Source organism: Dasypus novemcinctus, chromosome 13, assembly GCF_030445035.2.
Source record: "Dasypus novemcinctus isolate mDasNov1 chromosome 13, mDasNov1.1.hap2, whole genome shotgun sequence".
Lineage (NCBI taxonomy): Eukaryota > Metazoa > Chordata > Mammalia > Cingulata > Dasypodidae > Dasypus > Dasypus novemcinctus.
Window position 1 is genome coordinate 40,566,545 of NC_080685.1, and position 144,179 is coordinate 40,710,723.

Sequence of the window (144,179 nt, forward strand, 5' to 3'; positions counted from 1 at the left end):
CAAGAAAGGTAAAAAAGAAAGAACAAGAGATGAGAGGAGAGGAGGGAAGGAAGGAAGGAAGGAAGGAGGGAGGGAGGGAGGGAAGGAAGGAAGGAAGGGTCAAAAATTTATTTAGTACCCTACAGGTTTTTAACAGGAGAGTTTCAGGGAAAATGTTGACAAATTCAGGAAGGAAAAAAACCAGTATAAGAAAATGAAGATATATATGGGAGGATAAATTTAAATTAGAAACTTAATGTGTTTGGCAGTGATTATGTGCTCAAATGAACAAACTGATTAGCCAGTGAGTTAAATGTACATTAGCCACAGTTCAATTAAAAGGTGTTGTTAAATAGCCTGCCTTACTGGAAAAGCTGAATTGGTCAGCTGAATTTTAATTCCACAGGCCACTGAGGGAAAAGGTGTCCAATGGTTCCAGTCAAGCAGAAGAACTTTGGCTTAAAAGTGTCTCTCTTATATTTACCCATTCTTTACATGTTGGATTAGCATCTCCCAGGAACTAGACTATTCCAAATAATTTTGGGGCATATTGGGCAGCTATGTTGATTCCTTTTTCTTTTCTTTTCTTTTTTCTTTTTTTTTTTTTAGGAGGTACTGGGTACTCAACCACTGAGTTACATCCACTTCCCTGCATTGATTCTTTTGGATGACAAGTTGACCTTTAATTGATTCTTTCTCTCAGGAAGGCCTGCTAACTCCAAAGTGGGTAGAAATCCACTCAGAATCAATGTCCCTACTAGCAAAGAGTTGCTGAATTCACTCTGATGATTTTCCACCTCCCATCAGTAGATGACAATGATAAAAGCCAGTTTTGGTATTACAAAAACTTAAGTATATCTGTCACCCAAGAAAGTTTTCTGTAAAGACTTTGAGGCAATAAAATGTGGCTTCTTTCCCAACTCTGTGCTTTGACGATGAAAGGAGAACCAGGGAAACAAAGTGAGGAGGGCAAGGGAGTTTATTACCTTTACAAGCTAGAATTAGAAATATACTGTAATAAATCCTTTTTATTGCTTCATAGTTCATCACTTTTAATTTGGAATGGGACAGGGCCAATGATGGACTGAAGATAAGCAGAACTTATTTAATCTCAAATGAGTCATCCTTATGAAAAATGCCTGCTATCTGGGTCATTTAGCCATGACCAAATCATCATCCTTTCCGGTTAGTAACATTTATCAAGTCACCTTCAATTCTTTAATAGAAGCAGAAACTTCTTGAAATTTTTATATACAAAATAGCAATTAAAGTGAAGACAATTTTACAGTAGCCCAAGGTGGATATTGCAGCCTGAGAAAACAAGGAAAGAATAATGCATAACACAACCCATAGCTTCTGGAGCCTGGTCACAATGCATTGAAAAAAAGATTCAGAGGTAGTCAAGGTTGATGGTTTTAAGGACTTACAAAATAGCTATCCAGAGAAGAATCAAAGAAGGCAAGCTGAAACTTACTGCCCTAAGAATTATATTAGCTATTGGCTATGAAACTACTTTGTAAAACATTGAATGATATACTTATATAAGTGCTATTGATAGGAAATGTGAAGAATGGACACAATGCTTGATGGTCCCAAGTAAGAGGTAGTCTGGAGTCTGGATATACAATCCAGAAATGTTATTTATAGAACAGATGCTAAAAGCACTCAATGTACAACCATGATTTTATGTAATCATAGTTCATCTTTCACTAGGTTTAGAAAGAGTTCTTTATGGAAGTGGTTGTGGCTCAAGCAATTGAACTCCTGTTTACTACATGGAGGACCCAGTTTCAATCCCCAGGACCTCCTGGTAAAAAAAAAGAAAAAAGGCACCACAGACCGCAGGTCACTGCATGGCATGGCAAGGCAACCAAAAAGACAGTGATGCAACCAGATTGGGAAAAAAAAAGTTCCTTGAAAAGAGACAATAGGACACCTTTCAAAGCAAAATAAACTGATGTGAAATTGGAGCATGATGTAATGATAATTTTGCAATTCAATAATATTAGGTGACTTGTTTTCAGAAAATATTTAGAATAAAATTTTTATCTAGGCCATTTAAGGATAAGGAGACTATTGATCAGTTGCTCTTGCTCCATTCCATGTGGTCCTGGTGTGACTATCAGTCACAATAGCCTACTCTTTCCTCTCTCCATGGGATTGGACACATGAAATAAGTAAGGCTCTGGTGATTTGAATCTTGATCAGGTGAGTGCAATGGCATTCTGAAGAAACTGTCCATAAATTCTTGCTGCTGAGATCTGTGAATCTTCCCTAGTCCTGAACTTCTTGAAGCCTAGTTTTTCAGTTCTTTCTTCAATTCCATAAGCCATATGATACTTTTGATAGATTCTTTTTGATTTTCCTCAAATTTGTCTAAGTTGATTTCTATCATTTAAAACCAGAGGCCCCTACTGGCAAAGACACATATTCTGGCAGGTGAAATTTCGTATAAGATTATCAAACTCTCTGTATTTAAATTTCACATTTGTACTCCCAGTAACCTTCTGATTAATAATTTAGTTTCTTTGTTTCTTGATCCCTTATGATAGTATGAAGTTACTTTATGAATCCCCAAAAGAAAAAGATTATGTTCTTGAACTAACCCATTATGGGAAGGGGGGGTTGCTTTTTGATTGGACTGTGTCAGTGAGGCATGACTCAGATTGAGTCTCAGCCCACGTAGTAGAGCTTTATATTAACGGAGACATAGAGACACACAGAGAAAGGAAGCCACCATTTTTTACTCTGTCCTGTGAGAGATGACTCAAGGATCACTAGTAGCCAAAGATTAAGCATGAAGCCTCCAAGAGGCTGGGCCCAGGGAGCAGCTCAAGGCTAAAGAGATGAGTCATATGCCTGATTGCCGATCGTTGGATTCAGGAAGAAAGCAGAGCAGCCAAGATTGAAAGAGGAGGCCTGGAAAGAGACAAGCCTTTGCCTTGTTGCCCACAGCTGGGCTCCTAGAGAGGGTAGATTCTGGAGGGGAAGGCAGGGACCTTGGCAACAATTGGCTGCCATCATTGCCCCATGGCAGGACACCAGGATCACCAGGGGCTGACTTTGGTAAGAAAGCATCTTTGATGGTCCTTTGATTTGGACATTTCATGGCTTAGGAACTATAAGCTTTTACCCTAAGTTAAATCCCCATTATAAAAACCAACACATTTCTGGTACATTGCATCAGCAGCCCTGTGGCAAACTAAGACAACCCTGGAGGCAGCTCTCCAGAACATTAAACATTTCTATTTATTTCTATATCAGCTCTTGCTTTGTAACAAACCACTCCAAAACTCAAAATTCATTGGTTTAAACAACAATTACTTATTCTTACTTGGGTGTCTGTGGAATTGTTGGGGAAGTCCTCTGATTTAAACAAGGAACAGCTGAGCTTATTTTCCGGCTGCATGTTGGACCCAGGTCTTCTCCACCTACCTACAAGTTATCCTTCTTGGGATAGTAGATTATCATATTATGTTCTTCTCCTGGAGATATTAGAAGTTCAAAATAGCAGGACCTGTTGTGCAAAAATATTTCAAGTTTTTCCTTAACATCTCATTCACTGATACGACATTGGCTAAAAAATCACATGGCCAAAGTCAACATAAACTGGGTAGTACAATTTTACATATAGAGAAGAAGAGATGAGTGAATATTTGCTGTAAAATAATCTAAATTATTCTATTCCACCCTTTTGTGGAATAGACACAAAATATACTCTCCCTCTACAGAGACATCCAAAAATCTCATTTAAACCAGCACTAATATTGAAGTCTTGGCAAATTGATCTGTTTTCCTTTTATTAGGCACTGCCTACATACTCTAGAGATTCTTGCCACTCTATTTGAGAACATAGCAGGATTGCCCAAGATGGGAGTTTAATGTTTTGTTGGTTATTATATGGCTCTCCGCGTGCTTAGATACCAACCTATGACAACATGCACACATTCACATTTCACAGAGGCCTGCCGCAGGTGCATCCATCCCCGTGAATCCCACCACCACCAACACCCTGCACCAGTGACCCTTCCCTGCCACGGATATTGAAAGAACACTCTCACAACTTATTCTTGTAAAACTGAAACAGCCTAATAGTAACTATTGCCTAAGAGTTACCTCCGAAAATCTCCTTGTTACTCAAATGTGGCCTCTCTCTAAGTCAAACTCAGCAAATAAACACATTTCCTTCCCACCAACCCAGGCGTAGGACGTGGCTTCCAGAGATGAGGCTCCTTGGCACTGAGGGATTAATACCAAGCACAAACCAGCAATGCATTTAGAAAAAGACCTTGACCAAAAGGGGGAAACATCAATGTAAAAGTTTTTATGGCTAAGAGATTTCTAAGTGGGTTGGGACGTCATTCCAGAGGTTGTGCTTATGCACGTCTAAGGTAGATCTCACTGCCACACTAAACAAAGCCCAAAGAGGGGTGCTCCTGAGGGCTCTAAAGACATCCAGACACTAAAGGCACACAACCCCATGAGTGCAGCACCCCATCAATGGGCCTTACTTTGGAATATATGATGATCTGTTTCCCTAATGTAACAGAATTAGACTCATTTATAATTTCCCTACACATGATTCTTCTACCCTTTTTATTTGAGCCTATATTTAGCACTATACCCATTAAATATGAGTCTCAGAGACTTAAATCTTTGGTTTGTTCATGTGCTGGTTGAGTCCTGACTCTCAGAAGGGTTGCAACCAACACATACTCTTCAGTTCATCGAACTCATCCTGGACAACTAATGAGATAATGATGATGGACAAGTCCCAAAAACAGAGTATCTACAACTGCAAGCAAAATAGTTCCTTCTATTTGCCACATAAGATCTAGGCCCCCTCTCAATCTGAAGCAGAGTGAGCATCACTATCTCAAAGTCCTCATGACTGGGGAATGAACAAACTTAAGGGGGCATTACAACTATGGACCAAAGTAGATTTATTATTATTGTAGTAACGGAAGCACTTGTAACACTGACCTAAAGATAATGGTTGCCGGAGGTTCTGAAGGGAGGGGGAGGGAAGAGTAGGTGGAATACAGGACATTTTTAGGGCATTGGAATTCTTCTGTGTGATATTGCAATGATAGATACAGGCAATTATACAAAAAATCTTATATAACTATAAGGTGCAAAGTGTGAACTATAATGTAAACTATAGACCTTAGCTAGTAGCAATGCTTCAATATTTGCTCACCAATTTTAACAAATGTACCACAATAATGTGAGATGTTATTAAAGAAGGAAAATGTGAGAGGAAGAGGGCGGTGAGTATATGGGAATCCTCTATACTTTCAATATAACTTTTATGTAATCTGAAACTTCTCTAAAAATAAAGTTTATTATATGAAAAAAGTAGAAACATACTACTTTCATAAAAAATTTAAAAAAGCATTAAACACGAAGTCTAGAATTCCATTATCTACATCAAGTCTAGATAAGTCTGTTACTTTTATTTTATTTTTAATTTTTAAACATTTTTAAAAACTTTTTAATCTTTTTTATTGTGAAATATAATATATAAGGGGGGCATAAAAGCATAATCCAACAATACACTGCTTATAAGACTCAATGACACAAGTTGAGTCAATGACACAAGTTTCAAACACAGGTTGAAAGTGAAAGGATGAGAAAAGATATTCTGTGGAAATAATAGCCAAGAGAGATACAGTGGCTATGCTAATATTGGACAAAATAGATTTTAAGTAAAAAAAGATTCATGAGACAAAGAAGTACATTAGTAATAATTATAAACATATATGCACCAAACAACGGAATCCCAAATTATATGAAACAAACATTGACAGATTTGAAAGGAGAGTTCGCACACTTCAATATTCCAATTTCAGTACTGTACAGATCAACATTTAACACCATTAATGACCCAATGGGTCTAGGAAAGTCAAAAGGAAATTTTATAATAAATTTTATAATAGGTTGATAACATTGAGCATTCTGATCCATCCTAACATCCCTAAAGGTGGGACTGTCAAACCCACTCCTCTAAAAAATGACAGACACTCACCTCCTGATATGTGCAGATAAGGCTATTCTTATTCCATAGAATTATGAATTTTTAATACAATTGTTCTACCCTCCACACACTCAATATGCAATGGAATTGTTTCAGAATAACTGTAATAAATATCCTTATTTAGAAAGGAAAAGAATGGATGGCCCATAGTCACTAGCCCAGAGCAATTCTGAAATCATGTTGAGCAAATGTTGTCAAATCCACTAAGAGTAGAAAATAGTCCTTTATTAGACAATAGTCCATTGTTCTCCATAGCTTTTAACTCTGGTCTCTGAGAGGTCCTTTCTTTTCAATCATGGTCCATGGCTTCTGAAGAAGGAGTCCATAAATCCACCCTTCTTGTCACTGAGCTACTTTCTCTGCCTGCTCCCTGCATGTAAAAAGTTGGAATTACAGAGATTATTTTTCATATTAAGCAATTGCAGCACATTTTAGTCTAGGTTGGCAGCACTTTTACCGATATAACTCTCTTAAGAATTTATGGATTTTCTATGTATTTGTATTTGATTCCAGTCAATTTTATGATATTGAACACCACTCCCACAATTCCTTTTTATACATGCTTCAATTCTAGGCTTAATTAATGACATTTTAGGCACATCAGACTGCTCTGGCACCATGTCATTAATTTTTTTTTTATTAGAGAAGTTGTAGGTTTACAGAAAAATCATGCAGAAAATATAGGATTTCCATATACCACCCATCACTAATACCTTGCGTTGATGTGAAACAGTGGATACAATTGATTAAAACAACATTCTTACAATTGTACTATTAGCTGAAGTCTATGGTTTAATTTAGGGTTCACTATTTGTGCAATGTAGTTCCATGGACTTTTAAAAACATTTTTATTATGCCAGCTTAAATAAAATATCTAACATTTCACCTTTAAGCACAGATATGTACTTCAGTATTGTCAACTGCATTCAAAATGTTTTGCTACCATCACCACCATCCATTACCAAAACATTTCTATCATTCCAATCCTGTACATTTTGAGCCTTAACTTCCCATTCTCTATTGCCACCCCATCCCCTGGTAACCTGTATTCTAGATTCTGAAGCTATGAGTTTGCTTATTTTAGTTGTATCAAATTAGTGAAATCATGTAGTATTTGTCTTTTTGTGTCTGGCGTATTTCACTCAACATGATGTCTTCAAGGAAGTTTTATATGATCCAGTTTTATTCAGTAACTATACCCTGGTTGCCACATTTCTAAAATGGATACCATATTATTAAATTGCACAAGCAATATATTGCACAGTGCAAGTCTCACACTAGGTGCTTCATAAATGTTAATTAGCAGCCCATTTTTATTTCATCTGGTTTTAAATAAATTTTTTATGAATTTGGTTTAATGTTAACAGACATGCCTGAAAAAAAAAGTTGCTTAAAATCTAGTTACCCTAGGAGAATTGAAAATATGTCTCATAGGAGGCATCCTTTTTGGGAATGTTTGGTGTAATGAAAAAACCATGATTTTGGTGGTTATATTGTATTTAAATCCAGAAACCTTATATGTCACAGAACCCAGAAAATTATTTCACTTTTCCAAAATTTTCAGTAACCCAGAGAATGTGAGGAGGTCACATAAACAGAAAGAAAGAATGAAGAAAAGCTGTAAAAAATTAAAAGAAATGAAGGAAAAGTTCGTGTCATCCTCTAGGCTTACACCCTAACACATCACCAGAAAACTGCTTTGGCAAATATTTGTCACATAAAAGAAAAGTGATCTATCAGCTGCTCTCCTAAAGCCAACAGACTTTTCTGAAATGCACCTCTGACACAGAGCAGACACAGCTGCCGCTTTGCCTTCCCTCACTTGTCTAATGCTATTCCTTTGCCCATGCTATGCCTTCTTTCAGGATTGCCCTTCCCTCCTCTTTGCCTTGAAAATTCCTTTTCCTGGCAAAGTTTTATTTTTTATTTTTTAAATATTTAAGACTTATCCTTCTCTCTGAAGCCTCCTCTATTCCCCAGGTCAGAGTTGTTTTACTCTTCTTTCTTGTTTCATACCATTTTCTTCATACCTTTATGGAAACACTTAATAATTTTACCTGTCTCTCCCACTAGGCCATGAGAAACTCAGGACATGTTCATGTTTTGTTTGCATTTCTTTGCTCATGACTTAGTTCAGTGCTTGTCCAAACTGTTGTTTTGTTTTGTTTTGAATGGAAGGAAGAAAGGAAGGGAGGGAGGGAGGGGAGAAGGTTATTTACATCCATTATGGCACGCTTCTCAAATACTTTTTAGAAAGAGGCAAGAATATAAGACTTTTAAGAAAACATAAAATCCTTTGAAAAGTCTAAATATAAGTGGGCGTTTTGATGATGACAAAAGATTCTTGTTGGAAACCATGAAATCTCTGAAGAGGGAACAAATATTCTATAATAAGTAATTTTACTTTGAAAAATCTTAACATTCTTAATTCACTTTGCCTTATCTTATGTTAAATACTGTAAGCTGGTAATGAGGAACAACTCTGCACATTCTCTTTATAAGAAGGAATTTTCTATTTATCTTAATTCAAATGAAACCATTGGGAACTGACTTGCCTAATGAGAAAATGAGTCTTGTTTTCTCTCATCACCTGATATTGTGGCAAGTGTAATAAAGGCAATTTCCACTGAAGTGCAGTTTTCTTTTTTCAAGTTTGTTTTGTCTTTTCTGGGCTTTATTTAAACTAAAATGAACCAAGAATCTGAAGAGAGCCGGAATATTGCTAATAAAAATAAAACTCACGTTTTATAGGCTTTTTATGGAAGGTCAGTAGACCAAGTCATATTGTACTGCCATTTTTTAAAAAAAGAAAGTAGAGTTTTGGAAAGGTTACTCTATTTGCCTAATTTATATAGTCTAGCTTAATGCTAAAATAAGATTTGTGTAGTATTACTTTCTACTTACAACTTTTCACTGACATTCAATTGCTAGTTTTGTAGTAACACATCCAACATATTAAAGTTAGATTATTTTAACAACACATTTTATCAATTTCTAAATATCTTCAGAGTTTAAGTCAACAAGAGGGGAACCCTGGTCATAATTACATTTCTAGCCCATACTTTAAGGGAATAGACTGTATTGCATAAGATCCAAAGTAAAGGTAGGTATGGTCCAATGGTTCAAATCTTGAAAATGGAAGTGACTCAAAAGAGATGTGAAGCTCTAAAAAATGAATGCTAATAATATAGAAACTGAATATCATAAGACACTTGACAGAATTCTCTGGGAAATAATGAATGAATCTATGAGGTTCCAAAAGTGGTATTTATTTTGGAATTCATAATAATTTAAGGCATCCTAAACCCTGACTAATAGCTAGATATTAATAAGATTTAATACAATATCACCACAAAATTAACAACTCTATTTTCTCTCTCCCTTTTTGGCTTTCTGCTATTCATACCCCAGTCTGAATGTTGGTGTATTAGTCAGGCAAAGGGGTGCTGATGCAAAATACCAGAAGACTGTTGGCTTTTATAAGGGGCATTTATTTGAGATAGGAGCTTACAGATACCAGACCATAAAGAATAAGTTAATTGCCTCACCAAAGTCCATTTTCAAGTGTTGGAGCAAGACGACTGCCGACGTCTGTGAGGGTTCAGGCTTCCTGGGTTCCTCCCTTCCAGGTCTTGCTTCTCTCTGGGTTCAGGGTTCCTCTCTTCCCAGGGCTTGCTTCTTCCTGGGCTCACGGTTCCTCTCTTCTTAGGGCTTGCTTCTCTTTCCTCTGTGGGCTTACTTCCCAGGGCTCCAGCTTAAGGCTTCAGCATCAAACTCCAACATCAAAACGTCAACATCAAAACCCTCAACTCATCCTTTGCCATGCCTTTTATCTTTGAGTCCTTATCCACCAAGGGATGGAGACTCAATGTCCTACTGACATGGTCCAATCAAAGCCCTAATCATAACTTATTCAGGCCCAGGTACAGACCAGATCACAAACATAATCCAATATCTATTTTTGGAATTCATAACCTATTCAAACTGCTACAGTTGGTCATCTATTTTCTACAGCCTCAGGCACTCTAAATTGCTAAATGTAGAGTATAAACTTCTTCCCTTATGATAGTATATAATGTATTAACGGGTTTATTTCATTAATGGCTTATGAGATGTTCATGGAGGGCTAACCTGCTATTTCAATCATAAATCACAAACACAGAGAATACCATGACAAAATCAGCAGAGAAATGACATTCTTTCAGAAGCAGGAGGGTTAGTAATATCTCACTTTGCCTTGATCACAATCCCATTGCAGATAAAAATGTGACTCTGAAATTAATGAAGTACAGTTGATGAGTAAAGTCATCAGAATTCTTGAATAATAATAGGAGTTGGAATAATTCTAAGCACTTACTATATATCAGGAAAAGTGCTAAGCACTTTGGCAAGTATGATTTAATTTAATTAGTGTTATCGTAACAAAGAATGGCTATTATCTCCACTTCACTGAAGTTGAAACTGAAGTTCAGAAAGGCTAAATAACTTGACTGAGGTAAAAGGCTAGAGGTTACCCTGGATATTGGCAGATTTGTGCTCTGTCCTTGAGGAGAGATTATATGTGTTCTATAGGAAAAGTTGATATGATCAAAAGGTCCCAAATTTTAAAAATAGTAAATGACAAAGTGAGAGAAAGAAAACAAAAATTGACAATGTAGAAACTTATTAATATAAAGCATATGACAATTCTCTAGGAAAAATGACAAAGCTAAAATGTCCCATGGTGAATTTACTACAATGCAGGGGAGGGACCTCACCTTTACAGATTCAGGAAGACTTCTCAGTGACCTGAGTCAGTTCAACTCAAAGAAGCTACAGCACACTGATAGAATTCATACATTCTGACATTTAAAAACCAGAATGCTGACATGAGAATTCTCCTAAGAACAAAGAAGTTATGTTCTTTTGATTGCGGTATTCTCTCATAGACAAGGGGAGATGAAATTATCGTGAGATGCAGATAGCAGCTAAAATCCTCTGACTCCCATCTCCATTTTCCTGTGCATTCGAATGGGCTAACAGTTATGGTCAGTTCTGTCTTGCTTTACTGGTTATTTATATCCCACTTTTTCGGCTCCCACCTCTCTGCACACCCCTTTCAGACATAGCAGACACAAAACACAGCCTCCTGTTCTTGATTTCCACAAAATCAAAACAAAAACAAAAACTTGCATAAAAGGCAAAGATGTGTACATAAGACTTTACCTAAGGTATTGGGAGGCAGTTGGTATTTTCAATGCCAAATACATGAAATTTAAGTTGTCGATTAAGTTCTCCTGTTCTTTAAAAGACTTTAGGCACCCTGCAAAGGGGTCCAATAATCTTCTTGCTCCTCTGTTCTCTCTCTTCCTTCCTTTTTCCCCTGCTTTCTAAATACTGAAATTCTCATTTTTTAATTTGTTTTCGTTGATGCTAATTTTTATTAATTTTAATTACACAACTGATTTATTAACACATTCAGTTTCAAAAACAATAACACAAAATGCTTGTAATAAAGATACCCCCCTCCCCAAATCATTTGCTCTCTATTTCTTGAACAGAGCAATTTAACTGTTTCTTTAGTATCCTTGTTTTTATGCCAACCCATACTTTTAGGATCTCACTATAAACTCCAGCTTAACAAGGTATTTTTGCAAACAATAGCAGTTCTTCCCCGAAAAGATTTTCTAGTGCCGGTTCTTAAGATAATTTTTTCAGGCATTGTATTATATAATGAGAAGTTTCATGGTGAGCATGGAATCAAAGTCTGAGGAGGTTATTTATATTTCCAAGAGTTTATCGGGTTTTGTCTTTGATACATGCAGACAGACCCTGACATGACAGAGCTCTTCTTGCCTGGCGATGGTTTTGAGCACTGTTTATATCTGCCTCTATCATTTTTATTCCATGCTTCCATTGTACTAATTTTATTCTTCCAAATGAGCTCAAGTCTTTACGTTCAAGGGCACACTTCTCAGAGTATAGAAAAGACCAGAACCACAGGCAATATTTTGAAAAATCATTTGGAATGTGTGAGGTACCAGAAAACTGAATATTCTTAGATTTATACATTATTTAAGTGAAAGATTAAGAAGCTTTACCCATACTAGAGACTAATGAACTTGATACTAATTGCAAAACATTTTAACAGGTTGATTAAGCAGATGACTTTTGAGACCATGCTGAAAAGGAAGTAGTCGTTACTGAAAAAAAAAATACATGGATCTATAAGAGACAAGTCATTGCAAGTGGACCTTCATTTTTTGTTTGTTTATTTGTTTGATAGCCTTACTGGATGGCATATCAGAAAATGTCAAAGAAGATATTTATTTGGATTTCAACAGAATGTTTCATATCATATTTTAAAATATCTTTGTATGTCAGTTGGAGAAATGTCAGACCAAAAAAAAAAACCAAAAAACAGTTTTGTAGATTTGTAGGTAATCAAACAGCAAAACCATATGATACAATTTCATATAAGCCAAAGGGGTACTGATGCAAAATACCAAAATCTGTTGGGTTTTATAAAGGGTATTTATTTCAGGTAGAAGCTTATAGTTATCAGGCAATAAGCATAATTTACTTCCTTCATCAAAATCTATTGCCACATGTTGGGGTAAGATTGTTGCTGATGTCTGCCAAGAGTTCAGGCTTCTTGGGTTCTTTTCTTACCAGGGTTCCATTTCTCTCTGGGCTCAGCTACTGTGCTTTCTCCACAAGGCCAGCTGTAGACTATCAGGCAAATGGTTCTGTCTCTCTCCCCAGTGCTTCTCCTGTGTCTAAGGAGCCTTCTCTATTCTCTATGTCCTTCTCCAGTGTGTTCACTTCCCGGGCTCTAGCTCAAAACTCCAACATCAAAATTCCAACTCCTCTGCTCTGATGTGTAGTTTTATCTGTGAGTCCCTGCCCACCAAGAGGATGGTGACTTAACATCCTACTGACATGGCCAATCAAAGCCTTAATCATTCTTTAATCAAGTAAAAGTAAAACTTCTGAATCCAATACACTCTATTATGCCCAGAAGAAAAGACCAGTTTACAAACATAATCCAATATTTCTTTTTGGAATTCATCAATAATATCAAACAGCTACAGGGCATAGAAACAAACCCACCCCATACGGAAACATGATAAATAGCAGATTCAGATTTGTAAGGAAAAGATAATCTAGTCAAAAATAATGCTGAGTCAATCAGGTGTCCATATGAGGAAAAAGGAAACCTAAACTTTCACAAAATCATTTCTGGATACATTGAAGAGTTAAACTTGAAAAACAATACTTAAAATAATTGGAAGAAAACAATAGAACAATATTTTTATGAACTTGAAGTAGGAAAAATATCCATGAGAATAAAAAAGGCAAAACTATTAATAAATAGACTAACGAACATTAAACATGAAAAAACAAAACACTTTCATCAAAAGACAAACCCCAAGCTGGGAGAATTTTCCAACACAAAGTATCCAATATATGTAATATGAAAGTATAGTATTTAAAACTTCTATAAATAAATATGTAAAAGCCAAAAAAGTGGGGCAAAAGATAGACTACATGTCTAAGTATGCCACAGAGAAGCATGTATGATGTAGAAATATATGGAAGCATATTGAAAGATATTAAAAAATAATATCAGAGAAATGTAAATTAAAACCACAACAAAATAGCATTTCCTATATTCTAGATTGGCAGGATTTAATAATCTGCCTTATACTTAGTATTGGCAAGGATGAGAAGAAAAGGAGACATGCACATTACATGTAAGAGTATACAGTGTGAAAATTATTTGGAAAACAATTTGGCATAATTTATTAAATTTTAACATTTGCGTAATCTAAAACCTAGTTATTCCACTTCCAGGTTCAGTCTTAGGGAAATAATTGCCCATGTGCATGAAGAGATATAAAAGACTGCTTATTGTAATATTGTTCATAAGACTAGATAAATACATGAAGAGATATGTAATAATGGAAACAATTTAAATATAAAAAATTCTAGTGTATGAGTAAATTACTTTATGTTCATAGAATGTAATACTATATAGCAATGGAAATTAATAAACTAAAACTATATGCATCAGGAAGAATGAATCTCAGAAAAGAATTATTTGAGCAACAGAAAAGCAACCGCAGAAGAGAAACATACAGTATTATTCCATTTATATAAATGTCAATAACAGACAAAACTAAACAATACTTTATTTGGTGATAAAATGATGAATTTATAAGTGAAAGCAAAAGAGTAATTAACCCAAAATTTGGTGTAATAGTGGGAGGGCGGAATATGTAATTTGGATTTGGCATATAGAGGACTATGAAGAGGTAGATTTTTAATATTCACTTTATTATTCTTTAGATGGTGCATAAATTTTGTATAACCATTTAACGATATTTTTTAAAAGCAATAAAATTCACAGCAAATGCTATGCAAGTGATAACCAAATATAGCAAAATATGTCCAGATAGACTCAACATAAGAAAAGGGCTAAATAAAACTAGTGAGAAAGACAATATTTTTACCTATCAGATTTGCAGAATAAAAAAATTTAATAGAGGTGACTTTTATGCTACTTAAATGGAGATATCAAGAAGGCAGTTGAATATGAGAGTCTGGAGTAGATCAGAGTTGGAGATAAATTTTGGGGAGTTGTCCATGTATAGATTATATTTAAAACCACAAAAGCCAGTGCAGCTCAGTGAAGGAATTCTTGCCTTGCATATATGAGGTCCGTGGTTTGATTCCCTGTACATCATAAAAACCACATGACTGCATGCCATCACATTGGAAAAAGAAAGTAGTCCAGAACCTGAGTCCTAGGGTACTCCTTTATTTATATTAGTCAGAAGAAATAAGGTAAGGACACTGAGAAGTGGACAGTGAAGAACAAAGAGAGAAACCAGGGCCTAGAAGCCAAGTGAAAGAAGTGATCAACTGTATGTGGTTGATATGAAATAAGACAAAATCCAAGAGTTCACTATTAGATCTAGCAACATAGCTGTAAAGGTGTGGTATTGACAAGAAAGATCAGAGTGGAGCTGTTAGGATGAACGCTTGATTGGAGTGGATTCAAGAGAGAATGGTACTAAGATTTTGGAGACTGAAGGGCCTTTCAATAAAGTATGTGGTAGCTGGAGAAAGATATAGATCAAAAGAGGATAGCTGTTTCAATCTTTGGTGGTGTTCTTAAGAAAGGAGGTATGACATCATGTTTGAATGTTGATAGGAATGATACAGATAAAAGGTAAAAATTGATAATGGGTATAATTTGTAAGTGTAAAGTGAGATTTGACAGTGTTTTCCTCCCAAAAGTAATATTTTTCTTACAGCAAATAAGACAAAATTAAGAGACGTAGGATTCAAAACTGGGGACCAATGAACACCTCTACACTTTGCTTTGTCATGGCCCATTTAGAGACTTATGCTCTGAGTACCACCTATTCTTACCATCTGTGAATGAGAACAGTACCAACAAAATGCTGCAAAGAAATGAGGTTGAACACAGGATGGAAAGTGATCTAAAAATAAAGTTGAATGGAGAAAAGTTGAGCCTGAAGGATTGGAAACTTGGGAGAGAATGTGAGCTTTACCTTCAAATTGACGTCACATGGAAGAATGAGTGCATTGATTTTTCAAAATAGTTCCTTAGAAAAGAATTAGGATGGAAGAAACAGAAACACAAGTAGTAGACCTTGGATAATTACTTTGTAAAAATGTGTCCCTGTATGTTGTGCATTTTTGTATTTTTAACAATTAAAACTTTCAGGATTTACAAAATTGTAAATATATTATGATTAAAGTTACTTAAAATATACTGACTGTTCAGATATTTTCTCCATTTTCTATTGGATTGTTTGTCCTCTTACTGTTATTTCTTTGCGTGTTCTTTATATATTCAGGAAGCAAGTCCTCAATTAGATATATGATTTGCAAATATTTTCTCCACCTGGGAGAATATTTAATTGGTTAAATATTAGTAATTGCCATTTTCTTTTTCTTTTTTTCGTACCATCTTGTTAGTCTTCACAAAGAACAAACTTTCAGCATTTTCATTTTTTTATATTTTACTTTTGTTTACTATTTAACAATTTGCTGTTCTGATTTTCATTTTACTTCCATGTACTTTCATTAGGTTAATGTTTTTCTACTTCATTCCTTTTGAAACAAATGCTTAGATCATTGTTGTTGTTTTTTTAAAATTTCCATTCTAATATAAGCATCTTAAGCTATAAGTTATTCTCTAAGCATGGATTTGGCTATATCCCAGAAATTTCCAGTGTCATAGTTTTGTAATCATTCCGTGAAAAGTATTTTTTATTTCTCACTTGATTTCTTTTTTGACATGTGGATTATTTAGAAGTATATTGCTCAATTTACTACCATTTGGGGATTTTCTGGTTGGCTTAGCATTACTGATTTCTAAATTACTTCTGTATATCTGCATGCTTTTAATAATTTGAAAAATTTTAAGACTGGATTTATATCTCTGTGTGGTTAATTTTGTGAAATATCCCACATACATTTGAAAAGAAATGCCACTTAAGTCAAGTTTATTAATTATGTACTCATGGCAAATTAGTATATGAAAATGTGTACAAACTGAAAATTAAAAAAAAAAATCTCTGTTTACCTATTATAAAGCCTGGAATTAAAAGCATTCAAAGAAAGAACACACATGTAAAACTAACACTACCAAATGCAGGTGAGTATATGGAGCAACAGGAACTCACACTTATTACTAGTAGGGAATAGAAAATGGCATAGCCATTTTGAAAATCAGTTTGTCAGGATCTTATAAAATTAAACATTTATGTACCATACAACCCAGCAATTGCACTCCTATGTATTTATCCAAGTGAAATGAAAACTCATATTAACACAAAAACCTTATGGAAATAGTTAAAACAGCTTTATTTTATTTTATTCATAATTCATATTTTATTCATAATTCAATATTTTATTTTATTCATAATTACCCCACACTGGAAACAACCAAGATAACCTGCATGAAATGAGTAGATAAACAAACTGGTACATCCACACAATGGAATACTATTCAACAATAAAAAGGAATGAACTAATTCATGAATTAACATGGATAAATCTTAAATTCATTTTACAAAGTGAAAGAAGCCAAGTCCAAAAGGCTACAGATGGATAATTCCATTAATCTGACATTCAGGAAAAGGTAAAAACTACAGGGATAGAACCACATCAGTTACTAGAATATGGGGGGATTGGAGGGGCTAACTATTATACAAAGGTCTGCAAGATAGAACAGTTAGGGTGATGAAACTGTTCTGCATATACAGTGGATACATGACTACATGCATTTTTCAAAACCCTTGAAATAGTACAACCAAAAAAGTGAACTTTATTGTATACAAATTTAAGGGAAAAAATTAACTGGGATTTTTTTAAAAAAGAAAATGTGACATCCAGTTCACCCCATTCTTAAAAGCAGATATCAGACTCACTTCTTTGTAATAAACAAATACAAACTGGACAAAATCTGTGAAGCAACTATTATTAGACATTGAACACAGACAGTGATCCTGTTTCCTTGGAAAGAATGGAAACATATAAATTGAGCTCTAATTTCAGTACAGCTTTCTGCCTCAGGGAACTTTCTAAACTGCAGCTGAGAAAAGTAGAGTCAAAAAGGTAAGAGTGACCTTGATAAGTTAAAAAGAGAATTAAAATTTGAGGCTTTTAAGCAGGCTAAAATTTGTAGGGCACGATACTTAAGAGAAGAAAATTGTATAAGCCTCAGAAATATGCCAGGGAGTCTCCCTAAGTCTTGAGCCAAATTGAAGTTGAACACATGTTCACTTAGAAACTCTGTAATGACTGGTAAAGGAAAGCCACTGGAGACTAGTGAGCTGAACAGATACTGTGGAGGGCACACAGGGTTATTAGAGTTCTGAACACACAGAAAAATCACAGCATAAAATGTGTGATAATATCCGAGACCACAGTGAAGAAAAAAAAAAAAAAGGATACTATGTTTGAGAATGCCAATCTGCCAACAAAAGAGTTGTTTGCAACACTCTTTAGAGGAACACAACATAATTGATCCTCTCAATATCACAATGGCAAGAAAACACCATAGCAAAATACCTAAAAATTAATGATCAAAAAAAGAAATCTAAAGTAAAGATTCAAATATATGCTGTCTTTTTATAAGAAATTATTCAAACAAGAGATAATTATAAAAACACAACAAACATTTCAACCAAGAGTTCTATTTCCAGAGAAAATATCCTTCAAAAATGATGGCAAAATGAAGACATTTTAGCACAAAAGTTGACAATAATTATTACTAGCAGATATCCACTACAAGAAATGTTACAAAGTTCATCAGGAAACACATATACTAAATAAAGGAATGAAGAGCTTTAGAATGGTGAATATGTGGATAAATATAAAAGTATTAGGTGGAAAATTACAAAATGCAAACCCTAATCATAAGAAAGCTGGAGTGGATGGACAAAAGAGTATTGCTAGAGGGGATGGGAGCAAGATGGCAGCTGAGTATGACATTCCAAGAGTCAGCTTGCCCTACAGGGCAGTTAGTAAACTAAACAGAGCTATGTGGAGCACCTGTTTGGGAGGCCCAGGAGATCAGAAGAGCGTTCTGCAATACCTTGAAAGAATAGAAGGAGGAGCTTGCCCATCTGCAGTAAAGTTGCATGATAGAGCACTCCAGGTCATGGAGGCTGGTGCCCATTCTCCACTGGCAGCTGTTCCATGGTTGGAGTTGGAAGCTCCATTTCCCAAAAATAAGGGAAGAAGAGACATTTGGCCAATGACTTCAGCTACCGATTAGCAAATTTGGCTGGCTAAATTATAACCCTAAGAAGAGCTAAAGGTTGAAACTGTCCAAGTTGGAAAAAGACCAATAGCTACCATTTTGGCTCTGCCCCTGGCCTGAGGGGAAGTGGAGCTGATTGTAAAATCACAGTGATGGTAGGGACTGGCTTCTTTCTGCCTGGATTGGACTGCAGCCCTGGCCTGAGCTCCAGCCCCATGTCTGGTGGGGTGAAGCCTAGAAGGACATGCACTGGCATCCCTGGGTGGCTGCAGGTGCTTTCAGCTCACTGAATAGTTGGACTCTTGGGGCTCTGTCCCCACACCCCAGTGGGGTAGGAAGGGAGCGATGTTTCCTCAGCCTCTCTGGGCAACTGCAGGCAACTTTGGTCTACACAAACTGGTTTGCTGAGAGCCTTTGATTCCATCTCCACACCCACACACACCCATAGGATGGGGGGCTGGTGTTTCCCAGTCTATCAGGGCAACTGCAGACACTTTTCTCCTGCACCAATTCAACTGACGGGTGCCTGTGGCTCCATCCCATCCCCAATAGGACAAGAGGGAGGAATGTTTCCACAACCTCTCCAGGTAACTACAGGTGATTTTGGCCCACATAAACTGAATAGTTGGACACCTGTAGCTCCATCCCCACCCCCAAGTATGATAGGAGGTGTAGCAATTTGACATTGTTTATGAGTTCCAAAAATAGATATTGGATTATGTTTGTAAACTGGTCTGTTTCTCAGGGCATGATCAAATTATGATTAGGGCTTTGATTGGGCCATATCTGTAGAACATTGAGTCCCTGTGGGTGGGGACTCACAGGGAGACTGCAGTGCAGAGAAGGAAGGTCAGAGTTGTAATATTGGAGTCCCAGGAAGTAAACACACAGAGAGGCGGATACATGAGGAAGGAGAGAAGGCTCCATTAGACATGGCAGAGGCCTCAGGAAGATAGTGGGCTATTAGCCTGATGGTCTACAGCTGGCCTTTTGAAGAGAGCAGAGAAGTTGATCCTGGAGAGAAATGAGCCCCAGGAGAGAGACGAAACTTATCCCTGTCAACAGCTGATATTGGAAGAAGCTGGGGCCGTGGATCCTTAAGAGGCAGAGGAAGCCTGAACCTTGCAGACATTGCAGCCATCTGCTCTAACATCTGGCAACAGACTTTGGTGAGGGAAGTAACTTAGATTTTATGGCCTATAACCATAAGCTTCTACCCCAAATAAATACCCTTCATAAAAGCCAACAGATTTCTGGTATTTTGCATCAGTACTCTTTTGGCTAACTAATACAGGAGGAGAGCTATGTTTCCTTAGCCTTTCCAGGCAATAGCAGGCTTTTTTGGCCTGCATAGACTGAACTGTTGGGTGCTGTGGATCCATTTCCACCCCTCAATAGGATAGGAGGAGGCTGGTTTCCTCAGCCTCTCCAAGCAGTAGCAGGCCCTTTTTGGCCTACAAGGACTGAACTGTTGGGTGCCTGTGGTTCTATTCCCACCCTGCAAAAGTCAGAAAGGACAGTACTCACTCAACATCTCAAGGCAGCTACAGGTGTATTTGGCCCATGTGGATTAGATTGTTGGGCACTCTGGAGGTCCATCTCTGCCCATGGGGAGGGAAGTGAGGGGTTGGAGTTGCATCAATCTGCATGGGTGACTACAGTCATTTTGGACCTGCATGGCATAGGTTACTGCCCACACCTGTAGCTCCATCCAAACCTTAGGCAGGGGAGGAAGGGGCTTGAAGCTTCATCAATCTCTCTAGGCAACTACAGATGGTCTTGGCCAGTACAAGTTGGATTATAACACATGGCTGCTCTGTCCCTACCCCTGGCAGAAGGGAAGGGTGGGAGAAACTTCACTGGTTTCTGGGGCAGCACAGGCACCTTCAGCTTTCACAGCTTACAGTACCAGCTACATCCTAGGCTCTGAGTACAAAACCAGCAAGGAAGACAGGGAAAGAAAGCCCTAACTTAAAGAGGGATACTGCACCCAGATTAGGTGTATCTAGTAAGCCAGATGCCAAGACACAAACAAAAAATTACAATCCACACAAAGAAACAGGAAGATATGACCCAGTCAAAGGAATAAGGTAAAGCTCCAGATGACATAAAGGAGTTGAGAAAACTAACAAAGATATTCAAACAAATCTTCTTAATAAATTCAATAAGCTAGCTAAAGAGATTAAGGACATTAAAAAGACAGTGGGTGGGAAGCAGACCTAGCCCAATGGATAGGGCATCCACCTACCACATGGGAGGTCTGCAGTTCAAACCCCAGGCCTCCTTGACCCATGTGGAGCTGGCCCATGTGCAGTGCTGATGTGTGCAAGGAGTGCCGTGCCATGCAGGGGTGTCCCCCATGTAAGGGAGCCCCATGTACAAGGAGTGCACCCCATAAGGAGAGCCACCCAGCGTGAAAAAAAGTGCAGCCTGCCCAAGAATGGCACCACAAACACAGAGAGCTGACACAACAAGATGATGCAGCAAAAAGAAACACAGATTCCTGGTGCCGCTGATAAGGATAGAAGTGGTCACAGAAGAATACACAGCGAAAGGACACAGATAGCAGACAACTGGGGGGGGGAGGGGAGAGAAAGAAATAAAAATAAATCTTTTTAAAAAAAGAAGACAGTGAGTGAGAGCAAAGAAGAATTTGAAAGCATACATTAAAAAAACAGCAGATCTTAGGAAATGAAAGGCACAATAAATGAAACAAAAAATACATTGGAGGCTTATAATAACAGATTTGAGAAAGCAGAAGAAAGGATCAGTGAGCTTGAAGACATCACCTCCAAAAGTGAACATACAAAAGAACAGATGAAGAAAAGAATGGAAAAAATTGAACAGGGTCTCAGGGAACTAAATGACAGCAAGTGATGTGCAAACATAAATGTCTTTGAAGAGACCATCTCTGAGCCAAATACTAATCAGAATGTCAAATGCCAAAAACAAAGAGAAAATTCTGAGAACAGCAAGAGAAAAGCAATGCATCATCATATATAAGGTACACTCAATAAGATTAAGTGCCAATTTCTCATCAGAAACCATGAAGGCAAGAAGGCAGTGGTATGATATATTTAATATACTGCAAGAGAAAAACTGCCAGACAAGAACATTATATACAGAAAGACTGTTTTTCAAAAAATGAGGGTGAGGTTAGGATATTAACAGATAAACAGAAATGGAGAGTTTGTAATGAAAAAACTGGCTTTGCAGGAAATACTAAAGTGAGTGGTACAGCCTGAAAAGGAAAAACAGGAGAGAAAGGCTTGTAAAGAGTCTAGAAATGAAGACTACATCATTAAAAGTCACTAAAAGTGTCAAAAGAGTGCTGAAAATGAAATATGACAGATAAAACCCAAAACGGGTGAAATAAGAAATGGCTTTACAGTAATAATATTGAATGTCAATGAATTAAACTCTCTAATCAAAAGACACAGACTGACAGACTGGATAAGAAAATATGAGCCATCTGTATGTTGTCTACAAGAGACTCACCTTAGACTCAAGTATACCAAAAGACTGAAAGAGAAAGGTTAGAAAAAGATATTCTATGTATGCAGTAACTAATAAAAATCTGGAGTAGCTATATTTACAGCTGATGAAATAGACTTTAAAAGCAAAACTGTTATTAGAGACAATGAAAAACATGTATTAATAAAAGGGAAAATTCACCAGGAAGAAATAATAAAAGATGTATATACATCTAACCAGGATGCCCCAAAGTACATGGGGCAAACACTGACAAAACTGAAGGGAAAAATACATATCTCTACAATAATAGTTGAAGACTTTAATAGAACTTCACTTTCTATTACTTTCTACTTTTGGCATTGGATAGGACATCTGGGCAGAAGATCAATAAAGAAACAGAGAGTTTGGATATTATGATAAATGGACTAAACTTAATAGACATATACAGAACATTGCATTTCAAAACAGTAGGATATACATTCTTCTCAAGTGCTCATGGATATTTCTCCAGAATAAATCATATGCTGGGTCACAAAGCTGATCTCAATAAATTCAAGAAGATCAAAATTATACAAACACTTTCCCTGGTCACAGTGGAATAAAGGTGGAAATCAACAAGAGGCAGAAAAGGGGAAAATTCACAAATATATGGAGATTAAACAAACTCTTACACAATCAGTGGGTCAAAGAAGAAATTGTAAGAGCAATCAATAAATATCTCAAGATGAATAACAACAAGAATACAACATATCAAAACTTATGGGATACAGTGAAGACAGTGCTGAGAGGGAAATTTATAGCTCTCAATGCTTACATTAAAAAGAAGAAAAAACTAAATCAATGACCTAACTACACAGCTGAAGGAACTAGAAAAAGAACAGCAAACTATTCCCAAGAAAGTAGAAGGAACGAAATAACATTGATCAGAGTAGAAATAAATGAAGTTCAGAGCAAAAAAAAAAAAAAAAACAAAAAAAAACCAAAATAGAGAGAACCAACAAAATCAATAGTTTGTTTTATGAGAAAATTAACAAAATTGGCAAACCCTTAGCTAGACTAACAGAGAAAAAGAAGAGAGAAGGTGCAAATAAATAAAATAAAAAATGAAAATGAGGACATTACTACTGAACCCACAGAAGTAAAAGAGATCATAAGAGCATACTATGAAAAACTGTACACCAACAAACTACACAATGTAGACAAAATAGAAAAATTCCTAGGAATGTATGAACAACCTACACTGACCCTAGAAGAAACAGAAGACCTTAACAAAACAATCACAAGTGAAGAGATTGAAACAATCATCAAATAAACTCTCCAAAATGAAAAGCCCAGTACCAGATGGTTTCTTAGGAGAGTTCTACCAAGCACTCAGAGGAGATTGAATACCAATCTTACTCAAGCTCTTCCAGAAAATTGAACAAGAAGGAACACTACCAAACTCATTCTATGAAGCCAATATCACCCTAAGACCAAAGCCAGATAAAGATATCAGTGAAAAAGAAAATTATGGACCCATTTCCCTAATGAATATGGATGCAAAAGTCCTCAATAAAATACTTGCTAATTGAATACAAGAACACATTAACAGAATTATTCATCACGATCAAGTGAGTTTTATACCAGGCATGCAAGGGTAGTTCAGCACAACAAAAGCAATCAGTATAATACATTACATCAATAAATCAAAGAAGAAAAATCATATGACCCTATTGATTGATTCAGGAAAGGCATTTGACAAAATAAAGCAAACTTTCTTGATAAAAACACTACAAAAAAATAAAAAAAGGAATTGAAGGAAACTTTCTCAACATGATAAAGGCCGTATATGAAACATCCAAAGCTAACATTGTACTCAATGGTGAAAGTCTGAACACTCTTGTTGAGATCAGGAACAAGATAAAGATGCCCACTTTCATGACTCTTGTTCAATATAGGCAAGGAAAAGACATAAAAGGCATCCAGATTGGAAAGGAAGAAGTAAAACTCTTGCTATTTGCAGATAATATGATCTTAGAAAGTCCTGAAAAATCTACAACAAAGCTGCTAGTAGTAATAAATGATTTCAGTAAAGTGTCAGGATGCAAGATCAATACATGAAAATCAGTGGTGATTCTATTCACTAGTAATACACAGTCTGAGGTGGAAGTTGAAAAAAATTCCATTTACATTAGCACCTAAAAGAATCAGATATTTAGGAATAAACTTAACCATGGATGTAAAGCACTTGTTTTCAGAATACTAAAATGCATTGCTAAAAGAAATTTTAAAAAAGACCTAATAATTGGAAGAACATTCCATATCCGTGGATTGGAAAACTAAATATTATTAAGATGTCAGTTTTACCCAAATTGATATACAGATTCAATGCAATCCTGATAAAAATTCCACCAGGATTTTTTATACAAATGGAAAACATAATTATCAAATTTATTTGGAAGGATAAAGGTCCCAGAATAGCCAGAAACATTTTGAAAATGAAAAGCAAAGTTGGGGGACTCTCACTTCCAGACTTTAAATCATATTACTTAATTATAGGGGTAAAAACCAGATGATACTGGCATACAGATGGATACTTAGACCAATGGAACTGAATGGATGGTACAGAAACAGTCCCTCACATCTATGGTCAAGTGATTTTTGACAAGCCTGTCAAATCCAACCAGCTGGGGCAGAACAGTCTATTCAACAAATGGTGTTGGGAGAATTGGATATCCACATCCAAATGAAAGAGGACCCCTATCTCACACCATATACACAAATTAACTCAAAAATGGATCAAAGATTTAAATATAGAAGCAAGAACCATAAAGCTCCTGGATGAAAATGTAGGAAAGCATCTTCAAGACCTGGTGGTAGGTAGTGGATTCTTAAATATAACACCAAAATGAACAAACAAGAGAAGAAAACATGGATAAATGGGACCTCCTCGAACTTAAAACACTTTTGTGATTCAAAAGACTTCATCAACAAAGTGAAAAGGTAACCTACTCAATGGGAGAAAATATTTGGAAACCACAAATCCATTAAGTGTTTGGTTTCCATTCTATATAAAGAGATCACACAACTCAATAATAAAAGAGGGAGCAATCCAGTTAAGCAACGGGCAAACGACTTAGACATTTCTCCAAAATGGCCAAAAAGCACATGAAAAAATGTTCAATATTACTAGCTATTAGGGAAAAGAAAGTCAAAATGACAATGAGATATCATCTCACATCACATAGATGGGTCATTATTAAAAAAACAAATGAACAGGAAAAAATAAGTGCTGGAGAAGATGTGGAAAAATAGGAATACTTCTTCACTGTTGGTGGAATTGAAAATGGTTCTGCCATTGTGGAAAACAGTTTGGTGGTTCCTCAGAAAGCTAAATATAGAATTACCGTATGATTCAGCAATTCCCCTACTAGGAATATATCCAGAAGAACTGAAAACTGTGTCATGAACAGACATTTGCACACTGATGTTCACAGTTATTCACAATTGCCAAAAGATGGAAACAACCCAAGTGCCCATCAATGAATGAATGGATGAACAAAATGTGGTATATACCTACAGTGGAATACTATGCTGCAGTAAGAAGAAATGAAATTGGGACACATATGATAACATGGACGAATCTCGAAGACATTATGTTAAGTGAAATAAGACAAACACAAAAGGACAAATATTGCATGGTCTCACTAATATAAACTAAATACGAAGAATAAATGCATGGAGTTAAAACCTAGGTTATAGGTTATTAGGAGATAAGAGAAAGGATATGAAGGTATATTGATGCTTAATATATATAGAAGTTTTAATTAATTTTACTGCAAAAGTGTAGAAATGAATAGAGTTGATGATAACACATTGTAGGGAGTACCAGCTGATTTATAAATGGGATTGTGCTTGAAAAAGGTGATCTAGGGATGCAAATGTCAACTGAAAGAAAGCTGTAGAACAATCTAGATACTGAATAACACAGTGAACCCGGAGGTAGATGAGAATTGTGGTTAGTGGTACAAATGCAAGACTGTCTTTCTGTAGACTAGAAGAGAGATGCATGCCACTATTGCAGGGTGGTGGGAATATGGAGAAGCATGTAAAAAATACAATTAATGTAACCCATGGACTATAGTTAACAGCAATACTGAAATATTCTTACATCAATGCCAAAGATGTACTATGTTAATAATAGGGGGGTATGGAAAAAATAAGCCAAATATATGTTATGGACCATATTTAGTGGTAATAGTCTGAAGATATTATCTCATAATCTGTAACAAATATTCCACAATGGTGTAGTGTGTTGGTAAAGGGATGTTGTGTGGGAATTCCACACATGTGCATGATTGTTTTGTAACAGTGGTTAGGGCATCCGTCTACCATATGGGAGGTCCACGGTTCAAATCCCGGGCCTCCTTGACCCATGTGCAGTTGGCCCATGTGCAGTGCTGATGCGCACAAGGAGTGCCGTGCCATGTAGGGGTATCCCTGAGTAGGGGAGCCCCATGCGCAAGGAGTGCGCCCTGTAAGGAGAGCCGCCCAGCGTGAAAAAAAGTGCAGGCTGCCCAGGAATGGCACCACCCACACGGAGAGCTGACACAAGATGACGCAACAAAAAGAGACACAGATTCCCAAGCCGCTGACAACAACAGAAGCGGACCAAGAAACAAGACGCAGCAAATAGACACAGAAAAACAGACAACCAGGGTGGGGGGGAAGGGGAGAGAAAAAAATAAATAAATAAATCTTTAAAAAAAAAAGAGTCTGGCTAGAAATAAAGAGGACTATTTCTTTATTAATAAAAAGATCAACTTTTTAAAAAGACAACAGTCCTAAATGTTATTAGATGTAATAACAAAGATTCAAATACATGAAGTAATAAATGAGAGAACAACAGGTAGAGAAATATAGTTTGAAATTTTAATACTTATCACTCAATAATTGATAGAGTAAGTAGATGAAAAAAATCTGTAAGGATATAAAGATATAGAAGGTTTGGACAGTGTTATCAAACAACTTAACCAAATTGACCTTAATGGAACACCATCCTTTAAAGCCATTCTTTTGAAGTGTGTATGGAATATGCAACAAAGAAGATCATATACTGGGTTAGAAGAAAGTTTCGATGGATTTCAAAAAATTGAAAAGTACAAGGTATATTCTGTAATCACAATGAGTTTATTAGTCAGCCAAAGGGGTGTTGATACAAAGTACCAGAAATTTGTTGGCTTTTATAAAGAGTATTTATTTGGGGTAAAAACTTACAGGTACAAGGCCATAAAGAGTCCAACACAAGGCTGCTTTCTCACCAAAGTCTGTTGCCATGTGTTGAAGCAAGATGGTGGGCAATCTCTGCCTGGTCTGTCCTTCCTTCTTCCTCTTTAGGCTCTGTGGACCCAGCTTTTTAAATCTCAGCTGTAGGCTAGCATAGGGCTTGTCTCTCTTCCCAGGGCTTTAGCTGTTTGGCCTTCTCCATTCTGTCATATGGCAGCACTGAAATGACAAAGTTCTCTCTCTCTTCTGTGTCTTCTTCTTGAGTAAGTGTCCATTTATATCAGCCCACCAAGGTGTCAAGGACTCAACCCCGAGACATGCCCTACTGATATGGTCAAATCAAAGCCCTAATCTTAACAGGTAATTTAATCAAGACATGTCAGCTGAATTTAATGTATTCAAAGGGTATCACACTCAGAGAGGTACAGACCAGTTAACAAACATAATCTCTCTTTTGGGGCTTCATAAATAATCTCAAACTGCCACAATGGGATTAATTTGGGTATAAATAACAATATTTAGATATTTAGAAAATCTCCAAAAATTTGGAAATTAAGAAACTCATTTCTAAATTAGACATGGATCAAGGAAGAAAAGTCTAAAGAAATTAGAAAATATTTTGCTCTGAACAGAACATATCAATATTTGTGGTATGCCACTAAAGCTTTATTTAGAAAGCTGTAGTTTAACCTGCTTATTTTAGGAAAAAAAAGTAAATTCAATTATCCACCTTCCCACTCTAAAAAGTTAGAAAAATAAGACTAAATTAAGCCCAAAAAAGTAGAAGAAAAGAATAAAAATAAAATAAAAATCAATCAAGTATAAGATGGATAAACAATAAGGAATATCAATAAAACCAAAAGCTGGTTCTTCAATTAGATTTTTAAAAAATTGATAAGCATCTTGCTAGATAGATGAAGAAAAAGGAAAGAAAACAAAAATTATTAATATCAGAAATAAAAGAGGCAAGAACATTATAGAGCCAACATACCAAGTGAATGTTAAAAACAACTTTATGCTAATGAAATCAACAACTTAGATGAAGCAGAAAAAGTAATATAGAAAATTTGAATTGTCCTATATCTGTCAAAGAAACTCCAGGCCTACATGATTTCACTATTGAATTCTATTAAGATATTTAAAGAAGAAACCATTGCAAACATATGAAAGCTCATTTACAAAGTAGAGGAGGAGAGAAAGCAAAACTCCCAAATCATTTATGAGGCCAGAATAACAAGGATTCCAAAAACAGACAAAGTTATGAGGAAAGAATATTGGAACAAAATGTGGTGATGTATTATAAGGATGATACATCAGAGCTAAGTGAAGTTTTTGCCAGGAATGGAAGATTAGTTGAACATTCTAAACTTAATCAATGTAATTTGTGACATTAGCAAAATAAACCATTAAAAATACACACAAAAAACCCCACGACTGACCATCACAATTAATGTAGAAAAATTACTTGGTAAAGTAAACATATTTGCCTAGTTAAAACTTTCCATAAATTAGGAATAGAAGGGAATTTTTTAATCTGATAAAGGACATCTGTGAAAATCCTACATCACGCAATGGTGAAAGACTGATTTGTTCCCTCTAAGATTGGGAACAAAGAAAGGACTGTTCTCCGATATCTATTTTGAAATTTTCTGTGATACCTTGGGAAATTACAACTATTGTAATTTACAGATATAGATAACAGTAATATTGCAATCTTTTACAGCAATAGCAGGAAGATATATATCAATTCTAAGGGACAACAGTATGTAGGGGTACGAGATTTTTCCTTTTGGAGTATTGAAATTCTAACATTGATTGAGGTGATGACAATGTAACTCTACGATGAAAATGAAAGCTGCTGAGTGTACACTTTGAATGGATTGTACAAAGCATGGGACTGTGTAACACAATTGTGGAAGACAGACTGTGGTCAACAGGACAAATATGAGAACTTCTCTCATGAACTATAACAAATGTATAATATTATACAGTATTATTATCAGATAACTTAGGGGAAAAATACACCAAATGTAAGATATTGGCTCTAGTTACTAGTAACTTTTTGAAACTGTATCATGGTTTGTAACAAAAGTTTCACAACATAACAAAGTGTTGGTTGTGGATTAATGTATGGGAGCTCTGTGTGATGATATGTATGTTATTAATCTCATCCATTGTCTTTCATCCCCATAAGCTCTGTTACATTTCTTTGCAGACTTTCAAATTGTTCTTTATATTCACCCACTGTCTTTTTAATATCCTTTATCTCTTTAATCTAATTTTCCTTCAACTCCTTGAATTGATTTAGATTTGTGTGATTATCATTGATTAGTTGTCTTAAATCCTGTGTCTCATCAGGATTTTTGGTTTGTTCCTTTGACTGAGCCACATATTCTCGTTTCTTAGTGTGGCTTGTAATTTTTTGCTGATGCTCCGGCATCTGAATATATTGGTGAATTTACTCGGATGGTCAATTTCTCTCTTATGCCTAGTGGTTTTGTTTCACTGCTCTTAGATTTTTAGTTCAACTTAGTCTGTCTTTAACATTGCCCAGCTTAAGTTATCAAAATAGGGCCAGGGACTCACTAATGGGGTGTAGACCAGGCCAAAGGGACTGGGACATAAGACCTAAAAGCAGTTTTTCTCCTTGCAATGTCATGGCTGGACAGAACTGGCACTTGTCAGTGAATCTTTCCACAGAGGTGTCTCTTAAACCTCCTTTTGCCCTTAATTCTGGTCTGGACAGAACAGAGAATCAAAGCAGTTTCTATTGGCCAAACTCACTGAAGGGAAACTACTTTCCACCGTATGCCATTCTCTTATTCTTCCTGGGGAGAAAAATGTCTGTTTCCCTCTCAGTTGTTTACAGTGTGTCACAGGTTTTATCCAGGTTGTTCACCTAAAGGGTGGGGGATGGGTGCTGTTCCCATCTGCAGTGGCTGGTAACTCATGTTTTTCATTCTGGTTTCTTTGTCCCTCTTTCCCTCATTCTCATATTGCTCACACAGCACTCTCCTGGTCTGCAGAGCCCCAAAGTAGGTCCCTCAGAGAGCTTTTTCCCTTCCTCCATTGTTTTTGTGAGAGTTGAGCCCTGCCTACCTATTTTGATGCTATTTTCACTTAATCTTGATAAGGATTGTCTTTCTTACCTATAATGCTTCTGACAAAACTACTATCATGGACTTAAAGAATGCATTTCCCACCAACATGGTATTCTATTCAGCATTCCTTCTAACAAAGAAACTCATTTCATAGCAGTGGCCCCACACTGATGAAATTTACTTGTCTTACCATGTTCTCCACCATCCTGAAACATCTGGCTTGATAGAATGGCCTTGGTGGAATGATCTTCAGGAGATGCAGGGTAGACTAGCTATATTTTTTTTAGGACTGAGTAGTGTCCTCCAGTTTGCAACATATACTCATATCACTGTCCAAAATATAGTGGTATGTCTCCCATAACCAGGATTCATGGGTTTTGAAATCAAGAGATAGCAATAGGCATGATGCCTCTTCATTTTTCCCCTAGTGATCTATTAAAAATTACTTGCTTCCTGTCCATACAACTTTACACTTTGTTGGTCTTGAGATCTGAATTCTAATGGGAGAAATTCTTCTACCAGAGGCAGGATAAGGATTCCATTTACTTGTGGGTTGAGTCTGCTACATGGCTATGCTAAGTTCCTCTTGCCAATAAATGAACAGGTAAAGAAGTGGGTTGCTGGATTGCCTGGCACAATTGGGTCTATCAAGAGGAAACTGGGATGTTACTATGCAATGGGGTATGAAGGAGTATGCCTGGAATGCAAGAGATATTCTAGGCTCCTTCTTAGTACTTCCATGTCCTGTGACTAAAGTGAATAGAAAACTAGAGCAACCCAATCCAGGTAGCATTTCTATAATAGTCAGCCAAAGGGGTGCTGATGCAAAGTATGAGAAATTTGTTGGTTTTTTTTAAAGGATATTTATTTGGGATAAAAGCTTACAGTTACAAGACCCTAAAGAGTCCAGCTCAAGGTTAATTTCTCACCAAAGTCAGTTGCCACATGTTGAAGCAAGATGGCAGGCAGTCTCTTTCTGGTCTCTCCTTCCTTTAACCTCTTAAGGATCCGTGGGCCCAGCTTCTTCTGATCTCAGCCATAGACTGGCATAGAGCTCATCTCTCTTCCTGGGTCTTTAGCTGTTTGAGCCTTCTCCTTTCTGTTACATGGCAGTACAAAAATGACCAAGTCTCTCTTCTTCCATGTTTCTTCTTTTTTGTGTTTTCTTGTGTGAGTGTCTGTTTATATTAGCTCACCATGGGGGTGGGGACTCAAACCTGATGCATGCTCTACTGACATTGTCTAATCAAAGCCCTAATATTGATTTAACCAAGTAAACCTTGGAATTTAATACAATCAAAGAGTACCATGCCCAGAGAAACAGATGAGTTTACAAACATAATCCATATCTTTTCTGGAATTCATAAATAATATCAAGCTGCTACAACTTCTAATGGTACAGACTTTCAGGAATGAAGTTTTGGATGATCTCGCCAGGCAAAAACCATGACCAGATGGAATGCTTGCTGGGGGTGAAGGGAATATGGAATGGGTAGTGGAAGGAAGTAGTTTTAAGTAACAACTATAATCATGTGACTTGTTGCAGAAGTGAGGACCATAATAGCTATATTTCTTCCTTATTTTTGATATAAATATGCTTGTATATGTTTTAGTCTGCCGAAGGGATGCTGATGATAAGTACCAGAAATTGGTTTGCTTTTATAAAGGGGATTTATTTGGGGTAAAATTTACAGTTCCAAGGCCATGGAAAGTCCAAACTGAGGGACCATCAGAGATGCTTTCTCATCAAAGTCAGCCACCTGTTGAAGCAACATGGCCACTGAGCTCTGCTGACGTTTGAGCTCAGCTGAGGACATCCAGGCATAGGGCTTGTCTCTTTCCAGGCCTCTAATATCAGTCTCAGCTGTTCTGCTTTCTCCCGAGTTCACCTGTAAACTATCAGGTGTATAGAAAGGCTCATCTCCTCTTGAGCTGCTCTATGGGCCAAGCCTCTTGGGGCTTTGTGCTAACATGATCCTCTAGTGCTCTCTTTTGCATGGCAGGATCAAACATGGTGTTTTCCTTTTCCTATCCTATGTCTTTCTGTGTGAGTCTACATGTCTCCATCTTTATCAGGCACCCTGAGTCATGCTTCATGGACATAGTCCAATCACAGGCCCTAAATCAATCTCATCAGGTAATCTAATCAAAGGTCCCTCAACTGAATGTAATGCCATCAATGGGCATTTAAGTCAGAAAAATAGATTATTTTACAAACATAATTTTTCTCTTTTGGGGATTCATAAAATAATCTCAAACTGTCATAGTATAAATATTAACCATATGTTTTGTTTTCTTCCCCACTCTCATCCTCTTCCTCTTATCATCTAGCATGAGTTGAACTAACCACAGTTAACTTATATCTTAGTATTATATAATACAAGGTATTAACTGGGATGAGTGAATCAGCTAAGAGAAGAATAAAAATAAGAATAAAAATCACCCAAAGGATAAAAGGATTTTATAGTCTCTCCTTGGAAGAGGTAGTATGATTTTTATTCTTTATGAGATAGTAATATCTTGTTAAGCAGAAATGGCTTTGTTATTGCCGTTATTTGGAGATTAAGTATATAATTCAAGGAGATGTATATGGGTGCCAAATTGACAAGGAATAAACTGTAGTCGCTTTGTAATGTATTCTTTTGGCCAGGGTGAACTGTATTTGCCAGAATTCCCTTCCTTGTATGTTTCTCGTTAGGGTGGGTCACAAGAAAAGCCATTTCTCAGGAAAGATGTGAAGGATGGACGTGAAGCAAAGGCCATTTTAGCTCACTGTATTTGTCTACTCCACTGGCAGGAGGCAGTCCTCTTTCGGTTTCTGAGTGTTTTTCTTCATGTTGAGTGTTTAGCTTTGTGATGAAAGGCCCTGGCTTCCGCAGGACACACACAACACCAAGGTCAGAAGGATGGGATTTCAGAAGAATAAATCCCTGTGGCCTTAAGCTCATGCCTGTGAGTTCCAGTTTATTCTCTCTTTATTCTAATTTACATCCAAATCTAAGTCTTAACAAAAATATTCACATCTCCAATTCCACCACCACCACATATCCTATCTCATTAAAAAACAAAAAAACAAGAAAACTAACCTAACAAAATCCATCAAATGAGGTGCTGATGTCAAGAAATGACAATGCAGTTTATTTGAGAAAATAGGAAAGTTTCAAATTTCTATGGGAATTTCTTAATAAGAGAATTTAACTTGCCCAAGTAAAATTGCTTTGAAACTCAAGCAAAACTTAGAGAAATTTTTTGAACAAAATTAGTCAACAATGACATTTTAAATTCTTGAGTCTACTGTTTTGAAGTAGCAAGGTGCCAATTATTACCTTGCAAAGTCCATAAAAAGAAGTAGTAAAAAATATTTCTAAACTTTCCTTTAGTGGTGACCTAGTATGAAGAACAAGAAACCCCAGGGAACTTTTGAATAGGTATTTTGATCAGATACCAATTGGCCTGCATCAGGGAACTCCTTTAAAGTCAGAGCTATTTCTTAACAGCACAGAATTGAAAGCAGAGTGTGATCATTGAATTTTTGTGATTAATGTGTATAATAAAATTCAATGTTCCAGGGTAGGAGAGATAACAGATAATGAAATCCTGGAATTCAGCTTGATTTTTAGCATTTACATGACTAAGAATAACTCTACTCTTTAACCAGACATGTGAAAGGACAATGAAATGGCATTTAAGAAATTACTGCTTAAATGGGAGACAGTCACGGTAGTATAAAAGTCTTAGACTAGGAATCATGGCATGCAGGTCTATTTCTTTCTTGTTTTTGGTCTTGGGAAGATTATTTAATCTCCCTGATTTATTTCTTCAATTGTAAGAGAAGATAATTTTATTTGCTGTTCCTGTGTCACAGAGTTACTATGAGGATCAAATGAGCTTCATTCCTTCAGTCATTTCACAAATAGCTTTAGCCCATCACTTATCACAGATATGGTCCTGTCCAAGTTCCTTGAATTACAAGAATAAATAGAGCATGGAGTTCATAGTCTATATGGATATAAGAAACATTGCAATCTTGGACAAATTATTAAACTCTTTTATCTTTTTCAAAATAGAAATGCTAACAACTGCCTCATATTTATTTCTTGGAGTTGTTGTGATAATGGACATATGGTGCTTAGCAAAACACCTAGTACATAATAAAAATTAATATTTTATTATTAATTTTATTATTATTTTAGAGAGAAGGTGCTAAAGAAGAGATTCCACATCATGAGCACTAACATGTCAATGTTCTTTTGGATTTCTTTGTGTGTGTGCATGTGTGTGCATGTGTATACATATGCATACATATATTTCCACAACTAGATCCTAAGCTCCTTGAAAAGCAGTGACTGTGTTTTATTTACATCTCTATTCATAACTAACATAGAACCTGGCACAAAGTTCAGGACTTAGTAAATGAGTGTGGTTACAGAGTTCAGAAAATGTGTGCACATGCAGAGAAGCTGGGAGCCTCTAGCTTTGCTGAGAGTGCCAGAAAAGGAGGCCTAAGCAGTAATATCCATAGGGATCAGAACTAGATCTTTGTATTTATCCTACATACTGCCATTTTCTAAGAGAAAAACTTTCAGGCATTATGTGACTTGTTCCAGTGATCCCTTAAGATCTAGAAAATACTGCTGTTTATCTTTTGAAGCTTAGGAATGTAGGTTTCTACAGTTGCTGATTTATTAGCATCAGTAGGGTTATACAAACCAGGTCTGTCTGGGCTGAGTTACAGTTTAGCCAAAGTAAACATATTTTATAAACCTATCAGAACACATAGTCTGGCAAGTATAAAGGAACAATAGAGCAGGATATTTGAAATGGCAAATGTCTTGGAAAATCCCTGTGACCTTTTTTTTGCTCCTAGCATAGACTAATGCTTGTACTTTAAGAATATGTGGATTTTGCATAACAGCATAACTGAGAAACAGGGGTTCTTAGGTGCTAGCCTGTGGCTCATGAGAGTGGAATTGGATGTGGGTGGGTATATTTAATAGTCAGGTTTCTTCAGAGAATATATACACACACACACATATGTAAATATTAAGAAATTTATTATAGGCATTGGCTCACATGACCATGGGGATTGGCAAGTCTGAATTCCAAAGGGCAGGTCATAAATTGGAAACTCAGTGAAGATGCCATAGAATTTCCCAGCAGGAGCTGGCTGAATTAGAGAGAGAAATTCTTTTTTCCTTGCAGCTGAAATTCTCAGTTCTTGCTTTAAGGTCTCCAGCTAACTGGATGAGGAGACCTCTCTCATTACTAAAGGCAATCTTCTTTGTTGATTGTACATGCAAGCAGTCTTATATGTAATCAACTGACTAATGATGTAAATCCACCTATGAAATAATCTCACAGTAACGATCAGGCCAGTACTTGGTTAACAAGATAACTGGTCACCATAACTTAGCCAATTGGCAAAATGACCTTAACCATCACAGTAGAATGCAGAGGAATTCTGCAGAAGGTGTGGTTTTCAGTAAATTGTGGATGTAGAAAGGGAAAGCAGAAAATGCACTTTGCACATAAGAATTCCATGTCTCTGAATAAGTAAAAGAGAAAATTCATGTAGTTGGTGCTGGGGTTTAAGATATACCCAGGGGATCTGAATCTCTGGACTGACCATATGATAGCCAGCCCCTGAGCCTCAACAGACTTCAGCTCCTACACTCTGGTTTACTGGACTTACCCCACTCAGCTGACATGGAGTTGAAGAAGGTCAACCACCACACCATGGAGCCTAGAGTGCCTGCAACTGAAAGCAGGAGGATTGCATCCAACATCCATGTGGAGTCTAAGCCCCCTCTTGACATAAATGTGGAATGGACACAACCAATCCAAGGTCCACAGGGTGGAGGAATAGAATATGGATTAGAGTGGACTTACTGATATTCCATTCATGAACTATTGTGGTTAGTAATCAAAGAAAATGTGGCACTGGTATGGAAAAAGCAGCCGTGGTGGCTGCTGGATGTGAGGAATGGGAGGAAGAGATGAGATGTGGAGGTGTTTTCAGGACTTGGAGTTGTCCTGGGTGGTGATGCAGGGACAATTACTGCACATTGTAGATCCTCCCATGGCCCGCTGAATGGAATGTGGGAGAGTGTGGGCTATGATGAGGACCATTGACCATGAGGTGGAGCGATGCTCAGAGATGTATTCAACAAATGCAATGAATGTGTCATGATGATGGAGGAGAATGTTGCTATGGGGGAAGTAGTGGGGTGAAGGGGGTGGGGGGGGTACATGGGACCTCATATTCTTTGAATGTAATATTTTTAAAAATGAATTAAAAAATAAATTTAAAAAAAAGAAATTTCAGACTTCTTCAGAGGAAAATAGTCTGGCATGAAGTTCAAAACGGAAGGGAAAGGGGAGCGGATATGGCTCAACTGATAGAGCATCTACCTATCATATGGAGGGTCCAGAGTTCGATACCCAGAGCCTCCTGACCTGCGTGGTAAGCTGACCCATGCACAGTGCTGCCACACACAAGGAGTGCCGTGCAGCATAGGGGTGCCCCATGTGCGAGAAGTGTGCCCTGCAAGGAGAGCCACCCCAAGTGAAAAAAGCACAGCCTGCCCAGGAGTGGTGCCGTACATATAGAGCTGATGCAGCAAGATGACGCAACAAAAAAGAGACACAGTTTCCTGATGCTGCCCTGATAATGCAAGTGGATGCAGAAGAACACACAGTGAATTGACACAGAGAGCAGACAATGGGGGGGAGGGGCAAGGAGGGGGGAGAAGAGACATAAATAAAATTAATCTTTTAAAAATATTTTAAAAAGTAAGTTTATAAAAATCACAAAGGAGGGGAGAGGCAATTAAGGGAGGGCAGGAGAAGGAAAACAGCAAATTCAGTATAGATAGGTACCAGGCTCTTCCAGCCCAACATCTGAATGGCATGGGTCAGGGTGGCTACAAGATCAAAAAAAGCACAAGGCAAAGGGTTGGACTTAGGAATAGGAGAGACTCTTCAGTGGCAGCCAGTTGAAGAAGGAAGATAGTGCTATGCAAAGGATTCGGAAAAAATGGGGCAATATAAGGGGTTTCAGAACAAAGACATTCCATAGGGTATGAGAACAGCGTTTCTGCAAGAGTTCACAAATGGGGTATTTGTTGATGTTATGGCTGGGAAGGGAGTACACAGCCTTGAGAAGATTAGAGAGTTCAGTATCCATCTGTACATTCTTTTCTCCCAGGAGGCTGGCTGCTTTTTATCTAGTGAGTGCCCAAGTTATGCCACTGGCTACATGCTTTGGGCTGTGTTTCATTTAAGGAGGGGAAGTCGCAGCCCTGAGCTTCCAAAATCTATCCCCATGCAGCAGCTGACATTGACTATAAGATGCACATTGCATCCACATTCACAGCAACAGTATATCAGACTACAGAATAATAAAAGCTCCACTAAATTCTACTAGACCTGTGCAGACATATCACCAGAGCCAGGAGAGGGAATTAAATCAGTTAGAATGGGGTTCACTAGCTGGATTTCAGTCTTAAAGGAAAAGGTCTTGTTCTAAACTTGTTGATGGGTTGTCTTATACTATGTCAGCGAAGAGTTTCACACCATCCAGTTTGCAGAAGGGACAGTCCAAGGAAGGCCAGTAGTACCTCAGGATGGCAGGTGGGTGCAAACCTAATATTGGGTTCAGTTGTGGGGATGGGTTGCTGCCAAAGCCCACTGCATGAAGGTATTGGCTGGGGTGCTGTGGGCCAAAAGAAAGAGGCTTATGGGGCAGGCTATGCTGGTCTAACACTACACAGGCAACATTTCCAGCAGTAGATAACAAATTACCAGGTAGGCGGATTTATGAGGAGGCTTCCAATAACATACATTTTCCCTTTCTAAATTCTCTGAGCTTTTTTCAGTGCCATCAAAACTAGTTTAGTCATAATAAGAATCCACATAGATACACATAGAATCCCAGCAGGGACAGGAGACCCCGGATCATTAATACAGATTTTTACTGGCATTTTTTTGTATAAACTATAGTCTTATAACAATGTTTTGGGTGACTCCTATTCCCCATAGGCCTAAGATTCCCAACCAGTGAAGCTGCATAGCCCAGTACCATGACCAAAGGACCTCATTTTCCCCAGTTTATATAGTTTGAGACATAGGCAACAATAGATTATTATTACTTCCTTTTTTGGGTTGTAGGGTGGCTGGCTCTTTAATTTGTATTCTCAATGCCTGCATTGGTCCTGCTGTTGGTATTTTGACTCTAGCAAAGGCTGCAGCCTGCAGGTCAAGGCTGTATACCATCTCTTAGTCCATTGTTGTAAAGATTCATTGTCATCTTTTATTTGTTTCTTTAAAAGGCCATTTATCCTTTCTATAAGACCTGTACTAGTGGAATTATAGGGTAAATGGAAAGTCAAGACAATATCCTGGTCCATAGTCCAAGATTGAGTAAGGTATCTGGTAAATGGAGTTCCTTGGTCACTGTTGATTTGGACTGGCACCCCATATAGGGCACTTTTTTTAAAAAAGATTTATTTATTTTCTTTATTTCTCTCCCCTTTTCCCCACCCCCAGGTTGTCTGTTCTCTGTTTCTATTCCATTCCTGGGCAGGCTGCACTTTCCTTCGCGCTGGGCAGCTTTCCTTACGGGGCGCACTACTTGAGCGTGGGGCTCCCCTATGCGGGGGACACCCCTGCATGGCAGGGCACTCCTTGCGTGCATCAGCACTGCGCATGGGCCAGCTCCACATGGGTCAAGGAGGCCTGGGGTTTGAACCACGGACCTCCCATGTGGTAGACGGACGCCCTAACCACTGGGCCAAGTCCGCTTCCCAGGGCACTTTTTATTAGTCAACTAATAGGAGCCTGCTGGTTACAAGAGTCCCACGGCAGTGTCTGTGGCAGCGAAAGCATAATTTGCCCCTTCCAAGAGTGAGGAAGGACTGATACAATCCACTTGCCATCATGCTACTGGAGCCTGTGCTTGGCCAATATGTCCCATCTGGTGAGGTAGTTTTCATGGTCATTGGATCAAACATGATGGGTGATGTCCATGAGCTGTCGGCAAGTGTTAGGTACCTGGAACTGCTGGGGTAGGTGCCACAGGGTCTGGTAGCTACAATGTCCACTTTTCCTGTGGAGCCACTTGGCCATTTCTCAGGTCTCAGTGGTATGGCCCTGGATCTTTGTGAGGGCATATGCCTCAACATTCTTGAAGGGGATGTTAGAGGAGTAGGCAGGGACGTGATAGACAGTTAGCTGTTTCTGCTGGCAGGCATCCCAGATGTCCTTCCACAGATCTCTCCCCCAGAGAGGGTGACCCATGACAGTCCACTGTTCCTGTTTGCAAGTTGCCATCCATGCGGTAAGGTATTTGTATACTGCCTAACTGCCAGTACAGATTGTTAGTGCATCTCGGGGCTTGTATTCTGTAACCATCCACATGGCTCTTAACTCAGCCCACTGACTGCTTTGCATACTGCCTGTTTCTCACCAAATAGTGTCGGTGCTGGGCTGCACAGCTACAGCTATCCACATAGGAGGCTGTCAACTAGCTGAGCCATCTACATACCACACATTTTCTGGATCTGTTTCCATGCCTTCTTCAGTGGGCATTTTAACAGCCACATTAGGGTTAACTTGAGTCAAAAAATCTTCCACATAAAACACAGGACTTAAGATCTCATGCATTTCAGTACTTGATGGGCTAGAATTGAAGATACTGCACTGTACCAGGTAAGCTTTCCCCTTTGTTAAGGTACTTAATTGCGCACTACCAGAATGAGGCTTGTTCCCAGTATCCCCAATCCACCCCTGCATAGTGACAGTCTTCAGAGTGACAAGACACTTTGGGGTTAAGCCCTCCAGGTATAACAAGGCATGGTATGCTGCACATAGTTGCTTTTATAAGGAGCTATATTATAATTTGGCCCCTTTCCTCAATTATGACCAAAACCCAGGGGGAACTTGACTAGAATGTTGCCTTTGCCACAAATCCTACCCAAAGCCAATATTAGTACTGGCCACATCCAATTCGCAGGCTCAGATAGGGTCCACCCCTTTAGTGCTTGAGCCTGTGCTATTGCCTCCTTTACTTCAAAAGCAGCCTGCTGGGGGTCCTCCCATTCCCATGCATGACCTTTCCTGATTAACGCATACAATGGCTTTAATATTTGAGCTAAATGAGAGATGAACAGTCTCCAGTACCCCAACAACCCCAGAAAGGTTATCAATTATTTTGGAGTTTGTGGGTAGGAAAACATTGTACTTCATCAATTACAGCAGAGGGCATAGTTTTTGTCTTACTCAACCAAACAACACCCAAGAATTTGACAGAGCAATTAGGACCTTGCAGCTTGTCTCAATTGATTGCCCATCCCTGACTTTCAAGATGACACGCTGTTGTCTTTGATGCTTCTTTTACTTCTGAAGGGGAATCACTGGTTAACATAACATTATTAGTATAATGAAATAGGGTAATAGCCACAGGTTTCTTCCAAGCCATGAACTTTTTGCCACTAGGCTGTGACATATAGTTGGGCTATAGCTATAGCCTTGGGGAAGCACTGTAAGAGTTCATTACTGACCTTCCCACATGAAAGCGAATGCAGGCAGCTTGACTTGTCTAAAGAGATACTAAAGAAAGCATTAGCAAGATCTAAAACCAAGTAACAGTGATGTAACTGGGCACTAATTTTTTTTGCAGTAAACCAGCAATTTTTGGGACTGTTGCATACAATAAAGGTGTTATTTTATTTAACTCACAATAATCTACTGTCATGCGCCACCCCGCAGACAGCAAGCCTTTCCCATGGCCACTATTTTTATGTAGCCATAGGGCTGCTTCTTCAGCAGAAGTGAGGGAAATCAAATGAACATGAGCCAAAGCATCAGCCTTTTGATTCCCAGGAGGAGAGATTGTTTCTGTGACACATAACATCTTTAAAATAATTAAAACCATGATTAACAACATTATATTGTCATCTAATATTATGTAGAAACATTGTTAAATTTCTAGGAATTTTATACAATCTTTAAGTATTTATATGACTATTTTACCCAACAACTTTGATTAACAGAAGGTTAGAATATCCTTTTTAGGGAAACGGACTTTGGCCCAGTGGTTAGGGCGTCCGTCTACCACATGGGAGGTCTGCGGTTCAAAACCTGGGCCTCCTTGACCCGTGTGGAGCTGGCCATGCGCAGTGCTGATGCGCGCAAGGAGTGCCATGCCGCGCAAGGGTGTCCCCCGCGTGGGGGAGCCCCACGCGCAAGGAGTGCGCCCGTGAGGAAAGCCGCCCAGCGTGAAAAGAAAGAGCAGCCTGCCCAGGAATGGCGCCGCCCACACTTCCCGTGCCGCTGACGACAACAGAAGCGGACAAAGAAACAAGATGCAGCAAATAGACACCAAGAACAGACAACCAGGGGAGGGGGGGAAATTAAATAAATAAATAAATCTTTAAAAAAAAAAAAAAAAAGAATATCCTTTTTAATTTTTATATACCTTCTAAATACTTCCTACTCAACTGTAACATAGCAAATGAACTCAACTACTTTTAGTATTTAATTGTTGAAAGAACAAATCTTTTGTAATAGTTTGAAATACTTTCCAGGATTTGACTTTGAGGAAGCAAAATTTTAAAAGTTGTTAGGTTTGAATATTATGTTCCTTTAAAAGTGAGAAGACTTGTTTTTCTTCAACAACCAAGGACATGGATAAGGTTAAAGTAGAAGAAACTATTTTGATAAAACAAACTTTCTGCTTTGTATACTGATTAGTCAGGAGAAAACTCATTATAATTTTCTACTAAAACATACTAATGATTTTTTTTTAAGATTTTATTTATTTATTTAATTCCCCCCCTCCCCCGGTTGTCTGTTCTCTGTGTCCATTTGCTGCGTCTTGTTTCTTTGTCTGCTTCTGTTGTTGTCAGAGGCACGGGAAGTGTGGGCGGCGCCATTCCTGGGCAGGCTGCACTTTCCTTCGCGCTGGGCGGCTCTCCTTACGGGGTGCACTTCTTGCGCGTGGGGCTCCCCTATGCGGGGGACACCCCTGCGTGGCAGGGCACTCCTTGCTCGCATCAACACTGCGCATGGGCCAGCTCCACACGGGTCAAGGAGGCCTGGGGTTTGAACCGGGGACCTCCCATGTGGTAAACGCACGCCCTAACCACTGGGCCAAGTCCGTTTCCCATACTAATGATTTTTAAAAACTTTGCCACTTTAACAAGAAAAGAACAAAAGTTTAGTTTTACTTTAATATACTTTTTGCTACTAAGGCCTTTAAGACTTTATAGATAAACCCATGAAATCTTACCAACTTTGCCAACAAAAATTCTTTTCCTGCACACCTTCTGCACATTTTCCTCTTTCTTAATAATCAGTCATTTTATCTTAGGACAAAATTACTTTCTTTTTCCTTAATTACAATAGAAAAACCAAACTCTATATACCTGAAACACTTAAGTAACCAAAACAATTTTGGAAACTGTCTCCAAGCAAACATCTTACAACATACAGTTGCCATCAACACTAAACAAAACTTCTCAGAATAATGATTCAATTTGGTTATATGGAAAATAACTTCTCACTTCAAATACGAGTAGCATGCAATTTTAGAACATTGATAGGTCATAGGGATCTTTACTATTTTATCAATATTTCAGAGAGATACAATATGAAACTTTTACAAGGACACTTTTTCTTAAAAAAGATTATTTATTTATTTATTTATTTATTTCTCTCCCCTTCCCCCCCACCCCAGTTGTCTGTTCTCTGTGTCTATTTGCTGCGTGTTCTTTATCTGCTTCTGTTGTTGTCAGCGGCACGGGAACCTGTGTTTCTTTTTGTTGCGTCATCTTGTTGTGTCAGCTCTCCGTGTGTGCGGCACCATTCCTGGGCAGGCTGCACTTTCTTTCACACTGGGTGGCTCTCCTTACAGGGCGCACTCCTTGCGTGGCACGGCACTCCTTGCGCATGTCAGCACTGCACGTGGGCCAGCTGCACATGGGTCAAGGAGGCCCGGGGTTTGAACCACGGACCTCCCATGTGGTAGACAGATGCCCTATCCACTGGACCAAGTTCACTTTCCAAGGACACATTTTTGAAGCAGTTTTCTGGAGGCAAGTTGGCAGGGGAGCCTGGCTGCTATCAGGACTAAATCATGAATTAATTGCAGGTTTACAAAAGCAGCCAGCATCTCTTCTCTCTCTCTCTCTCTCTCTCTCTCTCCTTTTCCTTCCTCTTTTACTTGCACAGAATTGTCCAGTTTAAAAGTTACTAAACTTTAACAACACTAATTTTATCAATGTGGCTATCCAGATACAGTTAAAATTCACGTGGAAATAAAACAGAGAACATTAATGTTGCTAAGTTTTCCCACTTCTTCAGCAGTTAAACTTATTCCATCAGCCCCCATTAGCCGACAGTTGCACCATTCAGGTGGCAAGCGGTTTATGGAGTTGCTGCCAGAGTATTTTCCCTATCTCAGTTATCTCTGCAGAGGAATGTATACTTACAAGCATGGTTTCACTGACAAGTGCCCCATTTAGCACTCCTGCTTGTGCAGGATGCTGTATCTGTGGTTTAGCCTTCCTTTGCACAATCATTCTACCATTAAGATTTAAAGATTTTTCTTCCATAGTTGCTGCATCTGGATCACTATCTCCTTGCTAGGGGCTCGAGGTTTTAAGATCCTAATTCTTTTTCACTAAAATAGCCCATAACTTAGGGAGATTTTTTTTTATGATCACCTGGTTTTAAAAACTGACAGGCCATTTCCATATTTTCATCCTTTTTATCTAGTTGTTCAGAGAGACCTGTCAGAAAGGTGGAGGTGGAAGTCTGCAAATCCCTTTCTAGTTGTAACTCTTTCCCTCAAATGGTGGATTTGTCTTCCTCAAGACAATCTGCTGTAACTAACCATATCGTGCTGCAGCAGCCCACTTGCTATTTACTAAACTTAAAAATCTTTTGTTTTTGCAGCATATGCCCTACTCCCATCAGTGGTTCTGGGGCATCCCTAGACTTACATGGAGTTCCATAGCAATCAAGCAAGTGAGCAACTCTATTTTCTCTTGGGGTTCTCCACTAGTCCAGGAGGGCAGCCATCCCTCCCCACAGGGACATTATAGGCTAACCCGGGATTTCCCCGCAGATTCTCCCGTCTGGGAGCTCATGCCCACCACTGCAGGTGGTCCTTTGGGCTCCTGGCTGGTGGCTTGCCAATTGTTCCCACCCACCTCCTGAATGGCACAAGTTGGGGCAGCTGTAAGACCAAAGAATTCACCAGGCAAAGGGTTAGACATGAGTTTTATTGGAACTTAGGGACAGGAGAGGCTCTCCAATGGCAGCCAGTCAAAGAAGGATCTTTGGTCTGCAAAGGAGCAGGAAAAGATGGACAATATAAGGGGTTTCAGAACAAAGACATTCCATAAGGATGAGAACAGAGTTTCTGCAAGAGTTCACAAATGGGGTATTTGGTGATGTTATGGCTGGAAAGGGAGTACACAGCCTTGAGAAGATTAGAGCTTGCATTACCATCTGTACATTCTTTTCTCTGGGAGCCTTGCTACTTTTTAACTAGTGAGTGCCCAGGTTATGCCAGTGGCTACATGCTTTGGGTGTTTCCTTTAAGGAGGGGAAGTCCCAGCCCTAGGCTCCCACACAGGCATTCAAATTGGACTCTTCCTAGCTTTGTGACCTTGGGAGCATCTATGACTCTCTTTGAGCCATAGATTCTCATGAGCAAATGAAGTAAAAATCTTTGAATTATAAAATATTGTGTGAAAAACACCTGACATAGTATCCACCAAATTGAAATTTGGAGTAAGAATGAAGCTGTATCATAGAAATTGAAAGGGTTTAGCAGAATGAAGTCAAAAGAAAAGAAAAAGAGCAAGTCCAGAGAAGCAGGAAGGATTAATCTCCCAAATAAATGATATAAGCATGCCCAACAATAGGATCATGGAACACCAGAGACAAAGTCTATAAAGAACTTTGAAGGAAGAGAGACTGGAAGTGAGATACTAATGGAATAGCTCATGTAAAAATGATTTGCGAATTTAAATGAACCACCCATATGTGAGAAGTCATTAAATACTAAAGCAAGACACCCATGGTTTAGAAGAATCAATATCGCATTTTCATAAGTGGACATAAAAGCGTAACCTCAGATGTTAGTCAAGAGCTCCAGACCTTTGGGAAACAAAAGTAACAGATGGTCCAGCTGGCTGTAATCTGAGATGAAACACCTTTTTTTTGAACAAAGGAACCAGGCAGAGACTTTGTAAATAAGCTTGACCACATATTAAAGGACAATCTCTGTGTACACGCTCTTGCATCATTCTGTTTTTCTCATCCACTTAGATGAATTGTCAAGCCATTGCTACTAACCTCCAATGAGAAGGATGTGAAAAGAAACATTTTTATCCTATGTATACAAACATATTCATGCCATGGATCTTCAATAAAGAGTGCAGAGAAATTATTCAAGATTGTCTACCCCTATTAGCAAGCCTGAGAAGATGAATACTGGGAGTTAGTTAGCAGCACACTGCAGAGTCGGTTACAAACATAAAGAACTCTAGAACTAGAGATAGAGATCCATATTTGGGGTTCAGCTCTGCTGATACTGTCTGTGAGAACTTGCAAAGTCCCTTAACTTTTCTGAACTTCAGCCCAGTCGTGTAAAGTGAGCATTTTAATTCTAAGAAATTACTTGCTCTCTCTGCTCATGCTCCCTGATGACTCACATCAGCACAATATAACAGGAAGCAAATTGACCTGGTTAAGGAATTGAGACACCTGCCATAATTTTACAGTTTATAAAACTTTCTCATATATATTACTTCATGCACTCCTCATCACTACTCTGTATATTATTTCATGTAGTCCTTATCACTACTCAGTTTTAGGAAGTTGAGGTAGCCCCAGTTTTGCAGATGAGAAAAAAAAGCCTCAGGGATACTTAAGTTGCTCAATATCACATAGAGGAAGAACCTGACCTAGAATTGAAATTTTGTGACTCTAAGTCTCATGATACTGAGTCAGCTAGAGGGCAATGCTAGTTGCAGCTACAAAAGCCATTCTCCTGGCCCTAAAGCCTATGCTTACCTAGGCACCATTTTCTCAAGTCTGCACTTACAGTTTAAAGAGGCACTGATTTGGTTTTTACCAAAATATGCCATCTGTATCTTTGAAATCTCTTGCAAGTCTATTGCCTTTTTTGAGGAGTTAGGATCTGAATAAATGCCTTCGTTTGGATTTCAGCTGCTTTTATCTTCATGTTGCAGATAATTTACAGTCTGCTGTTGAATAAGATAAGAGGCTCTGTATCCTTTAACAGCTAAAAATATACACTTTTTTGATTCTCCTACCTATTCTTGGCTATTCTAGAAGGACTACGCTAGGAAGATTTAGCAAGAGGAATGGCATGCAATCCCCAAAGGCTATTACACCTTTTTAGAGGAATAAAGTGCAGCTTCAAAGGGGGTAAGATCAGCTTTACTCCTATCCATTCCCTAAAGTGATACAGAAATGGTTTTGGAATGAAAAGCTACAGATGCAATAGCTACTCACTATTAAAAAAAATCAATAATCATTACTTTCTTCCATTTTTTTTAATGATTATCAAATTTCCTGGAGATGCACAGGGGTGAAGAACCTGATGGATGGCTGACCTTATCCAGAAAAGGAACAAAGCTACAGAGCCAAGGAAATTCAACTGCACAACTGACAGATGGAGTAGGAAGCCATCTGCCTGGGGGGCTCCAAGGTCATTGACAGCCCCCAGCAGCCTCCTTTCTGACATGGTATTTATTGTATGGGACAGCAAGAGTGGTGGGATGTGGGAGGGAGAGGGATATTGTTTCCTGAGGGCATAGCTAAAAGCTGCTGTTATTTTCTTTTCCTTTGTCTATCTTCCTAGGAAATGAGAGGAGAGGATGATCTAGAAGTTTTTGTGTCTCTTTTTCAGAAGTTAAAATACCAGACCTTTACTTTTCCAATACCATTCAGAAAGATGCTCTAATTGTGCCATACAATTATGTTGTTCAAATATTAGGACACATTTTTAGTGGAAACACACTAGAGTAGAGGAAAGTCACCGTTTCGTATAGGTAGAGAGTGTGATGAGTGTGAAGGAAGTTTCTCTGAGAAAGATGATATCTTTGTACTAATTCCTGAAAATTTATTGGTGTTAGCTAGATGACATAGAGGGAATAGAGAGAAAATGAATTATTCGTGGGAGTGTGAGAAAACATGGTACGTTTAGAGTTCTTTTAAAGTTGCCTATGCCTGGTCAAGGTATGGTTTAGGGGAGTCCAAAGACATGGAACTTTTTGTTTCATGCTGAGGTTTCAGGATACTATTCTCTAGGGTAAGGGCAATAAAAAATTTTAGAGCATGAAATAATCTTTTAAGATAAAAAAATACTCTAAGCTGTTTTCTCCCTCATCACCTAAAGCTGTTAAAGATTTTATGTGTTATTTCTTTTAGGAGAATTTACATGGAAGGGAGAACTCTCAAGTGATGGCAATGGAACAAAATTGAATAAATTGCAAATTTTAGTTTGCAAATGGTGGTTGGGAAATTTAGAATGAGAACTTTGCGAGCTCTTCAACTCCTTGTAAAGAGTAAAACTATACATAATAGTTGTGAGAGTATGATATAGGATAAAAGACTATTCTGTGTCCTAAATCTTTATTACTGGGTGCCGTCAAGGACAGGACCACATATAACATATGAAGATCACTGGTTTTCAAAAAATGAGATTACAGCAGACAGGCCTCAGTTGTCTTCCACTCAATCAAAATACTCTTTCCAAGGAGCAGATGTAGCTCAAATGGTTGAGCTCCTACTTCCCATGTACAAAGTTCTGGGTTTGATCCCTGGTACCGCCTAAAAACAAACAAACAAAGAAAGGAAAGGAAAAAAAGTTCTTATTGGGGAGCAGATGTAGCTCAGTGGTTGAGGCCTGCTTCCCATCTACGAGGTCCCCGATTCAATCCCTGGTACTGCCTAGAAACAAACCAACCAACCAAAAACCTTAGAAAAGATAAAAGAAGAAAGAAAATAAAATAGTCTTTTCCTCTAAATGTCTACAGAAAGGTTTTAAGAATTAAACAATCAGTACTATCTTACATAAGTTATTCATATTAAAGAATGAATGGCAGATAGCTTCTAAAAGAATATTTTACTTTTATGGAGAAGGGAAGAAGGGAACGGGATGGTTAATTTCACATGTCAGATTGGCTAGGTTATTGTCAAGTAAGCCCTGGCCTGATTGCTACTCTAAGGAGATTTCATAGGTGGATTTGCATCATTAGTCAGTTGATTGCATCTAAGGCTGATTATATCTACAATCAACAAAGGAGATTGCCTTCAGCAGTGAGAGAAGTCTCCTCATCCAGTTATTTGGAGAACTTAAAGCAAAAACTGAGGATTTCAAATGTCAGAAAGAAGAATTTCTGTCTCTGCTCTAGCCAGTCAGCTTCTCCTTAGAAATTCAATGTCACTTTCATTGTATTTTCCAACTTGTGACCTGCCCTATGGAATTTGGACTTGCCAATCTCCATGTTCATGAGCCAATTACTATAATATATCTCATATCCTGTTGTTCCAGTTTCTGTGGAAAGCCCTGACTAATACAGGGAGAAAAGTAGACCAGGAACTTGCCAGATGAGCCTAATTCAAATGCAGCATGTACTGGAAGCTTTGAGAAGCCATCGGAAAAGTTAAGGTATTTGGAAAGTGATTTGTGGGCAAAATAATTTCCAAGATACTGCTGCTTTAGAAAATGCAAAATTAGCAAAATGGTACTTTGGGGATGTTGTAACTTAGACAGCTTGGCTTACATGACTTTGACAGATGATAGAATTGATTCCCACCTGGGCAGTGGTTCATTTGGCATGTTTTGTTCAAATTAGAGCCAATAACGCTAATGTTTTGAGTGATTACATATGGTTCCTTTGGTCTAGTGAGCCAAAAGTCAAAGAAAGCTGATATGATCTTTGAGTTTGGCCCTGCCACAGATTCACATAGTAACCATAAGATAATCACTTCTCTGGGTTTTAGTTCTACATCTGTGAAAAGTTGTGTGTGTGAGACGCAGAGACCTGTGTGGTACAGCCTACATGATCTATGTTCTGACGATACTTCTTGGTAGAAGTTCACATAGACTCATTCAAGATAAGTAAAATAAAGGAAATACCAGGTGGTATTGAAATGATTCTGGGTCCTTGAATCCACATGAAACATAGGTGGATCTCATGGGAACTAGAATGAGAACTAAGAAGCTGTCAGACACCAAGACAGACACTCTCTTCAATCTCTTTATCTCCATCTTTCTGTCTCTACCTCTCCCTCTTTCTCCACATGTATTTTCACACTGACTTCCCTGTAAATTTTTTTTTCCCACTTCTTTCTACCTACAAGATTTCCTTTCTTTCCCAGTTCCAATTCTACTCATTCGACGACCTTAGCACATCCATAGGTTTATCTGAGTCTCAGTTTCTGGTGAGTCTTTGATGGAGCTAATAATATTACCAACCAAATTAGACTATGGGGAGAATTAAATGAGATAATGGAGGGAAATCCTTAAAACCATGCCTCACATATAGTAAAGTGTATAATAAATGTTAACTATTATTTGTATTAGCAGTAATATATATTTTTTAGATTTTTTATTTTTAAAATTTATTTCTCTCTCCCCACCCCATTGTGTGCTCTCTGTGTCCATTCACTATGTGGTCTTCTGTGTCCGCTTAGATTCTTGTCAGCAGCACTGGGAATCTGTGTCTCTTTTTGTTGTGTCTCCTTGCTGCGTCAGCTCTCCGTGTGTGCAGCACCACACCTGGGCAGGCTGCACTTTCTTGGTGCAGGGCGGCTCTCCTTACGGGGCACAGTCCTTGTGTGCATCAGCACTGAGAGTGAGCCAGCTCACCACACGGGTCAGGAGGCCCTGGGCTTGAACCTTGGACCTTCTATGTGGTAGGCAGACGCTCTATCCATTGAGCCAAATCTACTTCCCATTGTATTAGTAGTAATATTGACATCATTTCTTCCTGAACTTTTCAGTTATTAAACATATCTGTAGAACTAATTTTCTGTATGCATGTTTTACAATGAGCACATTTCAAATGCTGAATCATCATTAAAAGGGAGGACAGGGAGAAAGAGCTGGACCAGAGGGGGAAGAACTGTGTCAATTCTTATGAGCCAATCTTCTGCCCAGGGTAGGAGGACATCCTGTGTCCTGAGTTACATTAAACTATTTGGAACTGCTCCTGAAGCATTGAAACAAGTGCACAGATTTTTACCAATATTAGGAAATTTTAGAAAAAAGTTGATGGACAGGTTAATTTTGGTTCCTGGTTTTAATCAGACTGCCTTTCTAACTGGGGAATTTGAAAGCATCACCATCTACCTAAGTGGGATTACTGACAGAAAAAGAATACATATTTGGGAAATTTGCAAGCAAATACCGAAAATATCAGCTTCAATAACCTTTCTCTAAGAGATAAACATTGTATGTAAAGTCTCTTTGCAGGGTTTACTTGAGGAAGAAAGAAAATTAGACTCCCATAAATGTTTACTTCAGAGGTAGACTTGCACTTCCATAGAATTTCTTTTCAAAAGATAAGCTCAAACTACTTGTCAGATTCCACTTTCAAGTAAGAAAGTTTTAGGAGAATTCTCTAATGATGAAATTCAGGCAAAATTTATTCAAGGATTTCAACTATTATTGGATTTTAAGATGAGATTTAGTGGTGGCCTTAATAAAGTTTTCAAATAGATTCTTACATAATATAAAGTTTTGTAAAAATAAAAAAATGTATATAATTTTTTATATATAGGATAATATGTTGATACAGTTTCTGGTCTGTCTCCCACCTCTTTCCCCATATTTGCTTTACTCTTTAACCTTACCTAATTTAGGAAGTTTCCTGAAAGAAAGAGGATCAAAGAACAACAAAGTCATATGGTTGGTTTTTAAATTTTAGGTGTAAAATAGAAAAAAATATTGAATAATATGTCATCAGGAAGAACCGATTTCCCAGTTATCCTTTTGCAGTCTAGATAACAATGCTGGACTAGGGTAAGAAGATGAAAAAGAGACAACAGGGACAAGATTAAAGGAAGAGATTGGTTAAGCTCTAAGATGGAGAGATTGGCCCTAGAAGGAACTATGTGGGTAAGAGGGGAATCAGGATCCAATGACCACCAAGCCTTCTATTGACTGAACATCATCATTGGAGGAGTTGTAACCTGAATTACCCCTTCTGTTTGCCCAGTGCTGCATAGCTCCTTCTTGACCATCCAAAATGAATTAAACCTGCCTATGCCTTGAGACTTTGGTCCCCATCCAACTATCCCTTATATGACGCCTCTACTTCAACAGCCTATAAAGGATTACCTTATATCAGATCAACAATCCATCAAGAACAAATAGAAAACATGAGCAAATTTTAAAAAATCTATTTGAAAGTATTGGAGAACTCCCCAGTCAGTGAGGTTCATGGAAAGGAGAAATGAGTTTATAAGGCTACGAGTCTCTAAAAAAGAGTCTGGAGGTTGACAGAAGGAATGCCCTTATGCACAACTGAGCAGAGTCTAAGAGACAGATAAAGTAGATACAACTCCAGGTATTGGTTCTTTTGAGGGATAAAGAGACCCACGGGTTCTATGTTCATGGCAGATGGGGTTCACTGCCATGGCAGATGGCCCTTCTTTGGAGCTGATGTTTCTGAGTGATGGAACTGGACTCAGAGGGGATCTCTTTTCACAAGACTTACATACTACTTTACTGGAATTGTAATTGGTGCTGGGGTTTAAGATATATTTAGGGGATTTGAATCTCTGGACTGACAATATGATACCCAGGCCCAGAGCCTCAACAGACTTCAGCTCCTACACTCTGATTTATTGGACTTACCCCACTCAGCTAACATGGAGTTGAAGAAGGTCAACCACCACACCATGGAGTCTAGAGTGTCTACAACTGAAAGCAGGAGGAGTGCATCCAGTATCCATGTGGAATCTAAGCCCCCACTTGACATAGATGTGCAATGGACACAACCAATCCAATGTCCACAGAGAAAATGTGGCATGGGTGTGGGAAGAGTGGCCATGGTGGCTGCTGGGTGCGGGGAATGGGAGGAAGAGATGAGATGGGGAGGCGTTTTCGGGATGTGGAGTTGTCCTGGATGGTGTTTCACGGTCAATTATGGGACATTGTAGATCCCCCCAGGGCCCACTGGATGGAACGTGGGAGAGTGTGGGCTATGATGTGGACCATTGACTATGGGGTGCAGTGATACTCAGAGATGTACTTACCAGGTGCAATGGATGTGTCATGATGATGGGAGAGAGTATTGCTGTGCGGGAAGTGGGGGTGGGGGGGGTGGGGTTGAATGGGACCTCATATTTTTTTAATGTAATATTTTAAAAAATAATAAAAAATAAAAAATAAATAAATCTAGAATAAACATTATAAAATTAACCCCCCCCCAAAAAAAAAGAAAAGAAAAAAGATCTCAATAAGAAAGGAAGTCCAAAGAGATGAACCTTTCATTGGATGTTGCTTTCTCCTGAAGATATGTGCTAATTCTAAAGCTGAAGTACAGAGATCAGAAGTCAAGCAGTTGCTTAGAATGAAAATTTGAGAAGCTGAATAGAGTTTTTAGCAGACTTGAGGGATGAAAATCAGAGTTTAGGGTCCACAAAATATTTGCTCATAGCAGTATTTTTCATCAAAGCCCTAAACTGGAATGTCCCCAAGCTCACAGAGAGTAGAATGGATAAATATTTTGTGGTGTATTCACATAATGGAATACAAAAGGTAATAACAGACAATATCACAAAGTTTGCTTTGAATCAAAGAATATATACTAAATTAATACATCTATGTAAAAATAAAAACAGGCAAATTTTTACCTCTGATGTTATGCCAGAATAAGGAAAAGATTGTGAGGTAGTATAAGGGAAACGCTTGCATCCTAGTAAAAATTCTACAGCCTGATTTATATAGTTAACAGGGTATGTTCAATTTGTGGTAATTCATCATGTTCTTTTCTGTATGTAGATTTCAGATAAATTTTTTAAGGGCTTATTTCAGAAAGCATATAGATGTCTCTTCTGGGTTTTCAACATCTTCCTCCCAACCACCTTCCATCACCACCAGCCCCACAAAATAATTCTTTGTATCCTTAACAATTATGCTTTGAGTAGAAGATTGCTTACTGCCTGGAATATTTTCACTGACGAGTACATGCTCAGTCTGCTTCTCAGCACTGAGTCAATGGTGCCACATAATACACTGTAACCCTGGACTTCTAAGTCTAGTCTTAAGAAATCTGCCAAAGAGGCAAGAGAATACAAAACAAAACAAGATCTCCTAAAATCATTCACAGTTGTGAAGCATAGATAGGATAGATGCTTCTTTTTCATCTTTGGTGTCATCTTTAGATTGATGTTGAATTCAGTACCTGGCACATGTAGATTCTCAATAAATATTCATTAAACAATTGGATTTCGGTACTATTACTGTTCATAAAGTAAACAAGCAAAAAGACCTAATCAGATGAAAGAAATGACTTACCTTATACAAAACAATATTCCGAGAGACAGGCACTGAATCTAAGATCATAGAATTAGGTTTCTTGGATGGACACCTGGATTTCAAATCTATTACCAATGTGGGGAAAAAAGGAATGACTTCCAGTCATAGATTATTTCAGGTGCCAAATGATATAATGGCCTCAGTCAGTTCCTAACAGTGATGACAGCTGGGTCACTAGGCTGTTGTCATCTGAATACAAGGAAAGCAGTCAACAGAGTATATGAAAAATGGGTCATTTTTTCTCCCTTTCTGGGGTTTGCAGGTCAGACTTTATTACAGTAAATCCTTATTATGACAGGGATCCTTCCAAGTGATCGAAGAAGAATAGTGAAGAAAGCAGCTTATTTTAGAGAAGAATATTTCAAATGTTCGGGAGTCAATAAAGACTCATTTAAGGCAGTTACAGAAGTATATATTTAATATAATATATGTGATGGTGGTTACAGATACATATTTGGTGCTTTATTTATCAAGAAGTATAAGTCACATAATACATAAAGTATTGGATACAAAATCAAAAGATACACTTCTCGAATGAAAACCACATGAAAAAAATGCTGACAAGCATTTTTACTCCATTCTCTAGGCTGTGTCACCTGAAAAAGGGTTGAGAACTATCACATTTAAAGATAATTCAGGCCTCCCTTATCCTGATACTGTATGACAAAGAAAAAGAACAGCATTTCCTTTGCTTTGTCTATTTTGTCTATGCCAATGAAGCCTTAGTCTGCACATTTTCCTATATAGGGCATTTAATGTTTTTAATATATTCATAGTCACAATTGTGGTTAATCCCATCATTTTAAATATTTTATTTTGCTGGGGGAAGAGGAACAGATATATAGAGGTGACATGAGGAAAAGAATATCTTGGGAAAGAGAACAGCAAGTCCTAAAAGACTTACTAAACTGGGCATGAATGTCAAGCAGTTGATTTGTAGTTTTTTTTTTTTTTTACTAGAAAAGTAGGATAAGATTATTATTTAACAGAAAAGTGTGGAATAATGTTCTGGAAATTTTTGCCTGTCTCATTCTGCTTTGAGTTTCCATTCAAAGTCATGAATGGAAACTCATAGCAAGTGGAAGCATTGACAATTTCAGTTCTAGGATAGTAAAGTGGAAAGGGAAAATTTTCCTTGGACATCTATCCCTCTATCCTGCCATATGACTTGTTTGGGCAAAAAGAAATGTACTTAACACAAGCAGCAATTGCTAAATCTTTAAAGAGCCTTGCACAAAGCAGGTGTTTCATGCAACCTTATCTACTACAATGAAGAAACTAGGAAAGCAGAACTGTCTAATGACAATTCAGTCAAGATAAGCCAAGATCTCACATCTAAAACCTACAGAGAGTTGCCTGGTCCTTGGGTTTGGACGCTTGGATATTGGAGACTTAGTTCCTCATTCTGCTTTATTACATCTGCAAGCCAAATTGGGAAAGTAGATCCTCTCTTTCTCTAGTCAAGACTCTCTATGATGTTAAGATGAAGTTTCTCCTCTAGCTGCATGTCAATCAAGAAATGCCTTCCTGCAAATCTAGAAGCTGAGCAGCTCTTAAATGTTTCCTAGCCACTGAATTAAATCATAGGTTTTGAGGACTTCTTTACCAAATCCCTTCTCTCTTTTCTCCCTTCTTCTCATGACCTTACTGTCACGGAAATTTGCAAAATTTCTTGGGAACAAAGGAAAATGATTGTTATGATTTCAGAGAAAAAAATCAGTTCCCTGAAATGTACTTAGCCTTTTAAGTGATTCTGATATTATCAAATTTTTGAGACGATAGATAATTCTGCAAGCCTTGGCATTGACATGTATTAGTTTATCAGATGAATTGTTAATGAATGAATTTTTAGTAAAATTTCCAATTATCTCTTAGAAATAATTAATAACACCCTCCTATTAAAACTGAGGACAAGGTTCAAGGAAATCAATGACTTTGTCAAGGATAAGAATAAAAATAATTTATTTTACCATGTTCCTTTCTTTCTGTGCTAAAAACTTAAATCTAAATAAAACTAAAAAACAATTAAAAACCTCCAGTCTACTAAAAACAGAATTTATACAATAGAGAATAATCTAAAGTCAATAATTTGTCTCTGTGTCCTGGTCCAGTTTAACTTCTAGTCTGACTCCAACCCAAAACTCTATCAAACCCAGGCAAAAATAGCCTAGGTTATGGGCCATTACCTGAGCTAATCTCAAAAATTAGAAGCATATACTTTGGTCCCATTGACCACAATTTTGTTCCACCACCTCTGTACATCCGAAACCCACTTACAACGGTAGTTACATTTAACAAGTAAGGAAAATGCAAGTACCATAGGGTTCTTGCCTTAAGCCTCATGAGTTTCCAGGCAATTCACTCAAGGGAGAGTGGGAGGAAGGAGGAGGAGGGAATGATAAATAGATATTTTTCCCCCCTGGAAATGTCATCCCAGTTTTTCTAATTTCCCAGAATTACAAGAATGTGCCTTTTTTGCATTACCATGGAAACTACTAGTAAAACGAGGCTTTTTCTTTTCTTCTAAGTTTTAAAAAAAACTAAAAGAAACTTTCTAGGGCACTTTTAATAGTTATGTTTTTCATTTTTAGCTGCAGTGTTTGTATTCTTTTGATTTCATCATATCATGTGTTAGAATAGTTTCTGATATATATGTGTGTGTGTAATGTATATATTTAATGTTTTCTGACTGGAAGACATTCCTTTTGTAGCCTTTACAGGACTGTCTTCACGGTTCCCTTTTCTGCCCTCTGTGTCCCGAGGTCAGCTTATGAAAAAGTAAAGGCTCTTCTTATCCTCCACCGACAATGTTACTCACTTACCCAGTGTGTGCCCATGATGAGTGCAGTCAATTTGAGTCTCTGAACTATCTAGTTACTTCTCTGGGCATTTTCAAATAACTGTATATTTTAAATAATGTGAATAAAATGTTTGAATTTTTAGCCAAATTAGAATTTTTCTTAAAAAAATTGTAGCACCCAAGAAAAAATAACTTGTCTAGATTCCTGGGTTCTTAAGGGGCATTAGAAAGTAAAGGGTTAGTAATTTTCTCCTGGTTTAGGGCAGTGTAAACATGCTGAGGAAGGTGATGCCAGGACATTCCTGGTGTTTTTTATCTGAGTTGTTTGTCAGTTAGCCACAAATAGATATGATGAGAAATTCTTCACACTCACAATGTTGCCCTGGCCTAAATTACTTCCGTTTGATGACCGTTTCTTGAAGTGGGCAATACTGACAAATATGGACGAATTCACACCACCATAGCAAATGTTGGCAGTCGATCCAGTCACTCCAATCAATTTACAGAATGTGGAATGACAAGGTCTCAGGAAAGGCATATTATCATTTGATGTAACAAAAATTGGGAAAATCCAATAAACACCTTCAGTGTTTTCCTGAAGAATAGCATAATATAGTTAGCTCATTTTCAATATGTTTAGGAAATAACTGAATAAATGGACTCTAAACATGTGAAACTAAGAGTGTGTGAATGAAAAAGGAAAATACAAGACTGAACAATGTAATCTTCTACTTAAACATTTCAGAATTTTATTAATCCTTTCAAAAACATCCTCTTTCTTTTGAATTAACTCAGCACCTTACTTTCATCTTGATTCATCTTCATACATGGGTTAGTTTGATTCTCTTTGTTACTAAATATGCAAATCATTACTTAGTCAACTCTACTGAGGAAAAAAAACTCTAGCAAAACATATAGTAATGGAATACGAATACAATGTTTAAATCTATAAAAAAAAATACCGTGGGCATGTCAGTTAGCTGTGTATGAAGCATGTTAGGGGTATAAATGTGCACTTAATAAGTATAATGCACTAATGCAAGAAGTAATATAATGAGGGAAAATTGGGGTTGCTAAAGGACCACAATGTTTTGCAATTGCAGGATACTTTATTATCCTGTCTCACACACAAAGCCTTCAAGTATAGTCAAATTAATTTTCCCAAAATAATTTGGTGTTTTGAAGATAGTAATCTGGGGAACAGATGTAGCTTAGTGGTTGAGCATCTGCTTCCCATATACCAGGTCTTAGGTTCAATACCTGGTACCTCGCAAAAAAAAAAGAGATAGTAATCTTTTATTAAACAAATAAGTGGCATCACAGGATGATTAGCCAGTTAAGGCTCGACATTGTTTTCCCATTTTAGTAGATGGTCTTCTTGATATTGAGGTGGGAGACTACTGCAAGGGACTGAAACAGTTGTATTTTGCATGATTAGAATTAGAAATTTTGGAATTTTACACTTACACATTTTTAAAATACTTTAAAAATTGAAACTTTGGGTCCGGATCCTAGGGGGTATAGTTATATTTATAAAATAGTCCATTGTTGATATTAGGTCACTGATTAAAACATATTTTGGCAACTTTATGGAGTAGGGCATGAGGAAAGAATCAATATGGATTGTGTTCAGATTGATTTTGTATAAATACAACATATTCATCATTGTTCTCCTGTTTATAACCCTAAGGGGAAGGTTAATACTTTAGATGATCCATTTGCTTTAAAAATCAGATAATGGCTATCTCGAAATAATTTTGCCTACCTTTGCCAAATAAGTTCATAAATAATTAAATGATCTGCCCAGGGTCAGAATGAAAACAACCAGATCAATTAAGTTTCCTTGAAATTGGTCTCTGTACATCTTTTTTTTTGGCATACTGGGTGCCAGGAATTGAAGCCAGGCTCTTGTATGTGGAAAGCCGGTGCTCAACCACTGATCCGCATCAGCTTCCCTGAGTTGTTTTTTGGTTGTTGTTGTTTTGCTTGTTGTTTTTTGTTTGTTTGTTTTTCTCAGGAAGCACCATGAACCAAACCTAGGACCTCCCATGTGGGAGGCAGGTGCTCAACTGCTTGAGTCACATCTGCTGTCATATTCTTTTAAAGACCAATTTAGGGTGGAGATCCATTACCTAAACCAAATTGACCCACATTCAATAGTATCATATTCTTGTCTTATATTTGTTTCTTTTGTCAGGATTTTTCTGAGATTTTTTCTGTTTCTGACAATAACAAGCTGAAGAGAACTTAATTAAGAAGTGGGTGACAAAAAAAGACTGGCAAAGGAAGGCATGCAGACAACAGATAACCATCCAAAACAATGTGGGCAAGAGTGAGCAACAGTCCCTGGGATTCTCCCTGTTTGGGTATCTTTGAGCAAATCTGCTATGGAAAAATGTGTAGGTCACTAGGAAATGCAGAGTTACTACTGAAGCATAATTCGAAGGATAACATTCATAGCCCAACTAAATTGCTACTTGACCAACTCAAGATAAAACTTAGATCGTAAAAAGCGAGGCAGCGAATCCTTTTCCATCAGAGCATGGACTCTTTTCTGGGCCAAGTCAAAGCTTCTCAGGGAAGGTTCCACCAGGTTCTTCATTGTGATGTTCTTCGTGAAGTGGTCAATGTTCACCTGTGGACCAAGAGACAAGGTCCCCAGTCAGCCCAGGTACAGGCTTTGAGAGGGGTGGGGAGTAGGGTGGAATTTCTTACCAGTGAAACAAATGAGGGGAGGAGAGTCATAAGAAGTGGAAAATATCACTTCTATTTTACAGGCAGAGTAAGCAGTATTAGAGCTACTGATGATCCAATAAATGCATAACTAAGGTTAATAACCAGCCAATGTCAGGCACCCTCCCATGTGCCAGCCCCTCCATCAGCCACTTTTGCATGTATACCTCATTTAATCCTCACACAGCCCTAAGAGTGATTCTTCCCTTATACAATCTGCATACACACACACACGCACTTGTGTATCTCTATCTCTATCTCTACATCTACCTCTATCTCTATCTCTGTCTCTATCCCTATCTCTGTGCTAGAGTTCCCTGGTACAAGACTATTTGAGCTCAGAGAATTATGGTGTGGCTATAGGTCAGATTCAGAGAGAATGGTAAGGCTGAGCAAGTACCTGGCAAGAAAAAAGACAGCAAGACTGAGTTGTGCTTAAAAGACCAGGACAAAGTAAGTTGGTTTATGACAAGAATTTTCATAGGTGAAAGGGGTCAATATGCTTTATTCAGGCTTGGTGGAAGAACAGAGCCCTGGACCTGGGAGCAGCCTCAGAGGGGCTGTGAAAAACCTGAATCCAAGAGGTCAAGTGGCATGCCCACAAATAGCTAGTGTGAGGCAGAAGTGGGATGTAATATATATTTCTCTATTCTCAGTCGATTATTCTTCCTGTCACTCTAAGAAAATATGCCCTCCTTCTGTTATACTAAATATATACTGAGCAAAGTGGCAGCCTTACTCAAAATGGTTAAATTTTGAAAAATTATAAAAGTAGTACTTAATCTCATTTTTAAAAGAAACAATTGCATTTAAAATCTTCTAATACATAGTATTCTCCAGCGAATAGGAGCTATTTATTTTACTTTTATGTGTATAGGCCTCCTGTAATGAATCATTCTGAGTCATATTTATCTGTTTATTAAGCCAGGAAAATACGATTTTGTTATTTTTAAGTATAGTCAAATGGCAATTTGCAATGTACAGATTATTTACTTATTGTACTACACATGGCCATCTCTTTCTTTCTTTTTACACTTAGTTCTAATTCTAATCAGTGTATCTCCATGTCAATTTCTAATATTGAAGAGCTGAGCTGAACATTCAGAGAAGAAACTTTAGATTACTTTTTGCCTGGGCAAATCTGTTATATAGATCAATCTGCTACCCATCAGAATTAAACAGTAAATTTTTAGGTCAAAATACAAGATTTGGAAAATTTTCTAAATAATAGTAGCTCCAATTTATTAAATATACCCCAGATATGTGAAATGTTAAGGAAACTGAGGAGTAGAGAGCTTTAGTCAGACACTAGCCCAAAGTCACATCTAGGAAGCTCTGAAATTCAGATATCTATATCCTTTCAGCTCATAAATATTTATTGAATGCTTATTATGTGCCCAAAGTAGGTTTCCCATTCTCTCTGATGCCCAGCTTGGGTTTGTTATTCTATATTACCTTGGATTGCTTGCATTAGGGGTCTAACAAATATTATTGAATCCCTACCTTAACAGAGAACATTTAGAATGGAGGCCAAGGTTATTTTAATTTGAGCCTGTAGGTCCTTGCCACAGGGCTGCCATTTGTTCTAGTATCTCAGCCAGCCAGGGTTTTATTTATTTTGAAATTCTGTTTTTAAAGTTTCTATTTTCATGGTAACCCCCAATGTTTTAACAAGGTACCTTGAAAACAGTATTTTACTAGAGCAACTACCAACAGTCTGGATGGGCCACCAGTATTTGTAGATGTTTCAACAAATCCTAGGATTCTGTGAGAAGAGTAAGGTTTGTAGGGTGGTAGGCCGTAAATGGGGATTCCAGGTGAAATGGGAACTGTGTGTCAAATTTAGCACTATATTAATCTCCTTGTTAACATGCAGAAATAGAGTGATTCCATGCTGACAGAGGAAAGGATATCCCAGCACAAATGGTATCAGAGGTGTGAGAAAGCTAACTTATGTGCATGGACTGGGAGGTTGAAGAGTGGAAGGGAGATCTGGAGGGGGTGACAAAATTAATGTCCGCAGCTAGCCTAGACCCACTGTATCCTACATGTTGCTAATCTCCACCTCCTGTGTCATGGAGGGAGCAGGTCTGCTGATATTGAGGTATATAATTTGTTCATCTACGCAAACATATTTACTCTTTAAAAAGAGTCAGTGAGGGTTAATTCATAACTGAAGGAATAAATAGCAAATGGTAGAACTCCAAAAGTCTAGAGCACCTGTGAAGAAGAAAGGTTATTGGTTAAGAAAAGTTTATCTCAAATCATCTTAAATAGGTTACTGCCTACCCACAGAGCTTGCTCAGATCACCTCTGCATTTAACTCCAAATCTTGATGAAACATTCTAATATTCAGATATAATGGAAAAGTTGCAACATGGAGTTAGAATACTCAGACTGAAATGTCATGAGCAGGTCTGGCTGTGGCCATCATGAATTCCACAAAAGACTTTTCAATTAGCTTTTATATATAGCAAATAATAGAGCAGACACATTTCACCAAGTTTTTTTTTAAATCAACTTTTTGTCTGTAGTAGTCAATGAACAGAATTTTGGTTCCATAATGTTTTGATTTTCATGAATAGATGCTCTGTGGTCCCAACTAGAGTGTAATGATGAAAGCATGAGGAAAAAACAATATAGAGTATAGGAAAAAAGAGAAAAGTTTGAAGAAGATGAGAGGAAAGAAAAGGAAAGGAGAGGAGAGGAGAGGAGAGGGGAGGGGAGGGGAGGGGAGGGGAGGGGAGGGGAGGAGAGGAGAGGAGAGGAGGAAGAGAAAAAAATAAGTGGTAGGAATGCTCATTAGGTGTTAGTTATTTTAGACACTGAGCTTTATATTTTTACATCCACAGTTTAATTTAATCCTCACAACAACCTTGAAATAGTCTTTTTATCTCCATTTTTAGAAAGAAATGAAATAAGTTCAGAGGGATTCAATAATTCATCCAAGATTACACAACTGGTATTATTCCCACTTAAGAATGCAAGATCCATACAGCTAGAAAGGGTCTAAACAGGATTCAAATTCTTATCTGCTTGGCCATATCACTCTGCATTTGTATCCAGTAGGTGTTTAATAAAGTGGCCTACTTCCAAATAGGAGTAGTCTTTAGCTCCATACTTATAGGTTTGTATCTCAAATGTAAATCCTTTCTGGGTAGTTGTTGAACTTACCCCCACTGACTGGACTCATCTACCTGTCTATCAAGACCAACCTCTTTAGGAGCCTCAGTTTGGATGAAGTCTTCATAAATTTTCTTTGCCTTCTCAGCCATCTTGGCAGGGGACTTGGTCTTCTTATAATCCTCACAGGCAATCCAGAACTCAAGATTTTCCTCACTGAATTCAGATTTCAGGAAACTTTTGAAGCTGGCAAGTCCATCTGCAAAGGAAAACAAATTGTTGGGGAAATTTATCTATTTGACAAACACCATATATCCCAATATATGTCCTGGGCTTACTTACTATATATATATATATTCAGTTACTTATGTAGAAGCTAACAAATGTTAACTATTAATCCTCATTACAAACTTAAGAGGCAGGTACTACTAACATCCCATTTAAAATTGAGACCAGAGAGGTAAAGTAACTTGCCAATAGTTAACCATCTGGTAAGTGGCAGAGTCAGGTTTCAAACTCTGGCAACCTAACTTAGAAGCCCATGTGTTTATCCATTATCCCAAATTACTTCTCAGTAGATGCATGACTAGGCTTCTTGGAACAGGCTGCCTGTTTTCTAATGCATTTGGAGTGAGAGAAAAATACAAGGACAGAACAAAAGCCATATCAGTTAGGGATTGGAAGAGGTTTACCAATGCTACCCTATACACAAAGTTTTAGTTCTTCTCATCTGTCTTATGCTATCCCTTCATTCAGATGGAGGGGTGATAGGACAGAGATGTAGGGAGATGTCAGAGAACACAGAGCTTCAGACCTGGCCCTTTAGGGAAAGTCTTAAGGGAGCACTGTTATTTGACAGAGGGCTTTACCACATTACCTTTTAAAACTTTTAGTGCAGGGTACATTTGAGTGATGAATATTAACCTGTATAAGGCACCAAGGAGCATTATTAACACTAATGCCATTCTGGACACTAATCAATTACCAAAGAGTAAAGAATACATTTAAAACCTGCTTTGCAAACTTAGTATATAAATGCACTGCCTTCCCCTCCTGCAACCCCCAACATGGGACATGACTCCTGGGGATGAACCTCCCTGGCATTGAGGATTACAGCCAAGGACCAACTAGTGATGCATTTGGGAAAAAGAACCTTGACCAAAAGGAGGAAATAATAAATACAAATGAGTTTTTATGGCTAAGAAATTTCAAAATGAGTTGGGAGGTCATCCAGAAGTTACACTTACACACATCTCAGCAGTATCTCATTGACCACCACAGTGCATAGTGCCGCAGACAGTGGGGCTCTTGAGGGCTATAGAGACATCTAGACACTATAGACGAGGCAGTCAGCTCAGGAATTTGGCACCCTATCAGTGGGCTTTACTTTGCAATATATGCTTCCCAGTGTAACAGAGTTAGATTCATTTACAATTTTCCTACACATAACTCTTCTACCCTTTTTATTTGAACCTATAATTAGCACTATATTCATTAAATATATATCCCAGAGATTTAAATCTTCAGTCTGTTCATATGGTGGTTGAGCCCTAAATCTCAGCAGATTTGCAATATCTACACTCTAGTACATTGGACTCACACAGGACAACTAACAAAAGGATAATGATAAACAGCACCATCCCAATAAACAGAGTATCTACAACTGCAAGCAAGACAGTTGCATCCATTTGCCCCATGGGACCTAAGCCCCCTCTCAGTCAGCAAGAGTGGGCATCACCATTCCCAAATCCTCAAGATTGAGGAATGAACAAACATAAGGGGGGAATGTAACTATGGACTTTAGTAGACTTATGATAATTCTAGCAATGGAAGAGCTTGTATCATTAACAAAGTTTCTTTAAAAATAAAGTTAACACACAAAAAAGAGGAGGGGTAATAAAAAAAAAACTGCTTCATTGTACAAGTGATATCAGTTTGATTACTGTGTATTAATTGTATGCAATCCTTTCATTTTTATTTCTGCAGATGAAATTTGAGCAACTATTATCTTCTAGGTACTATTATGAGTATTATTACACTATTAACACATGGTTCCTGTGTTAATAGAGCATATAAATTCTGGGGAATCAGAATAAATTGAAGAAGCACAAAAATCATCTATATGAAAGTAACAGGAAGGTCTCAACTTCAGTTTAGGTTTTGGGAAGGCTTCCATAAAGAAGTGAAATTTAATGTAAAACCTGAAGAATGAGTGGGAGAGGGTCAGATGAATTACCACATGCAGAATGGTTATTAAGCCTGCTAAAATATGCAGTTTTTAAAACATTAATATAACTGAAACTATTGTTTCAGTATTCTCTTGCTCATGTAGAATCAACCTCTGCTTATACTTTAAAAATATTTATGTACACCCTTCTGTGATCCAAAACCTCTCCAAAGTTAAAGCCAACAAAATAACCAAATAAAATTAATAGGAAAATGAAATAATAATTTGAAAAATAACCATTTAAATTTTTCTAAACAATTTGAAATTTAAAAAATAAAAAGAAAAGTGGCAAGGGAGGATCACTGGTGCAGGGTGTCAATGATGTGGGGGTGCATGGGAAAGGGTTCACCTGGGCATGCCTCTAAGACATATGAATATGTTCATGTTTCCATGGGACATTATCTTGGTGGGTGGAGATCCACACAATAACCAAAAGAATATTGAATTCCCACCCTGGGGAGTTCTGCTACATTCTCTAATAGGATAGCATGAATTCCCCAAGTACAAAGGCAATGTCTATTAAAGGAAGACAGACCATTATGCCAGGCCCTTGACATTGATGATTGAATTTATGAACCTTTTTTTTGAGAAATTGAAACTTAGCCTAGTATAATATACTGCCCAACAGTTACTTCCTGAAAGCCTACTTGTTGCTCAAATGTGGTCTCTCTCTAAGCCAAACTCAGCATATAAACATACTACTTTCCCCCACCCACCACATGGGACATGATTCCTGGGGAAGAACCTTCCTGGCACCAATGGATTACTACCAAGCACCAAGTAGCAATGCATCTGGATAAAGACCTTGACCAAAAAGGGGAAATGGTGAATACAAATGAGTTTTTATAGCTAAGAGATTTCAAAGTGTCAGGAGGTCATTTCAGAGGGTATGCTTATGCAAGTCTCACCAGGCTCTCATTGTCTGCTACAGTAAATAGTACCTCAAATAGCAAGGCTCCTGAGGCTCTAGAGATATCCAGAAACTATAAGCAGCACAGACAGCTCAGGAATTCAGCACCCTGTCAAAGGGCCTTATTTTGGAATTTATGCTTTCCAGTGTAACAGAGTTAGATTCATTTCTGTACATGTGAATCTTTTGCCCCTTTTATTTGAACCCATAATTAGCACTATACTTGATAAATATATGTCCCAGAGACTTAAATCTTTGGTCTATCTATATGCCAGTTGAGCCCTGAATTTCAACAGAGTTGCAACACCTACTCTCCAGTTCACTGGACTCACCCAGGGCAACTAACAAGATAATAATGGATAATGCCTATCCCAAGGAACAGAGAGTGTCTACAACTGCAAGCAAGATATCTCCATCCATCTGCTTCATGGGATTTCAGCCCCTCTTAGTTAGAAGAATAGTGGGCATCATCATCCCCAAATACTCAAAATTGAGGAATGAACAATGGCCAAAATAGATTTATTATTATTCTATTATAGACTTATTATTAACCTAGCAATGGAAGAACTCTTATCATTGATGTAAAGGCAGTGCCCACCAGAGGTTCTGAGGGATGGGAGAGGGAAGAATAGGTACAATGGTGGGGGCATTTTGAGGACATTGGATTTGTCCTTCATGATATGGCAGTGATGGATACAGGCTATTGTATATTTTGTCATAGCTTACAAAATTTTGCTAGATAATGTATAAACTGTGCATTGATAAGGTATAAAATGTAATGTAAACTGTAGTCCATGGTTAGTAGCAATGCTTCAATATGAGTTCATCAATTGTAACAAACGTACCACACTAATAAAGGATGTTGTTAATGTGAGAAAGTGTAGGAGGGGAAGGGAGTGGGGCAGAGGGGAATTCCACATATTTTTATGTAACATTTATGTAATTTAAAGCTTCCTTAAAAATTAAAAAAGGGAAGCGGACTTGGTCCAGTGGTTAGGACATCTGTCTACCACATGGGAGGTCTGCGGTTCAAACCCTGGGCCTCCTTGACCCATGTGGAGCTGGCCCATGTGCAGTGCTGATACATGCAAGGAGTGCCGTGCCATTCAGGGGTGTCCCCTGCATAGGGGAGCCCCACATGCAAGGAGCGCGCCCTGTAAGGAGAGCCGCCCAGCGCAAAAGAAAGTGCAGCCTGCCCAAGAATGGCACCACACACACGGAGAGCTGACACAACAAGATGACGCAACAAAAAGAAACACAGATTCCCGTGCTGCTGACAACAGAAACGGACAAAGAAGAACATGCAGCAGATAGACACAGAGAACAGACAACTGGGACAGCAGGGGGGTGGGGGAGGTGGGGAGGGGAGAGAAATAAATAAATAAATCTTTTTAAAAATAAAAAAATTAATTATTAAAATATATATGTACATATATATGCATGCATGTGTGTTTATATATACATATATATGTGTATATAAATACATGCACACATGTGGTAGTTGAGTAGATGGCATGGTGAGATTTTGGAAGGAGTTGGTGGGAAATAATGAAAAAAATCATTTTAAAGCTCCAATAATTTCTTCTTCTTTAAGCACTGACATAAAAATATAAAATTTTAAATCAATATTCTAACAAACGTATATATGTAAGGATAGGAGTCCATGCCCATATGTCCATAACTAAGAAAAGTAAAGATTTCCAAAGAATGGAAAGAGAAAAATTCTACTTTTCCACAAACTATATCAAAATTACAGGCCAACTCTGAGTAATATCCCTGGTGTGTCATTTTCCCACCCAAGGCAGAAAGGAGGACTGAATGTCACCAGTATTTCAGGGTTCAGTTTTCCTCCAATCTGCTTCTCATCAAGAAACATCTTTACAATCCATTAGTTCTGCTTAGGGAACATATTCATGTTTCAAATTCATTTGTTTTGCCCGAATTTCCCATTATCCTGAATATTTCTCCCTACTTTTCTTTATAGAATCTAAATTTTCATTCATTGTTTCAGTATTTATTACTTAATGCATTGATTTCACAGAATAAGCACAAAATGTAAATGATGACCAAACCAAAGGTATATGATTGTCCTTTTTCCAATTTACCTTATATACATTTTATTGACTCATGCCCTTCATAATCTTCTGCAACCCTATTCAATATAAAGTGATAATTAACTGGAACTAATTTGGCTGGATTGAAAATTAATTTGGTTTAAGGTCACCAGAGATGTCAGGATCTAAAACAAGATGCTTTGCATTTCTGTTCTCTTTCCCTGTACTTACCCTAAAAACATCTTTCATTGAACAATACCTAAAAATACATCTGGGAGCAATGGTTATATATGATAAACAAATTTCTCTAGAAGCCCAGCAAGAGGAATTACTTAATTTTTATTTGAATAAAATCAAGTGTATTTTCCCTTTCTCCCTGCTTATATATCTTCCTATATTTCCTGCTCTATATGTCATAGTTAAGTGACACAGCAACCAACATATGTATGCTGAAAGAAAGAAGTGAAAAGGTCTAGCTCTCTTTCTGTCGTGGTTAGTTTTCATTCTTTCTTTTCTTAAAAAATTTCTCTCCCCTCTTCCCCTCACCCCAGTCATCTGTTCTCTGTGTCCATTCACTGTGTGTTCTTCTGTGTCCGCTTGTATTCTTGTCAGTGGCACCCAGGAATCTATGTCTCTTTATTTGTTGCATCATCTTGCTGTGTCAGCTCTCTGTGTGTGCGACGCCGCTCCTGGGCAGGTTGCGCTTTTTTTGCGTGGGGAAGCTCTCCTTATGGGGCACACTTCTTGCATCTGGGGCTCCCATATGTGGGGGACACCATTGTGTAGCAGGGCACTACTTGTGTACATCAGCACTGTGCATGAGCCAGCTCATCATATGGATCAGGAGGCCCTGGGTTTGAATGCTGGACCTCCATGTGGTAGATAGATGCTCTATCAGTTGAGCCAAATCCACTTCCCAGTTTTCATTGTTTCTTAACAAAAGGTGTAACATAGTCTCTGACAAATGGAAAAATTTCCAGGTACTTTCTAGTTGCCAAGAAGTGACAGCAGGAATGAAGTCTTAGTAACTCCCATACAAAAAGGTAAAATTGCAGAGGAAAATAAACTCTCACAGAATAAATCTGTGGGCAAATTTATTCTCATTAGCCCCAGGTCTGCATACCTACCCAGGCTTTCTGAATCCTCCATTTGGCATCTTGGTATGTGAAATACAGAGATTAATTCCCAGTCCTCGCAAACATTGCTATTGATGATCTAAGGACACATGTCAGCATTCCACAAAAATGTTAACATCCATATGTCTCCAAGGAATGAGCTTTGAAAATAACTTTCCAGTGCAACGAGTCTATTTCCTGGATACTGCTTGGTCACTCTTTTTGAATTCCACAAGATTGTTTCAAGAATTTTTGTCAAAGTACACACTCTAAAGCCATATTCTATCATAAAAATGGCTTCAGGCTCTCTTGGTCTGGGAGATGTTTAAAGCTATTCCTTCTCTCCTCTGACTTTTTTTTTTTTTTTTACAATTGCAAATATATAGTATTAGGCTTTACCTGAATGAATCTTTTCTTTTTTTTGTCTTTATTTATTTTTTTAATATTACATTCAAAAAATATGAGGTCCCCATATACCCCCACCCCCGTCACCCCACTCCTCCCCCCATAACAACAATCTCCTCCATCATCATGAGACATTCATTGTATTTGGTGAATACATCTCTGAGCACCACTGCACCTCATGGTCAATGGTCCACATCATAGCCCACACTCTCCCACAGTCCACCCAGTGGGCCATGGGAGGACATACAATGTTCGGTAACTGTCTTTGCAGCACCACCCAGGACAATTTCAAGTCCCAAAAATGCCTTCACATCTCATCTCTTCCTCCCACTCCCTACCCCCAGCAGCCACCACGGCCACTTTCTCCACACCAATGCCACATTTTCTTCGATTACTAATCACAATAGTTCATGAATAGAATATCAGTAAGTCTACTCTAATCCATACTCTATTCCTCCATCCTGTGGACCTTGGAATGGTTGTGTCCACTCCACATCTATGTCAAGAGGGGGCTTAGATTCCACATGGATGCTCTTTGCAATTCTCCTGGGCTCTCCTCTGACTTTTGAAACTTCTCTCAGACTCTTGGACAGTCACTACCCCACTAAACTTTTGGTTTTCCCTTGGTTCATTCCTCAGAGATACTGTCTGTTGAATTTCCATCACTTGAGGAAATCCTCTTGGGTCAGAATCAGATAATATCTAGGACACCTCCTTTGCCCTTCCACCAATCCTCCTGCCCATTCCAGAGCCCATTTCCTGTTGAGCCTACATAGAGTTTTAGAATATCTCTCAATACATCTCTTTAGGCATCCACTATCCAGATGAAATCTACCTGCTTCTGTGGTCTTGTGTTACACTTGTGTAAATGCTCTGGGTTGTGATATACTTTATAACCCCAGAGCTAGCCCTAATGAGTGGTATCATTTTTGACATCTATGTAAAATAGAATGACAGCCCTACCTAAAAACAAAATGAAACCACCTATAAAACCATACTGAAAACCAAAGGCATGCTAGATATATCCAAGTCAGTTCTGGTACAAAGGAAGAGTCCTGAGGGTTAGATTAGAACAAATCTCTCCTAAAGGAATAAAACTGAAGTGTTCTTGATAGTTGATAAATACCATTCCATAGTTTATTGGTTCAAAGCATGGACTCTAAAGTCAAGATTACATGGGGGTGAATCCTGGCATATAAGACTACTGCAATAACTTGGGCAAGTTATATAACTTCTCTGAGACTCTGTTGTTACATCAGTGAAATGGAGATAACAATGGAACCAAACTGAAAGGGTTGTTACTAGGATTAAATAATTCCTGTAAAGCTCTCGCCATGGTACCAAACAACAGCTCAATAAATGCTGGCTTTTATCCTTATTTATTCATGCCAAATGTAATATTAATCCTTATCATCATTCAAGGTCCAATTCAAATGTTACTTCATATAACCACTACCATTCACGTGATCCTGAGGATTTTTATCATTATAAGAAAAGATATGTCTTTATGTTCTTTTGTTGTGGTTGTTTACTTGGACATCTATCTTCCCCACTAGACTGTTAATTCTTTGATTTCCAGATTTGAATTTCACTTACCTATGCTTTTCTTTCACATCCCACCTCTTAGCCTAACTATGTACATGTAATAGATATTTGTTTGAGATTCACATTGAACTAAATAAGACACAAGAAAGTATTTTCTCCTGGTCACAAATTTTAAAGAAAAATGAATTTATTGATTTTTCTATTGTTGTTGCACTTTATTCATGGGCAAGTTGCCGAACACCTCCGTGCCTCAATTTCCTTATCTGAAAAAAATAGGAATTGTTATTGTACCTACTTCATAAAAGTATTGTAATCACTAAATAAACTGATATATGCAAAATGCTTAAAACAGTGCCTGGCACATAGTAAAAAATAATTATTATTATAATTATTATTTTTAAGGAACTTCTGATTGCCAGTAGGCCAGATAAGGATAAAGATGAGCCACAAAAGAGAAGGAAGACTGTTGAGAAGAAAAAAAAAGAAGTAAAGCAGAATGCAGATAGAAACAGAAATGAGCCTGCATCTAGGCTACTGCTTATTCTGCTCCTCAAGGAAGATTCCACATATCAGGGATGTCTCAAGGAAATGTTCTGGACTTTTGAATCTCCTAGGAAAAGAAAATCTAAGTGGAAACTTTGCTGCTACTGGACTGTGTCTCATTATGCAGTTAAAGACAGTCATGTGGTGGAATTATTTAATTTGCAATCTTATTTAAATTCCCATGTACAATTTTTTTAAAGATTAAAAAAAAAATTTATCCCCCTCCCTTTGCTGCTTGCTTGCTGTCTGCTTTCTGTCCATTCACTGCATGTTCTTCTGCGTCTGCTTGTCTCCCTCTGTTGTGCCATCTTGCTGTGCCAGTTCTCTGTGGGTATGGGCCAGCACCTCTCTGCAGGTAGAGGGCAGCTTGCCTTCACAAGGAGGCCCTGGGAAGGGAACCCAGGGCCTCCCAAATGGCAGACAGGAGCCCAATCGGTTGAGCCACATCCACTTCCCTACAATCTATTTTTTAACTTAATTTAATTTTTTATTAAATTGTCTTTTTTTAAAAGATACATAAATCATAAAAAAATTTACATTAAAAAATATAGGAGGTTCCAACATACTCCACCCCCCCACTCCTCTCTGTATTTAAAGAAAACATAATAGTTACATGTCCCATGAGCTAGTAAATTAAAACAGATAATGCCATCTATAGAAAAGAAGGCAAAACATGTAGAGCAATTGATGTACATCAAGAATAGAGTCAAGTACATTGGATGGTTAAAAATAATTTAAAAATGTGGAAAGGAAAGAAGAATCAAGATTATCATGCTAGCTAGGAAAGCAAAGATTGAGTAGCAGTTTGTCTTTTTTTAGAGATTTCATTTTTACTCATAAGAAATTAAGAAAAATACCTATTTAAGAAATATTTGGGGAAATATATTGACTGTGAGAGTCAATGTCCTACACTAGCACAAGAGAATGTCCAATGTTCTTTACAATCAACTAAGATGCCCCTCCTTGAGTTTCAGTGGTTTAATTTATCAAATTAATCATGCAAGAAGGAATTGTGAAAATTAAAACAAACATGTTTCTCAAGTGTATCTTTCTTAATTATCTATTTTGCATGAATCACAGCTAATGTCGAATGTTATTTTTATTACAAATTTGTTTTGGTAAATTTGAAAAATCTCTGAAGAACTGGGCTGCCAAAGTTTTACTTAAAGTCATTCATTAGACACATCAGCTGGTATTTGGTCAAATACTGTTTCTCCAGGTCAATAACTGGGAAAGAATTATTTGGCTATGCCTATCATTTCCATAAGTTTTTCTATAGGGATAGACAGAAATGATAAGCTGAGAGCAGATATGTTGCGGCAAGATAGAGAATGATTAGGAGGGAAAGTCATAGAGAGAAGCAGAGACAGAGATATGAAGATAGAGGAAAAGAAAGAGATAGAGACAGATAAGAACAGAGAAATAAAAGCAAGAGGCTGTCATTCAATGACTTCCTAGAGCCAGCTTCATCTCCCAGCCAGCTTCATGGCTCCCCTTTGTTTCTGTGAGATCTCTATATTCATACTATTTCATTTGACCTGGTTTGAATGGATTAAAGCCCTTTTCTAGGAAAGAATTTTGACTAATATTTATCAAATGTTTTTCAGTTGTTGTTTTGGGGAAATTAATTGCCCAAGTCTTAAGACTATTAATTATCTAAGAGGATAACTATGTGAAATTTAAGATTATATATGTAATATACATATAATCTTATATATATGCACACATATATAATTAAATGAAGTATTATGTATTATATAAAATTAAATAATATTTATCTTAGAATATCTGAGAAATAGAAAATATTACCATGAGAACCCCAGACCTCAAGTTTATACCATGGTAATCATCTGTTTTCAAGCTGAAAAACTTCATTCCCTAAAGCAAAGCTAAGGCTTTAACACTGCCTCTGACTTGACTCTCATCATTAGTGGTCTTATCCCTGCAGCTCTCCATCACATAAAATTCTGAAATATACCAACATGCAGACCAAAAGAATGTATGCTGAAATAGGATTGTATGTCAGCACATAAATATTCATCTTCCTCCTTAATAGTTTTGAAAACATGAAGCTCTGGGGTAATACCTCAGGTTTCTTAACAAAAGCAATAAATACCTGTACCCAGTGTTCTTAGTGGTCATAATTTCCTAATATATCATCTGCCAGAATGCTATTGGTTCCAAAAACACTGGGCCCAAGAAGCAAAATTCATTCTTTCATTCACTTCTACACTCAATGAACATTTATTGAACAATTTGTATGTGCCAGGACAGGGTACTCTGTTCAGCACAAGAAATTAAAAAATAATAAAAAAATCAAAAAGTAATAAAATTCATAATTTTAATAAAATTCATAATTCAAAAAGTAATAAATTCATAATCAAAATAATAAATCTATAAGGAACCACCACTTATCTATTAGAATTGCTAAAATTCAAAACACCAACAATAACAAATGCTGGTGAGGATTTAGAGCAACAAGAACTCTCATTCATTACTGATAGGAATGCAAAATGGTACAGCCACTTTGGAAGACAAACTGGAAGTTTCTTTAAAAAGCTAAACCTAATCTTACCATATGATCCAGCATTGTGCTCCTTTCTATTTATACAAATGAGTTGACAATGTATGTCCACAGAAAAACCTGCACATGAATGCCTATAGTAGCTCTATCCATAATTGTTAAAAATTGGAAGCAACCAAGATGCCATACAATAGGTGAATGGATAAACTATGGTACAAACATACAATGGAATATTATTCAACTGTAAGAAGAAATTAGCCATCGAATCACAAAAAGACATTGCAGTGGTTTGAAACTGTATGTACCCCAGAAAATCATATTCTTAAAGCTAATCCATTCCTGTGAATGTAAACCTATTGCTAGCAGGACCTTTTGAATAGGTTACTTCAGTTAAGGCATGGCACAGGGTAAGTCTTAATCCCCTTACTGGAGTCTTTTATCAGAGAATATAATTTAGACAAAGAGAGAGAAAAGCACAGAAGCAAGAAGGTGAAAGCAAGGAAACTGGAAGAGAAGGGAGAGAGCAGCAGATGCTGTCACATGCCTTGCCATGTGACAAAGGAGTCCAGGATCACTGGCAACCAGTCTTCAGGAAGAAAGCATGGTTTTGATGATGCTGGATTGGGACATTGCCACAGCCTCAAAACTGTAAGTTCATAAGCTAATAAATTCCCATTGTTAAAACCAATATATTTTATGCTATCTGCTTTGTGCATCTTAGCAAACTAAAACAGACATAGAAAAGCTTAAATGCACTTTGCTAAGTGAAAGGATCCTGCCTGAAACCACATACTACATGATTCAAACTATATAACATTTTGGAAAAGGCAAAAATGTAGAGATCATAAAAATACCTTTGGTTGCCAGGAGTTCAGGGGAGGGAAGGGAATAATAAATGGATTACAGTGGATGTTAAGGGCAGTGAAATGATTCTGTATGATACTGTAAATGGCAGATATGTGACATTATGCATTTGTCAAAACCCATAGAACTTACAACACAGAGTGAACTCTAAACTATTGACTTTAATTAATAATATTGAAAAAAATTGTATCAATATTGGTTTATCAGTTGTAGCAAATGCACCATATTAATGCAAGATGTTAGTAATAGGGGAAAACGTGTGGAGTGCAGGGAGAGGGTGTATATGGGAACTCTATACTTGTGGTTCATGTATAGAGTTCTAAACCTAAACTGCTCTAAAACCTGGTGTTAATTAATTTAAAAGTAATTAATAAGACTGAGAAAGTTCCAAATTAGAGACTTTGTTGTTATGTGCCCAAGGATAAGAGAGTGATTGTATCACATGTGATTGTATCACATTAGATTACTATATATACTCCAGCACAAACAAGACAGAAAAAATATTTGGATTGTAATTCAACATACCATCTTTGTTATATATTCTGTGCCACTATGATGGTTCTGTGAGAAATATTTTGTAAATCCTTACTTTTGCAATGTATCTAACAAAGTTTCATATTCCATTCTGTGGTTAAGATGGAGAAATATAGTTGAATATTTTAAATTGTATCATACTTTTAGAGTGAATTATTCAACAAGTGTTTGTTTTCTCCATATTATGCACTTTCTGTTATGGGATTATTCAGATGAAGAAGACTAAGCCCCCACTAATGATGAAATTAAAATGAATTTTCCTTACAGTAAAAGGAAGATGTTCATGAGCAGAATAGAAGATAGAAAGTATTGAGTGACATAAGGGATATGCAGATAAATAACTCTGGAAGTTCAGAGGGAGGATAAATCATTCTGGATGGTCCAGAAAAATGAGCAGCCATTTAGCATTTAGATTAGCTTTTATAGAAAGGGAGAATTTCAATAGAGACAGGAGAACAAGGTATTCCAGGCAAAGGGATTAGCAGGTAGAAATTCTATATGGACTAGAGAACTTGTCTATCAACTTGCTGATAGACCAGCAGGCTGTAGTTACATGAGGATCTTGAACATTAGAAATTTGAACTTTATTCTGTAGATCCTTGGGAATTAGTAAGGATTTTGGATTAGGGGAAAGGCAAGTAGTGCTCAAGATAATATTAGTATTATCCTCAAAGGATTTTTCTGCTGGACTGCACCTTCATCATCCTTTGAATGAAGATGTAAAAGGCATGCCACCAGAAGGGAAAACCGAGGCTAGGGGAGATAACCATATCAAACCACAAGAGCAAATAATTGCACTTTGAACTAGGATGTACTACCCATAACACATAGTGCTCTTTACTCTTACCAATCATTATCAATGCAATTAGGTTTAAGCTGAAAAAAAGGCAGTATCCCTATTTTTAGTGATGAGAATATTAAGAAGCATACCATTCAAGCTAATTGCCCTAGCTCATACAATTAAGCAGGACAGATGAAACACAAATCTGCAATCATAAGTGCTCAGAATTTTCCTGCAGTGCAGTGCAACTTCCTTTTCTTGTGAGCTAGATAGCCACATTCACTTGGCATCCTGAGCTAGCCAGGCTTCATTGAGACCCTTTTGAAAAATTGGAGAAATGTCAAAGTGGGGGGAAAAGAACATGTGGAGAACACTAGGATTTTTTTTCTCTGTTTCTCCCTTGATTCCCTATGAAAAACAGTGTGAACTTACAGTCGTTATGCAGGAGCTTGTCCAGGGAATCACACCACTGCAGGGCTTCGTCTGGCGAAGGTCTAAATCAAGAATTGAGAAAGAAAACTCTGTTAAACACATACATTGAATGAAATTGCACAGTCTGTCTTTAGTGGAAAGGATATGACTGATGAGCCATTGCCTGGAACAAGGCACTTTCAGTTTTTGTCTTTCTAACCATTAGGTTTGATGAGGTGGGTTTGACTTCATATATCTATATGGCATATCTTCAGTTCTTTGTAACAATTTGGTTTAAGTCTGATCCTTTTTGGAAGTAGAATCTATCTGACATGGACTTGCGTCTTGATATCCTCTTATTTCCCATCACAGGGACTCTAGTAGTGGTCTCTTTTCAAAGGTAACTTAATGCAGTTGGTTGATTCAACAAAGGGATTGAACTCATGTTCTCTGTCTTACCAATGTTGCCTTGTAATCATCTGATTTAAACAGCAAAGGGCACTGGATTTCACATCCATACCTCAAGGCCATCTTATTCAGGTTAGTGGAAGATAAGCAGGATGTATACACTGACTCATGCTGTAAATGTGATTATAGCAAATCTAAAATCTGGGTGAATTTTTACCTGCCCAATTAGGACCGGATAATATATATTTTAAAGATTTCACTATTCTGGAAAGAAACGTGATTAGTACATTATGTACTGAACTGTTGTTCACAAATTTGAATGTGGTTAAAAGGGTAAATTTTAGGTTGTATATGTCACCAGAATAAAAATAAAATTAAAGAAACACACATAAGACTATACAACACAAACAGTTGAATCCTATTGTAAATGATGGATTATAGTTAACAGTACAATTATAAAAATGTTCTTTCACGAATTGCAGCAATTGAACCACACTAATGCAAGGTAGCAAACTAAAACAGGTGGTATATGGGAACTCTGCATTTTATGCATGACTGTTCTGTAAGCCTATAACTTCTCTAATTAAAAAAAGAGAGAAAGTAACAATCAGCATATAATTTCCCCTTAGGTTGTTTTTATTTTAACATTTATACATGCATATACCCTACAGATATTTCATTTTAACCACCAATTTTTCTCTCATAGCAGAACTGTGTCAAGTCGAGCTGGTGTTGTCTGGGAAAATGGCTGACTTCAGGCTGCCAGGCTCACCCTGCTTTAACGCTAGCATTATGATGTGAATTCTTCATGGTCAAATCAAAACATGCTAGCAAGGGAAGCGGACTTGGCCCAGTGGTTAGGGCATCTGTCTACCACATGGGAGGTCCGCGGTTCAAACCCCAGGCCTCCTTGACCCGTATGCAGTTGGCCCATGTGCAGTGCTGATGCACTCAAGGAGTGCCATGCCACGCAGAGGTGTCCCCGCATAGGGGAGCCCCATGCACAAGGAGTGCACCCCGTAAAGAGAGCCGCCCAGCGCAAAAGAAAGTGCAGCCTGCCCAGGAATGGCACCGAACACATGGAACAAGATGACACAACAAATAAAAGAGACACGACACAGATGCCTGTGCCGCTGACAACAACAGAAGTGGACAAAGAAGAACACGCAGCAAATGGACACAGAGAACAGACAACTGGGACGAGGGGAGAGAAATAAATAAATAAATAAATCTTTAAAAAAAAACCCAGCATACTAGCAAGGCATTGATTAGACTACTACAATCAGTAAAGGTGTTTTTCCTAAACTGAAATTTCCTAACTTCTTAACATGCTTATACAACTGTCCAGTCAACCCAGGGAAATTGTGGCTTCTATTTTTTTTTAAATTTATATTTTGTGGGTTTAATATTCAAATTAGAAGTCAAGGTTGACAAGACAATTGCTAATTCCATTCTTCATTTTGCTGTCCTAGGCTCAGATTCAGCCTCTATTTATGTAAGGAGTCTAAGACAGAAGCAGTAAGCTTTTTGGTTACTGTGAATAATTCCTTCACTTCTCTACTCCACATAGCAGAACAGATTGTGAGTCCTAATTATTTGATTTTTCATAAAGTTTTATGTTTTTACTGTTTATTTGAAGGTTAAATATGCCATAAATGAGAGCAACAAATCTGGTGAAGTAATTCCTCAGAAATTTATTTCTAAAGTGTAAACTAATTTGCCTCTCTCCCTTCATCTTCTGGTTAGTATAAAGGAATAAATGAAGACAGCAAGGAGAAATGACATGAGCAGGTGCACCAAGCTCAAGCATTCTACCTGGCCCTATTTATTCCAAATGGTTTTGTTAGAACCAGGCTAATGGTCAATATCAGCAGCACATCACAGCCAATATTAAATTCCTGAAAAGGACATGTGCAGAGCCTGCTTGGGGATTAAATTAGTCTGGATTGATTCATGGACACGGTCAAGCAGGACACATCCCCCACAGCATGAAGCCCAGTGTTCTGATTACCAGCCCAGAAGGTAACACAGGTTCATCCTGTCCCAATTCTCAGAATTTTCCAGCCCTCATTAAGTCTGTCTTCTTTGGAAATAAGATAGATGCAGATATAAATGACCAATAAGTATCCTGGTTTGCAAGGTCATAGCTGACCACAGAGGGTAGAAACGGAGTCTGTGTGTGTAGGTGTGGGGTGGCAGGGAGGAAGCCAGTTCAAAATGAAAATCAAAACATTTATCTAGATGATTAGCTACTTGTTTTATAATGTCCAGTGTAAATGCCACCTCATCCAGGAAGTGACCATCTTAGCTAGAAGCACTGTCTCCCTTTCCTGAACTCTTATTGTTTCTACTTGCCAAATCTCTCAAATGACAATGACGTACTCACTGACTAAACTTATAATTAGTCATTCATGGAGAACTTCTCCCATTCTACCCTGTCCAATGGGGCATTTCCTATAGCATTGATCCCAATTTCAATAAATGTGGTCAGATTAATGGCTTAATTCGCCGTGAGTTAGCCCAACGTGATGAAATCCACAAACAACTCAAAACCTAGATTTCACTGACTAGTCCCAAGAACCATTACTATTTGGTTGGCAATGCTGACACTTACTAGCTATAACCATGGGAACATATTTTAACCTCTCTAAACACCAGTTTGTTTACTTTTTTAATCTACAAAAAAAAAATACTACCTGCCATTTACTGTGTATATGTAGCAACAACTATAAAGATTTAGCCCAGTGTCTGGCCAGAGTTAAATACTCATGTTAACATTCTCACATACTCTCACTCAAGAATAGCAAAGTTCAAGTTATTTATTGGTATTTGCAAGTACCTGCTCTGGTCTTCCTTCCTGCCCTGCAGTGACTGGTCTACTCTCGACCAGTCTCAAGTCCATGAACATTTCTGGAGCCCTTATCCCATTCTTTCTAGAAATATAAAGTACTAAAAACAAAATAAAACATAGGTAAAATTGGTGACATAGGCAGGGAGAAAAGGAGCATCTAGAATATAAAATAAACTATAGAATATGTATACTACCCCCTGAGCATTTTGAAATCAATTATATTACAGCCCATGATAGCCATTATCACAAATTAAAATTATATGGTTTACTAATTGGTTATTGTTTATTATGAGGAGTTACAACAGTCTTAAGGGATGTTCACATACAGAAGGTGGGCAGAAGTAGGAGCATGTAGAGAAAAGAGAAATCAGGAGAGAGAATCAGTGTCAGATGTTAAGGAAATGAGTTTTAACTGAACCTCTACAGTCTAAGATTAGGCCTTAGAAACAACAGTTTCAGGGAGACAGTAAGATTTACACTTGGTAAGAAGGAGTTAAAGAAGATACTGGAAGCAGTGAGTAAAGACTTCTATTTCTAGAGTTAGCTAATGAAAGCTAGAGCATGGGATAGGAACAGAAAAGTGCAAGGTTGGACGAGTCAAGCAACAATTCACTGTATTTTTTAGAGTGGAACACGGGCCCTTGTTTGTTCATAGCAGAAGAGTGATGAGAAAATGTAGAAGGAAAAGGAGCCATTAAGAATACTAAGCAAAGAATGCGTTTTGGACTACTAAGTGATTACAGAATCTAAATTACGGTGGTAGGGGTATCTTCAGCTTTTCTTTTTCTTTCTGTTTTTCTCAATTTTCCAATTTTTTTTTAAAGGGAAGAATAAAATATGTTAAAATATAAAAATGCATTTTATATGGGGTTCTGATGTCAATGGCCCAAAGAAGACAAGAGGGGTGAAAATACCTTCAGTCAAAAGAACATGGATAAAAAAAGAAAATAAAGAGAAAGCTTAAAGAGAAAAGGAGAGAGATCAATAGAGCTCATGCAGAAATTAATCTTTTTTCTTAGTCAGGTAAAAGGTATAAAATTGGCAACTATTGAGGTGGTGGAAATGGGTTAAGAGAATTTAGAAGAGGATGGGAAAGATTTATAGTAATCATTGTTAAAATGTATTAGAAACACACAAGTTTTCTCTAGAGATATGAAAGATTTTCCAAAACAATTCAAACTTCTAGAAGAAGAAAAGGATGGGAGACAAGAGAGGCAAATAATCTAATAAATGTCAACCCCAGGTTTTTTCTAAAACAGCTTCTCTCCTAATTCTTGTTAAATCAAATAGCTCAAGTGTCTGTGTTGAATATTATAAGCAGAGAATCAAAGCAGGAAATATAGTACTATGTTTATTTTGAAAAAATTAATTCCAACAGGGTAATAACTACCACACTGTGTACTTCAAAATAGACTTTTGATCTGTTGCTCCAATGAAATGTGGTTCTTATTCTCCACTAGTGACTGATGCCTGCTGCTTCACATTGAATTAGCATCCCTTTTTTAGATACAGAAAACTCAATTATGCCTCACTTCCGGTTTGGGATCACTTTGAAGTAATAAAAGGAAGAGAATGGAAATATCTACTTATGTTGATGGAAGAAGATTAAAACACAGTAATCCATACCTTTATCCCCCAACCAATCCAGTCTCTATTACGTTGAAGGTCATTTGGGCATAGGAAGTGTTGGCCAATTTGGACAAATGTTAAATATAAAAAGAAAAAAAGAAGTTTAAAGGGAAGCCTGTATGTTTCACACACTTCTGTGATCTCCTCAGAACCTTTAGGTAGTAGACTGAAAGAGTATTAATACATTCAGCTCTCTTCTTCCCACTTTCTTTTCTTGATCTTCATGGTTATTTCTACTTTAAAGGGAAAATGGGGTGCATTTCCACTATGTAGCAAGTGGAACAATGGGAAGCAATGGGGAAGCTATGAGTAGAGTTAATAGTTAAAGCAGGGCCAATGCAAATGGTGAGAGCTGGATTAACTGCAATAGCATCTTGAACCTTTAGAACTATAGTTTCCCACCATACCTAAATTGACAGGAGGAAGTTTTCGAAATTGGAGGGGAGCATCGAAGACTGCAGAGATGCAATCAGTTGGGAATATTAAATTAAAGATGGTGGGGGGAGGAGGTGTTTGATATCCATTAAGTAGAAATAGCTTCTCAAGTAAATTTTCATTCCTCTATCAAGTAGCAGCCTTACAAGCCTCTGCTTGACCTTGGTGGGGTAATATCTTGGAGAGGAGACTATAAGACTTAAATAGTCTGCCATGTCCTTAGCATCTTCTCGAAGTAAATGTTCCCACTTGCATCTTTCTGAGGAAGTAACTTTGGATAGTTCCTTAGTAGGCAAGCATCCACTGAACGTAGTCAGTTGGATTGGAAACGGTTAACTGACCCAAGGTCAGTAAATGAAAATGTGTGAGGGAATGGATTCTATTTTATAAGATATGGTCTGTCTCTTCAACTAGGTCTCAAAGCAGAATCTCAACTTTTATTTTTAAAGTATCCTGCCAATTTTCAATATTATCTTCCAGACCTTGGGTAATAAAAAAAATTCTTATGTACAAAACAAATCTTTGAGTGTTCTTATGGTCCCCAATGAGTAATTGAAGGAGGGAGAGCTCCAGATGAGGGATGGTGCCATACACTTGAAACATTGTCATCCCCTGGAGGAAAAATGAGAGGAATCCATATTCATGACTCACTTCTGGGTCTTGGCTGGTTTCTCCAACTTCTCATTATGTGGTATGACATGGTCAACAGCCAAGTCCGGCTTCTGCAGCAGAATTCCCAACTTGATCTTAATCTCCTTGGCCCTGAAAGTAGAGATGTAAGGGGGAAAGAGAACATTGCATGAGCATACAGATCTAAAAAAGAGATTGCTTTCTGCGTCATGTAAACAAGATTGAACAAAAACCCCATTTCACTGCTACTGTTGTGGTAGAAAGAATATTAATGCAGGAATTAGGACATATGAATTCTAGTAATAATGAATGCTTATTGATATCATGTCATAGGCTAATATGCATTATCTCATTTTTACCTTAATTATTGCTTTATATGCATTCTCTCATTTTATATATGGTAGATACTGTAGCTGCATCCCCATTTTACAGATGAGGAAACTGAATGACAGAGTTTTAATGACCTGTACAAGATAATCCAACCAGTATGTGGTAGAGAGGATTTGAGCCAGGCTGTCTGACTATAGAGCTCACAGGCGGAATATTCACTGCATTGGCTACCAGTCTTGTGAAGGTTCTGATCCAGCTCTGCCATTAATTTGATGTGAGACATTTGGGGGAAAAAATTATATTTTACTGCCAATCCTCAGTTTCCTAATTTGAAAAATGAGGATGTTTTCTTTGGTCATGACCAGCTATAAAATTAAATTACTCTGCTTGATAATTTATTTTTCATTTATCTTACGGATAGATTTGATTTTCTTTTCCATCTCCTTGTCCACTGTTCCATAATGGCTGCTGGAGTACTCTTTTTTTATTACTTAAATATTTGTTTTTTATAACAACATTACAAGTTAATCAGTTTACACAAGATAATAATTACAATAACAATATCTGCTTTAGTCAATGGTTAGACTTCCCCCTTGTTGAAGTATCTTACATGCAGTAAGATGGTACTAATTGCCAAAGAACTGGACTAGAGCAAAATTGTACTACTCCCTTCTACCTTCAATATTTTTGAATAGATGTGGCCATTACTCAGGGCCCTCCTCCATCTCAGGATTCAACTGTTTTCAGCTTCAAAACTAACCTTCTAAGCTCACCATTCCTTTATCATGGGTTTGAACTCTGAAAGCATTAGGCAAATCTTAAATATTAATCCATAAGATGACCACCTTTCTGTTGAAAGACCCAAGAAGCTATCCTTTCACGGTCACCTTGGCAATTTATATATGCTTTTAAGATAGGCTTTTTCATATTGCACTATGGTTATTGATTTATATGTTTGTTTTCCAAACTAGATATGAGGACTCTTTGAGGATAGGAATTGAGTCTTAAATACCTTTTAACCCCTGTGCCTAGCACCATGCTTGGCAACATAGTAAACATCCAAAAATATTTGCTGAAGTGAACTAAAAATATCTTGGTTTTGTTCCTCACAAAGCTACTCACATTTATCCTCTAATCAATGCTGCTCATAACCAAAGTTTTAAAGAGCTGTGATGGGAGTCATATAGCCACCAAATACGATTTTACTACAGTAAATATATTTTCCCCATCTATTCTCATGGAGACAGTGTGAGGTAATTTAAGCAAGTAAACTGGGTAAGATAAGCCTCTATGATAAGTCACATTAGGGAGAAAGAGTTAAGGAAGCTTACTGTGGTAACTTACCAGAAATCCATAATATCCAATTATCATATCACATCCTGCTATGATATAGAAATATTCACCTCTACAATGTCTTTTTCTTTTTATTTCTTTCCATTTCTATTCTTTCCCTAGGGCTCTGACTGATGCCAACCATACAGCAATCATTCTTAGACTAGAACAGCATCAAGGTTGAAACTGGGATTGCTCTGCTAAGGGAGCTTATAGAACACAGTGAGTAACAACAAGTGTTGTTTTAATTCCAGACTCTGTAGGGTACTTACAATACCTAAGGTCTATTTTTTTTTTAACCTCAAAACTAGGTAAAAATATAGAAACTGATAAAATAGTACATCCTCATAGATTTTTTGTAATGATTAAATATGCTAATGCCTATGAGTCAATTAGCACAGCATTTGGCAAATAATACTGCTTCTTCAATTTTGGTACTAACTGCATAATTGTTTTTCAACCAAACTCAATCCATGCTTAGAGCACCAAATTAAAACATTCTAAAAATGTCTCACAAGTTAGTGAGGGATTACTCCCACCACCTCTCATATCTATCTCTAGAGACAAGAATTGCCAATTTTACATTTATCTGAAATATGAAGAAATCATATTATTTGGGGTGAAAAAAACCCCACAATATTTGTATACATCCCCTGCTGGCTAGTGTGCAGTACTGCAGCCAGAGACGAGGGTCATCTTTTGTCAGGAGGCAATGTCCCATCCTCTTAGTTCCCATATATAAGGCGAATATATGCAGCAACAGTTTTTAAATTCAACCTGGAGCCGATAATCCACTCACCAATATTTAGATAAGGGTATTTGATGAACTTTTCTTGGTTTTTTATTTGGCTTTGTTTTAGGTTTTTTTGGGTTTTTGTTTTGTGTCTTGTCTTTAAATATTTCTTTTTTTAAAAAAATTTTTAAATTAAAATTAATAGATCACAAGGAATGTTACATTAAAAAACATTAAAAAACAAGAAACATGAGTTTCCCATATAACCCACCCCCACCCCACCACATCATTTATGTAAATTGTATTTTTTGGAAGATATATACATCACAAAAATAAATATTTCTTTTATCCTTGTCTCTTTTGCTCTGTTTGAGTCATTTATTTTTTAAAAGGCAGATATATATTTGGGTATTCTTACTTGTTCAAAGAGTAATAGCTGGACATGAGAGGATAATTAGAACACAGGGGTTGGCTATATTAAAAATAATTATTTATTAATTCATTCAGTTACTCATTAAAATAATTTACTCATTGGTCATCTTTACTGTTGGGTGGTACATTGCCTTCAAGAAGCCAATAGCTTCCTGAGGTCTCAGACTTGCAAATATTCACACACATCTGTTTAAGGAGAGGATGTCCTGAAGGTGACAGTGCCCTGGTGGAGGAGCACCTATGTCTATGTGGGAGAGTCAGGGAGGCTTCATAGAAAGAAAAAGAAAAAAAAAAAAAGAGAGCTGGAGAATGAGTAGGAATTTTCCAGGTAGACAAGGAAGTGATAGACCTTTTAGGTAGAGAGAAGGGTTTGTGCATGTAGTTTTCAGGGACATAGAAGTAGTTCTCTATTGCTTGAGTGTGAAGAGTGATTAGGGAGGGAAGAGAGCAGCATTAGATGAGGGCAGTTTACCCTCTCTCTCCTTTCTGATGGACAGATGGGCGATGGAGGGACTTCTGTACAGCACCCAGCTAACAGCAAATTCTGTATGAATATAAAAAAATGAGGTAAAACTGTATTGACAGGAGCCTTCAAAGACTGTTTCCATGTAAAGAGGTAGTGTCTTATCTCAAAACTCAATGTGTGCAGTCTACCAGACAGGGGCATAGGGATAACTTTGAATGGGGCTTTGTGGGCTTGGGGGGGGGGGGTGTGTGTTTAGGGTTGAGAGGATGGGTCAATGGCCCAAGGAATTGGGGGGTAGGGCTGGGGGAACAGTTGAACATGGGAGATTGTCAAGTATGTGGTTGAAAGTATAATGTTGCGAAAACTCTTTAAAAAATATGATAAGGAAGGATTACCTGTTTAAGGTGCTTGGGGGGGCGGGCATCTGGCACAGGGGCAGGCTTCTAGGGAGTGTGTGAGTCCTCATTTTGTCATAGTGTGTTTTATCTTTGTGTGAAGGTGTACCTACATCCTGGGGAGGCCTGATCTTCTCAAACAGAGGGAACTGTGTCCCTAGAGAGATTCGGTGGCTCCAAATGGGTTAGGGCAGTTTAGTATGTCAAGTCCTCAGCATTGTTACAAGTATCTGTGAATCTGGTCCTTCAAGCAGTGAAGACTGATTGTCACTGTGGGTCCTGAGGGGAGGGGGAGAGAGGTATAGAATAGATGGAATCAGGATAACTGTGGGGCAACGGAAGTGTTCCACAAGATCATGCAATGATGGATATAGGACATGTTAAATTACACCAAAAATATATAAAAGTCTATAGGCTAAAATGTAAACCATAATGTAAAATATAAGGTAACTAAAATTTAGAAAATTGTACAGTCTAAAATATAAACCATAAGTGAACCATGTTTGATAGCTATGTTTCAATATCTGTACATCAGCTGCAGCAAATATAACATGAACATGTAAAAAGATCATTTCTGGGGAAGGGGGGAAAGGGTTTGCTGTTGGATATATTGTATATGTGAATTACTGTGATCTAAAACTTTTGTGGAGACAAAATTAAAAATTAGAAAAAAAAAAAGAAAGGATGTAGACACTGAGGAAGAAATGAAAGAAATTGCCTTGCCACTGTACATACAGGGCAATACTTATTACAGTGATGAAAGGCAAAATGTCAAAAACAAAGCTTTATAATATTTTTCATTTTTTAATCCTCCAATTTATTTTTATTTTTTCTAAATTAATATGTATTCTATTTCTAATCTTTAAACCTACCATTACTATTTCATTTTCCGATTAATTGAATTTGGCAATATATTAGTCTTCATTTTTGAAGAAGTTTTGGAGAGGTTCAACTATAGCAGGGGAGGAACACTCGTGTGGGGTGTTATTGATGGAGGGCACATGGTAGGGAGGGAGTTCTCCAGGATATGTATATAGGGTATATAAAAATGTTCAGATATATGTTGGGTATTTCATAGTAGTTAGAGTTACAAATGACAACTGAGGGAGAACTGAGTTCTTACCCAGGGGAGCTCTATCACATTCCCCAATGGAACAACAATGACACCCCAAGTGCAAAGTCAAAGACCAATGAATAAGGATGGTCCAACAATGAACCCTTGATACTGATGACTATGCTTATGAGCCTGTGTGCCTGAAATATGAACTAGGCCTAGAGTTGCAGGGTGCCTAAGAGTTACCTCCTGAGAGCCTCCATATTGCTCAAATGTGGCCATTCTCTAAGCCAAACTCAGCATATAAATGCATTACCTTCCTCCCAGCATGGGACATGACTCCCAGGGATGAGCCTCCCTGGCACCAAGTGATTACTACCAATCACTAACTGGTGACACAACTAGAAAGAGACCTTGAATAAAAGGGTCAACTGAGACCAGCAGAGTATCTCAGCCTACATGTAGGATCATGTGTAAAAAACTGCTTTTTTTACCTTGAATAAAAGGGGGAAATGGCAGAGACAAATGAGTTTATATGGTTAAGAGTTCAAAAAAAGAGTCGGGAGGTCATCAGAAGAGCCACATTTATGCACATCTCAGCAGGACTCCAGAGACAGCCAAAGTAGATACAACCCCAGGTACTGGCTCTCCTGAGGACTATGGAGACACACAGGTTCTATGGTCATGGCAGATGGCTCTGGAGTTCAGTGCCATGTCAGTGGGACCTACTTCCAAATTTGTGTTCCTGAGTGTGATGGAGTTGGATTCAGATGTGACCTTTCTACACATGCCTCTTCTGTCACTTTTACTGAACCTAGGATGGCATATACTCAGGACACTTGAATCTCTGGACTGTTCATATTGCCAGGTAGGCCCTGAGCCTCAGCAGAGTTACAACTCCTACCCTCTGGTTCACTGGACTTACCCAGGTCAACTAAAATGGAGGGGAAGATGGTCAACCACCATACCAGGGAACCGAGAGTGCCTACAACTGCAAGCAGGAGAAGTGCATCCATCATCCATGTGGACTCTAAGCTCCACTCAATACAGAGGTGGAGTGGACATCACAATCCCAGGGTCCACATGATGGAGGAATAAAATATGGATTAGAGTGCACTTACTGATATTCTACTATGGAACTACTGTGACTAGTAATGGAAGAAATTGTAGCATTGATGTGGAGGAAAGTGGCCATGTAGTTGCTGAGGGCGGGGAGAGGGAAGAAGAGATGTGATGTGGGGGCATTTTCGGAACTTGGAGTTGCCCTAAATGATATTGCAGAGACAGATGCTGGACATTATATATCCTGGCATAACCCACTGAATGGACTAGGGGAGAGTGTAAACTGCAATGTAAACATTATCCATGTGGTGCAGCAATCCTCCAAAATGTATTCACCAAATACAATGAATGTGCCACAATGATGAAAGAGTTTGTTGATGTGGGAGGAGTGGGGTGAGGGGACTGTGGGGTATATGAGAACCTCTTATATTTTTTGAATGTAACATTTTTTGTGATCTACATATCTTCAAAAAAATACAGTTTAAAAAATTGATGGGGGTGGGAGGTAGGGAGTAGGATATATGGGAACCTTTATGTTTTTTTGTTTTTGTTTTTAATTTTTTACACGTTTTAAATTAAAGTTAATAGATCACAAAGAATGTTACATTAAAAAACATTTAAAAAATAAATAAAAAACATAACAGGTTCCCATATCCTCACTCCCCACCCCTCCACCCCATCATTTTTGTAAACTGTATTTTTTTCAAGATACATACATCACACAAAAAAAGTTACATTAAAAAAATAAGACGTTCCTGTATACCCCCACCCCCTACCCCACTCTTATGTTTTTTAATGTAACGTTTTGTGTGATCTATTAACTTCAAAAAAAGATAATTAAAAAAAAAAACTCAATGTGTTTCCAAATTTTCTTTTGCTAACTATTTCAGGATATCGTTTCCCATACAAACACTGTTTATTAATGATAGATAAATGTATAAGCCATCCCACATAGCTTTTTTAACCCAGAATAAATCAAAACCCTAGTACTATTTTATCTATCATTACTTAAATAATTTTTTGCCTGTGGGGTGACCTAGAAATAAACTACCATTTATAACATTTTCTGTAGAAAGTCATATTCCATTTCCTCAGAGCAGACAAAGAAAACAGAATACCAGATTGCTCTTTTCCTCAAATTTGTATCATGTCAAAGGGATGTAATAGAGAAAGGAAATGGAGTGTTTTGGAAAATGCTTTTTTCTGCTGACTTAGTATAGGTTCAAATATAGGACATTAAAAAGTATGAGCATATAAGTTGGGAAATCCATTTGGTTTAATTTGGAGTTTGATATAATTCAAAGAATGAATGATATTCTTGCACCTCCTCTTAAAAAACAGTAAACTTTTAAAGGCTGAAGATTTGACCGATGCTGAATTTCAAACCACTTTAAATCTTTTTGCTCTTTTTACAAGAACTGTGATACTCATTAGTTTTCTCCTTGAAAGCTCCTGAAACACTATTTCATCTCCCTTGGCCCTTCCTGCCCACCAGAGCTACAAACATAAATATGGGAATGAAAGAGGTCAAACGGAAAGTCAAACCAAACAAAAACTCAAACGTACCATATTATTTTGCCCTGTAAAGATAAATTTGAATGTATCTGACATGAATTTAGTGTCAGAAACAATCCTATCCAAAGAAGAATTTTTCATAATTTGTTTATGATTCCAGATTCCATCTGTGACAGTATTTGACCACACAGTAAGCATTTTTCCTGGCTGCATGGCATTAATGATTATTAACAAGAAACAATTTTTTTTTTCTCCTCTCCTCTCATTCCCACCTTATTTCATAAAGAAAAACTTGTTTGGAAATAAAATCAATTGGAAATGTCTGGATGAAGATTTTAATTAAAGTCTTAGGAGATGATAATTCTTTCTCTAGATGACTCATACTAGTAATTTCAAGCTCAAAAGGGTTGAATAATTCTAGGGTTGTGCAGTATTAAATCTGATCCTTGTGTGGGTATGTTGACCAGAAAATCAAATTTTAAAAGGCCCTCTGTCATCACTGTCCTTCCTGCTAATGGCTAAATTGAGTGAAAGTTATTACCTTAAGGTGCACAACCATAGAAAAGTAGTACTAGCAATCACTAAAAAACAGAAATACCAATGAATTTTTAAAAACATAATTATATTTGAGCTATACATAAGGTCCTGTGCTAGGTTTTCAAGGTTACAAAGATGTTCATTGCCTGGGAGACAGTGGAACAAATGAATGTAGGATTCATGCATGTAGTTTTTTCTAATCATTGTTAAAAGTGGGTGGGATATAACAGTAAAAGAACATAGCTCCTAATTTCAAGGAGCACAAATGTATACTAAATTGAAAACATAAATGTCATGCAATGAGAGCCATTATATACTCTGCTGCTCAGAACCTTCTATACTTTTCTTTCATGGCACCTATCAATTTGCATTTATATCTCTGTATACTTTTTCGAGTATTACCTAACTCTCCCAATAGAGTATCAAGTCCCCAACAGCAAGGTCAATATCTGTTTGCTTTTTTCACAATTATAACCTCAGCACTTTTCCCAGGGCCTAGCACTTAATAGGCACTCAATAAAGATTTGCTGTAAAACTGATTAATGAATGAATGAATGAATGAGTGAGTGAGTAAATGAGTGAATGAATGAATGAGTTGCCAGGATATGGTTAAACTGGATTTTGAATGGGACAGGTGTAATATTGTGATGTGGTATAGAATAAGTCATTGAGGACTGAGATGCCTCTTAATCTGTTTAAACAGAAAGAGGTAAAGCCACAGAAATCATTACAAGGACTAAAAAGTAACTGAATTCAGTTTCTGTTCCTTAAAGATTTTGAAAATAGACAAGTCGAACTCAACAGAAAGTGCTCATTCGATTTTTCACACTGTATATTTTGCCTAGGACCTTGATGAGAAGAAGCAGGGAAAGTAATGCAATCACTTGCAATCTGATCAGAATCAAGTATGAGACCATAACTCATTAGGACTTAAAAGACACAGCAGCAGCGCTGATGTATAGTCCCTTCCTGTGGTTGAAACACTTCCAGCAGCCACAGGCAAGTTTCATTCTAGACTCTAGACATCGTGTCTGGAACACTCAAGAAGAAAGATGAGATGGAGTAGGGTTGGAAACTACAGGGCAGGGTTTTTACAACACACCCCAAAATAGGTGTTCCAATGTGTCCCACTTACAGGTAAATTCAACTTAAATCTGTGTTGCAGATGCCCCCTGCTGGCTGTGGGACTGCATGAGCATTGATGGAAAAATAACCAGGTAGCAAGTCTATTACCCCAGTCACCTCCTGAAGTAACACACTAAAGCTTGTTTCTGCATGAGTAAAAAGGACTTGTCCTTTCCTGGCTCCTAAAAATGTAATAAATGCCCAGGAAATGTATGTAAAGTTTCTAAAACCCTTTTTAGCTACTGATCTCCACAGCTGGACAGTACTGGGTCACCTAGATCTGAGATCCAAAGGAAGAACTGGGCTCCTCTGAGTTTTGTGTGGAGGAAATCTGCATCACACACAGACAGCACCCAAGCAGAGGCTGATAGAGAGAAGGAGCCCAGTGGACCCATTTAGAAGAATTCAATTGTTGAAAATTGGAAGCCTTTTTGTTGACTGCTCATTTAAACCTTGAGATCAACAGAGTTTGTTACTCATAGATGGTTCATGAGGGACAGGGGTTAATAACTGATTTTGAAAACTCTTAGTGGAGTATAAGGAAATACCAGTAGACAAATCAGGGCAATTCAGGAACTGAAATTCTCAACTACCCAAGATCCTCTGAATATGGTCTCTTATCAAGATTAACTCTGAAGGACAGAGTGGAAGCAGCGCCCAGTCGTTTTGGTGGAGAGCGAATCTATCGCTTTGTCCTCTGTCCTTTTCCTGAATTAGTCTACTTCAATTTGAACTAAAGAAAACTCACTCATTGCTCATGCATTAACAGTAAATGAAAAAGTAGTCTAATACATTATGCTATCATGTTAAAATATATTTTGATTTTCTTAGTTGATTTATACCTTAATATATGATACATTATGGGAAATAACTCTATAGTTATTAAAGACTAAATACTCTTCTGTGGCCAAAATGAGAAAAAGGTGAAGTGCTAAAGAATATGGTATGATTATTAATGTATTATGATGTAACTTCAGACATGACAGCTCTGTTTCCAAATATCCCCTGGTAGTAGTTTGATTTTTTTCTTTCATAGTAGTGATTAATTATATTGAGGCACTTCAAACTCTGAGAAATTGGAATTGACAATGTCAAGGCTATGCTCTTCCTTCTACAGAACACATATTTATCCATTATAACTTCTCAACTCATGATATCTCCTACCTCTTCCCTTCGGTATATTCTTTTAATGGCAAATATTTCCATTCCTCTGTTCAAACTCTGACCTCAACTGCCACAGATTAATATGTTGTCAGTCAGTGCCCCTCAGGGGCAATCTGCAGTAAAAGACTAGAGAGTTTATAAGGGTCCTTGTTTAAATAAGCTGATTTTATTTCATAGGATCTCCATGGAGACAGATTAGTATGACCTTTTATAGGTTCTCCTTTTGCTCATTTGTTTACTCAACAAATTTGAAATGTATTTGCTGAATGTCTACCATGTGCCATGTTCTACTACAGGTTTTGAAATCCCCAGTGAATCAAAAGACATGATCCTTCCAAGGAGTTTACATTTTAGTTGGGAGAAACAGATACAAAACAAGGAGTCAAAACAGTGTAATATAAAATTTTAACAAAATAAGGAATCAAAACAATGAAATATAAATTTTTAACTGGCTGTGATTGTAGCTGGTAGTAATTGCTGCAATTTTGAATTATATACGTGCTTGTTAGCTTAAGCTGTCATCCCCTAATCAGGAATTCACATCTCAGTGATGATCAGCTAGCTTTTAAGAAAAGCCATGCTCCAGAGATGGCTACTTTGTGTGATTCAGCTGTTCATATCTAGAGCAACCCTACATGTTTTCCAATTAATAGAACAGATGCTAGAAATGAATTTTTATGGGTAGCCTTGTTCATTAGATAAGTCACAATTGTGGTGTTCAGATCATCTGGACAGATGACTTCCCACCCTTTCCTTAAAAAGTTTATAAGAACCTGATTAGCAATTCACCATTAGTGATGGCAGCTGTGTCTTCATCCCTAAATGGTGCCCCATTGGTTTCAAGGATTCTTGTTGCCTGATGCCAACTGTAAGGATATCAGAATCCCTCCTAAGATTACTATTGTGTCTGAGAGTACTTTTCATACAAGATATAGTCACAACACAAAGAACTGGGACTCTATTGAGATTACAGAACAGGTTGTATACACATTTTGTGTATGCTTATTAATAAATTTTTGCCTCAATAAGTATGCCACAATTATTTCATTACATGTGGGGGAATCTTGACATCATAAACTAGTGGTGAAGTTGTGGAGACATAACCATCACTCCCCACTAACCATTAATAGTTAACAATATCTAACAAAAAGAACCTTAGAGTTATTGAGAGTTTGAATTTGGTGAATTTCAAAATAGGATTATGTTTTTGAACCAATCCTTTCCTGTGGGGTGGGACCTTTTGATTGAACTAAGTCAGTGAGGCATGATTCAATTGGGTTTCTACCCCCTTAATGGAGCTTTATATAATGGAGACACAGAAAGACACACACACACAAAGGAAGCAGCCACCTTTGATCCTGCCATGTGAGAAAGAGGACTGCAGGAAGACAGAGAACCCTGGGGAGGCTGAGAGAGTCCCAGAGTCTGGAATCAACAGAGATCAGAGGCATGGGAAGAAGGCCCCTGGGGTCTGGGCCCACGGAGCAATTCAAGGCTGAGGAGATGAGCCACATGCCTGGTCGCCACATGGCAGGATGCCAGGATCACTTGGTGAGAAAATGTCTCTGATAGTGCCTTTATTTGGACATTTTACAGCCTTGGAACTGTAAGATTTTACCCTAAATAAAATTCCCATTATGAAAGCCAACTCATTACTGGTACTTTGTATCAGCTGCCCTGCGGCAAACTATAACAGGTATATATGAGTAAATTGACTTAGGCTAGTTTTTAGCACCCACTTACTATCTGTGTGACCTTATGCAAGTTATGTACTATCTCTGGCCCTCAGTTCCACCATTTGTAAAATGAAAATAACATTGGTAATTGCTATATAAGTTTTCTGTAAGAACTGCTTGAGGTAATGCATGTAAAATTTAGCACAGGGTCTGGCACATAAATGGCACGCGAAAAGAGTTAGCCATTATCATCATTATCATTATCATCATCACTAGCATTCACTTATTTAGCACTCATACTAGCTAGTATTACAGTTTGTAGAAGTGTCCATTAATGTTTGAGATATTCATGTTATATTGAATTTAGGTTATTTTCTCTTGGATGGATGGATGGACTCCATTCCTTAAGTCTTACTTTCCTGGTGAAATAACAAACTAAAGTGAGAGAATAAGGGAATTTCGGAAGCAATTCTTGGTGACTCTCCACTGTGGACGTTAGAAGGAAAGCCAAACATTAAAAGCCGGGAAGGTATTAGACTTCACATTAGTATGCCTCACTTGAAGGTAGTGGGAAAAGATCTACCTTGGTGGTTCCTGTTGTGCTCACTGATGGTCAAATGCAACCTAGACTTGTGCAGATTGAAGGAGGCTGGATCTATTTGCTAATGTACCTGACTCAGAAACACATTTCTGTCTCCCCCAGATCTCTAACTGATCCAAATATAGAAGACAATGTGAGGTCACCAGATTTTCATTTTTATCACACACTCCTTAAACCTAGGAGCAAGGACACCACCATAACAGAGAGGCCACTCCTCCTTACAGCCCACAGGCAGAAAACAGGTGAGCTGGAGCAACTCTTAAAGATAATGGTAATAACTTATGTCAAATAATAATTGATTGAGGTTTTCATTCACGATTTTGCCTGTATAAAGTTTTCCCTTTTACTTCCAGCAAGGTAGCCAGGTATTTGTGCTTTCTCACCTCTGGGGGAGCCAGGGGTAAAAGCTGATGTTAACTGAAGGTAGTCTCCCATTCCTGGCCTTTGTTTCCAAATCCCTAAACTCACTGTGGAGATATGCTGGGTTCTCAAAGATGACTGAGAGGCTACTGCTGTGGGAAAGGAAGAAATAATAAAATAAAGAAGGAAAAGGGATAGAATCCCAGACACACACACACACAGTGTCATGCACACACAACCCTCTTGGCAGGATTCCAGGGAGGTGGCAGGAGGACTTAGGGGGAAAGTTATGCAGTGCCCCTAGTGAGACTGGAGTCTAAGTACCAGAGCTCCTAACTTCACTAGAGATCTATGAAGGACCCAGACCAAAGCATGGGGTCCTGGAATGGCTTCTGGGGACTGCGAAGCTTCAATCAAGAAATATATAAATAATGATGCCTCCATTTAAAAAGTATTCAGAAAGTAGTCACAAGTGTGAAAAAGCTGCCACAAAAATGATTGCTTACATTAAAACAGGAGATGTCAGGAGAGTTTATTAACTGTAACGGTGAAGAAACCATAGAAACAGTAAAAGCAAATGTGGAGTTTTCATTGCTTGCTGAGGAAAAAAGGCATTAAGAAAAGACTAGTAACAAACTGTTTTAGATCTGGGTCTATCCAGATGATCTCATAAGATTCTTCCCAGATCTAGAGTCCATTGTTACATTCACAAGGATCCTGCTGAATTGTGTTAAATCTCTTCCCTGCATTTGACAGAGAAAATGTCCAAAGCCTAACTGTGGCAACAAGCCTGTTTTGGGTAATACAACTGGATGAGTTCACACAGCAGCTAGGATGCTGTTCCTAGAGACAAAGTAAAGTGGAGTGCAGAGCTTATACCCAGAAAATCCAATTAATACCAAAACAAGCTCTTTTTCCTTAAAGGCAAGAGGCAGTATAGCATAATGGTTAAGAGCCTAGATATTAGAGCAAAACTGCCCAGATTCATCTGGCTACACATGTGACTTTGGACAAGATTCCTAACCTTACCTTGTCTCAGTTTCCTCATCTGTAAACAGGTAATAATCGTACCTACCTCCTAGTGCTCTTAAGATTAAATAAGGAAAGAGGATTTGGCTCAATGGATAGAGCATCCACCTACCACATGGGAGGTCCAGGGTTCAAACCCAGGGCCCCGTTAACCCGTGTGGAGCTGGCACATGTGCAGTGCTGAAGAGCGCAAGGAGTGCTGTGCCACGCAGGGGTGTCCCCTGTGTAGGGGAGCCCCACGTGCAATGAGTGCGCCCCCTAAGGAGAGCCGCCCTGCACAAAAAAAGTGCAGCCTGTCCAGGAATGGCACCACACACAGAGAGCTGACGCAGCAAGATGACACGACAAAAAGAGACACAGATTCCTGGTGTCACTGACAAGAATACAAGCAGACACAGAAGAACACACAGCAAATGGGCACAGAGAGCAGACAACTGGGGAGGGGGGGTGGCGGGAAAGGGGAGAGAAAAAAAAATTAAATCAGCTACTATATAAAGAACTTATATCAGTGCCTTGCACATGGCAAGCACTCTATAAATGGCAGGTTATTATTATTATTATCCCTTGCAGATAGTTCTTTGCCAATAGAGGCAAATGTCTAGCTTATTCATAGAACAAATGACAGCTTTCAATGTAGAACATAATTGGAAGGAAACATAGGGAAATACAATGCAACAAGGTAACATTTGCTCTCAACTAAACTTTGTTGTTAATTCAGTCACTAATTTTCTGGGTGACTTTGAATAAGTTAAGTTCTCTTGTCTTCAATCAAGAAAAGAAGAAAGGAAGAAAGAAAAGAGGGAGGGAAGGAAGGAAGGAAACAAGTTTATTGAGGCTTAAATAAACTAATGCGTTACAGGTTTATGATAGCACTTGGCACACAGTTAAGTATTCCACAAATGCTACTATTATTGCTGTTACCATCATATTTGCTCTACTGTCCTTAACATGTATCATAGCATCTTGTACATGGGTGCTGTTTAAAAATGTCTATTGAAAGTAAGGAAAACAGAAGAAATGGAAAGGAGAGGTGATAAGAATAGAGGACAGGAAAGAGGAGGAAATGAAAGATGGGAGGGGAGGGAAAGAAGGATAGGATGGGATGGGATGAGATGGGATAGGATATACATTGCTCATGTCTTCATCAAGATCACGCTTATGGAGTAACAAAGGAAGTTCATTTGGTGGCTTGTGCTACTGCCTAGCACAACTCAAAGTTACACTGTAATATTTCTCCCCTTGTGATGCTATTAAAAATAGAGCAAGCATTGTTTTTCCCAAGCACTGGTCATGGACATTGAGATATTTCCCATGCTTTTATGGCCTGTCTCTGACATATTCATCACTCTGAGTAGGTTATTGAGGGTAATTGAGGAGACAGTGGAGGGATAAGATGGACAAGATAGAAGCAGTTTATTTCCCTTTGACCTTCAATTCCCCATCTAATTCAAAATATTACTGGCAGGATTGCTGGACTTTTGGCAATTCAGTTTAGAAGCCACATAACGAATAATGGGAAAATGGTCCTCAATTTGAAAAAGATAGAAATGTGTGGTTTATTTTGAGTTCCAAGGGTGGAAGGGTCACAAGCACTTCCCATGAGAGTTTCTCTGGTCACTGGAGTGACCCATAACCTTTGAGCATCTCCATGTCTGTCTGCTTTAAATTATGAACAGTGACTTTACAGACTGAAAGTTCCTACTTGTAGATGGAACCTACTTTTTAATTCATTCTCTAGATTACAAAAGAAAGAAAGGAAAGAGGTATGTGACAGTTGAAGTTATTTTATGAATCCCCAAAAGAAAAAGATTCTTTTTAAACTAATCTATTCCTCTGGGTATGAATTTTTTTTTAATTCATTTTAATTTGCTAATCTCCCCTCCTGCCACCATGTCTCCCTTATCTATTTGCTTGTTGTTTTTGTTCATTGTTCGCACTGTCTGTCCACTGTATTTTTTGCTCATTGTCTGTTTTTTCTTTCAGAGGTGCAGGGAACCAAACCCAGAGCCTCACATGCAGGAGGTAGTTACCCAACTGCTTGAGCCACATTTGCTCCCTGCTCATTTTGGGTTATTTGCTCATTGTCTTACTTTTTCTTTCTTTCTTTCTTTTTTTTTTTTTTTTTTTGCTTATTGTCTGGTCATTGTCTGCTAATTGTTTTTTCTTATTGCTTGCTCATTGTTTTTGCCAAATGTCTGCTCATCTTCTTTAGAAGACACCAGAAACCAAACCCAGGACCTCCCATATGGGAGGTGGGTGCTCAACTACTTGATCCACATCCACTCCCTGGGTATATGTTTTGACTACATTGGAATTGGTTGCCAGTCCTTTGATTAGAGTACTTGATAAGATCTCTTTATGGATTTTGATTGGACTATGTCAGTGAGGTGTGAGCCAGCTTAGGTCTCCACCCTCTGGCTGGGTCTAATATAAATGGATTTATGAAGGGAGAGAGATAGAGACACAGGAAAAGGAAGCCACCATATTGATCCTGCCATCTGAGAAAGAGGACTCTAGTTTTGCCCATAGCTGAACTGCAAGGGGAGAAGCCCCTGAGAGGCTCAAAGAGCTGAGGCCCAAAGACAGATGAGCCATATGCCTTATAGCTTGCAATTGAACTCAGGAAGAAAGCTTAGCAGCCAAGACTGATAGAGTAGGCACAGAAAGAGAAAGTCCTATGCCTGGGTGCTCTCAGCTGAGCTCCAAGACACGGGGAACCTGGAAGGGAAGGCTGAGACCTCGTCAGAGATCGCAGCCATCTTTCTTTGTCATGTGCCCAGGGTCAACAGTAGCAGACTTTGGTGAAAAAGCACCTCCTATGGTGCCTAGATTTGGCCTTTTCACTGCACTGGAATTGTAAGGTTTTACCTCATATAAACACCCTTTATAAAAACCAACCCATTTCTAGCACATAGCATTGGCAGCCCTTTGGCAAACTAAAACAGGGTGATCAAAGGTATTGGAGAAGAAGCTAGGCAAAGAAGAGGAAAGTAAAATGTATTGAGAACAAAGTAAACATTAGGCACTAGTGATAGAAATTTTAACATGTGTTACATCACTTAAGAAAAAGTATAATTCCCAAAACTTAATGTGTCCTCTCAGTGAGTTTATGTAGTAGATACAAACTCATTACCTCAAGTAATCAGACACTTCAACAGTATTTTTTTTTGCCAAATTATTAAAGACTGTTTCTTGTTTGTATTAAATTTTGCCAAATTATTAAAGACTGTTTCTTGTTTGAGGCATAGAATTGGATTTCAAACCATCTCTCCTCTTCTTCCAAAAATGTTGTAATACTACCTTGTTATTTCCAAGATTTATGCATGTATCAATTCACACATTCATTCATTTATTAATTTATTTATCAGACTTTAATAGAGCAATCACTATTTGTCAGGCACCATACTAGGTAGTATAGATATGTTTTATAAAATTAATGATATTGCTCCTGACCTTAAGCTGTCTCCATTTTAAAACCTCATATGTATGTATATAGTTTTGGGGGATACAGTAATGATATGTTGGAAAGAGCCCTAGTTTGGAATCAAAACACTTGGGGTTGAACTCATGCATGTCTGCTCTTGGACCAAACATTTAACTTATCTGTGCTTCTTCAATGGTAAAATGCTGATGATATCTATCTTGCAGGGATAGGCTGAGAATTAAATTAGATAATATGTATTACCCAACTAAAGTTCAATCTGAGGAAAATAACATAAGAAGAGATATGAACTACAAAGAACATGTAAAAATTTCATGAGAGTTCAAAAAACGAAGGGCTAGCTTTTCCCTAATGTGGAATTAGAGGTATCTTCCCAGAAGAACTGATATTTAGGGATGTATGATTTGACTGGGACCTTCATGTGCTGGGGGAGGAGAGGCTATTGGTTTGCACCCTAAAGCTGGTGCCCTCTTCTTGTCTTCCTCTCAGAGATCCATCCTAAAGTTTAATATGGAAGTCTGCATCTCCTTAATATGTTGTCTAAAAATTCCAAAGAAACTTTCAAGGTCCATGCACATGTTTCAGGGTCAGATTCCTGGAAACTTCTCCCCAGCATTTTTAGCACATCCCTTCCTTTCTTTCTAAGTGAGCAACCCAGTCTGTCCTGTGTCATTCATACATGGAGGATTCAAGAATTGTGACTCCCATAAAGTGTGTGGTTACTGTGACAGGAGTTACTAAGTTAGAAACCTGGGCTCAGAGTGGGTAAAGGGTTTAGGGACCAAGCAGATGGTCATCCTATTGCCATAACAAAGATCAAAGCAGGCATCTTTGGACTGTAAACAGGGGCAATCTTAAATAAATGCAAATATAATTTAATGTATTTCAAATGCAAGTCACAGCTGATAAGAGATTATCAGATATAAGAGAACAAGGGAAAAAAGACCTGAGGACTTGGGGAGGCATGGCCAGAGAGAGAACAAAGGGTGAATTTCAGAATATAGGGAAGAACAATGTCTTCCAAATGGAAATGTATCTCATTAAAACCTTTTGGGTGGACTTGACCTACCCCTGAGAAGTTTTCACTTGAAATGACAGATTAACAACATGAAGGGTATGGAAGCAGGCACAGAAGGGAAGGTGGAGCAGGTCATATGGCAAAAGTTACATCTCGTCTTGTGAGAGGCTGAATAATGGCCCCCAAAGATCTCCACATCCTAATCCTTAGGACCTGTAAATGTGCTGACTTACATGGCGAAAGTTACTTTGCATATGTGATTAAGTTAAAGATCTTGAGAGGATTATCTGGGTTATTTGAATTATTTGGGTGAAAACAATCTAACCATGTGTTCCTATAAGAGGGAAGCAGGACGGTCAGAGTCAGAAAAGGCAATGTAATAACAGAAGCAGAAGGAGAGAGATTGGGAGATGCTACACTACTGATGTTGCTTTTTTAACACTTTGTCTTGAAATATTTCGAATTTACAGGACAGTTACAAAAATAATACAAACCCCATATACAAAACTCCAACAAAACTCCTACCCTCCCCACCTCTGATACTCAGATCCACCAATATTAACATTTTGCCACATTTGCCATAGTGCTCTATGTTTATCTATCTGTCTACCTACCTCCATTTTCTGAACACTTGGGTACATGTTGTACACATCATGCTTCTTAGAAACTCTATACTCATTATGCATTAACTCCCTTTCCCCCTCCATCCTGGCCCTGGTAGTCCTTTCCTAATTTCTGTCTCAGTGAGCTTGCACATTCTCCAGTACTTTCTTTGTAGTTTACCATGGATGGGGCTTAAATTTGATACCATAAATCTGTAATGATCTCATTTGCTTTGAAATCAACTTAACTTCATTATCATACACAAACTATGTTCCTATATCCCTGTGTCCCTCATCATTATGTAGTTCTTGTCACAAATTACATGTTTATACATTGAGTCCAGAACTATTGATTTAGCATCACATTTTATGCAGTTGCCTTTTAGGTCCTGTAGGAAGTAAAAGTTACAATTACAAACCAAAAATACAATAATACTGGCATTTATACTTACCCATATTACCCTCACTGGAGATCAGTATTTCTTCATGTGGCTTTGACCCATTGTCTAGTGTCCTTTCCTTTCAACCTGCAAAATTCGCTTTAGCATCTCTTGTAGGGTCAGTATAGTGGTAACAAACTCCCTCCGCTTTTGTTAATCTGGGAACGTCAATCTCTCACTCATTTTTGAAAGACAGTTTTGGTAAATATAGAATTTTGGTTGGCAACTTTTTGCTTTCAACACTTTAAGTATGTGTTCCCACTGCCAACTTGCCTTCATAGTTTCTGATAAGAAATTGACACCTAATCTTACTGAGGTTCCTTTGTACATGACATGTTGCTTCTCTCTTGGAACTTTCAGAGTTCTCTCTTTTTATCTGATATTTGACAGTTTGACTATAATATGCCACAGCATAAATCCATTGGGTTTATCATGTTTGGAATTTGCTGAGTCTTGGATGTGTATATTCATATCTTTCATTAAATTTGGGAAATTTTCAGCCATTACTTCTTTGAATATTCTCTCTGCCTCTTCCTCTCTTCTCTTTCTGGGACTCTCACAATATATCTATTGGTCTGTCTGATGATTTCCCACAGGTTCCTCAGGCTCTGTTCACTTTTCTTCATTCTTTCTTCTGCTCCTTTTCAGACTGGATTATTTCAATTGTCTTTTCTTCAAATTTTCCTTTTATTTTAAAGATTTATTTTATTTATTTCTCTTCCCCACCCCCCCAGTTGTCTGTTCTCTGTGTCCATTTTGCTGCGTGTTCTTGTTTTTGTCCACTTCTGTTGTTGTCAGCGGCACAGGAATCTGTGTTTCTTTTTGTTGTGTCATCTTGCTGCATCAACTCTCCGTGTGTGTGGTGCCATTCCTGGGCAGGCTGCACTTTCTTTTGCACTGGGCAGCTCTCCTTATGGGGCGCAATCCTTGCGTGCAGGGCTCCCCTACGTGGGAGACACCCCTGCGTGGCAGGGCACTCCCTGTGTGCATCAGTACTGCATGTGGGCCAGCTCCATATGGGTCAAGGAGGCCCAGGGTTTGAACCATGGACCTCCCATGTAGTAGACGGATGCCCTAACCACTGGGTCAAGTCTGCTTCCCATCTTCAAATTTTCTGATTCTTTTTGTATCAGTTCCAGAACGTCAGTAACATTAGGTGTCAATTTCTTATCAGAAACTATGAAGGCAAGATGGCAGTGGGAACACATATTTAAAGTGTTGAAAGCAATAAGTTGCCAACCAAAGTTCTGTATTCACCAAAACTGTCTTTCAAAAATGAGTGAGAGATTGACATTCCAGATTAACAAAAACCCCTCTAGGGAATTTTAAATTTCTGTTACAATGTTCCTCAGCTCTGATGGTTCCTTTTCATAATTTTCATCTATTTATATTCTCTTTATGTTCATCTATCATTTTCATGACTTCCTTCTTATTCTTTGTCCATGTTTTTCTTTAGCTCTTTGAGCATATTTAAGACCATTTTTTGGTTGTCTTTGTCTGGTATGTCCCAAGTCTGGTCTTCCTCATTAATGGCTTCTAATGATCTAATATCTTTTGCATGGGCCATCACTTCCTGTTTCTCTGTATGTTTTGTAAACTTGTTGAAACCTCGACATTTTATTTTGTCATCGCTGGAATTTAGATTGGAGGGTACATAGTCCTTAAGATTGTTTCCAGCTAATATTATGACAGAGCTTTCTTTGATTGCCAGGAGGTGCCTTCTACGTGCTGAGCAAGCTCTAGGATCATAAGTCTTTTAGGCCACCACCAGACAGATTGGCCAGACACTAGTGTTCCCAGTATGTGCATGAGGTGTAAATTCTGTTACCTTCAAAACTGGAACCAGGGAACTGCACTGGGAGTTGGGCTGGCTCCACACTGACCTTTGAGGCGTAGGGGAGGGGTCAACCAGGGACTCCCAAGATCCTACTGCTTTTAATTACCCTTTTTCTTGATTCAGCACTCTTCCTATTACTATAGTCTTTTAACTGTATTCTAGAGCTTTGAGAAAGATGTTTCTTCCAGTTCTTACTGGTTGTTCAAAGCTTCTGTGGGGCACAGAGCTCTGAAATCTCTCACTCCACCGTCTTGAATGGGGTGGGTCCAATTGTGGAACTTCGCTCTTTTTCTACATTACTGGATATGAAGATGGAGAAAGGGGCCATGAGCCAAGGAATGCATATGGCCTCTAGAAGATTGAAAAGGCAGGGAAATGGATTCTTCCCTAGAGCCTCCAGAGAAATGCAGTCCTGCAGGCCCTTTTAAGATATCTGACTTCTAGAACTGAAAGGGAATAAACCTGTGTTATTTTAAGCTACTAAAATTGTGGTAATTTGTTACAGCAACAATAAGGACAACGTTTTTTTTTTCCTTTAGACTTCATTAACTACAGAAAATAAACTTAAAACCAGTAGACCATTCTCTGATCCTCATTCTACTGTTTATTTTCAGTCAATTGATACCTAACTTTCTAACCTAGCTATTTATTCTAATCTTGCTCCTTCTCTCCTAGACCCAAAACTTAAGCTTATTTAGTGCTCACAACAATTTTATGAGGGAGGAATTATTGTTTCCTCCAATTTACAGATGAGAAAACCAGTCACAGAGAAGTTAAGTAATTTGCCAAAATCACCCCTTAAATGATATTGGTGGGATTCAAACTCAATCTAATTTCATTTCCTGGGCTCTTAATTATTTCCATTCTCACTTTTCTCATGCTTCTCAGAAATTCTGATTGGCAACTATATGTATCTGGTAAGTGGAAATGGACAAAATCATTTCTTCTAAATGACTGACATGTTTCATAATCAAAACCTTTTGAAATATATCTATGGAAGTATATATTCAAAGTGAAGACATTAGAAACCACTAAGGTAGAGACTCACCTAATTATGGATATATAATTAAAAAGTCACAGATAAAGGTTCATCTGATAAAATAAAATGAAGGTGATATGTAAACCCAGAGACCTCACTCTAAATCCATAGCTCTAACTCTGACTAGCTATATTGACATTGGACAAGTCACCAAAATTGTTTGGATCTATTTTGTGTTCTATTATAGTAGGGGTTGGTCTGTTAACCTAATCCTATTCTTTCTCACAGACTATGATTCTAAAATGGCCAGACCTTGTCCCCAAACTGCCCAGGTCACTTAGTTCCACAATGCTGTTTACCCAGGTATCTCTTGTAAATTATCACTTAAAATAAGTTGCAAAAATTTCAGAAGCTAGTTTTGTAATAGAACATAATAATTCTTTCCACACTTCCAAATCCCTATACACAAGTGTCTCATAAAGAAACAAATGTCCTGTACCAGAAGAAGCCAAAGTGATGGCTTCACTAAGAAGGCTCCATAGACTTCACTGCTAAAATGAACTCACAGAGTAGAGTACATCACATTTTCCAAGTGCTGTCCTTCTTGTACCTTTTCATCTGACTGTAATAGTTCTAACACTTTTTAGAATGTAGAGTTTTAAGGGCCAGAATGAGATTCTTTCCAGATAGGTTAGGTGCTGTTTTGAGAAGTGTACGGGGAAGCAGTTGGGAAAAGGAAAGGAAAACATGGAGAATACAGAATAATGGTCTTATCTTCATTGGTTATTCATGAAGCCAACACGTGTATCAAATTTACTATCCAAAGCATTTGGATGTTCTTGGCCGAATCCTTTAAATCCTGAAATATTTCCTTTTTTGAAGGAGAAAAAATGGCAGGCCAAGTATTTCTATCTGGGCATGCCAATGTAATAGAATGCCTTGCAAAGTTAGACCCTATCTGGGCTTTACAGGAACATTCTGATCATGGAAAATAGGCCCAAAGGCATATGTGCATTAGCTGAGCCTGTACCATGTGATTAGGTTGACTGTACCTATAGGGTTTTCCAGGAAAGACTCGATTTTTGAGGCCCAATCTAGAAGCAAACCATGTGTTCTGATTCTGCAATTCTGGAAATTGCAGTTGTTGTACATATGCCTAACATGGGTTCAAATAGTAAGAAGCAGTTTTTATATCACTTCCAAGAATTCTCAGTACTCCAGAATCTACCCAGCTGCTGGTTAATTATGCAAAGTCCTAGAAACCCTGACTCACCTTTTCCATTCTAGTCTCAAGGATGGGAATTATTTCCCTGTTAAGGCAAAGGAAAAGTATCCCTCTTGGGCAGTATTCAGAAGGGCTCAGTTGGGTCACATGTAGCAGTTTGATATTATTTATGAATTTTTATAAAAGATATAGATTATGTTTGTAAACTGATCTCTTCCTCTGGGCATGATACCCTTTTGATTGTATTAAATTCAAATGTTTTATGTTTACTTGATTAAATCAAGATTAGGGATTTGATTTGACCATTTCAGTAGGACATGACTCAGGACTGAGTCCCTGCCCCCTTTTGTGGGCTGATAGAAACAGACACTCACTCTAGGAGACACACAGAAGTCAGCACAGGAAGAAAGACTGCTCCATAGACATGGCAGAGGAGAGAACTTTGATCCTGTGGCCCCAGGAAGAGAGAGGAGCTGTTTGCCTGCTAGTTTGCAGCTGAAGAGAACAGAGCAGTTGAGCTGAGAAAGCCCAGAAAGAAACAAACCCTATGCCAGCCTACAGCTGAGATCAGAAGAAGCTGGGTCCACAGAGCCTAAGAGGAAGAAGGAAGGAGACCAGGCTTTCTGTCTTACTTCAACACATGACAACTGTCTTGGGTGAGAAACTACATCTTATGGTTCCTTGAGTTGGACTCTTTAAAGCCATTTAACTGTAAGCTTTTACCCTAAATAAATATATTTTATAAAAACCAACAGATTTCTGGTACTTTGCATCATCACCCCTTTGGTTGACTAATACACCACACTTTCCATTGACTGGAAAAAGCTGTGACAGCAGGACTAGATGACACCACACACCCCAAGTCAGATAAATCTGTGTTTGTTAATGTTTTCCTCTCTGCACAAAAGGAACTTACACTCTTCAGACAAGAGTGAGCTAAACTAGCTATAAGCAAAATGCACAAACCGTCTATTAGAATTCATGATCAATCTGATGCAATCCCCTTATTTTACAGGAAACTGAGACCATTTTTTTCTTTCATGAAGTTCACCAAAATAAAAAAGTCACTTTGCATTGTATATAATATGCAATTTTCACAAATTGGGGGCCTCTTCTGAATTTGTCATGACTTTTTTAAAGAAAGATGAAAAATAGTGGGAAGAAGAGTGCACATTTTTAATTGATTGCTTCTTACAAGCTACATCCAGTTTGTTCCTATATGATTTGGGATGAGATGCAAAATTAGAACAAAAATGGACTATTTCCTCAAAGTGGATGACTTCCAAATTCAGAATAGTAAAGTGGCAGAGCTGGAAGGAATATAGAGGATCATGTAATTGATTCATTTTGTCTTACAATAGTGAGGCCCAGAGAGGGCAAATGACTCCTGACGCACCCTATGAGAGTTAGTGAGCCAAGGTTCAAGTTCAGGACACCTGTATTCCCCACCCAGAACCTTTCCCACATGTTAAAGAGCCTCTTATAGTTTAAAATACTGTATTCTACAAATACATTTTAAAGAAAACAATAGACCAGAAACTTTCAATCACCTCCTTTTCACCCCACTAGTGAGGGATAGTTATGGGGAGAGCCAAATACATGACACTGACACTGAACAGATGAGAGCAGCAGCAGTTAATTGTTCACAGATACAGCCCAGGGGAGGACGACACTGCACCACACAGAGTCACATACCATTGCCATTAGGAACCAAGTGAACCACCAGGTCTGGGAGAGGCAAGCTCTGTAATATCAAGAGGGTGGGGAGCCCACTTGTTCCTATAGAAGGACGTGATTGATTTATTTGAATAATTCCACAGACTGGCAAGAACTGAAGTCCACTACTCAGGGATGAGCAGGAACTGCACCTGGTCCATTTGATAAGGAGGGTTATTTAGCTAGGGGGCCTTATCCTCAGGCAAAAAAAAAAAAATGGAGAAGGAACTTGTGGTTAGACCATTCTAATCATGCCTGGATTTACCTGATGTCAAAGCAACACATAATACTGAGCCTTAATTTTAGACCATATACCACAAAACTTATTATGAAACACTTAAAAGACTCTCAGTCAATCTCAATGTTTGGACTTTGTTTGGATCTTGCAATCCAACTGCAAAAAAGTCCACTGAGAATATTTGAATATATACTGAATATTGACTCATATTAAAGAATCACTGTTAATTTTTTAAGTATGATAGTGGCTTTTAATGAGTTTTTAATGTTTTTCTAAAAACATTAATAGGAGTCTACCTATTAAAGGCAATCACCTTATATATGTTATGGCATTTATTTCTTACAGCGCTTCTCAAGAACAAGATAAATATCCTCATTTTACAGGTGAGGAGATGAAGCTCAGAGAGGATTGGTTATTTTCTGAAAGTCACATAGCCAAGAAGTAGTAGAGGTAGAGTAATGATCTCCATGTTCTTTCTTCCTTACCACATTGTTACTCAAGTGCCTTGTTGTTCAATATGCTAATGTTAAGGCAGGGGATAGAGGGTGAACGCACATCTTTCCTTACTCTGGTTTTTCTTTTGTATTCCTAAAACTTGTAAATTTGGGAGTAACTTTCTCAGGCTGTTAAAAACAACCAGGCTTTCACTGACTTTATCCTCTTGGTGATTCAACTTTTAAAATATAGTACAGGCCCAGTATTATCTAAGGACTGATGGAAACTTTAAAAGAAGAAATAGACAGGAATCTCTTATCTTCTGGCCTCCAGACATTTTCTGGTTTGTGTTACTAATGATTGATCCTGACTGAATTAATTAAAGTTTCGTTTCTTTGCTTTCTGGCAAGCAGGACAGACAAAAACCATTAACACTGGCCCCAGAGATATAAATAAACTCTCTCCTTAGATATCAGTTACTCCATAATAGTGTGTAGTCCATGGTAGAGAAGCAGAAACAAATACGATATCCTTTCAAAGACCCTTCCCAATTTAAAATTCTGGGATGTGTAAGTGTTAGGAATTGACACCTTGTGATTCAACATAGCCCAGACTAAATGAGAAGAAAGACTAGAAAGAGGCAATTGGTTATAAGACAGAATTTAATTCATTAAAGTAGCTGAGACAGGAGCTGCATGAGTAGTTGCTGAAGGTATAAAATTTTTTGAGGCGGTGGACTTGGCCCAGTGGTTAGGGCATCCATCTACCACATGGGAGGTCCACAGTTCAAACCCCAGGCCTCCTTGACCCGTGTGGAGCTGGCCCATGCTCAGTGCTGATGCGCGCAAGGAGTGCCGTGCCATGCAGAGGTGTCCCCGCATAGGGGAGACCTGAGTGCGCCCTGAAAGGAGAGCCACCCAGCGCCAAAGAAAGTGCAGTCTGCCCAGGAATGGCACTGCACACACAGAGAGCTGACACAACAAGGTGACGCAACAAAAAGAAACACAGATTCCCGTGCCGCTGACAACAGAAGGGGACAAAGAAGTCACAGCAAATAGACACAGAGAACAGACAACCCGGGTGCGGGGGGCGGGGGGGGGGGGGGCGGGGGGAGAAGGGGAGAAAAAAAATAAATAAAATAAATCTTAAAAAAAACAAAAACTTTTGATGTCCACAAATAACTTAAAGCACATGATCACTAGAAACAAAAGAAGCCTCACTTCTACCTGTTGAGGGTGTACCCTACCTTTCTTCCTCTCCTAATCACCCCCCACATTCCTCCAGCAATAATCCCTCTTTATTTCGCAACATACATTCTTTATCTCTTTGTAGCCTAAAACGTCACTGCAAAACTGTTCTTCCCATTTGCTTAGGAAGCAGAAGAAAACACCAGACCAAACTGGGAGCAGTCCACTTGTGGCAAATCCATTTGTGCATTCTTTTGATGAAATACTTATTGAGTACCTACTATTTGCCAAGTAAAATTATTTTTCTAGTAATTGAATTCTTAAGGCAAGAGGGGTAAAACTTTCCCCTTCAGAGTCTTTGGAGTTGGGAGTGGATAGGCACTAGACAAGTTCCAAAGAAATAATGCAGAAAATGCTGCACAAGAGGGAATAATGCAGGTTAACTGTGACTGGAAATTGTGGAGGTTTCCTTACTACCTTCCTGTGAGACACACTATGGATTTTGCAAAGATGTCATAACATCAGTCAAACTCTCCATACACTCTCACTTCATGCCTTTGCACAGGCAGACCTGTTCCCTTGATCCAAAATGCCCCCCTTGTCACTCCTCTTTGCATCTAGTCATGGCTAACTCCTTTATCTTTTAAGACTTAGTTCAAGCATCATTGTCTGTAACTTCTGGCAAAGTCTTCCCTGACTACCAAAAGTTCTATGAGGCCACTCTCCCCCATTCACTGCTTTTCAGGACTTACTTCACAGTGGAATGCAATACTGTGTATTCATTGTTTTCTTATTTATCTCCCTAACTGTGATTTCCTGAGAGGCCTTTGTACAATGTCCAGGCAAGGGACTCATACTGAGGTCTGAAGGGCAATTCAGAGAATTTCTTACTGACTGCACCCCAAAATTTTATTAAACAGTTCACTCAGTTTCTTGACATTACAAAGTTTCACTGCAATACTCTCAGTTTTATCAGTAGACTATCAGCTATAGCTAGCTTCAAAGTCACACTTATTTCCAGCGAGCATGATCCTAAACTCAGTCATGTGAATTACTAGAGGGAAAGCGAAAAACTGTAACATCGTACTGCATATGACAGTAAAACCTCAGGTGAAACACAAATATGGGTGATATTGCATATATAAGACTGTTTTCACAAAATAAAAATACAAATACACTGGAGAGAAGGAAAAAGATCAGCAGCTATGTACAGCAGGGGAAGCAGAGACTGAGAGGTGATGAGTTTTTATTATTATTATTGGTATAATGGAAGTGTTCCGAGAATGAAGTGATGAATGCAAAAATATGTGATTACATTGAATACCTTTGGTTGTACACTTTGGATGTATTTATGCTTTATTAATATGTATCAATAAAATTGATTTGTTGAAAAAAAGAAAACAATGCCTCTGTAACTATCTTTTTCATCTTCCTTAAAGATATCCTGCTGGCTGATGAATGATTATCATTTGTTCAAGCTAATTGCCACAGTCTTTAAATTTACCTGGTACTTACCTTTTCTCCATAGTTGGCCCAAGGATGTGCTCAGAGGCCTTTGGAAAAGGCTGTATTTATTAAATTAACCCTGCAGACCTGGGAGCCTTGACCTACTCTGTTTAGTGCTTACATGTGGCTTAACAGCTTTAGGAGGTTAGTTGATTGGTGGCCCTGCTTATCTTCTTGCAAATTGTCCATACTTAGATTCACATAAATCAGAGAAGATAGGTAAAAACTGAATGTTTAGTAAAATAGTAATTAAAAAACAGAAAGTCACTTTCTCCACTTATTTTATACAGTTTCTGAAATTTCCACATTGTCACACACTTAAAGTGGCCAGAAACCTCCTGTGTAAGCTGTGGATTAAATATATTATGTTGCTAGCTGAGTTTATAATCTTAAGTAGAAATCATATCTATGTTAAGGTAAAAGATTTGTGACACTTCATTAATATACCAGGGAAAATTCCATCTTTGCTAGAAGCTGAGTTTTAGTTCTTTGCTTATTCCCCTTAGAGTTTAGGAGACTGAAGCTTCCCTTGGAAGTTTAGGGGACTGCGACCGTGATGAACAAAAATCTTAGTAATCATACTGGTAGCTTTATGATTGTGACAACTTTTGGAAATCATAATTAACTAACCATTTTTTCAGAATACTTTCATGTTTTCCAAAAAGCAATACTGACTTTTAAAAACTAAGCTTATTCCAGAGAAATATTCAAGAGACCATGAAAGTAACAATTTTGAAAAGAAGCCAAAAGTACAAGGTTGAAAATCACTGGAAAATCATTTGACTCCACTCTTTCCCTTTCCATTGACTGTGGAAGATCCCACACATACAGCACCATCATTTAGCATGGGCCTCAATATGCCAGAAGGTAGAAATGGTGTGGCAGTGACCATTCATTGCTCAAATGTGTGGATTATTTGTCTCATTAAATATACACAAATATTGTGAAGTCTATTCTGAATTTTAATGAACAAAAGTATTAGACATCTAAATAAATTAATTAGGGACAGCTCTCTGCACATATACCAAAGTTGACTCTGGCTTAATGCTTTCCTAAACATTGAGAAATGGATATCTTCTAGGATTAAAGTTCTCTATAAGAAGTAAATTACACTTCTTATAAACTGTGTAGGTTGATTCCACCACAGCTCAGTGATTTCATATCAGGACTGGATGGACCCTTAGTGTTATTTGGCCATTCTACTTCCAAACTTTTAGGGAAAAATAAATTAGGAAAAAGTTGCCTTTTATCACATATCTCTCTCTAGTCACTAAAACCAAGTGTATCTTACTTCATTTAAATTATGTTAAAATGGGAAAGGATGTTAAAGAATATCTAATCCAGCTTTCATTAAACAAGAAAATGAAAAACCAGAGAAGTGAAGTAACTTGCTCAACATCACAAATAAAAATAATGACAAAATTGAGTCTGCTACTCACTCCTTAATCAGTACTTTTTCCACTATGATAAATGACATGTTAATCTGATCATTGTAAACTGAATTCTACTTCCACTGTGATAAAGAAATTGCAATTTAATTCTTCAGCAGAACTTTCCATTAAAAACAGACTCATTTTGTAATGCATTTATGTTGTCCTAATTTATTTTAGAATAATTTCTAAATGTCTACCTTTCTAGTATGAAGAGAAGAAATGGAGAAGGGGGGTACCTGTGGAAGCAAGACAGTGAGAGGCTGGGAAGGCAGGTTGGGAACTACTTATTCATGTACTGTTTGTCCCTTAGACTAGACGATCTTGGTTACTTGATCAAGGATCCTTTCCATTAGTATGTGCTATAGCAGCTCCATAGCACCACAATTCCATTTCTCCAGAATATTCCTCACAGGCAGCATTTTATTTGCAATGGTAAAATATCATGAAAAATTTATAATAGAACAAAAATTGCAAGGTTCTACCAATTTTCAGTAAATCAGAAATTTCAGGCAATCTATGGAGAAAAGTTTACTCCTCAACTACTTTTCAATGTTCTACATTAGTTACATCCTAGGGCATAAGAATTTACTGTGCATTAATAGAGACATAAAGTATTTCAGTATTAATATTTGTAGTGAATCAGATATAAAACAATACGAATGAATGAAAGAAATGTTCCATCCACATGTCTCAGTGAACATTGTACATATTTATAAGAACATAAAGGGGAATATGATTAACAATGCCAAAGTTTCAACAAATATTTATTGATTACTTAATAGATTTCAGATAGTGTGTCATAACATCACAAAATACCTGGCAGACTGATGTTACAATCATTAATTGTTCACCTTTTAATAAAGTAAGATGCATCTACTGCATGAAAGTGTATACAATAATTTCAAATAATAAGTGGGCTCTAACCATCTATTAAAGTTACTAAGAAAGACAAGTTGCAATTTCCATAGTTGCAAGGAGTGAAAAAGGAAATCATTATGCCTCACCCTATATTCAAGGAACTCTCTGTGTCCTCTGTTTCTCAGCCTTTTCTCAGGGTAGCTAAGAGGCAGTGATAGGCTCAGAGAAATAGTATACAGCATTAAAACCAGTCCTCCATTGTAGACCCCTCTCAATTAGAGGTTAGTAGGCCTCACTGTCCCAGAATCCTCAGGATTGGGGAATGAACTATGGACTAAAGTGAACTTACTGATATTCTACTATAGACTTATTGTGATTCTAGCAATGGAAGAAATTATATAATTGATGTGAAGACAGTGGCCACTGGAGGCTCTGAAGACAGGGAGAGGGAAAAACAGGTGAAATATGGAGGCATTTTCAGGACTTGGGAATTATCCTGAATGACATTACAATGACAGATAGAAGCCATTACATATCTTGCCATAACTTACAAAATTGTGCAGAAGAGAATGTAAACAACAATGTAAACTATAATCCATGCTTAATGGCAATGCTCCAAAATGTGTTCATCAATTGTAACAAACGTACCATACTAATGAAGTATGTTGTCAATGTGGAAAAGTGTGGGAGGTGTAGGGAGTGGGGCATGTGGGAATCCCCTTTATTTTTTTGTAACATTTATGTAATCTAAATATGTTTTAAAAATATAAAGTATATTATAGAAAACAAAACAAAACAAAAATCAGTCCTCCTTCCAAAGGTTGGTCCAATGGACTATATTGCTTCACAATTACAATCTAATCACTACTGTCCAACTGTTACCTGTGCTTCATTTAAAACAATCTGTGCTTTTGACAGCAGGGATAAGGATTGGCTTTATTTTCAATCACTAGACAGGATTGTTGGAGACAAATTCTTATGCCACAACGTTCTCTCTTTACAAATCATTTTGAAGTTATTTCTAGGGTGGAAGTCATTAAAAAAGAGAAATTAAGCTCATAAGGAATAGCAGAAGTAGTGGGCTGCCCATTGAACAGCACATCTGTCTTTGACAAACATTGCCAGTGCCTTTAGGGGTGGAGTTAGGTTGCATAAAGGTCAACTTTGCTTCCTTCAAATAGTGAGGAATTATATTAAATTTTATAAAATCCATTCTTAACAAATGAGGAGAGAGAAACATCTTTACTGTCTGTATTAGACAGGATTATTGGGTTAACTTTTCTAACAAGTCAGATATTTCTTCTTCTATTTACTTATAGCCCAGAAACCCCAGACTCCCTGCAGAATATAGTCCAGCCTAAGGATAATGAGGAAGCCATAAAGGTGTAACTCTGTTTATCTAAGAAAAAATGCTAGCTAATAAATGACCTCAGTGACCCAAGGGTCTTTTTCTTCTGTCCAGCAATCCTGCTACTTCTGTTTAATGGGATCAGGGTATAAAAAGTCAGGAGAAATCCCTCCTGTCTCATTGCAAATCTGCCTTCTTCTCCCAATCTGTGTAAATTAATAAAAGTTAACATTGATACGGTTTTGACACGTGCCAGACACCGTTCTGACTATTTCATATTCGTTAATGTATTTGATCCTCATAACTAGCCTATAAGGTAGATACTCTTAGTATTTCCACTTTACAGATAAGGAAACTGAGAAACAGAGAGTTTAAATACATTGCCCAGTTCCTCACAGATAGTAAGTAATGGAGCCAGGATTCCAGCACAGGCAGTTTGATGCTGGAATCTATGCTTTTAACCATATATTTTTGACTTGGAAGAAGCACTTATAGAATAAGCGACTCTTCTGAATTAATGATGGTATCACTATTAAATAATGTATGAACTATGCCCTCTTGAATCAACCTCTTGACTTGCATCTTTCCAAATCGCTGCTAAAGTCCACCTTTGTGTTGTGAACAGAGAAGAGACAATTCCCAGTCTTCCATCAAGCACCTGCTACACCTCAGTTTAGCAACAAACGACAGTGGCTCCCTGATGCCTCTGGGCATCCTACCCTGAGTAAAGATTCTCCATGTCTCTATCTCTTAACGTAAGCATGATGAAGTTCTTACCTTTCCAGGCAGGAGTGGGGCAAAGCTGCAAGTCCCTTGCACATTTTGGCAAGTGGTTTAGCTCCTCAGCTTTGAGCACAGATTCTTAAGAGCGGAGTGAGTCTCTGAAAACTTCAAAACTGTCTGGGGCTGCCTTTCCCTCTGAGGAATATATGGAGGCACTTTCCCAGCCCGCTGCGGCTCTTCAGCCAATCGCCGATCGAGAGCCTCAGGAAATTGCAGGCTAGGGAGCAGCAGCAGCAGCAGTAAGGCGAGCCCTGGAGGCTGGATTTCTTTGCTGAAGACACAGCTTCTGCGTTAGGCTTTCAGCTGCTCTTATTTTGCCAGGTCAGGGTTAGAGCCTGAGCCCTGCACTGGGAATTCCTGTTATAACTTGTTATCTCTGGTTGACTACAGAGAAAATGTGGCCTTTGATGTGACTGGAGTGCCTCTGGCCACTTCAGATCTGCCAAAGATAAAGCTTGTTAGGGCAGCCGGGCCCCTTAGAGATCACTCAGGCCAACCTGGTTTCACAGTGGAGGGGACTGAGACTCAGAGGAGTTCAGTGAACAAGAGCCTGAATCCCTACCATGTGCTGGCACTCAGCTAGATGCTGAGAATTCAGAGAGGGAAGAGGCACTGCTTGCTCTCAACACCCCAAAATATACTATGTTAATACAATGTGAGTGTTAGAGGCAGGCCCAGGAGGATGTGAGCCTTCAGGGGCACCAGGGAAGCTTTTCTAGAGGCCGTAACCCCTGAGCTGAATGATGGAAAAGGACAAAATACTATACATGATTCTAGCTGCAAGATACTACCACCCAAATGCTCCTAATTCTGTTATGGGTCTTCTGTTTTTTCTTTCCTTTGACAACTGGGGCAAAGCTGTCCCCAGCTCTACGTTAGGTTAATTCTTTGGAATCCCCCACCCACTCAACCACCCAACAATGGTTAATCTAACAGTCCTCCCTTTCCCTTCAACCTTTTCCTGCCTCCTGTCTGCCAAGGAGTGTCTCCACCAAAATTTACCTGACTAGTGCCTCATCCTGTCAGGGCCCCTGAAGCTGATAAATTAATGTGTAAATCCAAATGTGAAAAAGGTAGACATGATTGCAAAAGAAAAAAAGGCAGAAGCACATGATCTGTAGAAAAACTCTGAATTTTAATTAAAGGTCATTCCCATACTTTCCCCCATTTTCAGAAATTGTTTTAAGTAGCTCTCTCCCTATAGGCCCTTTTTTAAAAACTGTTGACCAAGGCTAGTTATTGGCTTGCAAAATCAATTTGGCATAATATAATCTGACATTTTAAATTAAGTAAAGAAAATAGAGTAGATAAATATATAGACAAAAATATATACCTATATATTTGTTGTGTTATTTTCTGAAATTTCTTTTTGTTTCAATTTACACAAACACACACATATATGTACAAAATCAATATTTGTATTTGTTACTTTGGATCATAATCAAAAAGATTTGAAAGCCATAGCTCTACACCATGTATATTTTTAAGCCATAGCTCTACACTACAATTTTTTAAACAAGGAGCCTTCTTATATTTATCCCTGCACCTCTAGTACTTAGCACAATGCCAAGCATATGAAAGTTTACAAACCCTTTGAGTTAAAAGCAACTGTCCAAGTTTTTCCATTTACTTCCTATTATAACACCAGCAAATCAATTAATTGTGGCTTCTTAGAGATAAGCTGTTCTTGTCTATCCATAGTTGACTGTTAAGTCTAATAGTGGGAATACAAAACTAATAGAGCAGACTCTTTGGGACTACTGCCTAAATCACTAATACCCAAGGCTCTGGGGAGAAAGCAATATGGAAAAACCCTAAATTAATGTAGAATAATTGAGGGTGTTGTTTGGGTCAGGGTTGAAGGCAGAAGCAGGTTTCTGATTGTCCAAGTGCAAGGAAGAGTTCATGTGATGGGTGGACTATTCAAGAATCAATCATACTAAAGAATGTGAAATTCAATAGAAATAAAAATCAATTCTGTCATATATTTCTTTTTTTTAAAAGATTTATTTTGTATTTATTTCTCTCTGCTCCCCCCCTCCCCATTGTCTGCTTTCTGTGTCCATTCACTGTGTGTTCTTCTGTGTCTGCTTATATTCTTGTCAGCAGCACTGGGAATCTGTGTTTCTTTTTGTTGCTTCATCTTGCTGCGTCAGCTCTCCGTGTGTGTGGTACCACTCCTGGACAGGTTGCACCTTTTTCTCACTGGGCGGCTTTCCTTCCCAGGCACACTCCTTGCACGTGGGGCTCCCCTATGCGGGGGACACCCCTGTATGACAGGACACTCCTTGTGTGCATCAGCACTGCACGTGGACCAGCTTATCACATGGGTCGGGAAGCCCTGGGTTTGAACCCTGGACCTACCGTGTGGTAGGCGGGTACTCTATCCATTGAGCCAAATCCACTTCCTTATATTTCTTTCAAAAAACTTTACAAGGATTGAAGAGACAGAAAGCATGTAAAACAGCATGGCCATGTAAAAAAAATTTAGCATTTTAAAAAATAATTTTCTTCTTTCCTTCCTGAGCACCCCTTAAAATGATACTAAATGCATGAAAAGGGTGATAACAAAGTGAAAGAGAAACAGGCCATCATAGGCCATCAAATTCTGAGTGATTTCAACCACTTGATGAAAGGTGAAAACATGTGGTTATGAGGGGTAATTAATGAAGCAGGGAAAGTATTGAGAGGAAACTCCAAAGAGGTATTCACATGCCCTGCAGGATGCCACAGAGTTTTGGACTCCAAAGTGTTAGGAGCCTTTGCAAAGGGCAGGCATTAGGTATGGAGCTAGACACAATGGGAGAATTAGAAAGTTTTCCTCAGATGAAACAGTGGATCCTCAAGTTTCCTACTTCTTACTCCCCAATTTCTCTGATTCATTTTCTTAAATAAATTATATGTAAAATTCTTTATTTTAACTATTATTAGCAGCACATTTGTTGAGATGTATCTTACAACCAGTAATGGTGCACCCACAGGAAGAACCTGCAGCTGGGGGCCTTGCCATTGGGACTTTGTGGACAGCATAAAACAGACACTCAAGACGCTAATGAAGCTTCCTCATTGCTTCATTCCAAGACCAGTTAGGATAACACAGAGTCAACCGAGGTAGAGTCTTTAATTGCCTTGTTCCTTGATATCTTTCTTTCTAATAAATTTTAAAAAATATAACCAAGTTCATCAAGTTATAGCAAACACTCATAAATCTACCACACTGATGTATACACTGTCACAAGGATATGATATTTGCTTTCAGGGTTTTATTTTTTCTTTAAAGAAATAAAACAACAATAGATAAAGCTACAGTGTTTTTAAACTACCAGTTCCATTTCCATTCTTTTCCCACTTTCATCAGAGGCCAGCTCTATCAGTATCTTGGGGTATAGTCTTCCAGATCATTTTTTAATATTGTCACATACACATGAATTCATAAAGAGTACTAGATATGGCAATTATCTACATGTGTTTGATTTATATAAAGAGTAACTTAATCCATATCTTTTTCATTCACAATTGTGGGTTTTTTCCTTTTAGTTTTATATTATAATCATAGCTAACATTCATAGGACACTTTCTATGTTCTAGGCACTTTTCTAAGCACTTTTTATATATTTACTTATTTAATTCTCATAATAAATCATAAGGTAGAATGGTAGAATTAATGCCATTTTAAAAATTAGGGAAACTCTGAGCTTTTAAATGGAGATGAAGTTGTTGAAGATTTAAAGAAAGTCAACACTAACACAACAAGGAAAGAAACTATATTCTACCTTTTGTCTGTGCTTTTTAATTGATGCAGGAAATTCTGTCATATACATGTATAATGTTATTTCTCTATAGACCTATTGTGGAACAGTTAGGTCATTTCCAATTTTTGCTTCTAGCAAAAGTACTTCAACTAGCATCCTTGTATATGTCTCCTGAGGCAGGTTCTCTGTATTTCATAAGGAAATAGAGAAACTGGACCGTGAGGTATAATACTATAAAATTACTCTATAAAGTGGTCAGACCAATTTAGACCTCACCATAAATCTATGCAATAATTTCCCTCTCATTCTACTCACCACACGAATTACACACAAGTTTATTTATAGCAACATTGTTTGCAATGGCAAATTAGTGGAAACAACCTAAATGTCCATATGCAGGAGACATCTACATGGTACATCTACATAATAGAATATTATGGATTTATGCTACTGTAACAAAAAGTGAGAGGGATGTCTGTGAACTGATACGGAGTGATTTCCAGGATACGTTATTAAGTGAAAAAAGCCAAGCGACCACAGATTAGGAAGCCCACCAGACAACATCATTTGGTGAACGATCCAGGAGCACTGGTATCCAGTGCTCTGTTATCTGGATATCCAACAAAGACAGGTGAGGTTTTGGTCCCTAATCAGAGCCTGTCTGTGCCCTCTTTTGTCCGCCTGCCATTTCCTCCCACCATTTCCAGTCTGTTTGGCCTTTCCTCCCTCCATTTCCTCCTGCCATTTCCTCTCACCACTTTAAGTGAGTTCCTGGATCAGTTCCCACAGGACATAACCTTGGTCTACCCAGAAGCCTCTGGCACACTCCTCAGAGGTGGCAGGGGCTGATTCCCATCCATGCAAATTCAAGGAGACTCTGGGTGGTGGGTAACATCGCCCTTGAGACCTGACTGGGGTCATTCCCTGTGCCATGTAAGAGGTGTCTGCTGGGAGTCTACCAGGCCTTCAAATCTCTCCTCATCCATTTCCTCCATTGTCCCTTCAATCCCTCCCCTTCTCCTTTTTCTAACTCTCCCCAAAACACTAGTTTCAATGAACATACTGCTATGACAATGTTTTTCTGGTCTCGATTCCATAGTTTAGGAGATATTCTAGGCCAAGTCCAACATCTCCAGTCTTTATCTATTTGGTCCCTCTTAGGGCTTCTGCCTCTCAGCCCTGTCCCAAGAAGGGGAGGCCGCCTGTTGGTCTCAACAACTCCATCCCATACCTATCCCCTTAAAACCCACAGCCCTAAAATCTAACTGGGGACATTCCCTAGGTCATTCAAGAATCTGCCCCGGCTCTCTTTGCAAACTTTAAATGACCTCTGCCCTGCAAACACACATGCTATCTCATCCCACACAGTCCCCTTAGCCATTTTCTCATTTGTGATTCCCCAGGGAGGTATTAGGCAAGAGAATATTAGTTCCTGTTTGGCTTTTATTTATGGCCCCATTGCTCTGTTTAAGTCAAATCACTGGGCACGTTCCCTCACCCCAAGCAATAGTCTATGACCCATTGCTTATGCAGTAAGTTGTCTTAGGTGACTTCAAGTTTGGGAGATTTAGTCTTGGGCTCCCTGTAGGGAACTGCAGCCAAACCCTTGGAGCTTGACCCAGATATGTCCAAAGACCATAGAGACCCTGGGGATGCCTGGAGGCCAAGGCCCTCATTTTCTGGGATGCTAGAATGATGGGCATATTTCACTGCCTTCAGGACATGAACTGGGACACCAGCTGGCCTGACAGGCATTTGGTTTCCAACCTCTCAGGGCTTGACCCAGATGTCTGCCATGTACTACTGCCTTGGCAGCTTTGGTCTCGTGCTCTCCATAGAGGACTGATTCTTGTCCCCTAAGAAGATGGGCACTTCATCCAGCATTCCTGTGTTCTCTCCCCTGGGATGCCTTCTCCCCTGGGATGCCTTGAACTGCAACATTCTTCCCATTGATGGTCTGAAAAAGAAGAAGTTAATCTTTTGCAATACCACATGGCCTCAGTATAAGCTAGAGGATGGCCAGGAATGACCATTAAATAGGGTTCTCAATTACAAGCCCATACTTTAGTTGGATCTGTTATGTAAGAGAGAGGGAAAGTAAATGAAAATCCCATATGTTCAACTTTTTTATGACCCTATATCAAAATGAGGGTCTAATGGGCTCTTGCTGCCTATGTTATGCACAAGCAACTCCATTACCTTCAGAAAAGGAAGACATTGTAAATAATCTTCTCAGCAGTACATCTTCATATGACCCTGTCCCTGACCTGGAGGCACCCACAGACCCCCCTCCTTTGGGTGCCTTAGCCCCTCCTCTTATATCCCAGGGTCCAGTCCAGCAGACCACACCTGAAACAGCCTCTTTCTATCTGGTAATAAAAGCCTGCAGGACTTTACCCCTTACAAGAGGCAGCTAATGGAGATGCAGCCCCAGAGCAGCCCCAACCCATGCCTCATTGGTAACAAGGCTTCCCTGGATCCCTCAGCTCCATGCCTAACAACTGCCCTGGGAGTTCCCTGGAGGACTGAGGCTGGAGGTTCTGGGTGAGGTTTCTGCCATGGGCAGATACTGGGTGCTTTGCGTGAAGGTAATTCTGAAATTATCTTCCCTATGCTAGGTAAGTGTGTTCTCTCTCCTTGCTCTATTCGGTGCTTACTTTCACTTGGTAAGCCTGCTTGTGCCTAAGAGCTTGTAAATCAGATACAGAGTTCACCTGTTGATTTTGTAATTTGAGTTGGGGAACCTGTTGACTCTGAGGGGCTCCCGTTCTTGATGTCTTCATGACTACAATTGGGTTTGCCTAGCCACGGGAAACTCTCAGAATGTGCTGGCTATATCTCCTTTGGGTTGTATATTGGATAATTGGTCTAAACGTGGAAGGGACCCCTTAAAAAAAAGAAATTTATTTTCTTTTGCAACATTGTCTGGCCATAGTATAAATTGGATTATAGTGAAAAGAACCTAAAAATGAGTCTTTAAGTTTCAATACCATCTTGCAATTGGATTTATTTTGTAAAAGAGATCACAAATGGAATTAGTTCAACTGCTGGAAAAGCAGAACAACTTAGCAACATTAATGTTCTCTGTTGTTTTCATGTTAATTCAAATTGGATCTGGATAGCTATGTAATTAGTGCTGTTAAAGTTTAGTAACTTTTGAACCGGATGACTCTTTAAAGGAAAAAGAGGAAAAAATAGAAAATGCTAGCTGCTTGCATAAGCCTGAAATTAAATCATGGCCTAGCCATGATAGCAACCAGTCTCCTCTGCCAACTTACCTCTAAAAATTTGTATCAGAAATGTGTCCTTTAAATGTTTCATGATATATCTCTCTGAAATGCTGATAAAATGGTTTTACTTGCTTGGCTGATAAACAAAAGTGCCTAATTTGTTGTTTCCTTAAAAAATAATTTTACTGGTACATTTTAATAAACATACAATTCATCCAAAGTGTCTAATCAATGGTATTTGCTATAATCACATAGTTGTGCATTCATCATTTCAATCATTATAGAGCATTTTCATTATTTCAATAATAATAATAAACAAAAAAGAGACAAGCAAACAAACAAGAAAATTCCTCACCTTTCAATCTCTGTATGCTTCCTCCACTGTACCTAGCTGCTGTTTTTACCTATTCTATTCAAAGTGTATAACCAATGGCTTTTAGTATAATCACAATGTTGTACCATCATCATCTCAAAAATTTTAGAACAAGTTCATTACTCAAAAAAAAAAAAACACCACTCCACACCCCTTAGCATTCCTTCCTCACACCTACATAACCACTAATCTCCTTGTATTTTTATAAATGGATTTACATTTTATATAAATGGAATCATACAATATACAATACTTTGTGTCTGGTCTCCTTCACTTAGTGTAATATTCTTGTGGGGGTTTTTTGTCTGGTATTAATATTTTGTACTATTAATTTCCATTTGTTCAGCTCTGAAGAAAAACATTCTTATATATACAATTCTACCCTTATTCATTTTTGACATAATATATTTATATTTTACTTAATATATTATATTTAGTTCATAATAGGGCAATCATACAGTATTTGTCCTTTTGTGTCTGGCTTGCTTCACTCAACATAATATCTTCCAGATTCATCCATGTCATATGTTTCATGACATCATTTCTTCTTACTGATGCATAATATTCAATCGTGTATACTCCACAATTTGTTTATCCATTCATCAGTTGATGGACACCTGGGTTGTCCCAACTTTTGGCTATTGTGAATAATGCTGCTATGAACATCAGTGTACAGATATCTATTCATGTCACTGCTCTCAGTTCTTCAGGGTATATACCTAGCAATGGTACTGCCATGTTCCGTGGCAAGTCTATATTCAACTTGCTTAGGAACTGCCAAACAGTCTTCCACAGTGGCTGTACCATTCTACATTCCCACCAATAGTGAATAAGCATTCCCATCTCTCTACATCCTCTCCAACCTTTACAGTTTTCTGACTAATAATGGCCAGATGCAGGACATTTATTATCCTGCCATAATGCACTGGATGAACTTGGGGAGAGTGTGAACTGCAATGTAAACTATGGTCCATGTGGTATGGCAGTGTTCCAGGTGTATTCACCAAATGCAATGAATGTGTCTCACTGATGAAAGGGAATGTTGATGTGGGAGACATGGAGTTGGGTGGGAACTGGAGTATATGGGAATCTCTTACATTTTTTAATGTAATGTTTTGTGTGATCATTTATCTTTTTTTAAAAAGACAATAAAAAAAATTAAAAAGTGAAAAAAAAGGTGGGTAGAACCAAATAAATAACTTTTTCCCATGGGGAAAAAAAATAGTGGCCAGTTTGATAGGTGTGAAATGATATCTCATTGTAGTTTTGATTTGCATTTTCCTAGTCACTAGTGATGTTGAACAGTTATATTTTCAAGTCTTTTGCCCATTTTTTAATTGGATACTTTGTCTTTTATTGTTGAGTTGTATGATCTTATATATCATGGATATTAAACCGTTATCAGATACGTGATTGCCAAATATTTTCTCCCATTGAGTCGACAGCCTTTTCATCCTTTTGACAAAGTCCTTTGAGATGCAAAAGTGTTGAATTTTGAGGAGGTCCCAATTGTCTATGTTTTCTTTTGTTGCTCATGCTTTGGGTATAAGGTTTAAGAAACTACCACCTACCACAAGATCCTGACGATGTTTTCCTACATTTTCTTATAGGAGCTTTATGGTTGTTTTTTCATATTTAAATCCTTTATCCACTTTGAGTTAATTTTTGTATAAGGTGTGAGATAAGGGTCTTCTTTCTTTCTTTTGGATATGGCTATCCAGTTCTCCCAGCACCATGTGTTGAATAGACTGTTCTGGCCCAGCTGGGTAGACTTAATAACCTTATCAAAAATTGCACTACTTTATATATGAGGGTCAATTTCTGAGTTCTCGTTTTGGTTCCATTGGTCAATCTGTCTGTTCTTATGCCAGTACCATGCTATTTTTTTTCCACTGTAGCTAAGTAATATGCTCTAAAGCCAGGAAGTAAGAGTCCTTCAGCTTTGTTCTTTATTTTTAAGACATTTTTTAACTATTCGTGGTGACTTACCTTTCCAAATAAATATAACTATTAGCTTTTTTGATTTCTGCAAAAAAGGCTGTTGGAATTTTTATTGGGATTGAGTTGAATCTGTAAATCAGCTTGAGTAGAATTGACATCTTAACGATATTTAGTCTTCCAATCCATGAACACAGAATGTCCTTCCTTTTAGCTAAGTCTTCTTTTCTTCTTTTAGCAATGTTTTGTAGTTTTGTGAATACAGGTCTTTTATGTCCTTGGTTAAGTTTATCCCTAAATATTTGATTGCTTTACTTTATTATAAATGGAATTTTTTTCTGATTTCCTCCTCAGATTGTACATCAGTAGTATATAGAAATGCTACTGATTTTTGTGTATTAACCTTGTATCTTGCCACTTTGCTGAACTCTTTGATTAATTCTAGTAGCTTTGTTGTGGATTTTTCAGGATTTTCTAGATATAGGATCCTGTCATCAGTGAACAGTGAAAATTTTACTTCTTCCTTTCCTATTTGGGTACATTTTATTTCATTGTCTAGCCTAATTGCTCTAGGTAGAGCTTCTATCACAATATTGAATAATAATGATGGCAGTTGTCTTCCTTGTCTTGTTCCTGATCTCAGTGGGAAAGCTTTGAGTCGTGAGGCATTGAGTATGGAGTACAATGCTAGCAGTAGGTTTTTCATATTTGCCTTTTAACATATTAATAAAGCTTCCTTCTATTCCTATCATTTGGAGTGATTTTTATTAAGAAAGTGTGCTGTATTTTGTCAAATGTCTTTTCTGCATCATTTAACAGTTTTTCTTCTTCAAATTATCAATGTGGTTTATTACACTAATTGATTTTCTTGCATTGAACTACCCTTGTGTACCTAGGATAAAACCCACTTGATCATGTTATATAATTCTTTTAATGTGTTTTGGATTCTGTTTGCAAGTATTTTGTTGAGGATTTTGCATCTAATTCAATATCTCTGAATTAGAGATATTGGTCTGCAATTTTCTTTTTTCATAATATCTTTATCTGGTTTTGGTATTAGGGTGATTTAGGCTTCATAGAATGAGTTTGGTAGAGTTCTTTCCTGTTCAATTTTTTTGGAAGAGCTTGAGCAAGATTGGTATTAGTTCATTTTTGAATGATTGGTTGAATTCACCTGTGAAGGCATCCGGTCCTGGGCTTTTCATCTTTGGGAGGTTTTTGATGACTGTTTCAATCTCTTTACTTGTGATTGGTTTGTTGAGGTCTTCTATTTCTTCTGAATCAGTGTAGGTGGTTCATATGTTCCCAGGAATTTGTCCTTCTCATCTACGTTTTCAAGTTTTTTGGCATACAGTTGTTCATAATATTCTCTTATGATCTCTCTTATTCTGCAGGATCAATGGTAATGTCCTCATTTCTGATTTTGTTTGTGTCTTCTCACTTTTTTCTGTGTCAGTCTAGCTAAGATTTGTCAATTTTGTTGATCTTCTCAAAGAACCAACTTTTAGTTTTTTGACTCTCTCTATTGTTCCTTTGTTCTCGATTTCATTTATTTCTGCTCTGATCTTTACTATTTCTTTCCTTCAGCTTAGTCTGGGATCAGTGTGCTGTTCTTTTTCTAGTTCCTACATGTGTACAGTTAGATCTTCAATTTCAGCTCTTTCTTCTTTTTTAATGTAAGCATTGAAGGCTATACATTTCCTTCTCAGGACTGCCTTTCCAGTGTCCCATAGCTTTTGTTATGTTGTGTTCTCATTTTCATTCATCTCAGGATATTTGCTGAATTCTCTTGCAATTTCTTCTTTGACCCACTGTTTGTTTAATAGTGTGTTGTTTAATCTCCATATGTGTTGGATTTTCCCTTTTTCTGTCCATTATTGATTTCCAACTTCATTCCATTATGGTCAGAGAAAGTGTTTGGTATAATCTCAATCTTTTTAAATTTATTGAGACTTGTCTTGTGACCAAATATATGGCTTCTCTTAGAGAAGGATCTTAGAGAAGCACTTGAAAAGAGTATATCCTGCTGTTCGTGGGTTCAATGCTCTTTAGATGTCTATTAAGGCTAGTTCATTTATCATATTATTCAAGTTCTCTGTTTATTTATCCTCTGTTCAGGTGTTCTACCCAATACTGACAGCGGTGTATTGAAGTCTCCAACAATTATTGTAGAGACATCTATTTCTCTCTTCAGTTTTGCCAGTGTGTGCATAATGTATCTTGGGGCACTGAGGTTAGGTGCATAAATATTTAGAATAGTTAATTCTTCTTGTTGAATTGCCTCTTTTATTAATACATAATTACCTTCTTCATCCCTTATAACAGTTTTGCATTTAAAATCTATTTTGTCTGATAATAGTATCACTAATTCAGCTTTTTTTTGGTTACTATTTGCATAGAAAATCATTTTCCAACCCTTCACTTTTAACCTGGTTGTGTCCTTATATCTGAGAAGAGTCTCTTGTAGAAAACATATAGATGGCTCATATTTTTTAATCCATTCTATTAGTCTGTACTCTGTGGTTTTTGATTAGGGAATTCAAGCTATTAATTCAACGTTATAACTGTAAAGGTGTTACTTACTTCATTTTGACTTTGGCTTTCTGTTGTCATATCATATTATAGTCTATTTTTCAGCCTTTCTTGTATTCTCATTTCTATACTCTTCTCCAAGTCTCTCACCCTTGGTTTTTCCTTTCAGGCTGCAGCACTCCCTTTAGTATCTCTTGTAATTCTGTTGTTTTGTAACATATTCTATCAGTTTTTGTTTGTCTATGAAGACTTTGAATTACCCTTCATTTTTGAAGGACAGCTTTTCTGAATACAGAATTCTTGGCTAGCAGTTTTTCTCTTTCAATACCTTAAATACATCATACCACTTTCTTTTCTCCTCCATGGTTTCTGATGAGAGGTTGGCACTTAATCTTATGTGTTTCCCTTGTATGTGATGCTTTGCTTTTCTCTTGCTGCTTTCAAAATCTTCTCTTTATCTGTGATATTTGTCATTCTGAATAGTAGCTATCTCAGGGTAGCTCTATTTTTTTAAAAGACTTATTTTATTTTATTTCTCTCTCCTCCCCCCTCCCCCCCACTCCAGTTGTCCATTTGCTGCATGTTCTTCCTTTTTTGTCCACTTCTGTTGTTGTCAGCGGCATGGGAATCTGTGTTTCTTTTTTTGTTGCATCATCTTGCTGCATCAACTCTCCATGTGTGCAGTGCCATTCCTGGGCAGGCTGCACTTTCTTTCACGCTGGGCAGCAGTCCTTATGGGGCACACTCCTTGCACATGGGGCTCCCCTATGTGGGAGGCACCCCTGCATGGCACGGCACTCTTTGTGTGCATCAGCACTGTGCATGGGCCAGCTCCACATGGGTAAAGGAGGCCTGGGGTTTGAACCTCTGACCTCCCATGTGGTAGATGGACGCCCTATCCACTGGGCCAAGTCCGCTTCCCTCAGGGTAGCTCTATTTATGTTGATTCTGTTTGGAGTGTGTTGTCCTTCTTGGGTATTAATATTTATGTCTTTCATAAGGGTAGGGAAGTTTTCAGTCATTATTTCCTCAAATATTCTTTCTGCCCCTTTTTCATTTTCTTCTCCTTCTGGTACACTAATAATGCATGTTGCTGCCTCCCTTCACCCCTCCTCCTTGCCTTTGTTATCTCCCTTTTCCAGCCGTTGCTATCCTTCCCGCCAGTCCCGTCCACTTAGCCAACTCATAATCTGCCCCCTTTCTTAATCACCGCCTACTTCATAGCTGCCTGCACAGTTCCACCTATCCACTACCGCCCCGTAGTTTACCCGCCCCAATTCCTACCCCTCCCTTGACCCGACCTTATATAATCAAGTGTATTTCCGCAATAAATTGGACTAGCTCATTCTCACAGGCTGTCTCCATGGTTTTTACCGCGCGTCCCCCACGCCTGGAGAACCTAGGCTTACGCGTTGGCCTAGGGGCTCACCGCCGAGCCGTGGAAGCCCGCCCGGTCCTCGTAGGTTGCTAACTTAGAATAGCAGCCCACAGCAGGGGTTGCTAACTTAGAATAGCAGCTCACAGCTGGGGGCCCGTCCGGGATCCTTTCCTTCCACCGCCCTCCGGCCCCTCTCTGCTGCTGCTGCTGCTGTCTACTGGCGACCATTTCAGCTCTCCAGGTAGGGACCCCATCGCCGTCTTTTCTTCTCCCACTATGGGCACCTCTCTCTCCTCACACCATACCCCTCAGGTTCGGCTTTTAGCCGCCCTGCTTGATACCAATGGAGTCCGCGTTTCCCTAAAACAGCTCCAAAAATATTGGGACCTGCTACTCCCTCTTAATCCGTGGCTCGCCACCTGCCAGCTCTGGAGCCCAGACACATACTCTCGACTCATAGATCGAGTCACCTCCGCCATAGAGCATGAAAAGCAGTCTTTTCCGCACGGCCTGCTGCCTGCTCTAGTAGCCATACGCGCCTGCCTCCTTGGTGCACCGTCAGAAGCCATCCGAGACAAATCAGTTAAGCAACCCAATGACTATGAGCCCGATGATCCTGGCGACCCAAATTCTCTGTCTGACCAGCTCGCCGCCGCTCTCGAGCGCGAACCTCCCCGCCCGCGCTCCCCACGGCCCACAGAAGGCGCTTCAGTAGCTCCTCAAAATAGCGGACTTTCTCCTTTTTCTTCCACCTCTGCCCAAAATGGCGCACTTCCGGCTTCTTCTTCACCTATGTCCGAGCCCGCCGGCGGGAACAAAGGCGCCTCCTCTCACCTTTACCCGCCCCTCCCTGTCTCGTCATCTTCCGGCCCTGCCCCGGACATAATGTCGCCGCCATCTTGGCCGGCCCCCGGAAATGACGTGGCTTCGCCGCCATCTTGGCCGGCCCCCGGAAATGACGTGACTTCGCCGCCATCTTGGCCGGCCCCCGGAAATGAAGTGACTTCGCCGCCATCTTGGCCGGCGCCCAAAAATGACGTAACTACATCGCCATCTTGGCAGGCGCCTAAAAGTGACGTCGCCGCTCCGCCATCTTGTCCAGCGCCCAAAAATATCCCGCCGCCAGTTTGTTGCCGCCTTGACGCTGCTAAGCCATCATTCTCTCATCTGTTTCCCGCTACCGTTCATCCCTCGCCACCACCGTATGGCAGCAGCTCCCCACCTGCTTCTAGCGAAGAACATTCTCCCGCCCCCCAGCTATACCCGCTCAACCCGCTGCCCACGCAGCAACGCCCTCAGACTTGGCTTCCCTTCACAGCCGAAGAAGTTAAAACTCTTCGCAAAGCTGTTAAAGAAGACGGCATAGGTAGCCCATATGTCCAACAATTAATAGAAGAGTTAGGGGTTCAACTTGCTCTTCCTTATGACTGGATTTCTCTAGCCCGTTCCATCCTTCCGCCAGGCCAGTTCCTTGAATGGCGTGCTTACTATCAAGTAGCTGTTGATAAGCAAGTGGTAGAAAATGTCCAGGCGGGTATCCAAGATCCAGCTGACGCCTACACAGGAATTAACAACTATGCTGACCCTCGTTCTTATATAAACATAGATCCAGGGTTTTGGCACCGAGTAAAAGCTCTTGTCCAGCGATCGTTCTCTTTAGTTTCCACCAAACAATCCACCAAGTTCGCGCAAATGCTTCAAGACTCGCAAGAAACCTTTCCGGCATTTGTCGCCCGCGTTATCGAAGCATGCCAACGTAAAATTACTAACGAAGATGCTCAGTTTGCGTTAGCAAAAGAACTCATTCTCGATGGGTGCCTCGCGCCCTTCCGAGATGTCATCCTTCCTATCCGCGACAAGCCAATGCACGAATGGGTCCTAGCTTGTCGAGACATTGACCCACAGACTAAAGCACTTACTGCTGCCTTCGCTTCCGCCATGGCTGTCTCATCTGCATCCACTTCTGCCTGCTTCCGATGCGGTCAGCCCGGTCATTTTGTTCGCGAGTGCCCTCAACCGGCAGCTTCCCGCCCTGCCGTAGCACTGCACAGACCAAGAGGCCCCCCCACACCATGCCCGCGCTGTGGCAAGGGGTATCACTGGGCCCGCGATTGCCGCTCATCGCAACGTATCTCCCAGCCTTTAAACTTCCAGCGGGGCAGGCCTCAGCCCCTCCCCCAAGAGGCCCTCCAGAGAGCTCCAAAACCTTAATGTAGACAATGCCTATCAAACGTCACCAAAAACCTTCCTTAGAGCTTAAAATAGACGGACAATGGCTTAAAGGGCTCTTAGACTCTGGTGCTGAAATCTCTTGTATTCCCTTTGAAATCGCCGCCTTCAATCATTGGCCCCTCGAAACCGGCCCTCAAGTCATCGGCGCCACGGGAGCTGCTACCTCCTGGAAAACCTCCCAGCCTCTGCATTGGAGCGACCGAGAAGGTCACGAAGGCCAGATTCGTCCACTCGTCCTTTCTTCAGTCCAAACCATCCTGTGGGGAAGAGATGTACTCAGCCAGCTAAAAGCTCGAATCACCACAGAAGCCTTCTTAGCTGCGCCGCCCCCCTCCTTATAGGGGCCACTGCTCCTGTTTCAAGACCTGACCCTATCCCTCTGGAATGGGACACAGAGGAGCCCATCTGGGTCGAGCAGTGGCCCTTGCCAACTCATAAACTGCAAGCTCTCTCTGCCCTCGTCGAAGAACAGCTACAAGCAGGGCATATTGAGCCGTCTACCAGTCCCTACAATTCGCCAGTCTTCGTCATCAATAAAAAGAACACAAGCAAGTTCCGCCTCCTTCATGACCTTCGAGAAATTAACAAACATATTAAGCCAATGGGATCACCTCAGCCTGGCTGCCCGCATCCCACTGCAGTCCCTCAGCACTTTTATGCAGCCACCATTGACATCAAAGATTGCTTTTTCTCCATTCCTCTTCACCCGCGAGACTGTCCACGATTTGCGTTTACAGTCCCACGCACCAACAATCAGGGCGCAGCGCTTCGATTCCAATGGCGAGTACTACCACAAGGCATGCGGAACAGTCCAACTATATGTCAGCTCTATGTCAATCATGCCATTGAGCCGCTACGCTCTAAGTTCCATCCAGAGCACACATACATCATCCACTATATGGATGACCTTCTTTTAGCAGCAAGTTCTAAAACACTTCTCAATGATCTACTCTCTGCAGTTACGACGAACCTTTCAAGTCTTGGATTAATAGTGCAACCTGACAAAGTCAACCCCCAGCCACCTTTCCAGTTCTTAGGCTTTCATTTTCATCAATATATTTGGCCCACCAGCCCGCAAATCCATGTTTCTGATCACATGACGCTGACTGAGCTCCAACGGCTTTGCGGACAAATCAATTGGCTTCGATCAGCACTCCCCATCACAACAGCGCAAATGCAACCCCTTTTCGAGCTCCTGCAGACTAAGTGCAGTCCATCCGCTGCAGTCGTTCGCCCCATCACCATCACCCCAGCTGCCAAAGAAGCCATCCAACAAGTAAATGCTGCACTCCAGCAATGCTGCCTAGAGCGATTCTCTCCCGATCTCCCAATCCTTGCCTTAGTTTTGCCAACACCAGTCACCCCAACGGGTCTCCTATGGCAAGATGGTCCTCTTCTTTTTCTACACACGTCAAAAAGTAAACTCCCAAAAATCTGCCCATTTACAAGGGCTTGGATCACATTAGCCACGGACTTAGTACTTCTCTCCATACAGACGTACGGCGTCCAGCCACACACCATTGTTTGGCCCTTTGATGCAAAAGAAGTTACTTCCCTTATCATGAATAATGCTCAAATGCAGAGCCTAATAGAGTTCTTTCGTGGCTCCTTCGACAACCACTATCCTCATCATCCACTGCTGCAAGGTGTATCTCAATTAGCATTTTTCAACCCGTTCCGTCCGCTGCCCGCAAGAAAGCCAATCCCCTTTGCCATCACTGCTTTCACTGATGCCTCAAAAAGGGGCTTCACTGCTGTCATATATGTGCCAGGAAAGCTTGAGCCACGACAGTTGATGTTTGCCAATCACCTCTCTGTTCAAGTGGGTGAACTCTTAGCTGTCGCTGCAGTCCTCAATCTTTACCCAGACCAGCCTCTCAACATCTTTACAGACAGCTTGTACACCTTACAGGTATGTCGCAGCCTCCCACTTGCTACCTTTCTACCCAGCGACTCATCTATAGACCAAGCACTCGCCTTTGTACAGCGACTGCTTGAAGAAAGGCAACAACCCTGGTTCATCGCTCATATCAGAAGTCACTCTGGCCTGCCAGGACCACTGACTCAAGGAAATGCCCTCGCCGACGCTTTAGCATCCGGCCGCCATGTATGCCCAGTTGCCATTCAAGAAAACCTCACTGACAAAACAAGACTGGGAGACTTTGTCAACCAAGCTAAGCTCCTACACTCTCAATTCCACTTCTCAGCGCGATCCATTCAAAAGCTCTTTCCAGACCTCCCCATCGAAACATGCAAACATCTTGTGCGTTCCTGCCGAACATGCACACCTCTGCTACCCCTTGGACCCTTGCAGCCCCGCGGAGCTAATCCCCGCGGCCTGCGGCCTAACTCCTGCTGGCAGCTAGACGTCACCCATGTTAGTGCTTTTGGGCGCCTTAAATATCTTCATGTTGCAGTTGATACCTTTTCGCACCTATGCTACGCCGTGCCCCTCACAGGAGAGAGTGCCAAACATTGCATCAAAGCGCTTCGGCAAGCCATTCTATTCATGGGAATTCCCTGGGATCTCAAAACCGACAATGGACCAGCCTATCGCAGTGCCACCTTTGCCAGCTTTGTGCAGATGTACCACATCACACACCATTTCAGCATCCCCTACAACCCGCAAGGGCAAGGAATTATTGAGCGTACTCACCAGCAGCTCAAGCTACTCATTCAAAAAGAAAAAGCTTCCTCTCCCCACAAGGCCCCTGCCGACGTCATTACTGCCTGCCTTATCCATCACAATCTCCTGACCTTCGATGACAAAGGACTCTCCCCAACCCATAAACATTGGGGACCCATGTGGCAACCTTTGCAAGTTCCCCTTGTTCATTGGAAAGACCCTGCCACAAACCTTTGGCAAAATCCAGCTCCCTTGCTAGCACAAGGGAGAGGTTTTGCTTGTGTCTTCCCAGACTCCGAGCCACAACCGCTCTGGGTTCCTGGGCGCTACATCCGGCCTGCCACCGACCCCAAAGTTCCACCGAATGATGAACACACTATGCCCTCCGTAAGAGACAACATCGACTGCGGAGGCCCAGATGTCACCCCATTCGCTCAAATCCAGCACCAACCAGCCCCTCCCTGAAATGTTTATATTAGATAAGTGCTCTCTCCGAGTTTCTTTCTGCTGATTGCCCCTCCTCTATGAGGGCTCTCTTCTCCTTCTTTTGTCATTACAGATCTCTCAAAGGACCCAACTCTGCATACTCCACAAGAAAAGCCTTTGCTACCTCCGCAACCCGCCGTTGACAAGTGCCTGACCTTCACCAAAACGTGCTTTATAGTTCATCAGAAAAGAACTCTCAGTGCAGATGCTCCTCAAGCTCCCCTCGCACCCACTCTTACTCTGCTTCTTTCTTGTAATTTTCATTTTCTTAACAATCTTCTCAGCTGTTTGCCTCGCAGCTACAGCCCCAACAGATTGGAACCTCCGTCAACGCCTCCTCCTCGCTGTCGCCTTTCTACTTTTAATTGGCACTTTCACCTCTCTCGTCGTCCTTCTCCCATGACCACTATACGCCCCCAGGTAAATTCACCTGAGTCTACCTCTCCGACACCGTCGTCCATGGGAACCACACCAGCTCTTTCTCGCCGCGAACGACGTCGACAACGCTTCTTTGCCCGCCGCCTAAGCCGTCTTTCTCTTGAAGATGATGACCCCATCGAGCGCCAAGTTCTCCAGCTCCTCTGACAGGCCCGCTCTGTTCACACCCCCGCCTCCTGTTCCCCTACCCTTCCCTACCTCATCCATCTCCTCATTCTCATGTTGTCTCTAGCCTCCTCTGCCCAAAGCTCCTCATCCCATCAGCCATTCAACTGGACCTTGCAGACATTCCCGGAAAAACGCATTCTCGCTTATAATGTTACTAGTGTCACTCCCTCCTTTCTCACACACGTCTGCCCTCTTGCTGGAATTTCCTTCTGTCCCGAATGCCAAGTGAGTAACATCAGAAAAGCGAAAGTAGGCCACCACTCCTCCTCATCCTGTCGAGGCGGGAATACAGCATGCCTGCTTTCTCGAAACAACCGTCTCCTTGGCCCTCAATTCAACCCTGTGTCTGGTTTTTACATCTGTCCTGCTAGTGCTCGAGGTTGTCATGACCCATCACACTTCTACTGCCCCTCTTGGGGATGTGTGACCATGGCCCATGGATGGTCCGGCGCCCCCAACAGAGACCCGTATCTCTCTCTCCAAGTAGCCAACAATTCCCGTTGGGACTTCATTTCGCTGACAGTAAAAAACCCAAACGACGATACATGGCTGGCCGCTCGCCCCTATGGACTCCGGTTGTATATGAGCAACTATGATCGTGGCGCTTTGTTTGAAATCCAAAAGCGTGTTGTCTCCGCCCCACCCTCTGCTATTGGTCCCAACCACATCCTTAACCCTCCTCCCTCACCCACTGTTCACCTTCTTCCGTCCTCATCTACTCCCCTCAAAATCTCTTCCACCTCGGCCACCGTCGTCCCTTCTACAAGCCCCACTTCCCCCCCGCTTCAGGTATACAACCACATCCTCTCATCCCCTCTAGTCCCTACTTCAAACTCCTAAACGCCTCCTATTCCTCTCTCAACGCCTCCCACCCCAACCTCACTCGCTCTTGCTGGTTGTGTCTTTCCCCCAGCCTCCCCCTCTATGATCCACTTGCTATCCCTTCACCACTCTTTACTTCCTCCACCGACGATTCCCCCTCTTCCTGCAATTGGAATCAATCTACTCATGTCCCACTCACTTTTACGCACATCTCTTCCAAAGGTTTATGCATTCACCCCCGTTCTTCCCACACTCCTAGCCTTACTGCCTGTACCAACTATACCTCCCCACATCTCTGCCAAATACTTAGTTCCCCTAAACACCACCCAATGGCTCTGCTCTTCCACCGGACTTACCCCATGCTTATCTGTTGCCACACTTAACAAGACCAAAGAAATGTGTGCTCTCATCCTCCTCACGCCTCGAGTCATCTATCACACTCCTCTACATTTCTTTGAAGCCTTTGACCACACTCAAGAAGCTATTTACCTCCACAAACGCAAACCTATTACTGCTATACTCACTGTCACTTCCCTCCTAGCTACAGCTGGAGCTGCCACTGGTGTTGCAGCCCTAGCCACACAAGCCTCCGCCCTCCAAAACCTCAGACAAGCAGTAGACTCTGATATCATCTACCTCCGAGATGCAGTCAAATATCTTAAAGACTCCCTCAATTCCCTTTCAGAAGTTGTCCTGCAAAACCGCCGAGGCCTTGACCTCCTCCTCCTCAAAGAAGGTGGCCTATGTGCAGCTCTGGGAGAAGAATGCTGTGTCTATGCCAACTATACCGGTTTAGTAGACTCCAGCTTAAAAGAACTTGAAAAAGGTCTCAACCAACGCCGACTTGAACGAGCCCAAACTGCTGGTTCCTGGGGCTTCCTGCAGCCCCTCCTCCCCTATCTCCTCCCGTTACTAACCCCAGTTCTGCTCATCATCCTAGGTCTCACCGTTGGTCCTTGGGCCATTCGACGAATCATCCGCCTTGCCAAAGATCATGCTGACAGTGTATTTTCCTCATTTGTTCAAATCCATTACCAACGTCTTGCTACCTCTGATTCCATTCCTCAATCTCGACCACGTCCTCACCCCCCTTCCCACTGTACATCCCGCCTGTGAAGCTGCTTGCTGTGAAGCTCTCTGACTTTAGCCGTCGGTACGGGTTCGTTTCCCTCGGCGTAAAGGGCTTGGGTGCACCCTCCGCCCCCCTTTATTGCTATACGTCTGAGAGTCCTTCGCGGTTAAGCCAGCCACAGCGCTATCCACCCCAAAAAAGCGTGCGCAACATCATGTTAGATATTTTGTCTAGCACCGGCACGCACCGACCCTAAGGGCTATGCATACATTCTGGCCAAATGATATGTCATTTGCCCATCGCCAGTCAATCCTGCCCTCTTTTTCTCTCACCCTCCACAGCCCATCCCTCTACTCTCTCACACCTTTTTTTTTATAAAACAAAAGGAGCAATTGTTGCTGCCTCCCTTCACCCCTCCTCCTTGCCTTTGTTATCTCCCTTTTCCAGCCGTTGCTATCCTTCCCGCCAGTCCCGTCCACTTAGCCAACTCATAATCTGCCCCCTTTCTTAATCACCGCCTACTTCATAGCTGCCTGCACAGTTCCACCTATCCACTACCGCCCCGTAGTTTACCCGCCCCAATTCCTACCCCTCCCTTGACCCGACCTTATATAATCAAGTGTATTTCCGCAATAAATTGGACTAGCTCATTCTCACAGGCTGTCTCAGTGGTTTTTACCGCGCGTCCCCCACGCCTGGAGAACCTAGGCTTACGCGTTGGCCTAGGGGCTCACCGCCGAGCCGTGGAAGCCCGCCCGGTCCTCGTAGGTTGCTAACTTAGAGTAGCAGCCCACAGCAGGGGTTGCTAACTTGGAATAGCAACTCACAGCAAATGCATATGTTTTTATCTTTTGCTTTGTCATTCAATTCCCTGAGACCTTGTTCCATTTTATCCATTCTCTTATCTTTCTGTTCTCCTGTCTTTTCCAGTTCAGATGTTCAGTCTTCAAAATCACTAATTTTGTCTTCAATCAGTTCAAATCTGCTCTTATGTGCCTCTCTAATGTATTTTTAATCTCTTCCATTTTGTCTTTCATTCCCATAAGGTGAGTTACTTTTCTTTGAAGACTTTCAAATTGTTCTTTATGCTCACCCAGTGTCTTCTTAATATCATTTATCTCTTTAGTCATATTTTCCTTCAATTCCTTAAAATGATTTAGAGTAGTTGTGTGATTATCCATGATTAATTGTCTTAAATCCTGAATCTCTTCAAGATATTTGTTTTGCTCCTTTGGCTGGGCATCTCTTCCTGTTTACTAGTATGGCTTGCAATTTTTTTGCTGATATCTAGATATCTGATATGTTGGTGAATTTACTCTGATGGCCAATTTCTCTTGCTTCCCTATTTTGCTATTATTTTTTCACAACTTTTCGGTATTTGGTTCAACTTATCTTAAGTCTTTAAAATTGTCCAGCTTAAGTTACCAAAATCATGCCAAGGACTCACTAATAGGGTGCAGATTTTCTTCCAGGGGTGGGGTAAAAGGTGCTCTAAAAGCAGTTTCTGCCCATTTAATTTCCAGATTGGCCAGCAGATGATACTCATTGGCACACTTTTCTGCAGAGGTGTCTCTCTAGGTTTTCCTTTGTTTTTGTCTGGCCAGAGATGAGATTCAAAGTAGGCTCCACTGATTGAATTCACTGAAGAAAAGCCCCTCTGACTCCCCCTTGCTTTTCTCTTGTAACTACTGGTAGAGAGGAAGATGGCTGCTCCCTTTCAGTCAGCTGAAATGAGCCAGGGGTTTTACCTGCTGATTTTATCTTGGGAATGGGGAAAGAGAGCCCTTCCCAGCAGCCAGAAGATTTAGTAACTCACTGTTTGTTGTTTCAACCTTTTCATCTCTCTGTCCCTCAGCCCCCTGGGAGTTATGAAGTACTGTCCTGGTTTGCTGACCCCCAAAGCAGGTGCCTCAGGCAACCTTTGGTTTCTATTGTTTTTGTGAGAGCTGAGCCTTATCTGGCTAATCTGATGCCATGTTCCCACAATTCCCACCCAATTTGTTTTGAAGTAAAAATGAAGGCTGAAACTATAACTTAGAGTTAAGAATTAATCAATAATTAATGGTGACAAAATCATTATATAGATGCATTTATATTATAAAACAGCAAAAGGATAATATCTGAAATTGCTGAAACTGGCTGGATTTAGCCTAGACCTGCTATTGTGATGGTAATTCTAGATTGAACTTGCCTTTGGGTTTGGGTGTAATCTCCCTAGGTTTAAAGGGTACTAATAAAATAGGTTAGCATTATATTTATTAACTATTTAAGATGATGACAATTGTCAGCTTATGTTTAATGAAATTAAGTTAAAGAAGAAAATATAGATCTGTCCTAAAGTGAAATAACTAGTTTTCACAGAACAGAATGAAAAATGTATGACTAGACTTAAATGGATAAGATAAATTTCATGGGTTGCTAAATGGCAGTCTATTAGGCTTATTTAAAGGTGAAGTAACTAGTCTATGTGATTTTAGTTGTTTATAGGAAGTTTGTAAAAGCATTTTCAAAAACTGAAGCATTTCAATAAAAATGGCTACTTCCAGGAAGCCATTACTAAGTAGAAACCTGAATTTATACTGATAACAAAAAGTAACATCATAACAGAGAAGCCTGTCATACAGAGACCACCTCAATCTCCATATTAAAGTAATGGTAGGAGGAAGATATTCTTGATTCCATTGGGAAACTTAGGTTTTCATAAAACAATTGAGAAAGTTTTCCCTATACTGCTAAAGTAAAATGCCCATTAATATAATCATGGTAAAGGTGTAAAAGTAAAAAGTGAAGTACCAAAAATAGTTAAATTCATCTGATATATTAAAGATTGCATTGGAAGTGATTAGAAAGTGTAAAAAAATTAAAAGGGATAGACTTCGGTGTTGTCAAAATCTCTTGTGCATTTAAACCAAGGGCCCAGTATCCTGCATGGTCCCTCACCTTTTGAGTTGTTGGCTAGATTAGTCATTATGACCCTTTAAACAATCAAAGTGTCTACCACATCTCCTGGTCATGCTCCTGAAGTAGATGGGAATGCGTTGTTGTTCCAGATTCCTGTGGCTCTCCCAGATGGTGATAGCTTGATATCACTAAATCTGTGATAGACATTTCTTCCAGTCTAGCTATTTCATAGTGCTGAAGGGTGCTATGCACCAGGCTAGTAGAACACTGGAAACTACCTTCCTGTTCTCTTCAGGACCAATGGTGCTGCAGCATGCTGGCTTAGTAAAGGATATACCAAGTGGAGCAAGAATTACCTGAGTAATGTGAGTAGAACCTAAACAAATATAATTGGCATTACAGCCTGCTCCCATGGAGAGACAATATGTATGGTTTTACAAACCTGGAGATTAGATATATTAAGTACAGCTCAAAGAGAAACTTGTGCATTAATTAGTATTAAGTACTGTACCTATATACCTGATGAATATGATAATATCTCCTCTACACTGAATCATATGCAGAAGGATATTGAACGTGTTAAAAGTCTTGGCAAACTTGATTCAGTTTCTAAGTAGTTAATGAGCTTGCCTAAAAGATAAAAGAATGGCTTCCTTAAATACTACCTCTATTTTTCTTGCCATAATGCTTGTCTTGTAGTTGCCTATATTGTTTTTGTGAGTTTATGTCTAGTACACTCTCCAAAAGGATATGAAAATTTTCTTCACACATAATCAGCCGGAAATAACTGCAGAAGAAACCTTTGCCCATTTTCACAATTGCTGCTACTATAAACATCAAAGTGCAATTTTCTTTCTTTGCAGAACAGGACTTACCTCTCCTTACCTCCCTCTGGACAGGCCTATGCTCACAGAGTACATCACCCCCTCCATATTTTAGGGATCCATCAACCAACCCTCCATTCCCTGTGTTCCCTAATAACAGTATAACAAAGTGGGAATCCCCTCTTAATTCCCTTATTTGTTGCTCTCAGAATCACCACTGCACTGGGAACCAGAATAAGTAGCATACTCAAAACTCAACAGATCCTTTATAATCTACCCTTAGAACTTGCTGATTGCGTAGAAGAAACTAGCCATGCTCTAGAAACCCTTAAACAAGTAAATTCTTTAGAAGCTGTAGTTTTGCAAAATCACAGAGCCTTAGGCATGATCACAGCAGTCCAAGGAGGTCCTGCTTATTCCTTAAAGAAGAATGTTAACCACTCTGGAGTAGTATGAGATAATATCTGCAACCTACAAGACCAGGCTCACAACATCTGTTAAAAGTCAAAACCCGATGACTCCTGGCCATTCACTTTACCTTGGCCTAGACTTTCCTGACTGATATCACTTTTAGGTCCACTCTCAACCTTTTTCTTTACTCTCCTAATAAGCCCTTGAATTATTTTTTAGGAGGTACCAGGGATTGAACCCAGGACCTCATACATGGGAAGCAGACAATAAACCACTGAGCTACATCTGCTTCCCAATGAGAGTTGTTTTTTTCATGTGTTTGCTTTTTTAGGAGGTAGCTGAAAGCTCATACATGGGAAGCCAGTACTCAACCACCTGAGCTACATCTACTCCCCAAGCCCTTGCATTGTTAAAGCCTTAACCAGATTTATCTCTTCCAGGTTAGATGCTTTACAAAGCAAATTAATGATCATGTAAGGATTCCGGCCAGTTCCAACCACCATCCCAAGTGCACCTCCCCTCAATCTCAATAGAATAGCAATCAGGCAGGGACTACTGCCCCTAACCAGCAGGAAACAGCTACAGAAGAGTGACTATCACCCTTCAGCTTTAACCCCTTAAGAATAAGGGTTAAAAACTCTCTGAGGGGGGAGTTGAGGCAGGTTATTACAGGGACCTAAGGGGAAAGAAATGGTGCCATGGAGCACTAGGGTGATGGGGACAAAGCAGTCAGTTCTGTGAAGACATCCTGCTTATAGCTGCCTACCTATCCCTTGCCATAAAGACACAGAGAGCAATAGATAATTATAGGCCGATCCATCACCTGAATACAGCATATTTGCAGACCCCCTCCCCTGACCCTCACGCAGGCTGGCAGACAGAATCAGTGAGAATGATGCATATCCAATCTTCTTTTTGCATACTCAGAAACAATGAGAATGTTGCAACTCACAAGTCTTCATTTACATGGAGGAAGAAAGAGTGGTAAAGGAGCTAGATTTAATTAAGCTGCTTCCCCAGCCCCAGAGGGCACATCATCTTGAGCACACCCACACTCCCATCTTGAGTATGTACTTTCACTTTACATTAAACTCTTTACCTGCTTGCTTAAACTGTGGCATGTGCTTGAACTCTTTCTTGTGACACGGCCAAGGACCTGGAAGCCCACCCAACAACAAGAAGACATGGCAACTAAGGCAATGTGGGATCCTGGGTTGGATTCTGGATTAATAAAAGGACATTAGTGGGACAACTGGTAAAATTCAAATAAGGTCTGTAGATTAGTTAAGAGTATTGTAGTAATGTTACTCTCTTGGTTATGATAATTGTACTTTGGTTTTGTAAGTTGATAACATGAGGGAAAGTTGGGTGATAGGTATATGGGGACTACCTAATATTTTGACAATTTTTTCTTAAGTCTAAAATTATTTCGAAATTATAAGGAAAATTATGTAAAATAATAACAATTAAATTATTAAACTAAATTAAATACTTAAAATTATTTAAACATTAAAAAATTATTTAGGTATTGTATTATTAATCCATTTCCCATTTTATAATTTATCTTTGTTCCTTGTTTATGGTGGCTCTTGAATTTGTCAAGTTACCTAGACCTCACATGAGGTCTTTAGCCTTATATAAAAATGTTTTCACTACAACAAAATCATAAGATATTTTCCTATATTCTTGTCTAATCACTTGAATTTTGCTTTTCACAACTGGACCTTCAGTTTGCAGAATTAATTTTGTATACAGAGTAAGGTAAGGAACTTATAGTGTACTTTTCTCCATATAGAGAATTATTGTCCAAAACCCATTTATTGTAAAGTGTCTTTAATCCATTGATCTGTTATACCATTTCTATTGTAAATATGTTGCTATGTATGCTTGGTATAGTCTCTTCTAATTCAATTTAGTTGCAGCTATTACTATACCAATATCATTCCAAAACCATTTTATTGTAAGGTAACACATTTAACACATTGGTCTGTCATAACACTTCTATTATAAATATGTTGGTATTTATGCTTGGCCTATTCTCTTTAATTCAGTTTAGTTGCAGCTATTACAATACCAATATCACATAGTTTAATTATTTACATCTTTTTAATATCTAGAAAACTGACAGGGTAAGTGAATCTTTTTTATCTTTTTTCAGAATTGTCCTAGTTACTTTTGTACATAATTACTTACCCCTGTAAATAGTAGGATCAATTTTTAAAGTCCTCCTAAAAGCCTTTAGATTTTGTTTGAAATCATGTTGAATTTATAGATTACCTTGTAGAGATTTGACATTTCTACACTGCCAAGCTCAAACCGTGAAGATAAAATAAATCACTATATTTCAATCTTCTTTTTGTCCTTCAGTAAAATTTAGTTACTTCTCCCTAACAGTCACACATACTTTTGGTAAGTTCTGTCCCTTGATATAATACATTATTTGGTTGCTATTTTAAGTGGATCAAGAAAAATTCTTGATGAAAACAACAACATATTTAAAATGGAAAAAATAGAGAACACCTTTTTTACTCTTTCCATTTCACAGAAAATTGTGTAACATAGAGATTATCTGTTTTGTAAAAGTTTAGTGAATAAAATTTGAAAAACTATGTCTGGTGTTTTTTGAAAGTATACTTTACATTATCACTTCAATTTCATTAACATTTACAGACTTAATTTAAGTCTTCTAATTCTGGAGTTAGTTTTGACAGTTTGTGTTTTTCTGGAATATTGCCCATCTCATCTAAATGTCTAAAGGCATTTGCTTATCTCTTGGTTTCTTAAAAAAAGTCTACTTTTCATGTTTATATCTTTTTCATTCCTAGTATTTTAAAAATTTTTTCCATCTCTATCAGTCGTTTAAGAAGTTTATTTTACCTTGCTAGCATTTCAAAAAACAAATTTTTGTTCGTGGCACCATCGTTTTTGTTTTTCTTCCTATTTTATCACTATGTTTGATTTTTTAGAATTTTAAAATTTTTTACTGGAGAAGTTATGGATTAACATAAAAATCTTGCAGAAAATACAGAGTTCTCATATATCCTCCCCCCGTTATTAACTTTTTGCCTGAGTGTGGTAACTTTGTTACAATTGATGAAAGAATATTATAATTGTACTATTAACTATAGTTCACTGTTTGTATTGCACACAGTCCTAAGGATTCTTTTAAAAAAATTTTATTCTAGCAACATATAACATTTTTGCTTATATATTTATCATATCCTATTTTCTCCTTTCTGATGTTTATTCTATTGCATGCATGTTTAAAATTAGTCTATAATTTTAACACTTGGTTAATTTATATTCAGTTTTATTGCACTCAAAGCTTACTTGTTTTCTACATACTAGTTTAGTTGCATTACATAAGTATCGATATATTG

General features: G+C 38.7%; 1 protein-coding gene across 1 annotated transcript; it reads right to left on the reverse strand.

Moving 5' to 3' along the window:
• Positions 1 to 54,631: 54,631 nt before the first annotated feature.
• Positions 54,632 to 116,201, reverse strand: RGS5 (regulator of G protein signaling 5). Its single transcript, XM_004449383.4, has 5 exons — positions 115,611 to 116,201; positions 82,780 to 82,890; positions 76,827 to 76,888; positions 62,985 to 63,151; positions 54,632 to 59,671 (listed from the first exon to the last, which is right to left on the reverse strand). Exons 1-5 carry the CDS (start codon positions 115,652 to 115,654, stop codon positions 59,510 to 59,512), a joined length of 546 nt encoding a protein of 181 aa, XP_004449440.2. The 5' UTR covers positions 115,655 to 116,201; the 3' UTR covers positions 54,632 to 59,509.
• Between the last annotated feature and the right edge of the window lie 27,978 nt (positions 116,202 to 144,179).

What these genes read in the sequence shown, in the direction of transcription:
- RGS5 (XM_004449383.4), bottom strand. Translation starts at nt 115,654, where the DNA reads ATGTGCAAGGGACTTGCAGCTTTGCCCCACTCCTGCCTGGAAAG. An exon ending in CAAGCTCCTGCATAACGACT is followed by an intron (nt 63,152 to 76,826) that starts GTAAGTTCACAC and finishes TTTCCTTTGCAG; the next exon opens with ATGGACTTGCCAGCTTCAAA. An exon ending in AAACTGAGGCTCCTAAAGAG is followed by an intron (nt 59,672 to 62,984) that starts GTTGGTCTTGAT and finishes CTTGGTCCACAG; the next exon opens with GTGAACATTGACCACTTCAC.